We start from the raw sequence: 144,179 nt of genomic DNA, 5'->3' as shown, positions 1-144,179 counted from the left end.
TATCCTTCACCTCCCCGCAGAAACGCTCAACCTGGTCGAGATCAGGATCAAGGGCGTACAGGGGAAAGACAAGGAAACAGGGAGACGTTCCAGGAGCGGAGAGGCGCGCCATCTGAGAGAAGTCAGACGTCCCGATCTCGCACTGCGGAGACAAGACGACGTAGAAAGGATCCACCACGAAATGACGGATCAATGAGTTTCACCAGTGATGAGTCCGGAGAAACTAGGTCCGTCAGTAAACACGACCGGGGTCGTAAAAATACTGGAAATCACAAGAGTCATCCTGACCTGCGAAATCATCTGAATCAGAGCAGGGGGAAAGGAGATCAGACAAATCCGGATCTAAGGAATCATCTGAATGGGCGCAGAGATCCCTCACGGAGACGCGAGCCTGGGATCGCGATTAATGACTATCAATTCCAGGCACCACCTAAGGACCCAGTCCAAGAAAGGATTGATCAGCTCGAAAAATCCTTTAGGCTTTTGAAGAATGAACGAGGGAGTGGTCGATACGAGGACTCTGATGAGGAGCTCGAGCCGTTTGCTCCGAATATTTCTAACACTCAGTTTCCTCAAGGGTTCCGGATTCCTCACGTCCCAGCGTTTGAAGGAAAAACTGACCCATGTAGCCACCTAAGTACATTCAACACTATTATGAGAGCCAGTAACGTAGGTTACGAGCTCAGGTGCATGTTGTTTCCGACATCATTGGCCGGACCTGCCAAGAGTTGGTTCGAGAAGTACAAGAGACACTCGATAACTTCGTGGGATCAATTGTCTATAGACTTCAAAAAGCAGTTCCGAGCTATGATGGGAGTCAGACCAGAGGCGTCCACTTTGACTAACGTCCGGCAACAACCGGGTGAAACACTGAAAAGCTACCTGACAAGATTTAATCTAGAGGTCGCCCGAGCACGAGATGTGGACAACAGTGGGCATTTGATGGCTATCCGAGCTGGTGTGTTGCCTGGAAGTGCCCTTTGGGATGACATGCAAGGAAAACCGGTGAGGTCAATAACCGAGTTTAACAAGCGGGCGCAGAGATTTGTCAATGTAGAGGAGGCGAGGTCAACGCTAAAAGCAACCTCGCAAACCGAAACTACAACGATAAACATTAACTCCGCCTCAACCTCGGCTGATCCAGCAACTTCACAGCCTACCTCGGAGAATCCCTCTAAGAGGAAAAAGAGCGAGGGAAATAACCCCGAGGCTGAAGGGGGAAAGAAAAAGAAAGGAGAAAGGTATTACTCCGTATATAAAGTACACACCGAGCTCAACGAGTCTCGGGAAAATATCTACCTGGCTAATGAAAACCAGGTCCCCTTCAGGCGTCCGGACCCTATGAGGAATCAAAAGTCCAAGAGGGATTCCAGTAAGTATTGCCGTTTTCATAGGGACACCGGACACACAACTGATGAGTGCCGACAGCTGAAGGACGAGATCGAAGGGTTGATCTCGAGAGGTTATTTCCGGTAGTATGTTAAAAACCAGAGTACTGGACAGACTACTGCCAGCCAGAGAGTAGCCGCGCTTCCAGCAGCACAGAATAATAACTCCCGATCTCGGGAAGAAGACAGGCCTCCGCCGATAGATGGAGAGGACGTAATAACCATCTCGGGAGGTCCTCATCTCGCAGGAGGGGGTAGAAATGCTCAAAAGCGATATGTGAATGAGCTGAAGACAGGGGACGGGTCTCCTTATGAACCCGAACCAAGGGCACCAAAAAGCCAAAGGGTTGAAACTCAGCCTATAACCTTCACCGAGGAAGATGCCTCCCATGTCCAGTTCCCTCATCATGATCCACTTGTCATCACCCTGCAGCTTGCCAACAAAAGAGTGCGCCGAGTTCTCATAGACAATGGGAGCTCAATTAACATTCTTTATAAAGCAACACTAGAGAAAATGGGGCTCTCCCTTCGCGACCTGAAGGCTTGTGCAACCACTTTGTACGGCTTTTCTGGAGAAGGAACCGCCTGTATGGGGTCCATCGAACTCCCTGTGACCTTGGGAGACTATCCAGTCTCGGTGACCAAGATGATGGAGTTCGTGGTAGTAGAGTTACCATCTGCCTACAATGTATTGCTCGGGAGACCCGCCCTGGTCGGGCTGGGGGCAGTTTCATCTGTAAGGCATCTAGCCCTTAAGTTTCCAACTCCGAGCGGGGTCGGAACATTGAAAGGAGATCAATTGGCAGGAAGGGAGTGCTACAGCATTTCCTTGAGGGGAAAGAAACAAACGAGCGCTCAAGCACTCGTTGTCATACAAAATAAAGATGGGACAGTTTTAGAAATTGATGAGGAGATCGATCCGAGGATTGAGGAAAAGGTTGACCTCCAACCTTTGGAAGAGCTCGAAGAGGTTCAGCTCGAGGAAGCTGATCCCTCAAAGAAGGTGAAGGTCGGGAAACACCTCCAAGGCGAATCGAAATAACAATTAATTTGCTTTCTGAAGAAAAACCAAGATGTCTTCGCGTGGTCACACTCTGACATGGTGGGAATAAGCCGTAATGTAGCGAGCCACGCATTGAATATAGACAAAAGCTTTCCCCCGAAGCAGCAAAAGCGAAGGCAGCTGGATGAAGACAGAAAGAAAGCGCTAAAAAAGGAAGTGGACAGGCTGAAAGCAAATAATTTCATAAGGGACGCTTTTTACCCTGACTGGGTGGCCAATCCAGTGTTGGTCCCGAAGCCCAATGGGACGTGGAGAACGTGCATTGACTACTCGGACCTCAACAAGGCCTGCCCAAAAGACTGTTTTCCCCTGCCGAGAATTGACCAGCTCGTAGACGCCACGGCGGGGCATGGTCTGATGTCGTTCATGGATGCCTATTCTGGATATAACCAGATTCCCATGCACGCCCCCGACCAAGAGCATACGAGCTTCATCACAGATAAAGGGCTCTACTGCTACAATGTCATGCCATTCGGACTTAAGAATGCCGGAGCCACGTACCAGCGGCTCGTAAACATGATGTTCTCAGAGCAAATAGGGAACAACATGGAAGTTTATGTTGATGACATGCTTGTAAAGTCTCAACTTAACACGAACCATGTTGATGACCTCGAAGAGTGCTTTGGCGTGCTCAGAAAGTACAACATGAAGTTGAATCCTCAGAAGTGCACTTTTGGGGTGTCTTCAGGAAAATTTATGGGTTTCATTGTCAATTCTCGGGGGATCGAGGCTAATCCCGACAAAATAAAGGCCCTGGTCGATATGCCTTCGCCTCGGAAGCATAAAGATGTTCAAAGCTTGACTGGCAGGATGGCAGCTCTGAGCAGGTTCATCTCGAAGTCAACAGATCGCGGTCTCCCATTCTTCAACTTATTGAAAGGAAGTAAGAAGTTCGAATGGACAGATGAGTGCGAGCTAGCCTTTCAGGAGCTCAAAAAGCACTTAGCCGAACCGCCCATCCTATCAAAGCCTGAGACGGGGGAAGTATTGTTCCTATACCTCTCAACTACCGAACACGCGATAAGCGCGGTGCTCGTGCGAGAAGAAGAGAGAGTACAGAAATCCGTCTACTATATCAGTAAAAGATTACTGGGGGCAGAGTCAAGATATCCACTGATGGAGAAGCTCGCCCTCAGTCTGATCCACTCATCTCGCAAGCTCCGCCCTTACTTTCAGGCACATCCTATCCATGTACTAACAGATCAACCACTATGGCAAGTCTTGTCTAAACCAGAGGCGTCTGGTCGACTCCTAAAGTGGGCTGTTGAGCTCGGACAGTTCGAGATCACCTACCATCCGAGAACGACCATTAAGGCACAAGCGTTGGCGGATTTCATAGTGGAGTGCACCGATATCGTTGACGACGAGGTAGCAACCACGGCCCACGAGCTGTGGAAACTTTACGTCGACGGGTCGTCAAATGAAAATGGAGCGGGGGCAGGAGTTATTCTGATCACTCCTGCAGGGAGCAAATTTCACTCTGCGTTAAGGTTCGGCTTTAAAGCATCTAATAATGAAGTTGAGTACGAGGCTTTACTTGCGGGACTACGAATAGCAAAAGAGCTCAAGGCCAAAGCTATACATTGCTACAGTGACTCCCAGCTCGTGGTTAATCAAATCTTGGGAGAATACTAGGCTCGTGGCACAAAAATGGCAGCTTATCTGGAGAAGGCAAAGTCCGCATTAGAGTTTTTTGAGTTTTATGCAATCGAACAGGTTCCCCGAGAACAAAACTCAAATGCAGATGCCTTAGCTCGGCTCGCCACCTCCGCCAAAAATGAGGAGCTGAATGTTGTACCCGTAGAACACCTGTCAGCACCCAGCATTACTGAGCCTGACGAGGAAGATGTGTGTATGATCGAGACAGAGCCAACCTGGATGAGCCCAATAGTTGAGTATCTCGAAAATGGAATTCTTCCAAAAGATCGAAATCAGGCTCGGAAACTAATGTATCAACTTCCTCGTTACACCATCCTGGACGGGAGGCAATACAGAAGAGGGTATTCCATGCCATTGCTCAGATGTGTAACTCCTCCCGAGGCAAAGAAGATTATTGAAGAAATTCATGAAGGGTTCTGCGGAGACCATACCGGGGGGCATAGCCTATCCAAGAAGGTTATACGCCAAGGATATTTCTGGCCAACCATTAAAACGAACTCTTCCGAGTACGTGAAAAAGTGCGACAAATGCCAGAGATTCGCCACGATACCCCGAGCTCCACCTTTCGAACTGACCATGTTGACATCCCCATGGCCTTTTGCGGTATGGGGCATCGACCTCATAGGCTCACTCCCAACTGGCAAAGGAGGAGTAAAGTATGCTGTGGTCGCGGTTGATTACTTCACAAAATGGATGGAGGCTGAACCATTGGCGACCATAACTTCGAAGAAGATCCTAGATTTCGTGGTAAAGAACATCGTATGTCGATATGGAGTGCCAAGAAAGATTGTGTCTGACAACGGAACCCAGTTTGATTGCGACTTATTTACCAACTTTTGTAACAAGAACGGTATAATAAAGAGCTTTTCGTCAGTGGCTCACCCTCAGGCGAATGGTCAGGTCGAAGCCGTTAATAAAACTCTCAAAAGTTCTTTGAAGAAAAAGTTGGAAGAAGCAAAGGGACGATGGCCTGAGGAATTACCTCAAGTCCTGTGGGGGTATAGAACTACAGCCCGGACATCAACTGGACATACCCCATTTTCTCTAGCATACGGCTGCGAGGCAATGTTGCCCATTGAGGTCGAAATTCCAACGATTCGAACTCAGATTTACGACCAAATCTCCAATCATACTCAGCTCGAAGAAACCCTAGACTTGATCGAAGAAAAAAGGGAGGAGGCTCAGCTGAGAAATGCTGCTTACCAGCAACGAACCACAAGATATTTCAATAAAAGGGTTCGAGATCGAAAGTTCGGAGTAGGAGATCTGGTATTGAGACGCGTATTCTTAGCAACCCGAGATCCAGCAGCAGGAGTACTCAGGCCAAACTGGGAAGGACCATACCAGATAGAATCAGTCATCCGCCCTGGCGTATACAAACTTGCGAGATTAGATGGGAGCCTCATATCACGAGCATGGAATGGCGAACACCTTAGACCTTATTATCAATAGTATAGGAAAAGGGTTGCCTGTAACCATGATTTTCTATCTATGTTAGTTCGTTTTTGAATTTCATCAAATAAAATGTCTACTTTGTTTCACATGTAAGTTATTTTTATTTTTGCAATCTCTCTTAATTTAATAACCTATGGTCGCACTCATAGGATATTAAGGGGGCATCATTGGTACACATACCTCCAGCTTAAAAAATAAAAAATACATAAAGTATCTGGATATAACCAAATGCGCGAGCTTAAATAGTTCGGACTTAACCGAGCGAGCTTAAATAGTTCGGACTTAACCGAGCAAGCTTAGATAGTTCGGACTTAACCGAGTTATCAAAAACATACGAAGTATTTGGATATAACCAAATACGCGGGCTTAGATAGTTCGGATATAACCGAACTACCAAAAAACCTAAAACGTTTGGAGTTAACCAGATGTGCAAGCTTAACAGGTTTGGAACAAACCAGCCAAATTATCGATCGATGATAAATGGGAGCCTAAACCCACTGCGAGATAAGTCAAAGTCGAGGCTGGAATATCTTAGAAATATAGTTTCGAACTCTTAACCTCGGAGCCAAAATACTGAGGATGAGGAAAAGTAACTAAAAAGGATTAACCAAATCATTCATATTACATGCCATATAAGTACTTTTCAGTTCATGGTTAAAGTAATGTCCGACCTTGATAAGTAACGAGGTCGGAAACGGATAATTCGAATAAACTATGCATGAATGCATCGAATTTCGAGCCTAAATCCAAACTATGTTTGTATGCATAAATAAACATAACTGGTTCATCAATTATAAAAATGTGCAAAATATTTCGAGCCAAGAAATGTAAAGCATGTAAAAGAATTAGTTAAAGAAATGTATCAGCCCCATGGGCATAAATTACAATAATTACATAAGGGGACGCAGCCCCGATAACTGATCTCCCCGAGGTCAGATTCAATGAAGAGGAGTCTCCTTGGCCTTCTCAGCATCAGTGGCACCGGACCCCTCAGGACGAATAGCATGACTATCCTCCTGAGCTTCCTCCGAAACGGTACCCGGAGCAGCCTTTTCCTTCTCGAGCTGCTCAGCCTTCTCTTTCTCAAGCCGTTCAGCCTCTTCCTTCTCGAGCCGAGCATTCCATCGCTCAAGGAACGGCGCCTCGAGGGGACCCAAAAAGCTGGTGTCCAGCTCTTCGTTATAAGCCCACATCCGGTACATGGCTGAGTCGACCGCCGTTTCCTTCTTTTCTTTGTACTCGGCAGTAAGGCGAGCTTTGACATCCTCTATAAGGTCGAAGGTGGCGGTCTTGTCTTCCTCGAGCTTCTTATTGGTCTCCCGAAGCTGGATGTTATCTTTCTTTTGCTCCTCGAGTTCAATTTTCAGCTTTCCGAGCTCCTTGGCCATTTCCTCACGCTCCTTAACCACTGCCTCGAGCTTAGTATTCGTCGCCTTCAGATCATCATTCGCTCTAAGGTGGAGGTCCCTCTCCTCTTGGGCGAGAGTCCTGCTCGAATGGATCTCGTTGTTCAGCTCGTAATTGAGCTGGGCAGTGAAAGCAAGAGCCTGAAAAAAGGAAGAAACCACCATTAGCCTCGAGACAGTATGAATGTAAGCAAAAGGAATATAGAAGGGAACTTACTGCGGCAGTGTGCTCGATACTCTTCTCGTACAGGACAGTGCGGTCTCGGGTGCCAGTTAGGCACTGCCACTGAGGAGCCTCGAAACTGCCGTAACTCTGGCCGATCCGAGACATGACATCCGAAATCAGCGTAGATCCATGAGGTCCGGCAGCGTTATCCACCACATACGAGTCCATATGGGTGGAGATGGTTAGCTTCTGAGCTCGAGAAGCAGAAGATCTCTTGGCGAGCTGAGCAGAAGACGTTTGACCCGCCACAGGAGGTTGGGATTCGACCACGGCAAGGATACCAGCCTGCGAGGCCGGTGCCACCGCAGAGACGACGGCCTGCGAGGATGGCATCGTCGTGGGGGCGTTAGTCTGGCCAGTTGACGCAGCAGCAGAGCTTGAAGCCGGCGGGGGAGGAGGAGGCGTTTTCCTAGATCTCTTGGAGCCTTTCCCAGGCTGGCTGGTCTTCAGTCCCCCTGCCCTGGGGCGTTTGCTCCTCTTGGCACCCGCATTGTCGATAAGGGCGTCGAGGTCGGAGTCCATATCGCCTGCACAAGTCAACACAGTGAGTCAGTAAAAGAGGTGTACAAGTTACTTCAGTATCACGTATAGAGTGGTGGTAGAAAAAACCTAACTGGAACTTTCCCCCGAGCTTGAGCTTGGGGACCATGAAATTCCCCCGTCTTCAGAAGAGGCGGGGGGAGTGCCTTCCCTATAAGTTGGTGATAACCTCGAAAGGTCCCTATAATCATTGGTCCCATATTGCACAGCTATCCCATTCCACACCTCGTCCGTGGTGTACATAGTGTCGTATTTTCCGAGCCCACTATCAAACCTATGGACACAGTCATCTACCCAACTCCATATGTAGAAGTGGTATCTATCCTGTGGGCACGAGACTAGTCTATTGGGCCTGTGTTTTAATAAAGTGGGGGACCACATTCGCGAAGTAGGAAGGGTTTTACCTCCACCGGAGTCCGAACTCGAGGCTTCGTCATTGGCCTCATTTCCTGACCGTGGACTTCTCAAGCGAATTGGGAGAGGTGCCTTCCTTTCTCTCCTCGAAGGGAGGATGCCTGTGGGCAGTGGCACTTCCTCCCAGCGTTCATATTTTTTACTGGACCAGTCAGAGGTTGACTGGCCCTGTCCCAACAACCCACAAGCTCGTAGCTTGTCCTCATGTAATAGAAATGAGAGAGACCTCCTGCCGTAGGGGAGTCGGAGCAGGGCCTCTCTGTGCTCCTTCATAGTTTCGTCAGGGGTGGGACGCTGAAAGTTAGCTGAAAGACGAGGTACACTTCAACTAAATATGGATTTTAGGGCTAAAATTCCGAGCTTAAAAATAGAAAGTGACGAAAACACTTACGAATCCGCCTGAACGAACGGTGTCGAGACGGGGACAGACCGTCTGTCCAGAAAAAAGCCTTCTTGAAGTCAGGAGGGTGGCTCGGAAGATCTTCAAAGATCTTTGTCTCTTTGGGGTAGCTCGAAAGATAGTAAAAACCATCTCCTCCCCGAGCTCGGGAGGGATTACTCTTCAAACAAAAGAGATATAAAATCTCTTGGGGTGAAGGCCCTGTCCACCCCAGCTCGTGGAACAAGGACCTCAGGGCAGACAGCACCCTGTATGAGTTGGTGTTGAGTTGGAATGGAGCCAACCCAACGAAATCAATGAAGTCTCTGAAAAAGGACTTCAGGGGCAGCAAAGCTCCTGCCCTTATATGTTCCTGGCTCCAGGCCGCGTGTTTCACACTGGAATCGTGGCCCCCAGGAGCGAAACAGCTCCGTTCATGCCTTGTCGGAGCTCGACACTTCAGTGTGTCCAACGAACTAAGGCCATGGAGGGCCAAGATGTCAGTTATTTGGTCGATGGTGGTAACCGAGCTCTGGTAGAACTCAGCTTCGAACATCTCCCTCCTAGGCTGCGAAGACGAAGGCTCCGCCATTAAAGAAAATTGGAGTTCCCCCGGATGATATGCAACCGTGACTTTTAACGCAGGGTCGAGGGGGATTGGCCTAGGTCCTGGGTTGGGCTCCGGATAGATGGCCTCCCGAAGAACTCTTCTCTTCTTTTCAATGACCTCGTCTATCTGACGACGATAGTGGGCTCGAATGTCCTCTTGCTCGCGCGCAAGCTCGTATTCTTTTATCCGACGTTGGTTTCGGGCAAAGACCGATTCCGGGCTCGGAGATTTGGGCTCGTAAGGGATGGCTCGCAATGACCCCCACCGTCTTTCCAGATTCTGTGACATCTAACGAGAAAGAAAAAATGGTGAGGGCCATGCATGCAAGAATCACGAGCTCGATGGTATGAGCTCGAGGATTTAGGAACAAAAAAAATTTAAATATTGGGACCCTTACTAAAGAGTCAGAGCGTGTGTTCCACAGGAAAGAAAAGGAGCGTGGGTGATCTTTTGAAAATCCCGAAATTCAAGGGAAAGAAAGGTGGCGGTTAGCCAGGAAGGGCATTCTCGGGTTTCGTGCATTTGTCAAGGACAAGGGTTCTTACCCGAAAACTTAATGTACAATAAACATGGCCTAAAGTTTTCAAAACCCAGAAAGGTGAAACTTCGCTCAAACATTAAAACTGGATATAAACCAGTGATGCGAAATCCAGCAGGGAAAGTCTAGGAAACTTGAAAGCCTATCGAAACGGAACCTCCTATCTTATTATGCTAAGAACGTAAACTAGCATACACAGCAAATACAGTATAAAAAGAACAACAAAAATGGCGTACTTACACAGTGATGGTGATTGCAGCGAAATCGTCGATTGGAGAAGAGGTTGCAAGAAAGAACTCACTGACTCGAACAGACCAGGATTTCTTTGTTTCTTGGGTCGAGAAAACATGCGCAGGACAGAAGCTTCTTAAGAGAGTCTGGTTTTCTGGTTGTTTCTCTTTTCTTGTTTATGATGAACAAACGTGAAGAAGAAGACAACGAGGGGGGTCTTGTATATATAGGTGGAAAAATTAAATTAATCAGGAGCGTTGATTAAAATCCTCAACAGATCGAATGGATGGGGATCGGTGACAAGATGGCGCCGAAAAGTTGTCAGACGAACGATCGTGGGCGTGTTCCCAAGGTACTCAAGTACCTAAAGAGAGCAATACCCATCTGGCACGTGTCCATTTTCAAGAGTGTGACGGTATGGTTCCCAGAAAGAGCAGTTCAAAAGTTTCCTTCTCTTAGGATTCGAACAAATACTTTTGAGGGGGCAAGATGTTATACCCAGATTTCGAGCCATAGTAAATATGACCTTGAAAGCTGAGTTCGCAGCAAATGGTCTCGTGAGGATTAGAATGATCTAGGATTGTAAGTCGAGCCTGCAAAGTATGATATATGATCTCGAATGCGGTGATCTCGAAATGATCTCGATCTCGAAAGGTAGCTCCGAGAACACCTTCATCTTCCGGAACTTCGGAGCATGGGTCTTGAGCTCGATATCCCATCTCGAAAGCAACGTTAGCTCGGGAGATGTCAGTGGCTCGCACAATGACATGAAACCTGAAATGCTGGAGCCTTGAAGATACGTTATAACCACCTTGAATATCTACAAGTATTATAACTATGAGATGTAACCCTCATTAATTGATGTAAATCCCCAAGAATTGTGGGATATTATTTATTCAGTTATACGCCCCCTGATCTTTGGGGGACGTTTCCTTTTATATCTGATTATTGGCATTTAAAGCCATTTATTTTTATTCACAAAAGAGTAACTACCCAAAATATGTGGGATAGTATTCTGCATCCTTCTCTATAAATAGAGAAGCCATGCACCATTGTAAAGGACCGAAAATTCTGATCCTTGAGAGAAAACTCTGGAGAATTCATGCTAAAGAATTGTTCAGAGATAATCTTGAGGTTAATAACAGAGACTCGTGGACTAGGTAGATTTAACTGCTGAACCACGTAAAAAACCGTGTGTTTGATTCGTTTTTTTCTTTTGGCCATTGTCTTTAATTGTTTACGTGCTCTCTTCTTTTATCTGTTGACGAAAAACGGCGTCAACAAATATCAATAATTTAAAATAAAATCTTCAAAAATTAACAAACATTAATAATTGAATAAATACTCAAACTTTAAAGAATAACAAACATTAATAATTGAATAAATACTCGAGAGGATTGTGTTATCATTAACACGTAAATCAATCAAATTTGGAGATATGAATTAAAATTCGTTGAAAATTGAAATTGAAAGAATTTAGAGAGAAGAAGAGAAAAAAAATTAGAGCAGAGGAAAATATGAGATTAATAGAGAATATTTAGAATATATATAGATTCACAAAGATATATTTATCTATTTTTAAATAATAATATCTTATAAATATCTAATTTATATTTTAAAAATTACATTTATTATTATTATAATCTATAAAATGAATAAAAATTTAGATTAAATGAGAAAATAAATAAGGTGATTGAAGAATTTTTAGAATGTCACATCATCTTCTTGGTGCTCTCCTTTATATATATATATATTATAATCTATAAATGAATAAAAAAAATAGAATAAAGGCGAAAATAGATAGAGTGATTTGAAGAGTTTTTAGAGTGTCACATCATCTCTTTGGTGCTTTCTTTTATATATATACTGTAACGCCCTATTACCCAGGGATCGTTACGCTGTGCATTTTAAACAGTGTTAAACTCGCTAAACGAGTCATTTGGGCATAATCGTGTAACTAAATGTGATTAACGGTTTAGGGTTAAAATTTTTAGTCAAAGATACAACGTTTCACTAAAACGTTTACTGTATACATTGGGATCCTAAAATATATTTTAAAGGTTAATTACAGTAAAAAATTTACAACCAACAGACCTAAGTGGCAAAATAGGGTTTAACCCTAGTTCCTCTTAAACTCTCGGTCGTGGTGGTCGAGCAGCCGCATATGTACACATCGTCACCTAAGCTCTCCAACTCAAGGATGGTCCAGCTTTCTTTTGCCTTTACCAACACCACATAGCACCTGTGAGCCGAGGCTCATCAAGAAAACTTAAACATGCTTATAAGCAGTTAATAATGTGTCACCAAATCATAACAAGCATGTCTAGTAGTAATAACCCTATTCATGCATGCAGGCAGGTACATATAAATGATTGTGGAGTCCTGCGCTCTGAGTAGATGACTAATAAGTCTCTCTCTCTAAGGTAGATGACTAATAAGTCTCTCTGAGATAGACGAATAATAAGTCACTCTCTGAATAGATGACTAATAAGTCACTCTCTGAATAGATGACTAATAAGTCTTTCTTTGGGGATCCGCTCCCTAATTCATGTGACGTTTCAGTCACCTGAGCCTTTTGGGCTTGGCTCTACGTAACTATCCTTTAGACTAGACAAGCGTTTTAGTTTTCTTCGACCTTGGGGTCGGTCAAGCATTTAATGCTCATGTTGATTAGATCTAATCATTTCGGCTTGCGTTAAACAAGCTAACTCCCTTCTTGACTCATAAGTCAATATCATACGACCAGTGCTCAGTACTATTGTCGGTCTTGACTGATAAGTCACAACTTCACAATCAACACTGACACCAATGATGTTCCCTGACTAATAAGTCAGTGCTTTCTCAATGAGGCAATGCAAACAGACATATATCATATGTCAAATATGCAAATATAATTCATTCATCATGCTTAATCAATAATCACAAGCATAATTATAATCATGCACAATTACAGAGACTCAAGCTCTGGTCAATTCCATATTCAACATTTATGCCATGCCATATCCACATGTATCTCATGCATCATGTTGACCGCGTTTTTGGCCAACGACGTGTAGACGTCCAAACGACAAAAACCTTCAAGAGAAATAAACGACACAGTTGATTTTTATAGTGGTTCATGTTGGGGTTTTATGCCCTAATTAAAACTCAAATTCTTTGTAATCTCATTTTATTATCAATAAAAGAATAGAAATCATTTTTTGACTTGGTCAATCACTTTGCTCACATGTTTTATTTTCATGATTATTTGTTTAATATAAACTTCTATTAAATCCCGAGCATTTTTTGAATAGTTGTTGTTGTTCTTGGACGTGTGGAACCGGTTGTCGATGGTGTTGCAGTTCCTCCTCCCTCCTTCTGAGTTCCTCCCTCAGTCGCCTGTTTTCTCTTTCTAGGTCCACTTGCCCAGGCGCAGGATCTTCAGCTCGAACTTCTGGAACCGCTTCAGTTGTTGGTGCAACAGGTGTTCCCCTGCCTCTACCTCTATGTCCTGGTCTCCCACCTCGGCCAACAGCTTCATGACCGTTAATGCGAACTGACCTTCTAGGCTCAGGATCCATAAATCTCTTCCTTTTTCTTTTTTTTTTTAAAAAAAATTCTTAAAGATCTCAAAACTATAACATACATTAATAAAGAAATTAAAATATATATAAAAGAAAAGGCATCTTTATTTATATTGAAAAGGAAATTTTTACATAACGCCCAATAAACATAATAATAATAATAATAATAAAAACAATACTAAACTTTAAAGGGTTGTACTAAGACTAAAGCATAAAAATTTATTCTAGAAGTTTTTTTTTAATTTTTTTAATCCTCCAGATCAGGTCCATATCACTTTTAGTCTAAGGTTGGCTATAGGTTCATTTTCTAGTGAATACAGTAAGACCATAAATTTCTCATATGCCCTTAACAATATCAATCTAGTCTCTACTAGTTGTCGCATTTTAGTGTGTATCTTCACTATCTTTAGATATACTCTTTCTAATGGATCTGTGACGTCGTCTGGTATCCGAATTCTCCTCAAAGATTTAATCTCCCTGATATCATTTGCATTTAAAGCCATTTGAAATAAAGTATTCCTCCTCCCTTTTTTTTTCTCTGAAACAAACTCCAAAAATTAACATTTTCCAACAACACAAAAACTGTTTAAAACTTAAACATACTTACAGAGTAACAAGTTGACCCTCTTTCCAGCCATTGTGTGTATCTCGTGAGAACGTTCGGGATCGATATAGCCATGGCTCTGATACCACTTGTGACACCCGCATTTATACAATAAAATCACATAATAATTTAAACGTTGAAAATAAAATAATAAATGTTGCCATTTTTATTATAAACAATGCAATAGGGTACCCAGTCAAAAGAAAAATATACTTTAGAATTTTTAATGCATAAAGTGATACAAAACAAAGCAACATTTATTAATATCTTATTTAAAATAATAAATACTAAAAAAAACCGCGTGTGCCCCTTTTGACCACCATCAGCTATATGATCCTCACTGATACACACACTGCTGCTTGGAATCAACTTGTACTCAACAGTCTAACAATCTACCTGGCTTTATCTGCATATATAAAACATAAGGAGTGAGCTTCTAAGCCCAGTAAGGAAATGCAAACAAATACATAGGCATAACAATCATATAACACATAGCAGAGAGTTTCTAAACAAGTTTTATATCACATTCACATTCCTGTTCAACATAGCCATACAAAATCATACATAACCTTACTAATATCGTAGCTTAATCCAAACATGATTCTAGAAATACCAAGGATATCCTTTCATACATAATAACGAAACAGACAGTTTATGAGGGTAGAGATAACCGTAATAGGCAAACTAGAGCCACATTACCTCACGTAAAAATCCCTCCTGTCCCTGTAACGTTAGCCATACATATTCCATACAAACATATCACACATGCATATTCTAACATAAATAACTACCTAATTTCCTTACCTTGGAAGAAAAATAATTTATTATGAGAGAACTTAATATGAGAGATTGCAGAAAACAGAACCTATATCATCAAAAATACAATCTCATTATTGTCTTCCCCAAAACCAATTAAATCAAAACTAACTAAATTAACAATAACACAAAAGAAAGACTTACCGTAACTATTTGCACTCTGTTTGTTTTTCCACTTCACTGATGGCTGCCTCTTATTTTTATTTTACTCTATACGGGAACATATAGCCTATATATATATATATATTTATCTAACCTCATCCTCTATTCTGCTTTAAACTCGTCAAAACAGATTTTAGAAAATATCTTCAACAAAATAAATATTAAATCTATATAAATATATGACCACCCATTCTCTTCCCGAAAACTCTCAACTATTTCTTACTCTACCAAACCTTAGTGATATAATCATTTTTTTTGCCTCTTAAATACTAACTATTTGACTACAACCTGATTCCCTACTTCCTTGTTAACCAAATCTTAAAAACTAACATTCAAATCTTAGCCTACAAAAGTTGACCGAATCAACCATGCACTATCATATTCATCATCTTTATATAATCTAATGCATAAAATAAAACAAGTTAATCTATTCAAAAAAATAAACACCACACACACGTGTGTCTACAATATTAAATTCTAGGCAATTATCACGGTTATTAACAATCTATACACCCACCAAGAAAATTAAGTAAAAATAAATAAATAAATTATAGACTAAGATAGATACTAATTTATCTAATAAACTAACTTTATACAACTCTATGCAATTATCTTATTTTTCTAACATTACTCAAAATAATACCACAACTAAAAGTATTGCTACCAAAATTCCTGAACAGAACATAATCAAATAACAGACAAGTAATCAGTTAGCTAGGCTACTTGGGTTCTACATAATAAAATAAAAACTTGGTTATTACAGCCTTAAACCCTCTACAACCTTCTAACCTTATGCATATCCATTGGTCAAATGACAAAAATGCCCTTAGGGCCAAATTAAAACCTTTAAAGCCACCAAGGGCAAAACAGTCATTTCTCACCTATCTCGTTAATCATAATTAACGTCCTCCAATTCCCATTATTCACAATATCCTCAAATAATTATAAATCATATCCCATTACCCGCTCATTCCCGGTAATGTACTAAACACCAATTTACCCCTAGGCTCACCCCAAGCCCAGTAATTAATCTCGTTATGACCAAACCGCTAACTTACATCCTAGGATCGTCTCATGCCGAATAGTTCAACCATATACACATAATAATGTGATCTCATCCATATATCACATACATGCACATAAATATACAATTACGCTCTTAATGGCCAAAATCACAATAATGCTCTTCTAATAAGAAGTGGGCCCACATGCATGCAATTATCATCATATAATAATATAACTCACATAATCATACATGTTGTTTACCGAGTTTTTCGGAAACTAGAATTATAAAAGATTAGAGAGCTTAAAAGAAAGGATTTAAGAAATGTAAATAATGTTTTTACGTGGTTGAGGCGTTAATGAGTCTTAGTCCACGAGTCAGTTGTATTAGAGCTTAAAGAACTTTTGACAATGGAGTTTTCTGCAAGTTTGAGCAGAGTAATTGCTTACAAGAAAAATCTCGGATCCACTCATCAATGCACCACTATTCATATTTATAGACAAGCGAGTGCACTGGGCTTGGGCCGGGCTAGTTCGGGCCCAATAAGGGTGTAAATATCATTTTATTCTCTGATGGAAGCCCAATACAAAGGATTGAAATATAAAACATACATTAACCAAGGCCCCTTGGGCCAGCCCAAACAAGATCTTATTATAAGACACGCGACAAACTGGTGTTTCAGTCTGGGTGTTATGGGTTACGAGGAAGATTTGGGGGACAAGATCGGTTAGTGTAGTGGCGGCACAATTCTGAACCAACGGCATACATATGCGGCTGCTTGACCACCAAGGCCAAGGAGTTCTCGGAGGAACTAGGGGGTTTACCCTATTTTTGCCGCTTAGTTCGGCGGGTTGTAAATTTGAAACAGTAATGACCATTTTGAGTTGTAAATAACTTGTAAAAGTTTTTGATGGGCCCATGAACATTTTTATGTTTTAAATAAAATATATCATTTCTTTTTGATTGGTTTTTCACCTTAGCCTGTTAATAACACTAGAAGCACGTTTTTAACCAAAAGACTCGGGTAGCGAGTTAAATTTCCGGTTCACCGTAACTGTTCTGGGGTAACCAGGGCGTTACAGCTACATGACATATATATAAAATACAATAATATTTAAAAAGAAATTAATAATAGATATAAAATAAGAATAGAAAAAGTCGTAGTGTACGTAGACAGTTATATACATGCATCAATTATTTTTAGTTTCTAATGTATCTCACAATGTCATTTGATGAATTTGATGAAGAGAAAAAGAGCTCCATTGACTTGATAAAAAAATGATGTATGCCTTTATTATTTTTAAATAAGTATGATTTAATTATTTAAATCATCATAAAATATCTTTAAAATATCTCTTTTCAATTAATTAATTAATTTATTTATTTTTATTTAAGTTTATATTTGTTATAGCTTTTTAATTTAGCAGTGACAACAAAATATTATATATTATATATTTAATATAATATTAAGTTTAAGTTTAATTAAATTTTATTTAAGTTATAAAATATATGATTTTATTATTTTTAAATAATTATCATTGTAAAATATCTAAAAAATATCATATTTTAATTTGTTTAATTAATTAATTATTTAATTTGATTTAAGTTTAAGTCATGTTTATAATCTATAGTTAAATATAAGAATATTCTGTTAAAGTTAACAGAAGAAAATAAAAAATTGTTAAAATAAAGAATTTTCATTATCTACACACTTATTATATAGAAGAGATATAGATATATAGATAGATATTATAATCTATAAAATAAATAAAAAAATAGAATAAAGGAGAAAATAGATAGAATAATTTGAAGAGTTTTTAGAGTGTTACATCATCTCATTCGTGCTCTCTTTTAAAAAAATTAGAATAAAAGAAAAATTAGATAGAGTGATTTGAAGAGTTTTTAGAGTGCCACATCATCTCCTTAGTACTCTCTTTTATATATATATACTAGAAAATATAACCGCACTTAGTGCAGTCTTTTGTAATTATTAAAAAATATACATATTTTAAAATACTTTTTAGGAGATTGCTATGACATGGATTATTTTTCACCTTACTCGTACAACATGTTCTTTATATGGACACGTGAGAGCGTATTGACCATAATTTTTTCTTTCATAATGGTGTTCATTGTATATCAAACCTCTTGCAAGGTTTTGAAGAATTTTGAATAATTAAAGTACCAAAAACAAAGCTCAAAAAATTTGTTGTACGTGTGCTTTTATTTTTTATTATTATTATTATACGCTTTGCGTGATTTTTTTTTTATAAAAAGTATAAATTATTTATATGAAAATTTATGTTTTGTGTAAGACTTATTTTGGGCGATTACCCGTTTGAACCCTTTATTTTTAAAAATTAACTTTTAGACCTCGTATTTTGTCAAAATATTAAATATAGGATTGGATAAATCGATTATTTGAACATTGTATTTTGGTCGATTACCTGTTTTGACCCTTTTATTTTCATAAATTAACATTTGGACCATATATTTATTCAAAATGTTAAAATTTCTTTATAAAAATTAAATTATATATAATTTATGTTTTTTAAGGGTTCACATCATTTTGAACCTTATAATTTAGTCGATTACTTGTTGAGACCTTTATTTTTAAAAATTGTTGACGCCGTTTTTCGTCAATAGTGAAAAAAGAGCACGTAAACAATTACTAGTAATGGCCAATTAAAATATGACAATTCAAAACACGATTTTTTACGTGGTTCAGCAGTTAAATCTGCCTAGTCCACAAGTCTCTATTATTAAACTCAAGATTATCTCTGAAAATTCTTAAGCATGAATTCTTCAGGGTTTTCTCTCCAGGCTCAGAATTTCGGTCCTTTACAATGGTGCATGATCTCTCTATTTATAGAGAATGATGCAGAATACTATCCCACATATTTTGGGTAGTTACTCTTTTTGTATAAATAAATTAAATGGCTTTAAATGCCTGTAATCCGATATAAAAGGAAACGTCCCCTGAAGACCAGGGGGCGTATGACTAATCGAATAATATCCCATAATTTTATGGGATTTACAATAATAAATGCAGAACACGTCCCTTATAGACAACACTTGTAGATATTCAAGGTCATTATCATATATCTCCAAGGCCTTATTCCCCTAGGTTTCTCATCAGCTTTCGAGCTAATGACATCTCCCGAGGTCACATTGCTTCGAGATCGTACGTGTGTCAGGCTTGGAACCCCTGACCCGAGGTCATCCCTGAGGATAGATGCGTCTCGGGAGCTACCCTTCGAGATCGTGAACATTTCGAGGCCACCACATTCGAGGTCGTCTTAGTCTTGCTGGCTCGATATTTAGTCCTGGAGCATACTTCGAACTTTACGAGTTTATTCGCTACAAATCCAGCTTTCGAGGTCACATTTAACATGGCTCGAAATCTGGGTATAACATCTTGCCCCCTCAAAAGTATTTGTTCGAATCCTAAGAGAAGGAAACTTTTGAACTACTTTCTTCAGGAACCAGACCGTCATACACTTAAAAATGGACACGCGTCAATTGGGTATTGCTCATTTTTGGTACTTGAGTACCTTGGAACCATGCCCACGATCATTCGTCTGCCACCTTTTCGGCACCATCTTATCGTTGACCCCTGATCGTTGGATTTTATGAGGATTCTAGCCAATGGCCCAGATTAAACCTCTTTTTTCATCTATATATATAAGACCCCATTCATCATCTTCTTTTTTATTTTCGTTCATCAGGAGCAAGAAAAGAGCAAAACCAGAGACTATCCCTGAGGATTTCTTGCTTGTGCATGTTTTCTCAACTGAAAAACAGAGGACCGCCAGTTTGTTCGAGACCGTGAGCTCATATCTGCAGCCTCTCCTTCAGTCAACGATTTCTCTGCAACCGCCATTATTGTGTAAGTGTGCAATTTTTATCTTCCCTTGTGCCAATTTCTGTCCATAGCGTTCTTGTTACGTCTTTGAAGGTACTAGTTTTCTTAGCACAATACATTAGGGAACTTTTATCCGATAGGCTCTTTTTTTTTTTTTTTTTTTAGATTTCAAGACTGAGTTTACATCACTGGTTCATACCCAGTTTTGATGTTTGAGCAAGATTCCTGTTTTCTGGGTTCTAAAATTTTAAGAGACGTTTCTTGTACACCAAGATTTCGGGTAAAAAACCTTGGCTTTGAAAAATGCACGAAACCCAAGGTTGCCTTTTCTGGTTATCTGCCACTCTTTTTCCCCTGATTTTCAGGATTTTCAAAAAAAAAATTGTCTACTCTCCTCCCTTTCTCATGGAACGCACGTCCTTACTCTTTAAAAAGGGTCTTAACATCAAGCTTATTTTGCTACTAAACTCCGAGCTCGCCCTATCGAGCTCGTAATTCTTGCATGCATGGCCCTCACCATTTTTTCTTTCTCGCTAGATGTCACAGAATCTAGAAAGACGGTGGGGGTCGTTGCTGGAAATCCCTTACGAGCCAAAAACCCCGAGCCCGGAATCATTGTTCGCTCGGAATCAACGTCAGATTCGGGAGTACGAGCTTGCGCGCGAGCAGGAGGATATTCGAGCTCATTATCGCCGCCAAATAGATGAGGTCATAGAGAAGAAGAGGAGAGTTCTCCGGGAGGCCCTTTATCCAGAGTCCAACTCAGGGCCTAGGCCGATCCCCCTCGACCCCGCATTAAAGGTCATTGTCGCGTATAGTCCAGGAGAACTCCAATTTTCTCTGATGGGGGAGCCTTCTTCCTCGCAGCCGAGGAAAGAAATGTTCGAGGCCGAGCACTATTGAAGCTCGGTTACCTCGACAAGTCAGATAACTGACATTCTGGCCCTCCATGGGCTCAGGTTGTCAGGTTCTTTAAAGTGTCGAGCTCCGGCCGCCCACAAACGAAGCTGTTACGCCCCCGGGAATCGTGACGACAGGGTGAGATACGCGGCCTGGAGCCAGGAACACATGAAAGCGGGGGCACTGTTGCCTTTGAACTCTTTTTTCAAGGACTTCACGGATTTTTTTGGGTTGGCTCCGTTCCAACTCAACACCAACTCTTGCAGGGTTCTGTCTGCCCTGAGGTCACTATACCACGAGCTGGCGTGGGAAGGGCCTTCGCCTCAGGAGATTTTATATCTCTTTTGTCTTAAAAGCAACCCCTCCCGAGCTCGGGGAGGAGATGGCTTTTATTATCTTTCGAACTATCCCAAAGAGAAGAAAGTCTTTGAAGATCTTCCCAATCATCCACCTGATTTCAAAAAAGCCTTCTTCTGGACAGACGGTTTGTCCCCGTCTCGATACTACTCGTTCAGGCGGATTCGTAAGTATTCCAGTTTTCTTTATCTTTGTGCTCGGGATTTTAGCTGTTAGATCTGTACTTAGTTGAAATGTGTCTTGTCTTTCAGCCAATTTTTAGCGTCCCAATCCTGACGAGACAATGAAGGGGCATAGAGAGGCCCTGCTCCAACTCCCTCATGGCAGGAGGTCTCTCTTGTACCTTTTACATGAGGACAAGCTCCGAGCTTGCGGACTTTTGGGAGAGTGCCAGTCCACCTCTGACTGGTCCAATAAAAAGTATGAACATTGGGAGCAGGTGCCTTTGCCCACAGGCGTCCTCCCTCCGAGGAGAGAGGCGAGGCCCCCACTTCCAGTTCGTAGCCGGAGTCCGCCATTGGGGAACGAGGCCAATGATGAAGCCTCGAGCTCAGATTCGGATGAAGGTAAAGCCCTCCATACCTTGAGAATGTGGTCCCCCACCTTACTAAGGCATAAGCCCAATAGGTTAGTCTCATGCCCATATGATAGATACCACTTCTACATATGGAGTTGGGTAGACGACTGTGTTCATAGGTTTGATAGTGGGCTCGGGAAGTATGACACCATGTATACTTCGGACGAGGTGTGGAACGGGATAGCTGTCCAATACGGGACCAACGATTATAGGGACCTTTCAAGGTTGTCACCCACCTATAAGGAAGGTACTCCCCCTGCTTCTTCTGAAGATGGGGGAATTTCATGGTCCCCGAGCTCTAGTTCGGGGAAGAGTTCCAGTTAGGTCTTTTTTTTTCTTTCCAAGCTTATTATCGTTATGTCTAACTTCGATTGGAACTGCGCAGGTGCCATGGATCCCGATCTCGACACTGTGCTTTTTAGCGATGATGAAGCCGAAGCTCAGAAGAGTAAACGCCCGAGAGCCTCGCGGAGGCCCGATCGACCATCCAAAATCCCCAGATGCCACGAGAAAACCCCAACGGCTCAGACTACTGCGAGCACAACCGAGGAGCCAATTGTCCAAGCTGATGCGTCTGGGTCAACCGCGCCCATTTCGCTTCCTCCGACCGACACTCAAATAACAGTTGGTCGGCCCCCGAAGAAACCTTCTGTCTCCAAGGTTCAACTGCCGACGGCCCGACCTCATATTGAGGAGTTCGTGCTTGATGGCGCCGCTGGGACCCAAGGGGCTGTGCTCAGCTCGGACGTCCTCTCTCAGGTGGGTAAGAGTTTTTCAGGCTTCGGCGCCGACCATTGGGACCTTGTGCACAAGGCCTCGGACTGTAATACTCTTTATGATAAGAGTATTGAACTTACTGCCGCGGTAGCCTTCGCAACTCTCCTTTAACTGTTTGTGTCTCAGCTCACGATCTAATTCGTTCTTTGTATTTCAGGCCCTTGTCGTTTCAGCACAACTTAACTATAAGCTGACTAACGAGGTGCACACGAGCATGTCTTTGGCCCAAAAGTCGAAGGATCTCCAGCTTAAGATGGCTGACGAACTCAAGGACTCGAAGACCGAACTTGAAAAAGTGAAGACCCGTCTCGCGGAGCTGGAGAAGACGAAAGCCGAGCTTGAACAGGCGAAGACTCATCTTGCCGAGCTTGAGAAGGCCAATGCTAAGCTCGAGGAGGATAAAGCTGCTACCTTCGACATCATGGAAAGCGAGAAGGCCCGCCTCGGACGAGTTTAAAGAGCAGAAGGAGAAGGCGGTCGACCAGGCCATGTACAAAATTTGGGTTGATAATGCCGACCTCGACACCAGCTTCCTGGGTCCTCTCGAGGCCAAGTATGTAGAGCGGTGGAAGGCCCGTCTTGAGGCAAGAGAAGCTGCTCGAGAGGCTGCTCGGGAGGATAGTCATGCTATTCATCCTGGGGAGTCCGGTGCTACTGATGCTGAGAAGGCCAAGGAGACTCCTCCTTCTTAAATCTGATCTCGGGGAAATCATTTATTGGGGCTGCGTCCCCTTATTTTTGTAATTATTCTAATTTATGCCCACAGGGCTGATACAATTTCTTTTAATATTAACTTATATATGCTTTACATTTCTCAGCTCGAAATATTTTGCACATTTTATATTGATGAATCATTTATGTTTATTTATTCATACAAACATAGTGTGGATTTAGGCTCGAAACTCGATGCATTCATGCATAGTTTGTTCAAATTATCCGCTTCCGACCTCGTTATTCATCGAAGTCGGATATTACTTTAACCATGAACCCGAAAGTACTTATATGGTATGCAATGTGAATGGTTTGGTTATATCTTTTTTTGCTTAGTTACTTTTCCTCGTCCTTGGTTTTTACTCCAAGGTTAAGAGTTCGAAACTATTTTTCTTTAAGATATTCCAGCCTCGATCTCGACTTATCCCGAAGTAGGTTTAGGTTCCTTCTTATCGTCGATTAGATTTTTGGCTGGTTTGTTCCAAACCTGTTAAGTTTGCACATCTGGTTAACTCCAAACGTTTTCTGTTTTTGATAATTCGGTTATGTCCGAACTATCTAAGCTCGCGTATCTGGTTATATCGAAATACTTTATGTTTTTGATAATTCGGTTATGTCCGAACTATCTAAGCTCGTGTATCTGGTTATATCCAAATACTTTTATGTATTTTTTATTTTTCAAGTTGATGGTGTATATACCAATGATGCCCCCTTAATATCCTATGAGTGTGACCATAGGTTATTAAATTAAGAGAGATTGCAAAAATAAAAAGAGATAATATATTGAACGAAATAGATCTTTATTTGATGGAATTCAAAAGCAAACAAACTAATACAGATAGAAAATCATGGTTATAGGCAACACTTCCTACACTACTGATAGTAAGGTCTAAGGTGTTCGCCATTCCATGCTCGTGGTACCAGGCTCCCATCCAATCTCGCAAGTTTGTACACACCGGGACGGATGATTGACTCTATTTGGTATGGTCCTTCCCAATTCGGCCCGAGCACCCCAGCTGCTGGATCTCGTGTTGCCAAGAATACGCGTCTCAACACCAGATCTCCCATTCCGAACTTTCGATCTCGAACCCTCTTGTTGAAATACCTGGTAGTTCGTTGCTGGTAAGCAGCATTTCTCAGCTGAGCCTCTTCCCTCTTTTCTTCAATCAAGTCTAAGGTTTCCTCGAGCTGGGTGTGGTTTGAACTTTGATCGTAAATCTGAGTTCGGATCGTTGGGATTTCGACCTCGATGGGCAACATTGCCTCGCAGCCGTATGCTAGAGAGAACGGGGTATGCCCTGTTGATGTTCGGGCTGTGGTCCTATATCCCCAAAGGACTTGGGGAAATTCTTCGGGCCACCGTCCCTTCGCTTCCTCCAACTTTTTCTTCAGAGAACTCTTGAGAGTTTTGTTTACAGCCTCGACCTGGCCATTCGCTTGAGGGTGGGCTACTGATGAAAAACTCTTTATTATGTCGTTCTTTTCACAAAAGTTGGTGAACAAGTCGCAATCGAACTGGGTTCCATTGTCGGATACGATCTTCCTCGGTACCCTATATCGGCACACGATGCTTTTTACCACGAAATCAAGGATCTTTTTTGAAGTTATAGTCGCCAATGGTTCAGCCTCCGTCCACTTTGTGAAGTAATCCACGGCGACCACAGCATATTTTACTCCGCCTTTGCCAGTCGGGAGAGAGCCTATGAGGTCGATGCCGCATACCGCGAAAGGCCATGGGGAAGTCAACATGGTCAGCTCGGATGGTGGAGCTCGGGGTATCGTGGCGAATCTCTGGCATTTGTCTCATTTCTTCACGTACTCGAAAGAATCCGTTTTGATGGTTGGCCAGAAATATCCTTGGCGTCTGATCTTCTTGGACATGCTATGCCCCCCGGTGTGATCTCCGCAAAATCCTTCATGAATTTCTTCAATGATCTTCTTAGCTTCGGGAGGGGTCACGCACCTAAGTAACGGCATGGAATATCCCCTTCTGTATAGCTTCCCGTCCAAAATGGTGTAACGGGGAAGTTGATACATCAACTTTCGAGCCTGGTTCCGATCTTTTGGAAGGACTCCATTTTCGAGATAATCAACTATTGGGGTCATCCAGGTTGTCTCTGTTTCGATCATACACACATCTTCCTCTTCTGGCTCGTTAATGCTAGGTGCTGATAGGTGTTCTATGGGTACAACATTCAGCTCTTCATTTTCGGTGGATGTGGCGAGTCGAGCTAAGGCATCTGCATTTGAGTTCCGTTCTCGGGGAACCTGTTCGATTGCGTAAAACTCGAAACACTCCAATGCGGATTTTTCCTTCTCCAGATAAGCTGCCATTCTTGTACCACGAGCCTGGTATTCTCCTAGGATTTGATTAACCACGAGCTGGGAGTCACTGTAGCAATGTATAGCTCTAGCTTTGAGCTCCTTTGCTATACGAAGTCCCGCGAGTAAAGCCTCGTATTCGGCCTCATTATTTGACGCTTTAAAGCCAAATCTTAAGGCAGAATGAAATCTGCTCCCTGCGGGGGTAACCAAAATGACACCTGTACCCGATCCATTTTCATTTGATGAGCCGTCGACGTAAAGTTTCCACAGCTCGTGGGCCGTGGTTATTACCTCGTTGTCGGCTATTCCAGTACATTCCACTATAAAGTCCGCCAATGCCTGTGCCTTAATGGTCATTCTTGGGTGGTAGGTGATCTCGAACTGTCCGAGCTCAACAGCCCATTTAAGAAGTCGACCTGAAGCTTCTGGTTTAGACAAGACTTGCCTAAGCGGTTGATCAGTCAGCACATGGATGGGATGCGCCTGAAAGTAGGGGCGGAGTTTACGAGATGAATGAATTAAACTGAGCGCGAGTTTCTCCATCAATGGGTATCTTGACTCTGCCCCCAGTAATCTTTTACTGATGTAGTAAACGGGTCTTTGCACCTTCTCTTCTTCTCGAACGAGCACCGCGCTTATCGTGTGTTCGGTGGTTGAAAGGTATAGGTACAATATTTCTCTCGTTTCAGGTTTTGACAGGATGGGTGGTTCTGCAAGGTGATTCTTGAGCTCCTGAAAGGCCAACTCGCATTCCTCCGTCCATTCAAATTTCTTACCTCCTCTTAATAAGTTGAAAAATGGAAGACCATGATCCGTAGATTTCGAGATGAATCTGCTTAGGGCTGCCATCCTGCCAGTCAAACTTTGGACATCTTTGTGCCTCCGAGGTGAGGGCATGTCAATCAGGGCCTTGATCTTGTCGGGGTTAGCCTCGATTCCACGAGAGTTTACAATAAAGCTCAGAAATTTTCCCGAAGACACCCCAAAAGTGTACTTCTGAGGATTTAGCTTCATGTTATACTTTCTGAGCACGCCGAAGCACTCTTCGAGGTCGTCAACATGGTTCTTATTGAGTTGAGACTTGACAAGCATGTCATCAACATAAATGTAACGCCCCAACTCCTGGGACCGTTACAGTGTGCCTTGTAAACAGTGCTAAACTCGCTAATCGAGTCGTTTGGCCAAAATCGTGAACTAAGTATGATTAGCGGTTTAGGGATTAAACATTTTGGTAAAGATGTAACGTTTCACTAGAACGTTTAATATATACATTGGGATCCCGAAAATAAAGTTTCAGAGTTTATTACAGAAAATATTTACAACAGGCCGTTCTAAGCGGCAAAACAGGGTTCAACCCTAGTTCCACTTTAAACCTCGGCCGTGGCGGTCGAGCAGCTGCATATGTACACGTCATCACCTAAGCTCTCCAACTCAAGGATGGTCCAGCTTCCTCTTGCCTTTACCTGCACCACATAGCACCCGTGAGCCGAAGCCCAACAAGAAAACATAACACTTTTCATAAAAATTATCAAATGATTATCGTTATAATCACACTGAATATAAAACTTTCAAACCAATGGGTGCACATCACATGATTCTAGCGGGAGAGTGGCTGTTACATAAGCCACTAGCCTCCAAGCTCTCTTTTCTAGCGGGAGAGTGGCTGCTAGGTAAGCCACTAGCCTCCAAGCTCTGTTTTCTAGCAAGAGAGTGGCTGATAGGTAAGCCACTAGCCTTCAAGCTCTGTTTTCTAGCAAGAGAGTGGCTGATAGGTAAGCCACTAGCCGTCAAGCTCTGTTTATTCATCGACCCTCAGGGTCGGTCAGGCATTAATGCTCCTTGAGTCATTCAATGCTAGTAATCGATTAGATCTAATCTCCGTTGGCTTGCGTGAACCACGCTAAGACCATTCTGACTAATCAGTCAGCGCTATGTGACCAGTGTCCAGTATCACTGCCGAACTTGACTAATCAGTCACAGCTTCACAGCTGGTACTAACACCTTTGCCAATTCTGGGTGACCAGTGTCCAGTATCACTGCCGAACTTGACTATTCAGTCACAGCTTCACAGCTGATACTAACACCTTTGCCAATTCTGTCTGACGATTCAGTGCAACGTGACCAGTGCCCAGTACCACTGCCGAACCTGACTAGTGAGTCACGACTTCACAGCTGATACTAGCACCTTTGCCAAATCTGACTAATTAGTCAGTGCCATGCACAAGTAAGCAATGCTATCAATATGTATTATATGCCAATTATCCAAGAATAGGGCATTTAGCATGCTTACTAAACAATTGCTAGCATAATCATGATCATGCACAAACTCAGAGACTCAAGCTCTGGCCAATCTCATATTCATCATTCATGGCATGCCCTAATCACATGTTTCTCGTGCATCACATGCATCACACTTAATCACCCAGCATGCCTCATTAATAATCATATGCAAATGGGCAAGATCGCCAAGCATTCATTATGCTATCAATGTTTACATTTAAACATCCAACATGCATCAATCATAGCCATGCATGTCACATATGGGGTGCAGTTTTCTTACCTCGCGTTCGAGCGAGAACAATTAAAAGAACAACCCTTGAGAACGATCAACTTCTAGTCCATTAGCGGTCGCCTAGTCATAACCAAATATAAAACCTCATCAAAATGAGTAATTAAATACTTCCAAACCCAACCCAAGCCTCCGGAATATCAAATCCCACTCAACTAGGTAGTAGGTTCGATCCTAGGCCCTTAGAGTTAAGTTCCCATCACAAAACCACCATTTAGTATTTTTTTTTCCTTAAGGGTCGCGGCCCTACATGGACCATGCCGCGGCGCACCCCACTGACAGAGCCTCCACCACCTTCTTCAAGCTAGGGCCGCGGCCCAACTTCGCACCAGCCATTTTTCTTCGTTTGTCCACTTCTAAAACCTTCCAAAAACCCATCTAAACATCTCCAAATCACCAAACCAAAGTTACCAAACTTCCCAATGGTCCTAAACCGCCAAAACCTGAAGCTCAAACCAACCAAAAACTCAACAATTCACAAAGTCCAATTCTAAGCTTAAAAACTTAAGAAATTCAAAACTTAACTCAAAAACAGAGCACACCATTAAATTTATAACTAGAACTCACCTCAAACACAGCTTTGAATCCCCTTTGATGGTTGTTATAGGTTCCCTAGCTTCCACCTTTAATCCCCTAGCTCAACACCTCCATTTGAGCTCTCAAAATTCAAAGAAGGTGAGGGAGGAAGTTTGTACGGGATGGAAGGGAAAAAGAGAGGATAGGCTCTGTTTTAGTATCAATCTACAGCCCTTTATGTCATATATATCCTTAGGGTCAAAAGACCAAAATACCCCTAAGCCAAATAAACCCCTCTAAAAGCTTCCGAGGGTAAAACCGTCCTTTCCCGTTTATCTCGTTAATTATAATTAACACTCTCTAATTCCCGCTATTCTCAATATCCTCAAATTCCAATAATTCATATCCCGTTACCCTAAAATCCCCGGTAACGCTCTAATCATTAAATTCACCCCGAGACTCACCCCGAGCCCCGAACTTAAACCCGTTATGACTAGACCGAACACTTACATCTCATGATCGTCTCATGTCGATAGCTCGAACCAATCCACCTTATAGTGTAGCTATATTAATTAATCACAATCATGCACCCAAAAAATACAATTACACCCACAGTGGCCAAATTACCAAAATACCCTCATAATTAACATATGAGCCCATATGCATGCATTCACCATCATATAATAATATAATTAACGTAAACATGCATATAATCATTACATATCATAATAAATCAATTATGGCCCTCCCGGCCTCCTAATCAAGGTCCTAAACCTTAGTAGGAAATTTGGGGCATTACAATAAACCTCCATGTTGTTCCCTATTTGTTCTGAAAACATCATGTTTACGAGCCGCTGGTATGTGGCTCCAGCATTCTTGAGCCCGAATGGCATGACATTATAGCAGTATAGCCCTTTATCCGTGATGAAGCTCGTATGTTCTTGGTCGGGGGCATGCATGGGAATCTGGTTATATCTAGAATAAGCATCCATGAACGACATCAGGCCATGCCTCGCCGTGGCATCTACGAGCTGGTCAATCCTTGGTAACGGAAAACAGTCTTTTGGGCAAGCTTTGTTGAGGTCTGAGTAGTCAATACAGGTTCGCCACGTCCCATTGGGCTTTGGGACCAACACCGGATTGGCTACCCAGTCAGGGTAAAAGGCATCCCTAATGAATCGGTTTACCTTTAACCTGTCAACCTCCTCCTTTAGTGCTTTCTTTCTGTCTTCGTCCAGCTGTCTTCGCTTTTGTTGCTTTGGGGGGAAGCTTTTGTCTATGTTCAGTGTGTGGCTTACTATATTCGGGCTTATCCCCACCATGTCTGAGTGTGACCACGCGAAGACATCCTGGTTTTTCTTCAAAAAGAAAATTAATTGCTATTTTGTCTCATCTTGGAGGTGTTTTCCGACCTTCACCTTCTTCGAGGGATCAGCTTCCTCGAGCTGAATTTCTTCGAGCTCCTCTAAAGGTTCGAGGTCAAATTTCTCCTCAATCCTTGGATTAATCTCTTCGTCAATCTCTAAGACCGTTCCATCTTTGTTTTGTATGATGACGAGTGCTTGTGCGCTCGTCTGTTTCTTTCCTCTCAAGGAGATGCTGTAGCATTCCCTCCCTGCTAATTGGTCTCCTTTCAATGTCCCGACTCCGCTAGGGGTTGGGAACTTAAGGGCCAGATGCCTTACTGATGAAACTGCCCCCAGCCCGACCAGGGCGGGTCTCCCGAGCAGCACATTGTAGGCTGATGGTAAGTCTACTACCACGAACTCCATCATCTTGGTTGCCGAGACTGGGTAGTCTCCCAAGGTCATGGGGAGCTTGATGGATCCCATGCTGGCGGTTCCTTCTCCTAAAAAACCATACAAAGTAGTTGCACACGCTTTCAGGTCGCGAAGGGAGAGTCCCATTTTCTCGAGGGTTGCTTTGTAAAGAATGTTGACTGAGCTCCCATTATCTATGAGAACTCGGTGGACCCTTTTGTTGGCCAGCTGAAGAGTAATGACCAACGGATCATGGTGAGGGAACTGGACATGGGATGCGTCTTCCTCAGTGAAGGTTATTGGTTGTGTCTCAATCCTCTGGCTTTTTGGAGCCCTAGGTTCGGGTTCATAAGGAGACCCGTCCCCAGTCTTCAGCTCGTTAACGTATCTCTTTTGGGCGTTCCTGCCCACTCCTGCGAGATGAGGCCCTCCCGAGATGGTTATTACATCCTCTCCATCTATCGGCGGGGGCCTGTCTTCTTCCCGAGCTCGGGAATTATTGTTTTGTGTCGTCGGAGGCGCGGCTACTCTCTGGCTCACGGCTGCCTGACTAGTACTCTGGTTTTTGACATATTGCCGGAAGTAACCTCTCGAGATCAATCCTTCGATCTCGTCCTTCAGTTGTTGACATTCATCGGTTGTATGGCCGGTGTCTCTGTGAAATCGGCAATACTTACTGGAGTCCCTCTTGGATTTTTGATTTCTCATTGGGTTCGGACGCCTAAAGGGGACCTGGTTTTCATTAGCCAGGTATATGTTCTCCCGAGACTCATTGAGCTCGGTGTATACTCTATACACGGAGAAATATCTCTCCCCTTTCTTTTTCTTTCCTCCCTCGGCTTCGGGGTTACTTCCTTCGTTCTTTTCCTCTTGGAGGGGTTCTCCGTGACAGGCTTTGGAGCTGCTGGGTCCGCCGAGGTTGAGGCAGAGTTGACGTTTATCGTTGTAGTTTCGGGCTGGGAAGTCGCATTGAGCGTCGACCTCGCTTCCTCTACATTGACAAACCTCTGCGCTCGTCTGTTAAACTCGGTTATGGACCTTACTGGTTTCCTTTGCATGTCGTCCCAGAGGGCACTTCCCGGCATTACGCCGGCTCGGACAGCCATTAGGTGCCCACTGTCATCCACATCCCGAGCTCGGGCGACTTCCAGATTAAACCTTGTTAAGTAACTTTTTAGTGTTTCGCCCGGCTGTTGTCGGACGTTAGTCAAAGTGGATGCCTCTGGTCTGACCCCCATCATTGCTCTGAATTGCTTCTTAAAGTCTTTAGACAACTGCTCCCAAGAAGTTATCGAATGTCTCTTGTATTTTTCGAACCAACTTTTGGCAGGTCCTGTCAATGTTGCTGGAAACAACATGCACCTGAGCTCGTAACCCACGTTACTGGCTCTCATGATGGTGTTGAACGTGCTCGAGTGACTGCACGGGTCGGTCTTTCCTTCAAACGTTGGAACGTGAGGGATCCGAAACCCTTGAGGAAATGGAGTGTTGGAAATATGAGGAGCAAACGGTTCGAGCTCCTCGTCAGAGTCTTCATATCGATCATTCCTTTGCTCATTTTTCAAAAGCTTAAAAGCCTTTTCAAGCTGGTCAATTCTTTCTTGGACTGGGTCCGCAAAAGGCACTGTCTGGAATCGGCTGTCATCGATCACAATCCTAGGCTCACGCCTCCGCAAGGGATCTCTACGCCTATTCAAACGATCCCTCAAGTCCGGATTTGTTTGGTCTCCATTACCCCGACTCTGATTCAGGTGATTTCGCAGGTCGGGACGATTTCTGCGGCTTCCAGTATTCTTACGACCTCGGTCATGCTTACTGATCGACCTGGTATCTCCGGAATCATCACTGGTAAAACTCGTTGCTTGGTTATTTCGTGATGGATTCTTCCCACGCCGCCTCGTCTCCGCCGTGCGAGACCGAGACGTTTGACTTTTCTCAGATGGGGCTCCTCTCCGCTCTTGGAAAGCCTCCCCATTTCCTTGTCTTCCCCCCACACGCCCTTCGCCCTGATCTCAAACGGGTTGAGCGTTCCTGCGGGGGGGCGAAGGATATCTTATGGGTGATGGAGGGAACCGTATAGGCGACAGTGGCTGCCACCCATGTCGCAGCCTAGAGGGTCCAGAATTTGCCCGAGATGGGTCGGTCGCATTTGGTGTGCTCCCAGGTATCTGAGTCCGAGCCTCTACAGGGGTTCGGTTTTTCTCAGTTCCTGCAGGCACTTCCACAGGCGGGTTAGCCGGGGCCCGAGCCTGAGTACTCCTCTGGGGCCTAGGTGGAGCTGATGGCTCTGCTGGTGCCGGAGGTTGAGTCGGCCTCCTTGTAGCAGCGTCTTTTCGTGGACGCCCACGGGGTCTACGGGGAGGAACATGCACGTCCCTTGGAGGAGGGACTTGGTCTTCGCGTGGAGGCAGGGGCTGAGCCACTTGCGCCTCTGCGGCTATCCTTGTCAACTCCTCATTCCGTTTGTTGGCCTCTGCCAACAGCTGCTTCAATTGTCGGTTTTCAAGTTCCACAATAGGAACATACCGCTCAGGATTGTAATACATATCCTCATCTCTTGGTGGAGGAGGTGGTCCCCGGGAATCAGAAGACCCACTTCTCTCTTCAACATCCGGGTTCTCCATTGGCTGTTTTCCAGGACGTCTTGGGTAATTTTCTTCAGGTGTGTTCTGATTGTTGGTGGCCATGACTTTTTCAAGGATGAATGCTTAAGGCTCTCAATGAAAGCACCAAACTGTTGACGTCGTTTTTCGTCAACAGTAAAAAAAGAGCACGTAAACAATTACTAGTAATGGCCAATTAAAATATGAAAATTCAAAACACGATTGTTTACATGGTTCAGCAGTTAAATCTGCCTAGTCCACGAGTCTCTATTATTAAACTCAAGATTATCTCTGAAAATTCTTAAGCATGAATTCTTCAGGGTTTTCTCTCCAGGTTCAGAATTTCGGTCCTTTACAATGGTGCATGACCTCTCTATTTATAGAGAATGATGCAGAATACTATCCCACATATTTTGGGTAGTTACTCTTTTTGTATAAATAATTTAAATGGCTTTAAATGCCTGTAATCCGATATAAAAGGAAACGTCTCCTGAAGACCAGGGGGCGTATGACTAATCGAATAATATCCCATGATTTTATGGGATTTACAATAATAAATGCAGAACATGTCCCTTATAGACAACACTTGTAGATATTCAAGGTCATTATCATATATATCCAAAGCCTTATTCCCCCAGGTTTCTCATCAGCTTTCAAGCTAATGACATCTCCCGAGGTCACATGGCTTCGAGATCGTACGTGTGTCAGGCTCGGAACCCCTGACCCGAGGTCATCCCTGAGGATAGATGCGTCTCGGGAGCTACCCTTCGAGATCGTGAACATTTCGAGGCCACCGCATTCGAGGTCGTCTCAGTCTTGCTGGCTCGATATTTAGTCCTGGAGCATACTTCGAACTTTACGAGTTTATTCACTGCGAATCCAGCTTTCGAGGTCACATTTAACATGGCTCGAAATCTGGGTATAACAAAAATTAACTTGTGGACCTTAAGTTTTGTCAAAATGTTAAAAATAAGAATAGATAGATCAGTTATCTGAACACTATACTTTGGCCAATTACTCGTTTTGACTCTTTATTTTTAAAAATTAACCTTTGGACTATGTATTTATTCAAAGTGTTAAAATATCTTTATACAAAGTAAATTATATAAATATATATAATTTATGTTTTACTTAAGGGTTCACACCATTTTGAACTTTGTATTTTAGCCGATTACCTGTTTGGACCCTTCATTTTTTAAAATTAACTCGTGGATCTTGTGTTTTATCAAAATGTTGATTACTCGTTTAGATAATTTATTGTTAAAAATTGACATTTGGATCTCGTATTTTGTCAATAGGTTATAAATAAATAAAAATAGATAGATCATTTATTTATTTTTTATTATATATAGATATTTTTAATTGACATATATTTTTATTATTATTAAAATAAAAATGAGAAAAATGAAAAAATAGATAGATTTTTTTCATTAATTAATTAATAGCCATAAATTAGGAAATTAAAATAAAAAATGAGAAAATTTTACGGTTATTTATATTTATAATTTAATTAAACAGTTGTCGTAACTAAATATCTAATAAAATTTGAATTCAAATTAAAAAATATGAAAAAGAAGAAAATAGAAAGGGTGCTTTAGAGCAATTTTAGAGTGCCACATCATATAAATATATTAGAAAATATTCCCGCCTTCGCGTAATTTTTTTTTATAATAATTTTAAATATATATTTAAGGTAATTTTATATTTGTTTGATAAATATTATAATTTGAATTTATACATTTTGTAATTCAACTATATATATTTAACGTAATTCTATATTTGTTTATATATACTAATATGATATATATACATAAACTAACAATTTTTTATATACACATATATTCATATATATATATAGAGAGAGAGAGAGAGTCAGAGAGATTGAATACCTTGAAACTTGAATTATTGATTATTACTCACTTGACTAATTGAGAGCCAAGTCATGGAACTAAATAAATTCTTAATCAAATTAATATTATGTTTATATGTATTGATATTTTTAATTGTTAAGATATTTTGGTTTTGAATTTGAATTTTTTTACGTTTTAATAGCTCTTTAAATAAATTTTTAATCAAATTAATATCATGTGTATATATATTGATGTGTACATTTGTTGATATTTTTAATTGTTAATATATTTTGGCTTGGAATTTAAAATTTTTTACCTTTTTATTTTTTATTTTTTTTAAAACTTAGATATTTAAGTATTAATTAATAGCGCTTTACGTTTTTTATCTATAGATATATGCTATTTTTAAACTACATTTTTTAAACACATATATCTAAAATAAAATAATATTTACGTAAAATACATTACTACATTAATTTATAAAATATATTTTTTTGAATGTATTAATTTATATATAGGCGTAGTTAGTAGTTACGTTTTTTTTTTGTTTTTTATTATTACTATAGTTTTTAAATGTGTAAAATAGACAGAGTAAATAATATAACTTGTAAATATTTTATTTAAATTTAAAAAATATGTAACTACATAATTTTTAAAACGTGTATGGAATATTTTTTTTTAAATTACTATATTATTATAATCTATAAAATGAATAAAAAAATTAGATTAAAGGAGAAAATAAATAAAGTGCTTTGAAGCAATTTTAGTTTTTTAAAATGATTAAAATAGATAGAGTAAATAATAATATCTTGTAAATATCTTATTTAAATTTTAAAAAAGATGTAACTACTTACATTTTTTTTAAATTACTATATTATTATAATCTATAAAATGAATAAAAAATCAAATCAAAGGAGAAAATAGATAAAGTGTTTTTGAGCAATTTTAGTTTTTTAAATATATAAAATAGATAGAGTTAATAATAATAATATCTTATAAATATCTTATTTAAAATTGAAAAATATGTAACTACTTACAATTTTTTAAATTACTATATTATTATAATCTATAAAATGAATATAAATTAGATTAAATGAGAAAATAGATAGAGTGTTTTAGAGCAATTTTAGAGTATCACAAGCTCTCATTTATATAATATATATTATTATAATCTATAAAATGAATATAAAATTAGATTAAATGTAAAATAGATAGAGTGTTTTAGAACAATTTTAGAGTGTCACATTATCTCATTGAAGCTCTCCCTTATATAATATATGAGTAATGTTAGATATACATTCTAATTGCACACACTTTTTACACACTATGATGTATAATCAATTTTAGCCATAGATATTCTTAAGTGGGGACCGCATCACTTTTGATTATGTGGTTGATATTAAATAAATATCATTATGTGTAAAAATTGTGTGCAATTTAAGTGTGTTCCAATCATTACTCATAATATATAGATATATATTAACATAATAGAGTGTCTATTTTTTTTTCCAAACGAACTCTATATCACCACACCATATAATATTTTATATACCGATTCAAAGATTTTATTTTATTAGTATATTATGTAGTATATATTTGTAGTTTTTTTTATTATTTTATTTTTTGTTAGTTTATTAGGTATTTAATTAAAAAAAATCTTATTTAAATATCTAAAAAAATAACGTTTAATGTAGTTTTTATTTTATTTGTTTGTTAGTTTATTAGGTATTTAATTAAAAAAATATCTTATTTAAATATCTAAAAAAATAAAGTTGAAATAATTATTAATAAAAATGAATAAAAAAATTAGATTAAAGGAGAAAATAGAAAAAACAGTTTGGAGTAATTTTAGAGTGCAATGTCATCTCATTGAAGCTCTCCTTTATATATAGATATATAGATATATATATATAGATATAGATTATTATTATTATATGTAGATATTTTTATCTATTATAATTTTTATTAAAATAAAAATGAGAAAAATAGATATATAGAGAACCGAAAACTATTAAGTAATTTTTAATTAAATTTTTTTAGTATTTTTCAATGATTAAATAGTTAAGATATTTAAGCAAATTAAATTTTTCATTAAATTAATATGTATATATATATATTAATATTTTTAATTGTTAAGATATTTTAGAAAATAGAAAATGAATAAAAAAAATTAGATTAAATGAGAAAATAGAAAGAGTGATTTGAAGAGGTTTTAGAGTGCCACATAATCTCTTGAAGCTCTCCTTTATATATATACTAGAAAACATAACCGCGCTCCGCGTAGTCTTTTGTAATTATTAAAATATATACATTTTTAAATATTTTTTTAGAGATTGTGGGATGGTGATTCATTTTCACCATACTCGTACAACATGCTCTTTATATGGACACGTGAAGGCATCTTGATTATAATTTTTTATTTCATGATGGTGTTCACTGTTCATTGTATATCGAACTTTCAGTGTGTTTTTGAAAAATTCTGACAAATTAAAGTACCGAAAACAAAGTTCAAAAAATTTGTTGTACATGTACTTTTATTTATTTATTATTATTATTATAAGCTTTGTGTAGTTTTTTTTTTTTATAAAAAGTCTAAATTATGTATAAGAAAATTTATATTTTGTGTAAGACTTATTTTGGCCAATTACCTATTTGAGGCATTTATTTTTAAAAATTAACTTTTAGATCTTGTGTTTTGTCAAAAGAATAAAAATTGGAATTGATAGATTGATTATTTGAACACTGTATTTTTTCTCATTACCCGTTTTGACAATTTATTTTTAAAAATGAACCTTTGGACCATGTATTTATTTAAAAGGTTCAAACTTCTTATGAAAATTAAATTATATATTTATATAATATTTATTTTCTGTAAGGGTTTACACTATTTTGAACCTTGTATTTTAGTCGTTTACCCGATTGGAACCTTTATTTTTACAAATTAACTTGTAGACCTCAAGTTTTGTGAAAAGGTTAAAATAGGAATAGATAGATTTTTAATAAATTTTTTTAGTATTTTTCAATGATTAAGTAATTAAGATATTTCAGCTAAATAAATTTTTAATCAAATTAATATTTATATATAAATTGATATTTTTAATTGTTAAGATATTTTAGAAAATGGAAAATGAATAAAAAAAATAGATTAAATGAAAAAATAGAAAGAATGATTTGAATAGATTTTAGAGTGTCACATAATCTCATTGAAGCTCTTCTTTATTTATATATATATGTATATTCTAAAAAGAATTTTTCGTGCTTCGCATCAACCCCCACATCTTTTGTTGCTGCGGAAATATCCACTAAAATTACAATCTAGAAAATATTTATTTACTATAGTGAAAACAAAATCACAATTCCAAAAAATACAATTAGTAATATCGTATTGTCACAAGCTTAATAATATATCAAATGAGAGAAAAATATAATTATTAATATTAATGATTGATGATAATAGTTATAATATTTTGTAAAACTACTCATTTTTGAATAAAAAATATAATTATAATATAATAAGAAAAATAGATATATAGTGAACCGAAAACTATTACGTTATTTTTAATTAATTTTTTTTAGTATTTTTCAATGATTAAGTAGTTAAGATATATATTATAAGAAAAATGAATTTTTAATCAAATTAATATGTATATATATTGATATTTTTAATTGTTAGAATATTTTAGAAAATAGAAAATGAATAAAAAAATTAGATTGAAGGAAAAAATAGAAATAATGTTTTGAAGAGATTTTAGAGTGTCACATGATCTTTTAAGTCTCTCCTTTATATATTTATATATGTACATATAGTCTGTTGACGCCGTTTTTCGTCAGCAGATAAAAGAAGAGAGCATGTAAACAATTAAAGACAATGGCCAAAAATAAACAAACGAATCAAACACAGTTTTTTACGTGGTTCAGCAGTTAAATCTGCCTAGTCCACGAGTCTCTGTTATTAACCTCAAGATTATCTCTGAACAATTCTTTAGCATGAATTCTACAAAGTTTTCTCTCCAGGATCAGAACTTCGGTCCTTTACAATGGTGCATGCCTTCTCTATTTATAGAGAAGGATGCATAATACTATCCCACATATTTTGGGTAGTTACTCTTTTGTGAATAAAAATAAATGGCTTTAAATGCCAATAATCAGATATAAAAGGAAACGTCCCCCAAAGATCAGGGGGCGTATAACTGTATTAAATAATATCCCACAATTCTTGGGGATTTACATCAATTAATGAGGGCTACATCTCATAGTTATTATACTTGTAGATATTCAAGGTGGTTATAGCGTATCTTCAAGGCTCCAGCATTTCTGGTCTCATGTCATTGTGCGAGCCACTGACATCTCCCGAGCTAACGTTTCTTTCGAGATGGGATATCAAGCTCAAGAACCATACTCCGAAGTTCCTGAAGATGAAGGTGTTCTCGGAGCTACCTTTCGAGATCGAGGTCATTTCAAGATCACCGCATTCGAGATCATACATCATACTTTGCAGGCTCGACTTACAATCCTAGATCACTCTAATCCTCACGAGACCATTTGTTGCGAACTCAGCTTTCGAGGTCATATTTACTATGGCTCGAAATCTGGGTATAACATTTTGCCCCCTCAAAAGTATTTGTTCGAATCCTAAGAGAAGGAAACTTTTGAACTACTCTTTCTGGGAACCATACCGTCACACTCTTGAAAATGGACACGTGCCAGATGGGTATTGCTCACTTTAGGTACTTGAGTACCTTGGGAACACGCCCACGATCGTTCGTCTGACAACTTTTCGGCGCCATCTTGTCACCGATTCCCATCCATTCGATCTGTTGAGGAATTTAATCAACACTCCTGATTAATTTAGTTTTCCCACCTATATATACAAGACCCCCTCTTCGTCTTCTTCACATTTGTTCATCACAAGCCAGAAAAAAGAAAAACACTCCCTAAACTTCTTATCACAGTTTATACTCATTGCATGTTTTCTAGGCCGAAGAAACAAAGGAATCCTGGTTTGTACGAGTCAGTGAGTTCTTTCTTGCAACCTCTTCTCCACTCGACGATTTCGCTGCAATCACCATCACTGTGTAAGTACGCCATTTTTGTTGTTCTTTTTATACTGTATTTGCTGTGTATGTTAGTTTACGTTCTTAGCATGATGCGATAGGAGGTTTTGAACCGATAGGTTTTTATGCTTTCTGGATTTTCACTCTGGATGTTCGTTTCTGGTTTATACCTAGTTTCGACGTTTGAATGTGGTTCCTATTTTCTGGGTTTTGAAATTCTTAGGCAGCGTTTCTTGTACATTAAGCTTTCGGATAAAAACATGGGCTTTGACAAATACACGAAACCCAAAAACGCTTTTCCTGGCTAACCGCCACTCTCCTTTCCCTTGAATTTCGGGACTTTAAAAAAAAACCATCCACGCTCCTTTTCCTTTCCTGTGGAACACGCGCTCTGACCCTTTAGTGAGGGTCTTAATACTTAGTTTCTTGTCCTTAGATCTCCGAGCTCATCCCATCGAGCTCGTGATTCTTGCATGCATGGCCCTCACCATTTTTTCTTTCTCGTTAGATGGCACAGAATCCGGAAAGACGGTGGGGGTCATTACGAGCAGTCCCTTACGAGCCCAAATCTCCGAGCCCGGAATCGGTCTTTGCCCGGAACCAACGTCGGATAAAAGAATACGAGCTTGCGCGCGAGCAGGAGGACATTCGAGCCCACTATCGCCGTCAGATAGACGAGGTCATTGAAAAGAAGAGAAGAGTTCTTCGGGAAGCCATCTATCCGGAGCCCAACCCTGGACCTAGGCCAATTCCTCTCGACCCAGCGTTAAAAGTCACGGTTGCATACCACCCAGGGGAACTCCAGTTTTCCTTAATGGCGGAGCCTTCGTCTTCGCAGCCTAGGAGGGAGATGTTTGAAGCCGAATTCTACCAGAGCTCGGTTACCACCACCGACCAAATAACTGATATCTTGGCCCTCCATGGCCTTAGTTCGTTGGACACACTGAAGTGTCGAGCTCCGACAAGGCATGAACGGAGCTGTTTCGCTCCTGGGGGCCGCGATTCCAGTGTGAAATACGCGGCCTGGAGCCAGGAACATATAAGGGCAGGAGCTTTGCTGCCCCTGAAGTCCTTTTTCAGAGACTTCATTGATTTCGTTGGGTTGGCTCCATTCCAACTCAACACCAACTCATACAGGGTGCTGTCTGCCCTGAGGTCCTTGTTCCACGAGCTGGGGTGGACAGGGCCTTCACCCCAAGAGATTTTATATCTCTTTTGTTTGAAGAGTAATCCCTCCCGAGCTCGGGGAGGAGATGGTTTTTACTATCTTTCGAGCTACCCCAAAGAGACAAAGATCTTTGAAGATCTTCCGAACCACCCTCCTGACTTCAAGAAGGCTTTTTTCTGGACAGACGGTCTGTCCCCGTCTCGACACCGTTCGTTCAGGCGGATTCGTAAGTGTTCTCGTTACTTTCTATTTTTAAGCTCGGAATTTTAGCCCTAAAATCCATATTTAGTTGAAGTGTACCTCGTCTTTCAGCTAACTTTCAGCGTCCCACCCCTGACGAAACAATGAAGGAGCACAGAGAGGCTCTGCTCCGACTCCCATACGGCAGGAGGTCTCTCTCATTTCTATTACATGAGGACAAGCTACGAGCTTGTGGGTTGTTGGGACAGGGCCAGTCAACCTCTGACTGGTCCAGTAAAAAATATGAACGCTGGGAGGAAGTGCCACTGCCCACATGCATCCTTCCTCCGAGGAGAGAAAGGAAAGCATCTCTCCCAATTCGCTCGAGAAGTCCTCGGTCGGGAAATGAGGCCAATGACGAAGCCTCGAGTTCGGACTCCGGTGGAGGTAAAACCCTTCCTACTTCGCGAATGTGGTCCCCCACTTTATTAAAACACAGGCCCAATAGACTAGTCTCGTGCCCACAGGATAGATACCACTTCTACATATGGAGTTGGGTAGATGACTGTGTCCATAGGTTTGATAGTGGGCTCGGGAAATATGATACCATGTACACCACGGACGAGGTGTGGAATGGGATAGCGGTGCAGTACGGGACCAATGACTATAGGGACCTCTCGAGGTTATCACCAACTTATAGGGAAGGCACTCCCCCCGCCTCTTCTGAAGACGGGGGAATTTCATGGTCCCCAAGCTCGAGCTCGGGGGAGAGTCTCAGTTAGGTTTTTTCTTCAACTGGTTTACATCTTTTCCCAAAGTTATTATCATTGTTTAACTCACTGTCATTATGCAGGTGCCATGAATCCCGACCTCGACGCCGTGCTCTTTAGTGATGGGGGAGCTGGCGCCCAGAAAAGCAAACGCCCGAGGATACCAAAGAGGCCCGACCGACAGTCCAAGGTACCTAAACATCGCGAGACGACTCCCACGGCCCAGATCACTGCGAACACCTCCAAGGAGCCGACTGCCCAGGTTGATGGGTCAGGCCCTACTGCATCCATCTCGCAGCTTCCCACCGAGACCCGGTTAATAGTTGTTCGGCCCCCGAAGAAACCTTCTACCTCAACGGTTCAGCTGCCAACGACCCGAACTCATACTGAGGAATATGTACTTGATGGCGCCGCTGGGACAGAAGGGGCGCTTCTCAGCTCGGACGTCCTTTCTCGGGTGGGTCAGAGCTTTTCTGGCTTTGGTGCCGACCACTGGGACCTCGTGCGCAAGGCCTCGGACTGCAACACTCTTTATGAGAAGAGTATCGAACTCTCCGCCGCGGTAGCCTTCTCAACTCTATTTAGAGTATTTATGTCTTAGAGTATTTATGTCTCTGATTATAATTCTGATTCATTCTTTGTGTTTCAGGCCCTTGTTGTTTCAGCGCAACTCAACTACAAGCTGACTAACGAGGTGCAAACGAGCTTATCTCTGGCTCAAAAGTCGAAGGATCTCGAGCTGAAGATGGCTGACGAGCTCAAAGACTCGAAGTCTGAACTTGAAAAATTGAAGACCCGTCTCGAGGAGCTTGAAAAGTCAAACGCTGAGCTCGAGAAGGCCAATGCCAAGCTCGAAGAGGAGAAGTCTGCCACCCTCGATTTCATGGAGAGCGAGAAGACCCGCCTCCTGAATGAGTCTAAGGAGCAGAGGGAGAAAGCGGTCGACCAGGCCATGTACAAACTTTGGGCCGACAATGCCAAGCTTGACACCAGCTTCCTGGGTCCTCTCGAAGCCACATATGTTGAGCGGTGGAATGCCCGTCTTTTGGCAAGTGCAGCTGCTCGAGAGGCGGCCCAGCAGGATAGTCATGCTATTCGTCCTGAGGGATCTGGTGACACTGATGCTGAGAAGGCCAAGGAGACTCCTCTTCCTTAAATCCGATCTCGGAGAAATCAGTTATCGGCCCTGCGTCCCCTTATGTAATTATTTTATGCCCATGGGGCTGATACAATTTCTTTAACTAATTCTTTTACATGCTTTAAATTTCTTGGCTCGAAATATTTTGCACATTTTTATAATTGATGAACCGGTTATGTTTATTTACGCATACAAACATAGTTTGGATTTATGCTCAAAATTCGATGCATTCATGCATAGTTTATTCGAATTATCCGTTTCCGACCTCGTTATTTATCAAGGTCGGATATTACTTCAACCATGAACTCGAAAGTACTTATATGGTATGTAATATGAATGATTTGGTTATCTTTTTAGTCACTTTTCCTCTTCCTCAGTATTTTGGCTCCGAGGTTACGAGTTCGAAACTATTTTTCTTTTTAAGATATTCCAGCCTCGATCTCGACATATTTCGCAATAGGTTTAGGTTCCCATTTATCATCGATCGATAATTTGGCTGGTTTGTTCCAAACCTGTTAAGCTTGCACATCTGGTTAACCCAAATGTTTTAGGCTTTTGGTAGTTTGGTTATGTCCGAACTATCTAAGCCCGCGTATTTGGTTATATCCAAACACTTAGTATGTTTTCGATAACTCAGTTAAGTCCGAACTATCTAAGCTTGCTCGGTTAAGTCCGAACTATTTAAGCTCGCGTATTTGGTTATATCCAAACACTTAGTATGTTTTTGATAACTCGGTTAAGTCCGAACTATCTAAGCTTGCTCGGTTAAGTTCGAACTATTTAAGCTTGCGTATTTGGTTATATCCAAATACTTTATGTTTTATTTATTATTTTTTATTTTTTAAGCTGGTGGTATGTATACCAATGATGCCCCCTTAATATCCTATGAGTGTGACCATAGGTTATTAAATTAAGAGAGATTGCAAAAATAAAAAAAATAAATTACATGCGAAACAAAGTAGACATGTTATTCAAAAACAAACTAACAGATAAAAAATCATGGTTACAGGCAACACTTTTCCTATACTATTGATAATAAGGTCTAAGGTGTTCGCCATTCCATGCTCGTGGTATGAGGCTCCCATCTAATCTCGCAAGTTTGTATACGCCAGGGCGGATGACTGATTCTATCTGGTATGGTCCTTCCCAGTTTGGCCCGAGTACTCCTGCTGCTGGATCTCGGGTTGCTAAGAATACGCGTCTCAATACCAGATCTCCTACTCCGAACTTTCGATCTCGAACTCTTTTATTGAAATATCTTGTGGTTCGTTGCTGGTAAGCAGCATTTCTCAGCTGAGCCTCCTCCCTTTTTTCTTCGATCAAGTCTAAGGTTTCTTCGAGCTGAGTATGATTGGAGCTCTGGTCGTAAATCTGAGTTCGAATCGTTGGAATTTCGACCTCAATGGGCAACATTGCCTCGCAGCCGTATGCTAGAGAAAATGGGGTATGTCCAGTTGATGTCCGAGCTGTAGTTCTATATCCCCAAAGGACTTGAGGTAATTCCTCAGGCCATCGTCCCTTTGCTTCTTCCAACTTTTTCTTCAAAGAACTTTTGAGAGTTTTATTAACGGCTTCGACCTGACCATTCTCCTGAGGGTGAGCCACTGACGAAAAGCTCTTTATTATACCGTTCTTCTTACAAAAGTTGGTAAATAAGTCGCAATCAAACTGGGTTCCGTTGTCAGACACAATCTTTCTTGGCACTCCATATCGGCATACGATGTTCTTTACCACGAAATCTAGGATCTTCTTCGAAGTTATGGTCGCCAATGGTTCAGCCTCCATCCATTTTGTGAAGTAATCAACCGCGACCACAGCATACTTTACTCCTCCTTTGCCAGTTGGGAGCGAGCCTATGAGGTCGATGCCCCACACCGCAAAAGGCCATGGGGATGTCAACATGGTCAGTTCGGAAGGTGGGGCTCGGGGTATCGTGGCGAATCTCTGGCATTTGTCGCACTTTTTCACGTACTCGAAAGAGTCCGTTTTAATGGTTGGCCAGAAATATCCTTGGCGTATAACCTTCTTGGATAGGCTATGCCCCCCGGTATGGTCTCCGCAGAACCCTTCATGAATTTCTTCAATAATCTTCTTTGCCTCGGGAGGAGTTACACATCTGAGCAATGGCATGGAATACCCTCTTCTGTATAGCCTTCCGTCCAGGATGGTGTAACGAGGAAGTTGATACATTAGTTTCCGAGCCTGATTTCGATCTTTTGGAAGAATTCCATTTTCGAGGTACTCAACTATCGGGCTCATCCAGGTCGGCTCTGTCTCGATCATACACACATCTTCCTCGTCAGGCTTAGTAATGCTGGGTGCTGACAGGTGTTCTACGGGTACAACATTCAGCTCCTCATTTTCGGCGGAGGTGGCGAGCCGAGCTAAGGCATCTGCATTTGAGTTTTGTTCTCGGGGAACCTGTTCGATTGCATAAAACTAAAAAAACTCTAATGCGGACTTTGCCTTCTCCAGATAAGCTGCCATTTTTGTACCACGAGCCTGGTATTCTCCCAAGATTTGATTAACCACGAGCTGGGAGTCGCTGTAGCAATGTATAGCTTTGGCCTTGAGCTCTTTTGCTATTCGTAGTCCCGCAAGTAAAGCCTCGTACTCAGCTTCATTATTAGATGCTTTAAAGCCGAACCTTAACGCAGAGTGAAATTTGCTCCCTGCAGGGGTGATCAGAATAACTCCTGCCCCCGCTCCATTTTCATTTGATGACCCGTCGACGTAAAGTTTCCACAGCTCGTGGGCCGTGGTTGTTACCTCGTCGTCGGCTATACCGGTGCACTCCACTATGAAATCCGCCAACGCTTGTGCCTTAATGGTCGTTCTCGGATGGTAGGTGATCTCGAACTGTCCGAGCTCAACAGCCCACTTTAGGAGTCGACCAGACGCCTCTGGTTTAGACAAGACTTGCCTTAATGGTTGATCTGTGAGTACATGGATAGGATGTGCCTGAAAGTAAGGGCGGAGCTTGCGAGATGAGTGGATTAGACTGAGGGCGAGCTTCTCCATCAGTGGATATCTTGATTCTGTCCCCAGTAATCTTTTACTGATATAGTAGACGGGTTTCTGTAATTTCTCTTCCTCTCGTACGAGCACCGCGCTTATCGCGTGCTCGGTAGTCGAGAGGTATAGGAACAGTATTTCCCCCGTCTCAGGCTTCGATAGGATGGGTGGTTCGGCTAAGTGCTTTTTGAGCTCCTGAAAGGCTAGCTCGCACTCATCTGTCCATTCGAACTTCTTACTTCCTTTTAATAAGTTGAAGAATGGGAGACCGTGGTCCGTTGACTTCGAGATGAACCTGCTCAAAGCTGCCATCCTGCCAGTCAAGCTTTGAACATCTTTATGTTTCCGAGGCGAAGGCATATCGATCAGGGCCTTTATTTTGTCGGGATTAGCCTCGATCCCACGAGAATTGACAATGAAACCCAGAAATTTTCCTGAAGACACCCCAAAAGTGCACTTCTGAGGATTCAACTTCATGTTGTATTTTCTGAGCACGCCAAAGCACTCTTCAAGGTCATCAACATGGTTCTTGTTAAGTTGAGACTTTACAAGCATGTCGTCAACATAAACTTCCATGTTGTTCCCTATTTTCTCTGAGAACATCATGTTTACGAGCCGCTGGTACGTGGCTCTGGCATTCTTGAGTCCGAATGGCATGACATTGTAGCAGTAGAGCCCTTTATCTGTGACGAAGCTCGTATGCTCTTGGTCGGGGGCATGCATGGGAATCTGGTTATATCCAGAATAGGCATCCATGAACGACATCAGACCATGCCCCGCCGTGGCGTCTACGAGCTGGTCAATTCTCGGCAGGGGAAAACAATCTTTCGGGCAGGCCTTGTTGAGGTCCGAGTAGTCAATGCACGTTCTCCATGTCCCATTGGGCTTCGGGACCAACACTGGATTGGCCACCCAGTCCTGGTAAAAAGCGTTCCTTATGAAATTATTTGATTTCAGCCTGTCCACCTCCTCCTTTAGTGCTTTCTTTCTGTCTTCATCCAGCTGCCTTCGCTTTTGCTGCTTCGAGGGAAAGCTTTTGTTTATATTCAATGCGTGGCTCGCTACATTAGGGCTTATTCCCACCATGTCAGAGTGTGACCATGCGAAGACATCCTGGTTTTTCTTCAGAAAGCAAATTAATTGCTATTTTGATTTGTCTTGGAGGTGTTTCCCGACCTTCACCTTCTTTGAGGGATCAGCTTCCTCGAGCTGAACCTCTTCGAGCTCTTCCAAAGGTTGGAGGTCGACCTTTTCCTCAATCCTCGGATCGATCTCCTCATCAATTTCTAAAACTGTCCCATCTTTATTCTGTATGACAACGAGTGCTTGAGCACTCGTTTGTTTCTTTCCCCTCAAGGAAATGTTGTAGCACTCCCTTCCTGCCAATTGATCTCCTTTCAACGTTCCGACTCCGCTCGGAGTTGGGAACTTAAGGGCTAGATGCCTTACAGATGAAACTGCCCCCAGCCCGACCAGGGCAGGTCTCCCGAGCAATACATTGTAGGCAGATGGTAACTTTACTACCACGAACTCCATCATCTTGGTCACCAAGACTGGATAGTCTCCCAAGGTCACAGGGAGTTCGATGGACCCCATACAGGCGGTTCCTTCTCCAGAAAAGCCGTACAACGTGGTTGCACAAGCCTTCAGGTCGCGAAGGGAGAGTCCCATTTTTTCTAGTGTTGCTTTATAAAGAATGTTAACTGAGCTCCCATTGTCTATGAGAACTCGGCGCACTCTTTTGTTGGCAAGATGTAGGGTGATGACAAGTGGATCATGATGAGGGAACTGGACATGGGAGGCATCCTCCTCGGTGAAGGTTATAGGCTGAGTTTCAACCCTTTGGCTTTTTGGTGCCCTTGGTTCGGGTTCATAAGGGGACCCGTCCCCTGTCTTCATCTCATTCACATATCACTTTTGAGCATTTCTACCCCCTCCTGCGAGATGAGGACCTCCCGAGATGGTTATTACGTCCTCTCCATCTATCGGCGGAGGCCTGTCTTCTTCCCGAGATCGGGAGTTATTATTCTGTGCTGCCGGAAGCGCGGCTACTCTCTGGCTGGCAGTAGTCTGTCCAGTATTCTGGTTTTTGACATACTGCCAGAAATAACCTCTCGAGATCAACCCTTCGATCTCGTCCTTCAGCTGTCGGCACTCATCAGTTGTGTGTCCGGTGTCCCTATGAAACCGGCAATACTTGCTGGAATCCCTCTTGGACTTTTGATTCCTCATAGGGTCCGGACGCCTGAAGGGGACCTGGTTTTCATTAGCCAGGTATATGTTTTCCCGAGACTCGTTGAGCTCAGTGTGCACTTTATATACGGAGAAATACATTTCTCCTTTCTTCTTCTTTCCTCCATCAGCCTCGGGGTTATTTCCCTCGCTCTTTTTCCTCTTGGAGGGATTCTCCGAGGTAGGCTGTGGAGCTGCTGGGTCAGCCGAGGTTGAGGCGGAGTTAATGTTTATCGTTGTAGTTTCGGTCTGCGAGGTCGCCTTGAGCGTTGACCTCGCCTCCTCTACATTGACAAATCTCTGCGCTCGTCTGTTAAACTCGGTTATCGACCTCACCGGTTTCCCTTGCATGTCATCCCAAAGGGCACTCCCGGGTAAAACACCAGCTCGGATAGCCATTAGGTGCCCACTGTCATCCACATCTCGAGCTCGGGCGACCTCAAGATTAAATCTTGTTAGATAGCTTTTCAGTGTTTCGCCCGGCTGTTGTCGGACGTTGGTCAAAGTGGATGCCTCTGGTCTGACTCCCATCATAGCCCGGAACTGCTTCTTGAAGTCCCTAGACAACTGATCCCATGAGGTTATCGAGTGTCTCTTGTACTTCTCGAACCAACTCTTGGCAGGTCCGGCTAATGATGTTGGAAACAACATGCATCTGAGCTCGTAACCCACGTTACTAGCTCTCATGATAGTGTTGAATGTACTCAGGTGGCTACATGGGTCGGTTTTTCCTTCAAACGCTGGGACGTGAGGAATCCGGAACCCTTGAGGAAACTGAGTGTTAGAAATATTGGGAGCAAACGGCTCGAGCTCCTCATCGGAGTCCTCGTATCGACCATTCCCTCATTCATTCTTCAAAAGCCTAAAGGCTTTTTCAAGCTGATCAATCCTTTCTTGGACTGGGTCCTTAGGGGGTGTCTGGAATTGATAGTCATTAATCGCGATCCCAGGCTCGCGTCTCCGTGGGGGATCTCTACGCCCATTCAGATGATTCCTTAGATCCGTATTTGTCTGATCTCCTTTCCCCCTGCTCTGATTCAGATGATTTCGCAGGTCAGGATGGCTCTTGTGATTTCCAGTATTTTTACGACCCCGGTCGTGTTTACTGATGGACCTAGTTTCTCCGGACTCATCACTGGTGAAACTCATTGATCGGTCATTTCGTGGTGGATCCTTTCTACGTCGCCTTGTCTCCGCAGTGCGAGATCGGGACGTCTGACTCCTCTCAGATGGCGCGCCTCTCCGCCCCTGGAACGTCTCTCTGTTTCCTTGTCTTTCCCCTGTACGCCCTTGATCCTGATCTCGACCAGGTTGAGTGTTTCTGCGGGGAGGTGAAGGATATCTTATGGGAGACGGAGGGAACCGTATAGGTGACGGTGGTTGTCGTCCTTGCCTCGGCCTGGAGGGTCCAGAATTTGCCCGAGATGGGCCAGTTGCGTTCGGTGCACTACCAGGAACCTGAGTCCGAGCCTCGGCAGGAGCTCGGTTGTTCTCAATTCCTGCAGGCACTTCCACAGGTGGATTAGGCGGGACCCGAGCTCGTGTACTCCTCTGAGGCCTAGAAGGAGCAGATGACTCTGTTGGTGCTGGAGGTTGTGCTGGCCTCCTTGTGGCAGCATTTTTTCGTGGACGTCCACGGGGCCTCCGGGGAGGAACGTGCACATCCCTTGGAGGAGGGACTTGGTCTTCGCGCGGAGGCGGGGGCTGAGCCACCTGCACCTCTGCGGCTATCCTAGTCAACTCCTCGTTACGTTTGTTGGCTTCTGCCAACAACTGTTTCAGCTGCCGATTCTCCAATTCCACAATAGGGACATAACGTTCAGGGTTATAGTACATGTCCTCATCCCTTGGTTGTGGAGGTGGTCCCCGCGAATCAGAGGACCCACTCCTTTCATCAGCGTCCGGGTTCTCCATTGGCTGTTTTCCAGGACGCCTTGGGTAATTTTCTTCAGGAGTGTTCTGATTGTTTGCAGCCATGAATCTCTCAGGGATGAATGCTTGAGGCTCTCAATGAAAGCACCAAGCTGTTGACGCCGTTTTTCGTCAGCAGATAAAAGAAGAGAGCACGTAAACAATTAAAGACAATGGCCAAAAATAAACAAACGAATCAAACACGGTTTTTTACGTGGTTCAGCAGTTAAATCTGCCTAGTCCACGAGTCTCTGTTATTAACCTCAAGATTATCTCTGAACAATTCTTTAGCATGAATTCTACAGAGTTTTCTCTCCAGGATCAGAACTTCGGTCCTTTACAATGGTGCATGCCTTCTCTATTTATAGAGAAGGATGCATAATACTATCCCACATATTTTGGGTAGTTACTCTTTTGTGAATAAAAATAAATGGCTTTAAATGCCAATAATCAGATATAAAAGGAAACGTCCCCCAAAGATCAGGGGGCGTATAACTGTATTAAATAATATCCCACAATTCTTGGGGATTTACATCAATTAATGAGGGCTACATCTCATAGTTATTATACTTGTAGATATTCAAGGTGGTTATAGCGTATCTTCAAGGCTCCAGCATTTCTGGTCTCATGTCATTGTGCGAGCCACTGACATCTCCCGAGCTAACGTTTCTTTCGAGATGGGATATCGAGCTCAAGAACCATGCTCCGAAGTTCCTGAAGATGAAGGTGTTCTCGGAGCTACCTTTCGAGATCGAGGTCATTTCGAGATCACCGCATTCGAGATCATACATCATACTTTGCAGGCTCGACTTACAATCCTAGATCACTCTAATCCTCACGAGACCATTTGTTGCGAACTCAGCTTTCGAGGTCATATTTACTATGGCTCGAAATCTGGGTATAACATAGTCTAAAAATAATTTTTCGTGTTTCACATCAACCTCCGTATCTTTTGTTGCTGCGAGAATGTCCACTTAAATTACAATCTACAAAACATTTATTTACTATTGTGAAAACAAATCACAAATCCAAATAATACTATTAGTAATATCGTATTGTCACAAGCTTAATAAAATATCAAAGGAGAGAAAAATACAATTATTAATATTAATGATTGACGATAATAATTATAATATTTGTAAAACTATTCACTTTTGAAGAAAAAACATAATTATAATATAATAAGAAAAATAGATATATAGATAACCGAAAACTATTACGTAATTTTTAATTAACTTTTTTTAGTATTTTTCAATGATTAAGTTATTAAGATAATTAAGCTAAATAAATTTTTAATCAAATTAATATGTATATATATTGATATTTTTAATTGTAAAGATATTTTAGAAAATAGAAAATGAATAAAAAAATTAGATTAAAGGAGAAAATAGAAAGAGTATTTTGAAGGGATTTTAGAGTGTTACATAATCTCCTTGAAGCTCTCATTTATATATATATATATAGATAGATAGATATATAGTAATATCGTATTTTCACAAGCTTAATAAAATATCAAATAAAAGAAAAATACAATTATTAATATTAATTTTTGATGATAATAATTATAATATTTGTAAAATTATTTACTTTTGAAGAAAAAATATAATTATAATATAATAAGAAAAATAGATATATAGAGAACCGAAAAACTATTACGTAATTTTTAATTAACTTTTTAAGTAATATAATAAGAAAAATAGATATATAATGAACCAAAAAACTATTACGTAATTTTTAATTAATTTTTCAATGATTAAGTAGGTAAGATATTTAAGCTAAATAAATTTTTAGCTTAATAAAAATAGATAAATATCGTATTGTCACAAGCTTAATAAAATATCAAATGAGAGAAAAATACAATTATTAATATTAATGATTGATGATAATAATTATACTATTTGTAAAACTATTCACTTTTGAAGAAAAAATATAATTATAATATAATAAGAAAAATACATATATAAATAACCGAAAAACTATTACGTAATTTTTAATTAAATTTTTTAGTAATATAATAAGAAAAATGGATGTATAGAGAACCAAAAAACTATTACGTAATTTTTAATTAACTTTTTTAGTATTTTTCAATGATTAAGTAGGTAAGATATTTAAGCTAAATAAATTTTTAGCTTAATAAAAATAGATAAATATCGTATTGTCACAAGCTTAATAAAATATCAAATGAGACAAAAATACAATTATTAATATTAGTGAATGATGATAATAATTATAATATTTGTAAAACTATTTGCTTTTGAAGAAAAAATATAATTATAATATAATAAGAAAAATAGATATATAGAGAATAGAGAAACTATTATGTAATTTTTAATTAACTTTTTTAGTAATATAATAAGAAAAATAGATACATAGAGAACCAAAAATCTATTACGTAATTTTTAATTAATTTTTTTAGTATTTTTCAATGATTAAGTAGTTAAGATTTTTAAGCTAAATAAATTTTTAATCAAATTAATATGTGTATATATTGATATTTTTAATTGTTAACTTATTTTAGAAAATAGAAAATGAATAAAAAAATTTAGATTAAAGGAGAAAATAGAAAAAATGCTTTGAAGAGATTTTAGAGTGCCACATAATCTCCTTGAAGCTCTCACATAATCTCCTTGAAGCTCTCCTTTATATATATATATATAGATATAGATAGATATATATATAAATATATAGATTATAGTATTTTCAATCAATGAGTTTTATTAGGAAGGAATATTAAAAATAGGAATATAATTAGTTACTTTATATGCTTTTAAAGTTTTATAGATCAATGTGCATTAAATTTGAAAAGTTAGACCTTTGTTTCATATATACTATTAATTTAAGGTTTTTTTTTTCTATATTTATTCAATTTTTTCTCAATTTATTCTTGTAGCAATTAATAGGTTAATTGCATTTACACCTTTTCCTTCTATATTTTTTCAAAATTTGATAGTATACTTCGTTCTTTATAATTATTTATATTAATAAGGTTTTTTCTATTTTTATAAATAACTTATTAGACTTCAAAAAAAAAACAATGTGATATGTTTATTTGCTTTAGTTATTTAGTAAATGATTAAAGTCGTCTTAGGCTTGTTTTATGTCTCATAAGGTTAATTTTGTGCTTTCTCGAACTTGTTTGATATATTTTATGTTAGTTCTTTGCCTTTCAAGGCTAGTTTTGTGTCTTCTTGGACTAATTTTGTATATTTTTTTTAAGTTTTTCTTGTGTTATTATTGGTTTGTCTTGTTCTATTATTAGTTTGTATTGTGTCTTTTTATTAGGCTTCTTGTGCTTTCTCTGGCTTATCTTGTGTCATCTTAGCCTAATTATGTTTCATTTTAACTATATTTAGAAGAAGTTTTCATCTTTGTTGGTATGATGGTACAAATGTCTTACGAACATTTCAAAAAGATGCATTTGCTGTTTAAATAGATGTTTCTAACATCTAGTTGAAGGACTTCCCTTCAACTATAATAGTTAGTAACACACCAAATAGTTAGTAACACACCTAATGTATTTATATATATATATATATATATATATATATAAAGTATATCATGTTAAATAATAAATCTTAATTATTTTGAAGGTAGAAATTTGCTTAGTTTCAGATGGACCAAACTTGCATGCTTTCTTTTTTTATTTTCAAACTTTTAATGTTTAATTTTCTGAGGTGATCTCTGTATGCCCTTTGATTAGACAATAATACTATTTTGTAATTTTATTTTATTTTTAATATAAATAGTAATAAAATCTACTCCCAACAAAGTAAGTTTTTTATTTTGATATGTGTTTTTTTTTTTTAAATTAATGCATGTGCTATATTATGATAATAATTTAAACACAATAAGTTCTATAAAAAATGAGGTCACATTATATTAGTAAATAGTTAAAATATTTCACAAATTTTGAGACTTAAATTGTACTTAGCAATCACCACTCCACTATCGTAATTAATATATTTAAAAAGTTTTGGTAATAAAAATCTAGATTCTTAATCTAGTGGACTTGGCAAAATAAACTCTTCTTTTAAAAGTAATTTGCAAAATAACATTTACATCCCCAATACTTTTGTTAAGATTTTCATTTAGCCTATCAGATTTTCCAAACAACTAGTTAAGAATTCTAAACATCCTATTTAGATTCCAGACAGAGACTATTTTACAAAAAAATATTAATATAAAATCAAAATGCAAAAGGGACTCTGATAATGGTATATTTCCAATAATTACTCTTATACATAATTTATTAATAAAAGAAATTAACAATAAGAGTTCATTATATTTATAATTTGATGCGAATGTTACCTTTCGTCGTCTCTCCAACCGTTGTCAAACATTGTTACTTTTAGTTTTTTCCTTTATTTTTTAATTATTTTTTCAGTTATTTTTTCCTTACTTTTTTTTTTCTCTACCAATCTTTTCTTTGGCTTTTTTTTTTCTTTCCACTCTTCTCCTCTTCTTCTTCTTCTTTTTCTTCTTTAATTTATCAAATGTTTTATTTCATTTGTAATGTTTTTTTTTCATATTTTTTCAGTTTTCTTTGTTTTTTTTTTTCATATTTTTTCTTTATTTTTGTATTTATTATTTTCTCCTCCCATTTTCTTTTTCTTTTTTCACACATATGAGCTTTTTTCTTTTAATTTTTTTATTCTTCCATTTTTTTTTTCAATTTTTTCTTTCAATTTTCCCATTATTTTTCTTCTTCTTCTTTTCATTTTTATTCATTCATCTATATTTTTTTCCTTCATCATTTCTTTTGTTTTGTTTTGTTTTTTCATATTATTTTTAGTTTTTATTCCTAAGTTTTTTTTCCTTATTTTTTCTTCTTTTTTTGTACTTATTCTTTTCTCATTCCATTTTTCCCCCTTTTTTCACACATATTTTAACATTACATAATTATTTTACTATTTTATTTATTTATTATCATTTATTATTGTAATTTTTTTTTATAGTTTTTTCCATTATTTGTAAAAAAATTCAAATCAATTTTTTCAGCATTTTTTTTACTGTAACCCTTATAGGAACACCAAAAATTGGAAAGAAAACTAATAAAAATATGCACACGTGAATGGATAACTAGTTACCCTGATGAGAATATTCAAATCTAGAAAAAAAATATATATGAAGAAGATGGGAGAGAAGGGAAATGGGGTGGATCTGATTTTTTTTTCTATCTTCAAATTTGTGGAAACTGGTTACCTTCCCGTTATTTGTGTGTATATTTCTGGGGTAACTGGTTACATTCACGTTTTTTGTGTATATATTTTTGTGGGTAACTAGTTACCTTCACGTTATGATGTGTGTATATATTTATAGGTTCTCTATGGTAACTAGTTACCTATGTTACTAAAATCATAGTTATTTCTTCATTTTTTAATGAAGTGTTCTTCCTATTTTTCATTCAGATTTGATGTTTCTTTTCATATTTAATAAGAGTAACCCGTCACCCCTATTATGGTAACTGGTTACCCCTCTTATGGCAGAATGTTACTCCTCTCAGGGTAATTGATTACTCTTCCTGGTACATGTTATTTAACCTAGTTCTAGGATATTTTTTTACTTAATTGTCAAAGATCAATCAAGTAACTGATTACCTTACCTAGGATTTGAAAAAAGAAATGTACAATATAAAAATAAGGAAAAATGTTTATAATAAATAAAATAATAATAAACACAATTCATATCACAAAAAAAAAAAGATTTTTGCAAAACAACCAAAGAAAGTTTAATATAAAATTAGTTATATAAAAATAATATAAAAAAAACAAACTAGTTCTAACCAAGTGTAAATTATCCATGCAGGTCCATTTGGCCGTGGTCAAATACAAAAGCCTTTCGAAGAGGCGAGACCTTTGCTCTTAAGGTTGGGGAGATTAGCGATATTGTGGATACCGACTGTGGAGTTCACGTCATTATGAGAACTGGTTTATTTTAGAGGGCAGGAGGAAGTTTTCAAGATATTTTTTAAAATAATTTTAAAATATCAGTGATAGCTCTTGCTTCATGCTTATTTAGTTGGTTTGATATCACCTAAAATAATATAAAAAGTAATATAAAAAAGTTTAAATAAAATAATATAAAAATATAAAAACTACCCTTTATAATAACTTAAAAGGTAAGTTTTTTTTTCCATGTAGTATAGAAAAGTTAAAAAAATTAAATAAAATATAATTACAAAACTACCATTCTACTTGAAAAAAAGTTAAATAGTAATAAATATATGGCATAATCAGAAATTTTGACAAAAATATGGAAAAAAAATCATAAAAATGATAAAAAAGTATAAAAAGCCATAAAAAAAAATTATGTTGAAAAAAAAGCCATATTTTTTAAAATTTCAATAAAAAGTCCATATAAAATGTAGTTTGTTGGTATATTATTTTCCAACTAATGTATATGTTTTTTGTGGTATGGTATATATATATTTTTTATGATATTTAGTTTCTATCTATCTCATTATACATAATGGTAGTATATAATTTTGTATCATGATATATACATTTTAATGGTAATATATAATTTTGTTAGCATAATATATATATTTCTTAGTAATCATTTTGTTATTTTTGTTGGAATATTATTTTTTTAACTCAATATATGTATTTTGTAGTATGATATCATTCAACAACTTATAAAAAACGAAAAAAATCAAAATAACTTAAAAATAAAAACTAATAAAACAAAACTTATATACATATATCATAATATTAAAATATTTAGAATAAAATAATAATTTGACAAATGACATATTTAGTTATATGGTTTTTACGATAAATTAATTTTATGTTTTAGTTTTTTTAAGTTTAGGATTTCAATTGGTGTTTATTTTTTATATTAGGGCAAATTAGTTTCGGTAAATTAGGTTTTTAATTTGATTTTAAATTAAAGATTAAATTTTTCTATTTTTAATACTTGAAATTTATTAATCGGAATGAAAAAATGTTTAAAATTAATACTAAAAAAAAAGATTATTTGTGGATTTTTAATAATTTTTATAATTTCAAGGCATTGTTTAATTTTAAAATGATTTTTAAAATAGTTTTATATATATATACTGCCAAGTCACCATTTATCAACAAAATTTAACTGCATGCCTAATTGCAACAAAAAGTGAACGGAATGTATTATTATTGAAAAAAAAAATTTGAGTATTAAAGTGTAATTATTGAAATTTTTTAAGTATTATCGCAGCAGTTAATATTTCAAATATAAAACATGCACATTTACTTATTCACACCATTAAGGTTAATTTTGCACCAAGCCCCAAAAAATTATTAATGAGTTGAAAAAAAAAATTAAATTTTATTTTTACTAATGAAGTCTAAAATGGGAATAATAAAAGGGAAATTTTAATATGTAGGCTTGATAAAAGTTATAATTACAAATAAATACTAGGCATATTAAAATTTTCAAAATAATGCTAATTTTTTGTACATTACCCAAAATGCCCTTTTCACTTATTCCTCATTCTCATTTCTCTCTTCTCTCTTCTCTCTTCTCTCTTCCCTCTCTCTCTCTCTTATTTCACTATCTCTCACCTCACAACACCACCACCACACTAAATATTATATTTCGAACAGATTTGGACATGATTTTTGGGTTTTTTTTGCGATTTTTTTCAGATCTGAAACTCTGAAATCTGTAAAAAATCGACACTGCTCGATGGTGGTTCGATGGTGCTCGATGCCAGCTCGATGAGACCTTCAAAATCATGATTTTTCATGAAAAAATGACTTAGCTCGATGGTGGTTCGATAGTAGTTCGATAGTGGCTCGATGGTGCTCGATGAGACCTTAAAAATCATGATTTTTCATGAAAAAATGACTTAGCTCGATGGTGGTTCGATGATAGCTCGATAGTGGTTCGATGGTGCTCGATGCAATTCTTGTAAGAGACATAATTTTTCACTCGGGTGTCCGTTTGGGGTGATTTTTTTTTTTTATTTTTGGTATTTTTTCAAGATCTACATGTTTGACATGTTAATATGCACATTTTGGAAGTGTAGCACTTGTAAAATATAGAAAAGTGCAAACATACCTCATGTTTAAGACATCTTTTGGTATATTTTTAAGTTTTAAACTTCCCAAATGTGCATATTAACATGTCAAACGTGTAGATCTTGAAAAAATACCCAAAATAAAAAAAAAATCACCCCAAACGGACACCCGAGTGAAAAATTATGTCTCTTACAAAAATTGCATTGAGCACCATCGAGTCATTATCGAGCTACCATCGAACCACCATCGAGCTAAGTCATTTTTTCATGAAAATCTTGATCTTGAAGGCCCCAGCGAATGGTGGCTCGATGGTGCTCGATGCCAGCTCGATGAGACCTTCAAAATCATGATTTTTCATGAAAAAATGACTTAGCTCGATGATGGTTCGATGGTAGCTCGATAGTGGCTCGATAGTGCTCGATGGTGCTCGATGCAATTCTTGTAAGAGACATAATTTTTCACTCGGGTATCCGTTTGGGGTGATATTTTTTTTGATTTTGGGTATTTTTTCAAGATCTACACGTTTGACATATTTATATGCACATTAAGGAAGTTTAAAACATAAAAATATACCAAAAGATGTCTTAACCATGAGGTATGTTTACACTTTTGTATTTTTTACAAGTGTTACACTTCACAAATGTGCATATTAACATGTCAAACGTGTAGATCTTGAACAAATACCCAAAATCAAAAAAAAAATTACCCCAAACGGACACCCGAGTGAAAAATTATGTCTTTTACAAGAATTGCATCGAGCACCATCGAGCACTATCGAACCACTATCGAGCTACCATCGAACCACCATCGAGCTAAGTCATTTTTTCATGAAAAATCATGATTTTGAAGGTCTCATCGAGCTGGCATCGAGCACCATCGAGCCACTATCGAACTACTATCGAACCACCATCGAGCAAAGTCATTTTTTCATGAAAAATCATGATTTTGAAGGTCTCATCGAGCTGGCATCGAGCACCATCGAACCACCATCGAGCAATGTCGATTTTTTGCAGATTTCAGAGTTTCAGATCTGAAAAAAATCGCAAAAAAAACCCAAAAATCATGTCCAAATCTGTTCGAAATATAATATTTAGTGTGGTGGTGGTGTTGTGAGGTGAGAGAGAGTGAAATAAGAGAGAAAAAGAGGGAAGAGAGAAGAGAGAAGAGGGAAGAGAGAAATGAGAAAGAGGAAGAAGTTAAAAGGGCATTTTGGGTAATGTGCAAAAAATTAGCATTATTTTGTAAATTTTAATATGCCTAATATTTTTGTGTAATTATAACTTTTATCAAGCATACATATTAAAATTTCCCTAATAAAATTAATACTGTTTGGTTTAATCTACTAATATAAACTTAGAAAGGATTACAGGTCCTAACCGGGATAAGTCTATACTCAAAAGGCTCATCGCCTTAAGAAGCACAGCTCTGAAAAAGGAGCCACTGCGACGACACATCGCAAAAACCCCAATGGCTTCAACGATCCACAAGCTCGTTAGGAAGTCTCCTCCTTTAAAAATTCTCACTGCTTTGTATCCCAAACCAGTACCAAATCTCAATGTGCCTCTTACTTCGCAACAACTCAATTACAACGAAATCAAGTTAGATTCTTATTTGGGTTCTATCCCTGTTCAAAGTCCGTTTCTGGGTGCTCAGAAAACGGATTACTTGTCCCCTTTCTCGCATATATTTCCAAGTTTTCCATTTGGGTATTGTTTAAATCCCCTGCCGTTATCTGGGTCGATCCCATCGGAGGCCGAGGATGCGTCGCTGGATGAATCGACCGAGTTGTGGGCTGATAGCGTTAAGAAGAAGAGGAAGCGAAAGATGAACAAGCATAAGTACAACAAGTTGAGGAAGCGGCTTCGAAGACAGACTTAGTTCGTTTCATTAGGTGAGATTTGATAATAATTTGTTTTGGTTGAGTTGTACTAGACTTGCTTGTCAGGCTAATGCCTAATTGAGTTTTTGCAAAATTAAAGTTTTGCTCATAATCTGATTTGTAATGGTGAGGGTAATGAGAGATTGTTCAAAGCGTTTATGTGATTGGATATTGTCTCCTTTCGGCACTAAGAATAAATTATTTTTCAATACACATGACGTATGAGTTTGATACCTTATGTGATTATTGACTTGGGATGCGTTATCAAATTCAAATCTGATGTATCATTTTGGACTCGTCAATTATCTTTCTGTTATTTTAATGTTGAAAAGTTGATATGAGCATATAGTTATGCATATGTAATTCAAGATTGTATAAGTGAAAAGTTTTAAACTTTGGTTGCTTTTGATGTATCATTTTGGACTCGTCAATTATCTTTCTGTTATTTTAATGTCGAAAAGTTGATATGAGCATATAGTTATGCATATGTAATTCCGGATTGTATAAGTGAAATTTTTTTAAACTTTGGTTGCTTCTTTGATTCTTGAATGCATTTTGCTGGAAACTGCACAAGTTCAGAATTGTATGGTTAGGACTAGAAATGCTGATGAACACAACTTGGGTCCTTTTGCAAATTGCAATGTTGGTTTGGTGTATTGTATGTGAGACAGGTTATCCCAAGGTTTTATCATGTTAAAAGTGTTGAAGAGGTGTCAATACTTTTTTCAGGAGTGTGTAATTTATGTTAGAGGTTCTGCCAATAAGGTCATGCTCTTTTGGTGGACGGATAACTTGTTTGGTTGGAAGTATTTTCCTCTTTCCTTCTTGATGTCACACATTATGATTATCTTCTATGAATTTTTTTCATTGCAAAAAGAGTAAAAGATAGTTAGATGTTTTTTTTTTTTTAAAATTATTTGAATTAGTTCTGTTTAGACTTATGCATTGTCTTGAATGTTTGAGTATGGTTTTCCTGAGAAGATGGATTGAAAAACTTTCTTGACCACTCTTACCGTTTGCCTGCTCTATTATCTATCTCTTGGAACTGGGTGTTTGTTGAGCGGATATATTATGAACCACATTCATTTTGTAAAGGTTGTCTAATACTGATCAGATTTTTAATATGCAGACAGACTTCATCAAAATTAGTCCTTGTCTATTACACAAAATTAAACCTTAGGCCAAAAGGTTCTTATAATCACTGATCACTTCTCACAATCACAAGATTACACAAGATAGAGAGTTGCTTGCCTGAAAACAAAAATTGTGATTCAGTTCCAAGGAACCATATAGTTGGGCCACTTGTTGAAGATGTTAGTTTATACATGTTGAACTGTATACTATGAAAATATTATGGTAGATACTAATGAAGAAAAAAAATACTATCTTTTGGTGCTTTACCAAGTTTCATACAGTTTTTCAGAAGTTACAAGGAAGAGAATAGATTCTAAACTCACAATTGGTATTATATAGTATTTTCCAATACTATAGGATAGAAACTCATCTCATGTGGGTTGGATCTCATGGACAGCTCCTGACTCTCTGCTTTGTGTGTGTTTGTTCTTCACTTCTCTTCGTTTGAGAATTAATTTGGTTTGGTTGGAACACTATCTTTCCATTGATCATCTTGCTCTCGCTCAATCTTGTGTCTTTGTGGGTTTAGGTCGCTTGGTTGCCTTTCTTGTGTGTATTTTGTTTTCTTATAAAGATTCAACTGTTTTGAAGCACTAGTTTTTCTTGGTATTCGTTTCAGTGACTGTTCTGTTTTTTTCCTTTTTTTTAATCATATCTAATATTTCACCTCTTTTTGGAGGTTCATGCAAAGAAATAGTACACCTACAGTAGGTGGATTGTTTTCACTCTCTTCTGTTCTTATTTGGATGGAAAGTACTTTACTAGAATTTTAACTGCTATCAATCAATGGTGAATCTAAAATGTTTGTTTACTCTTGGTCCGTGCTGTTCTTAGTGAATACTGAGTAGAAAAGGATTGTACTTGAACACCAAGCAGTCAGTCATGATTTCTTTTTCTCCTGCCACATGATATATGGATCTTTTCCATACATCTTTTTAAGGGTTAAATTGCTAAATAAGGAAGAAGACGTGTTGTTTAGGTACAAAGATAAATAGTCATTGCATAACATCTCCAACTCTTGCTCACATGGGTTTTTTTTTTACTTAATCATTTTGGTTCTTAATTCCTTGGATTTTTGTGGTGTTGTGTCAACTGTCAATACAAAAAGTGGCATAATTTAGCTTGGATATCGCTGAACCTTCCATTATTAATATATTCCAATTAATCACATGCCAATTGGCAAATGGATAAACAATTATAGACTTTAACACCCCTTTTCTTAAAGTGGGAATAACTAACACTAAGTGACTGGAATGAGATACTCTGTGTGCCCTAACACATTTATTCTTTGCAAACAATTCAAATAGAAGAATAAGTTTAATGTGAACACAGAATAATGGAAGAGGAAATGTATGGCTAAAAAATGATGAAAAATATTAAACTTGTAACAATACGAGCTTCATCATGTAAAAGTATTTTGACCATTCGATTAGCTGAGACTAACTTAATTTGGCTGCTTAGAAAAAAGTAATGTTTTTTCATTGGATTCGTTGTGATGTGATAATAGCTATAGCAATAATGTTTCACCAGTAAAAAAAATTTCATACTGACATTATCTCAAAAGACCGTCAAATCTGGTAGTACAGTACTATGGAGTGGTGCATATTGAAAAAGAATAAAGATATGTTGCAAAATGAATATATATATATATATATATGGATATGGCTTATGGATGCTTCGGTACGTTTGTTTACATGCATGATAAGTCATGATATAGCTTTATGTTCAAGTTATAATTAATTAATTATAAGCTTTGAAACTTTATAATCAGTAGTATTACTAGTATATATGCTCTTTCACGAGTCTCCATTTCGCATCTATAAATAGCAGAAACACAGGATTTGAATGGTTAAAGTAAGAACAACAAGAAGAAAACAACATATTCATACATATAATATATATATATATATATATATGTACACACATATATATTATACATATTAGAAAGAGGGAGAGGGAGAGAGAGAGATGGGCGGGGTGACATCTTGCGTGGCTAACAAATTGGCCTTCCTTCCTCCAAAACCAGCAGGGTACACAGTGTTCAGAGACTCTAAAACTAACCGGTTGTCTCTAAGTGTCCTACCTTACCAGCAAAACGCCGACGTTTTATTACTATCAACTCGCTGTGGCACTAAAATAGTGGCCGTCTACATTCGCTACCCCATGGCCACTACAACAGTCCTTTTTTCTCATGGCAATGCCTCTGATCTTGGCACCACATATCCCTACCTTGTCTCTTTGAGCTCTCAGTTACGTGTCAATATCATGGGGTATGCTCAATTCTCTCTCTCTCTCTTTCTCTCTACTTATATATATTTATACATGTCATATGTTTTGTGTAGGTACGACTACTCTGGATATGGGCAATCAACAGGGACGGTAAGTTGATTCTCAGCATCTTTAGAGAAGTTTAAAAGATGACGAGACCCTTCTGGTTTTGGTTTTTTTTGCTTGTGCATGCATATAAACACATGCTTTGTTACGAGAATTATTATTATTTTTACATATGCATGCAGCCAAGTGAGGAAAACAGCTATGCAGATATTGAAGCTGCTCTTGGTTATGTTGAGAAAAGCTGTGGCATTAGGCGAGAAGACATAATCCTCTACGGTCATTCTCTTGGATCTGGTCCGACCGTGGAGCTTGCTTTTCGATTCTCTCGCTTCAAAGCTGTCATTCTGCAAAGTCCTATACTCTCTGGTTTCAGAGTCGTATACCCCACCAACGAGTCTTATTGGTTTGACATTTACAAGGTACATACATATACATATACACACACACACACACACATATGTATAACTACTCTTGTCCAATATACTAATCTCTCTTTCTTAAATATTGGTGTTCTTGTTGAATATTTTGTACAGAACGTTGACAAAATTCCAATGGTTGATTGCCCTATTCTTGTCATACACGTAAGTATAGCCTTACCACCTTAGATAAAAATGTTCTTTCTGCTTTTTTTTTTTATTTCCAGATAAATATGTGTGTGTGTGTGTAGGGAACTGATGATAAAGTGGTTCGTTTCTCCCACGGCAAGACACTCTGGTCTTTGTGTAAAAACAAGTTTGAACCACTATGGATAGAAGGAGGCGACCATAATGATTTACATGAATTTCCACAGTTTATACCTCATCTTCTGAGCTTCTTATCAGCTCTTGATCAGAAGCCCTTAGCCCCAGCTCCAGTTAGTTATGATATAAAGATAAGATAAAGTCATGAATATGGCCTTTACTATAATCCTTAGTACAGTACAGCCTTATAATATAATAATATATGTAAGTATAAAGTGAACTATACGTAGTAATAAAAATAGTACTTAAAAGGGTCCATTTATGGGCTAAATGTACGTAGAAGTGGGTTGTTAAGGAACATGGTTCATTGTATTTGAGTTAAAATATAAGAGTGGTTTGAAGATATAACTAGTGAGCAAGAGAGAGCTGGCTGTTGTGTCTGCGGTTGCTTCAATGATTTCAACTGTTGGTGGTGCCCCACTGTTGTTGACAATAAGGGGACAAACCCCAACTCTTATGGTTTGACTTTATTCAAAATTTAGATCAGTTTAGTGCTGACCAGCACCACGCTTAGTTTATTGCTTAGCTTTTTTGTTCTGTTACCACCAATCCATTCATGAAAAAAGTTATTTGGGGTTCTTGCTTTGCGTCTGGGCATGGCAGTAGTGCATTCAAAGTTTTCAAACTTTGGATTCTTTTGGCCTTATTGATTGATAGCATGCAAAAAGAAAAAGATGTATGACTCTAAATATATAAGTTTTACATTGTGAAATGAAACTCCTTAATGGGTTAATTTTAGTATATTCAATTAGTTTCCCCAAATATATAACAGATAAGAAATAAGATGTAGTAAACTTTTGGTAAAATATAGCAGCTAAGGTGTTCGATGAATTGACCAAATGAGAATCTCTAGGAGATGCAAGGCAACAACATACACATAAATGTATATTAATTATATTGACCTGATATTAGAGTAACAAAGAGATAGGGTTAATGTGATTGAGACCCACCACCCTCTTTCCCTGTTTGCTTGTCTACTGCTCACTGAGATGGACCCCATAACGGGAACAGACATCCTTTTATTCTGTCATTGGCGCCATTTGTTGTGTTATGTTTTGTATTCTATAAGTCGTTCTCACGTCATATTCCACCAGTAAAGACTTGTGCTTGTCTAATAGTGACATTGATCCCAAGCTTACTCACTGGTTTTTATATATTAGATTGTGGTTGATATCAAATATTATATAAGGGATTATATATTTTTTGTAATGTGTTTTGTTTCATTATTTTTTTGGACTCTGTATTTTAATAAATTACTTTTTAAATTCTATATTTTGTAAAATGGTTCAAATAAAACCCCAAATCTGATTTTGGTCAAAGTTTTCTCAACTGAAATCACAAATAATTCATCAAACTAACACTTCAGAACAAAAATAAAGGCACTGTTTGACATTATTTTCTGTTTTTTGTTTTCAAAATTATGTTCTCAGAAATGAGAGTAGAAAACTGTTTCTGTAGTTTTGAAAAAATAAGAGGTGTTTGGTTAATGTTTTCTAAAAATAACAAATATATTTACAAAGAGAAAAATATTTTAAAAGTTTGTAATAAATAATGAGATAAAATAATTTGAAAGAAAAAATGATAAAAAATAAGAAGTAAGAAAGTAAGGAAAAGAAAACAACTTTTTGTACGTATTTATTTACAAATATATTTACAAAAAGTTGTTTTCGGTTGTTTTCAAAATTTTCTGTTTTTTGTAACTTTGTTTTTAAAAATTGTTTTATGAAAACAATACCAAACACTCCCACTTGTTTTCAAAAAACAGTTTTTAGCTTTTAAAAACAAAATATAATTTTTTAGTTAAGGTGCCAAACACACTCAAAATTATCTTACTTAAAATCTGTGATGTTATATTCAATTTTGTTTTCGTTAAAATTGAATTTAGGAATTTATTTAAATAATTTTATAAAATATAGAGTCTAAAAATAAATTTTTTAAAACGCAGGATCAAAATAGATAATAAGAAAAAAGTATAAAAATATATATATATATATATATATATAAACTCACTATATAAATGCATTGGTTTCTACAGTGGGGTTGGTCATGTGCTCATAATAGTTGTAAAGATCAGCAAAAAAATAAAAAATAAAAAAGAAAGGGTGATTAGTCTTTGACCAAATGAATGATTTGCATGTGCAATCTACTAATCTAGTTTAGAGATTTCCTTTATCTGAGGATCCTAGAGATAGAGATTTAATTAGTGGGAATCTCTAATGAAGCCAAGAGCCACCTTATGTTTTCTTCAAGTGTTTTGATGAGGAAATCACCAAAAAATCAGATCCAACTTTTTCAAATATATTGATTTACAATGAAATCTGTGATCAACCCACCTTAGAAAATGTTGCCTCGATAATTATTATTGCATCTTTTTCTACATACATATTCGTGAAACAAATATCTCAATTCTAAAAATGAAATAAGATCATATCACATGCCTTTCTTTCTTTATTAAACTTATTAATCTCGGGATATCATGATGAAAATGAAGAAGAGGGGATTGTATTGTTGAATTGAATGGCTATTTTCAAAAAGTTTGAAACCTTTTTTGTCCTTTGATAAAAGTGTACGATTTAGTTCATATTTTTCTAATATTGCCATTTTGAACCATTTCACTGTTGTATTTGCTTTCATGGGTAATATATATGTTTATACACACATATATACACTAACATTATTTATTCAGAATGGAAACTAATCACTCTCATAACTGGGTCCAATGAAATCAATCCTGAAGACATTTTGAAAGTGATTTTTTTTATTTTTTTTTTTTGTCATTTATTCTCCAAAATTGGGTCCACTTATTTTAGTCAGACTTATTACCATCCACTTATTTAAGGCTTGATGTATGTTATCTAAGATCCAAATTACTCCATAGACTATTAATAGTACTCTTTCTAATTTATTAGAAGAAAATTCAACAATGAAGGCCTATTTTAATTGATTTTAAGTTATGTAAATCTAGCTATAAGTACAAAATATAAAACATCCTAATTAATTTTAAATCACACTTTAATATAAAAACAAAAATATAACTTTAAAGAAAATTGTCTAAGAACCGACAAGTGTCAAGTTTTTATTTATTATTACTTATTAATAAGTATTATTATTAATATTATTATGTTTTTTTTTCTTTTATCATTTTACGTAAAATAGATATGATACAAACAATACAGTCTCAAATCATCTCATCACTCATGGTGAGGTCCATTAGTGAGAGCTGTGACTTGTTAGCCAAGTGAAATAGAGTAAAGGTCTCTCTCTCTTCTCTCTCTCTCTCTCTCTAGTTCAATCACAGCTTAAAGTGCTATAACTTATACCTACCAGAAGAACAAACTCTATTCTCTTTTCTTCTTTTCCTTGTAAAAAAAAAGTTGCAATCTTTTGGAAAAGAAGGAATGTCGATCCCAGTTAATTCTTCAGACTTGGTTTAGTATAATTAAATTTATTACAGAGAGAGAGAAGGAGAGAGAGGCATCAGACCAAGTGGTAGATTTAGTGTGTGTTGTGAGATAGAAACAGAGTGAGTGAGTGAGTGAGTTGGAGTGATGGGTGGGGTGACTTCATCTATGGCGGCCAAGTTCGCCTTTTTTCCACCGAACCCACCTTCTTACAAGTTGGTCACCGATGACCGTACTGGTCTCTTGCTTCTGAGTCCTTTTCCTCACCGTGAAAACGTTGAGGTTCTCAAATTGCCCACTCGCCGTGGCACTGAGATAGTCGCCATCTACATTCGTCACCCCATGGCCACCTCAACTCTGCTCTACTCCCATGGCAACGCCGCCGATCTGGGTCAGATGTATGAGCTCTTCATCGAATTAAGCATCCATTTGAGAGTTAATCTCATGGGGTAATCTGCATATTTTGATTTAACTTATCTGTTACTCTTGGCATCATATGGATTTGTTTCTTCTTTTAGTATCTGGGTGTTGCTAATTTTGAATTCTTTTGCTCCTTTTTATAGTCTTGTTCACTAAAGTGCTAATTTTGGCATCTGGGTTCTGTAAATTTTGAATTCTTTTTATCTTTTCCGATCGTTTCTTTACTAAAGTTCTAGTTTTGGCATCTGGGTCTTTCATTTTTCTTGTGATGTTGCTAAACTGAACCTGATCGGAAAGATTGGAATGATGCTGGCTGTTTTTCTCTTCCCATTTTCTTAGAACTTGGGATTTCGGGTTGTCTTATTATGCTGAAACTCTGGCTTGAATTGGATGTTGAATTGATTTCAGTGTAAGTTCCAATGACCCTGTTCAGTATCAACCCTTCGTGACTGTAAAATGAAACAAGGATGGAAAATTGTAATTGCGTCAAGGTTTTATGAGAATTCACAAGTGAAATTATGTCATAGGAGCCTGCTTAGCTAAACAATGGTGCTGAGGTTTAAGACTAATACGACACTAAATATGCTTCCCATTCTCATGCATAAGGAACATCTGGTTCAGCCATAGCATAAGGTTTAACTTGCTAGTGTGGTGTCAATAAGTCTCATTCGGAAAAATAGCTCCCTCATACATATATAATTTTTTGCAGGTACGACTATTCTGGATATGGGCAATCATCCGGCAAGGTTTGTTATTTTTTTAACTGTTTCTTTTTCCATATTAATGAAAACTTTGGGCTCAGAGACTCATCTATGGTCCAAAACCATTTCTGTGTTGCAGCCAAGTGAACAGAATACATATGCTGATATTGAAGCTGCATACAAGTGCCTTGAAGAAAGCTATGGTACTAGGCAGGAAGATGTCATCCTCTACGGCCAGTCTGTTGGAAGTGGCCCAACTTTGGACCTTGCAGCTAGGCTGCCTCAGTTAAGAGCTGTTGTTCTTCACAGTCCTATACTATCTGGTTTAAGAGTCATGTATCCTGTAAAGCGTACATACTGGTTTGACATATATAAGGTAAGTTACATGACAAAGCCAGTTGGCTTGCTTTTGTTCTTGATTAGTAAGTTTATGTATTATGTGCTTATTTGTTGTTACTTCTATGCAGAATATTGACAAAATCCCACTTGTTAACTGCCCTGTTCTTATCATTCATGTGAGTATAAAAGACATTATTTTCATGAAAAGAGCAAGATATACTAATGTTATCATTGTTTGAGCCAATTTCTATATCTTTCTACAGGGCACCTCAGATGAAGTTGTTGATTGTTCCCATGGCAAGCAACTCTGGGAATTGTGTAAAGAAAAATATGAACCGCTATGGCTCAAGGGGGGAAACCATTGTAATTTAGAGCAATATCCTGAGTATATCAGGCATCTCAAAAAGTTTATATCAACTGTTGAGAAGTCTCCTTCTCAGAGATACAGTTCTAGGAGAAGCACAGACCAGTATGAGCAGCCTCGGAAGAGTACAGATATTTTATTTGAAGTTTCAAGGAAGAGTACTGATCGAAGAGAAAAACCAAGGCATAGTACAGACAGGGCTGAGAAACTGAAAAACCAATTCAGCAATGTTGATAAACTAGAAAAATTAAGGATTTCTTTTGACCATATGGAAAGGTCTCGGAGAAGTGTGGATTGCCATGAGAAGTCCCGGAAAAGTATTGACCACCAATTGGAGAGAGGAAGAAAGAGCGTTGATCGCTTGGATAGAATAAGAACAGGGTAATAATTCTTCTTATAATAAGTATGTATAATTCAAATCAAATCTCAGCTTTGGTGTTGTGGGAAAATTATTTTGGTCTTTCTTTCATCTGATGATGTATGGTCTTCCTGCTGTGTAATTTGGCTTGTGGCAGTTATATAATAACACTATGGTATGGAATGAGAAAGTTTGATATTATAATGATATTTATTTCTACAATAGAAGGAAAAGAAAAAAAATGCAGCAGAAGTACAATGAAAAACTGATATGACATGGTTGTGTTAAGCGAAGTAGGGCCTTCACTCGGTAAGTTTCTTGTATATCTTTTTACACAACAAAATCAACATAATTGTGTTCATACTTCTTTAATTTGCTTTATTTTTAACTGTTCTGAGCTATGGAAAATGGGTGAAAATTCATCTTTGTCTATCTTAGTTGGAGAATTTAATGCTGACAAAAGCTTAATCTAGTTTTTTATTTTAGTGTAAATTGTTTTCAACTTGAACAGTTTAGCATAGTACACCAAACAGAAATTACTCCTCAAGCCATAAACACGGGCATGATTATAATTACTAAAGTGTTAGTCTTATCTAACATAAGCCATTCCTGTGAACTGACACTATAATATTCAATATTCAACGTGGTCTTTTTAATAACATTTGTTGCAAAGACTGAAAATTTTACTTATATGTATTGTATCCTGGTAAAATCATATCCATGAACAGTCAGATAGGGAGGACGAACTTTGGTTTGCGCTCACTGTGTTCTACAATGGCTGAAGGTGGGAGACGACCAATGCAGATCTCGTGCACTGTTGCAAACAGTGGAAATAATTCTAGCCATCCTCGGTGGCTCAAAACCTCATAAAGCTCTTTAGCCGTTGAGACACCCTGCAAAAAAGAGATAAGAGGGAAAGGAAACTATAAGAAAGCTGGCTCCTTTAAATTCAGTAACTTCTGAAAGTTTTCAAAACTTGTGAGTTTGTCATTCATAAAAGTAGAGTCTGGGAGTTGCATGATTGCATTGTCAATGAAAATTGAATACCAAAATTCTGACATTAATATCTCATTCTGATTTGTTCAAGGTGTAGAAATATTTAAGTAGCTTAAAAATTATGCAGTCTCTCCTCACAGCATACATGGATTTGATTAGCTGTTTGATATAAATAATTTATAGATATAAACCTGTAGTTTTTGGCCTTGGAGCATCTCTGCTTCAAGCTCATCAAATGACCTGCAAATAAACAAGGGAGGTAACTAAAAAGTAAGTATATACTTCAACTTCAAATTATCACAAGATTATGAATCAAGTACTTGATATTAACCTTTTCCCTCCATTCTTAGCAAAAGCCTCCGCTACTTTCCTGTTTCTTCCTCCCACTGTTATAGTGCCACACTCAATTTGGTTACTAACAAACAGAAATATACAAGAGGTAGAGAAAAAAAAGTAAACTTTCTTACGGCATGTTGTTATGAGATCAGCTACACCGCAGCTTTCAAAAAATGTACTGTCTTTAACAGATGAAAACAACAATTTGGAAAATGCCTTCATCTCTCTCAGACCAATTCTCATAATTGCAGCCTACTCATTCATAGAAATGATTTAGAAGTGAAAGAGAGAAAGGATATCAAATATGAGTTTACCTTTCAGTCATAGTACTGTGTACACTAACCTTTGTGTTATTTCCCATCTCCAAGCCATCAACAAAACCTGCTCAAATGCTTATTAATTCCTCATCTACATAATAAGCTTGAGACAAGAAGCTACAATATTCTATTACAAACCTGCTGCTATAGCCACAACATTTTTCAGAGTCCCACATAATTCTACTCCTTCCACATCTTGGACCTATTAATTTCACACGCCACAAAGGAGTAAACTAAGCATGTCTCTAACAAATCAAAATCTATAAAACAGCAACAGTTTCTTCTCTATATGAATCAGAAAGAGAATTACATACATTCAAGGATCTACGATATAAGTATAAATTGTGTAGCGTTGAGTTTTTTTAGTGATATAGTTATCAAAACTCACAGCTGTGACTATGAAATAGGGAGTACTGAACAGCTGAACCCATTTCTCTGCAATCTCTCTGTTCCCCTTGTATCCAACTGTAGCTTCACTGAACTTTTCCACAGCAATCTACAGAAGAAACACAACCAATACTTCACAAGACCCATTGGTGAAAGATCTGGCCCCATAAAGCTGTAGATAACAAGATCAAAACTTTGTTAACTTACCTCATTAGCAATATTTGCCCCCATCAGAACACAACAATTTAGACCCAATTGTTGAGAGATGAGTGTGGAGATCATGCATGGACCTTCCATCTTAACCTCCATTCCTTTAATCAAAGAAATAGCTTCCACATCTTCTCTTACCTTCCCAACAAGCCTTCTGCAAATCCCCTCCATAAATTGATGTGGGGTCACAAATACCAACATGTTTGCATCTTTCACTGCCCCCTCAAAAGAAATGCCCATTTAGATTTATGACATATGGTTCAGAATGCATTAAAAGAGAAAAACTTGAGTTGCGTACCAGCATTTTCAAGGTCAGGGTCAGCAACCACATTTCTGCCAAGCTTTATACCAGGCAAATACTTAACATTTTCCTGGTACAAAACAAGCGAATGTTACAATGAAGAAATAACTTATCAGGTTTAACAATTACTACAACAAGAAATGTTATGAGAGACAGTCACAGGTTTTTACATTGGTTCGATTGATGACCTCTGTGAGTTTTTCGCCACTTGGCAATGTTTCCTCAAATACCCACATCCTCACCTCATCTGAAATTAATTTCAAACATTGGGTTTCCATCAGTGGCCGAAATCAACAGAATTCTCAGAAGCCAAACCAAACCAAACCAATTCAATCCAACTGTTTTGTTCTTGCCATGAAACAATTTCACTCAACTCGGTTTTCTAAAATTCACAAACAAAATTTGCATAAAAAGGAACGAAGAAAAATAGATGTAATTAATACCATGGAAAGAGGTGAGGCTGAGGGTGTTGGAGGCAATGAGCTTGGAAGCCACACTGCCCCAGTTGCCGCTTCCAACAACTGTGACTCTGGATTTGTAGGAAGCGGGTTCGTCGTTCATGGGGGTTGAAGCTTGTTGGTTGAGTTGAAGTTCTTGAGCAGGAGCCATGAAGATGAAGATGAAGGGTGAAGATGAAGAGGGAGAGAGAAAGAAGTAATGTGAGAATGGAAAATGGAGAATGAAAGTTGAGGAGTAATATAAGGCGTTAAGAGTGAGGAGGTGGCTAGAGGGGACGGAGATGCCATACACGTTTCGTCACTCTCTATGTTTTCCGTGTAAACTCTGGCGATCCCCTCTATGTCGCTCTTACACATACACTTGTGTCATGTTTAATGTCATTTTATTTCTTAACTTTTTTTTTTTTTTAAAAAAACATGTAATTTTTTACTTCTATAAATATATAATTTGTTTGTAGTGACTTTATATAATAATCTTTTTTTTATAATATTACATAAAGTTAATTTTTTTTTAAATACTCATACTTTTCCACAACCAGGATTCTAAAAAATTATACTAATATATATAGGAAAAATTACACTTAGTGAAAATTTTGAATTTTTTTGAAAAATATGAAATTTTACAAAGTTTATAAAAATATGAAAAATAATTTATTACGGTTCTATAATCGTCTATTATAATTTTGTATTTAGTCGGTAAATATTGTTTATAAAAATCGTAACATATGGTTACAAAAAAAATATACTGTTTACAAATTTGTAAACTTCGCTTAAAAAAAAATTCTGTATTTATGATTATGTCAATTCATATTTTTGTAAATTTTTAAAAATTTGATATTTTTAGTATTTATTTTAAAATCTTAAGTATTTTTGTGAATTTCTAAAATAATATATATAGATAATTTTTTTTTTAATTTCAGAGAAAGTTAATATGTATTTATATATATATACTTATATTATTTTTTTCATAAATATAATGTACAAAAATATAGCCCAACCTAATTCCTCTAGCTCCATCATTGTTTCTAGATTACACTCGAATCTATACTATATCAAATGTACTCGAAATCATGTCTCAATAGTCTATTGAATTTACACACGAAAGATTATTTTGTAAAATATTATCGAAAAACAAAAATCATCTAATATAATAATTATATTTTTATAACTCTTAAATAATTTTGTACATTATAATATCATTTTATGCATAACAACATAAAATATGAGTCAAAACTTCAGTTGGAAAAAAAATTGAACTTTTAATCACACACTCTACATGTGTAGTAATAATTAGTGATCGTTCTAATTGATGTACCTATTATTGTTGTGAAAGATAGAACGTATTTCAGTTCTTATATTTATTAGAGAGAAATATTATGAATTTTATTATTTGACATATGACATTTTCTTTTCTATTCTATGACATATGGATTTTATTACTTTACAATTCTCTTTTATTAAAATTTAGTTGTATAAAATTAAGAGTGAGACTCTTTTTAATCTTATTATAGGTTTTCACGTTGACATATATGTATGGACAAAAGAAAAGGGGAAAATGAATGGTTAATATACACTTTGATATTCTTTATTTCTATTTTACTTCAAATCAATATGTCATCCTTATCCTTATTATATGTAATCTATAGTAAGTTTTAGGAGAGGTCTTCGATGCACTCCAAAAAATTTCAATTTTTATCATAATTTTTTTTTATAACGGTTTTATACTTTTTTAGACCTGTGTTTTACTTCTTACCTGTTTGGACCCTGTGTTTTGATAAATTATTTTTTGGACTCTGTATTTTGTAAAATAGTTCAAATAGACCCCTTAACCTGATTTTGATGAACTAAAAATTGAGTATAAAAACACAGTTTTAGGCAGAATGACTGTATTTTTGTTCTAAGTTGTTAGTTTGATGAATTATTTGTGATTTTAGTTCAAAAAACTTTGATCAAAATCGGGTTTAAGGGTCTATTTGAACTATTTTAGAAAATACAGTGTCCAAACAAGTAATAAAACAAAACATAAGGTCTAAAAAAGTATAAACCCTTTATAATATCTTATAAATTTTCAAGAAATTTTGAATAATTTACAGTGCTAAAAATAAAGTTCAAATAATCTACTTTCTACGCGCATAAGAAAAATGTTAAGAGTGTAATAAACTATTTAAACTTTTTTTTTTATATGGTAAATTATTTATAATTTTCTAAAACATTGCAAAATGATTTAAATAACTATAATAAACACATTAAAAAAAATTACATAAAAAATAATCAAAAAACAAAAAAATAAGAGGGGGTGCATTAATGTGCCTTCTTAGGGTGCATTAATTTGCTCTTTTTTGGGTGCACCGAAAAAGCCCCTAAGTTAAAATGAAAACAGCAATGAAAACTTGATTGGCACACTTGTTTTAGAAAATAAAAAAAAACTATTTTTGAAAACTAAGTTAAAATCATTCAGCAAAAGAGAAAACAACAAATTGTTGTTTTCTTTCTATTCTATAGATTTTAAATTTTAAAAACACTCAACCATTCAAGATCTCAAAAATTTATAATTTATTTTTAAATTCAATATTTTCAAATCATTTGATTTGAAAATAATTTTCTAAAATTATATTTTTGAATTAACTACCAATTAGCCCCTTAATATTTTCAGTATAATCTTACTATTTAAAAAAAAAAAAATCTTGCTAATTTTCTTTTATTTTTCTTATAGTCTTGATTTTTTTTCTTTTGTCATTTTTACAAGTCAATCTATTTTCTAAAATTTTTATCTATATAAATTTAGTAAAATAATTAATTATAAAATTATATAACAGAATATAATTTAATTCTAATTTACAATATATTTGCTAAAAAAATCATTGATCAAATAAAAATTACAACAAATAAATAAAAAAATATTTTCACTTCAATTATTATTATACCAAAAATAAAATTTATATATATTACATATTCAATTTTTAGATTTTCTACCAAAAAATTATTCAATTTTATAAAACTAAAAAATAGTTAACGGACAATACATTCAATCACATTTTCATAAACATATTTTCAGACACTAAATCTAGATTATTTTTTCAGAATCATACTTTTTCAAAATACAATTTTTAAATCACTAATCAATCATGTCCTAAAAAAATATAACTTTAATATAAAAAAAATCAAAGTTAATGACAATGCAATATTGTTATGAATTTAATTAATGCACTATTATTAAATTTTAATTTATCAATATAATTAAATTTTACTTTCAGCTAAACCAATCACATATTCAGTTTCTGTTATATTTTCAAATTTAATCTCAATCACAGATTTAGTTTTTTAAAACTCAAAAACAGTTTACTGACATTAAACCAATCACATTTTCAGAAACATGTTTTCAGTCACTAAATTCAGATTTTCATTTCAGAATCCCACTTTTCAAAAATACAGTTTTCTAATCGCGAACCAATCAGACCCTTAGTTTTCAAAAATGGTTTTTTTTATTTTCTAAAACAAGTGTGCCAATCAAGTTTTCATTGCTGTTTTCATTTTTTAAAATCTGAAAATGATAAAACTGTTTTTGAATCCCCTACCAATCACTCCCTAAAAGTCCAAGAAACTTGTAAATAGAGAAGTGGTAAGGTATGTGTGAGAAGGTGGAATCTTGTAATCATTGCTTTTATTAATGTGAAAAGGGTCAAATTTAGATAGAGAAGTGAATTATATGTATGAGTTTGGCTTTAGTGTAGTTAGGCCCTACCTTTTAAAGCTACGTCTCCAATCAATCCATAGCTGTGAGTGGTGACCCAAATGAGATGGCGATTCGCTATGGTTTTGGGGGTACATCAAAATTAATACACATATCATCTCTATGCTTGGGTTTATCCGTTACACCTGGACAAAGGGTAAAATGGGAAATGTAGGCCAAATCAAATTATATTTAATGGAGAATATATGTGGGTGATGATTTTTGTAAATAATAATCATTTTAAATTATATTACTAATTTATTTATTTATTTTTTTACTTTCTTCAATTTTGTGTTAACTTTTTTTCCTTTCCCATTAGAAAATTTGAGTATTTATCCATATTGTGAATTCATATATCTAAAAAAAAGCCACCTTATATTAACATTACAAAATAATGCTACTATTTACTTTGATTCCAAATATATCTCTTTCATTTTTCTGTCCTCTATCTCTCTTCTCTCTATTTATCTTGGTTCACCATTTGATTCTTTTGAGAGTCACGACAACCACCACTAAACCATCATTACTATCAAATTTCTTTGAAAAAAAGGTCCACAACTTTGGCATCCTCTTCCGTTTTTTTCTTTTATCTTTCTTCTTCTCTCTTAAAGTATCCATGAAGACTAAAAAAAATAAAATACCCATGATAGCTTTTTATGATTTCGAACTTAAACTTACTAAAAGTTCAATTAAGACACCAATATATGCATTTCGAACAGATTGTACATGATTTTTTGGTTTTTTTTCACAATTTTTTAGATCTAAAACGTAAAAATTTGTAAAAAAACACGATATACCTTGATGTCCAGCTAGATGGGCCCTTAAAAATCATGATTTTCATGAAAAAGAAAATCATCTGCCTTGACACACCTCAATGACACTCAATGCAATTCATATAAAATGCATAAATTTTCCCTCGGGTGTTCGTTTGAAGTGATTTTTTTTAATTTTGGTATTTTTTTGTAATCTACACGTCTGAGATGTGTACACACACATTTGGGAAGGTCAAAATTTAAAAACATACCAAACTTTGAAAATATAGGGGTATTGTTTTGAACTTTGGAGTGTTTTCAAGCTTTCAACTTCCCAAATGTGTGTGTAAACATCTCAGACGTGTAGAACTAAAAAAATACCCAAATTAAAAAAATCATCTCTAACAGACACCTGAGTGAAAAGTTATGCACTTTCTATGAATTGCATCGAGTTCCATCGATGTGTGTCGAGGTGGCATCGAGGCGTGTCGAGGCAGATGATTTTTTTCTTTATGAAAATCATGATTTTTAAGGGCTCATCTAGTTGGGCATCGAGGTACATCGAGATACATCATGAAAATCATGATTTTCATGAAAAACCATATGCATCGACACACCTTGATGCCGCATCGACACACCTTGATGCCACCTCGACACACCTCAATGGAACTCGATGCAATTCATAACTTTTCACTCGGGTGTTCGTTTGATGTGATTTTTTATAAATAAGGGATTTTTTTTTGTGATCTACACGTCTGAGATGTGTACAACACATTTGAGAAGTTCAAACTTTAAAAACATACCCAACTTTGAAAATATAGTGGTAGTTGTTTTGAACTTTGGGGTGTTTTCAAGCTTTCAACTTCCCAAATGTGTGTGTACACATCTGAGACATGTAGATTTAAAAAAAATATCCAAATTAAAAAAAAATCACCACAAATGGATACCCAATGAAAATTTATGCACTTTCTATGAATTGCATCGAGTTCCATCAAGGTGTGTCGAGGTGGCAGCGAGGTGTGTCGAGACAGATTGTTTTTTTTGTTTTTTTATGAAAATCATGATCTTTTAGGGCCCATCAAGCTGGGCATTGAGGTACTTCGAGGTAAAAAGTTAAAAAAAGTTAAAAAATCATGCTCTTATTTGTTCAAAATGCATATATTTGTGTCTTAATTGAACTTTTAGTAAGTTTAAGTTCGAAATCATAAAAAATTATCATGAATTTTTTTTTTTTTTTTTGAGTATCCATGGATAACTTAAGAAAGAAAAGAAATGGGGAGGGGAAAAGACAGATAGAGGGAAAAACTAAGAAACAAATGGAGGTGAGTGGGTGGTAATGGAGGTGTCGACCATGGGGGAGAAGGAAGAGAAGAGGGAGTAGAGAAAGTGAGAAAGATAGAGAATAGTGAATGACAAATTATGCTAGGGGTATTTTTGGAAACAAGGGGAATAATGACATAAAATGGTCATGTGTATATAGCATAGCATATTTTTTATTTACGACCCCCCATAATGCATAAATTATCAAATTTCCCTTCACATTTTTATATTCTTTGAAGATAATATATGTATACATATTTTACTTTTACATTTTCTTATGTATTTTTTTCTTTCTTTTTTGAGTAATTTTTGTTAAAATAATATTTTATTATAGGTATTTATTTAGAATATAAAAGTGAAGAAAGGTAAAATAAATTATCGCTTGCCTCGCTTTGAACAAAATAAATCATTGCAACTAAAAGGAGAACCATTTGCAAGGAAATCCATTTGATAGGAGGTATAGGATGGAACCGAATCCACTTTTGCGAGGGTCTCGTTCGCACGACTAAAAGAAATTCAACTAATTGGTGACATGCTAAGGAGTAGGAAAAGGCACTTACGCGGGAAATTCATTGAAGTAACGCAATGGATTCACAGGAATGCTTCGAAGCACAAGCTGAGTTTTTAAATTTTGACTTCTAACATAAGATGTAAATCAAACTCATCTTCCAACAATCAAATAGTCTCTTTAGCTTGGACATGACATATGCCAAATCGATTTGCGCCTCCTTCCTTTCAAGGGGGCAGTTACTGCTCAAAAGACAAGGCATGAATTGTCTACCTCAGCATACCAAGCCAAGGGCTTTATTCGAACAAGGACTCCCGCATGGTGGATGTAATGCCCTGAATTCTCCGATGAGGTTTAGTGGTGGTTTAGTAGGCTGGGAGGGCCGTAATTGTTTAATTACGCCATTAAATGAATATATGCATGTTTATGTGAATTATATTATAATATGATGATATATGCATGCATGTGGGCCCACATTTGATACATTTAGATGTTTTGATAATTTGGCCCATTGAGGGTAATTTGTGTATTTGGGTGCATGATGTGATTTGTGAATGAGATTCTATTATTATGGAGATATATTTGAGCTATTCGGCATGAGACGGTTATTTATAGTGGATTGGCGGTTTTGTCATAACGAGGTCAATTTTGGGGTAATAGGAATGTTTATTTGATGATAAATTGGGAATATTTGAGATCAGGGTGAAATTCTGGAGGTTTTGACTATAATGTCCCTAGGAGTATTTTCGGGACCCCGAGCATTAGGTTTTATTTGAGGTTACTTAAGCTTGAAGTAGCTGTCAGATAGAACGTACGATTAGAAAACCTCTCGTTCTCCTTCGTTAGTTCATTTTTGCCACCCGAAGCATATTTGAAGAAATCTTGAGTTCTAGGAGTCAGAATCGAGCGAGGATCGAGGCATAGCGATCCTAGGAAAGATTAAAAGCTTCTTGACCGAAGGATTTGACAGAAAACAACCTAATCGAAGGTAATCTAAGTTTAAAGTTTTGAGTTTTTAAAGTTTCTAAGCTTTGAATTGGACTTTGTGAATTGTTGAGTTTTCGATCCGTTTGAACCTTGGGTTTTGAGGATTTTGGTGCATTGGGAAGCTTGGGAATTTTGTTTTGATGATTGGGGAATGTTTAGGTATGATTTTGGAGGCTTTGGAGTGTTAAAAACGCGTTTGAGAATGACTCAGAGTTGAGGGTCGCGACCCTGTTCTTGGGGTGCGGCCCTGCCTTGAAGAAGCAGGTGGAGTTTTTGTGCTTACTGGGCGCCGCGGCACTTCCCTCTGGAATTTCTGGGGGCCGCGGCACAAGGGGCCAGGGCCGCGGCTCATGTGCAGGGTTGAGCCCATTTGCATGTTTTGACCCCGGGATCATGGTTTTAGGCCTCGGGAGTGTCCCTACTACTTGGATTAGTTTGGATTGATCTCTTGGAGGCTAGATAATGGTTTGAGAACCATTGATTATCATGTTATTGATGGTATCCTATAATGTGTTATGATTAGGTAACCGCTAAAGGATTAAAAGCTAAACTGTTCTCAAAGGTCGTTCTTTTGTTCATTCTAGCTCGAATCAGAGGTAAGAAAACTGCACCCAAAATGTGACATGCATGACTATTCATGAGGCATGTTGGTTGTATAAATGTGGACATGAATTGATCGTGGAATACTTAGCAATTGTTGCTCACATGTGCATGGTACTGACTCATTAGTCAGATTTGGCAAAGGTGCTAGTATCAACTGTGAAGCTGTGACTTATTAGTCAGGTTCGACAGTGGTACTGAGCACTGGTCACATAGCGCTGACTCATTAGTCAGGACGGCCTTAGCATGTTCAACGCAAGCCAATAAAGATTAGATCTAATCGACTTTCTGCATTGAATGACTCAAAGAGCATTAATGCCGGACCGACCTCAAGTTCGATGAATATTATAAGCGCTTGTGTGGCTTACCCATCAGTCACTCATTTGTTATAGTAGAGACTTACCCATCAGTCTCTCATTTGTTGAAGGCTAGTGGCTTACCCATCAGCCACTCTTCCATTTGAATTAGTGACTTGCTTGGCAGTCACTCAGTATGGTTTACCAAAACCTCAAGTGATATTCACTCATCTGTTTGAAAGCTATGAGCTCTGTGTGATTATAATGATAATCATTTGATGATGTTTACATATAATGTTATGTTTTCTTGTTGGGATTTGGCTCATGGGTGCTATGTGGTGCAGGTAAAGGAAAAGAAAAGCTCACCTAGCCTTGAGTGGAGAGCTTAGGTGGTGATGTGTACATATGCGGCCGCTTGACCACCACGGCCAAGGAGTTCTCAGAGGAACTAGGGGGTTTACCCTATTGTCGCCGCTTAGGTCGGCGGGGTTTGAAATTTTGGAACAGTAATGACCTTTTGAGTTGTAATTAACTTGTAAATGTTCTTGTGGGCCCATGAACAGTTTTATGTATCAATAAAACATATCATTTCCTTTTTACTGGTTTTCACCTTAACCTGTTAATAACACTTAGAACACGTTTTTAACCAAATGACTCAGGCAATGAGTCAAATTTCCGGTTCAACGTTCACCGTAACTGTTCTGGGGTAGCCAGGGCGTTACAGTAGAAGGGAGGGCTTCCACAAAGTTTGACACACGACCCGATGGTCTTCGTAATAAAAGAGACATTTTGCGATAAGCTTGTGCTTGTTTGGAGGGATCGTCATAAATAATTGAAGCGTGTTGTTCACAATACATAAAATATTCAGCAAGAGTTGCTCTTATATAAAGAGCGAGGTATTGTAATGTGGCCAGAGTATAATTTGTTTTTTATGATAAATGGGGTGCTTTTATAAAATTTTGGGTTTAAATATAATAACCCATATATATATTAACACCTCAAATTAATAAATTATATTAATTTTGTTTCTTAAAGTTTTAAAATATATCATTTTAAAATTTTTACAATTTGTATCAAATATACAATTAAATTTTTATAATTGAAAAAAATATATTAGAATAAAAATATAAGCTTTTTTTTTTTTTCAAAATGTATATTTGAGATTGTATCAAATATTTGTATTTTTATTTAATTATTTATTTTATTTGGAATGATTTAATTCGTCATTTAATAATTCTTTATTTTCAATTTTTTTAAAGAGTTCACATTTTTATTTTTATTCAAGACCTCTAAAAAATATGTAGAGTTTAACTATAAATAAATGTATATTTTTTTAGTTTAAAAATTAATTTTTTTAAAAAAAAATGGAGTGTATAAATAAATTTATGGTATGTAATATGTTTTTTTTTATTTAATATTAAAAGAAGAGGAAATCACTCTACCTCCAAATATAATGTGTGTATAAATATATAATTTTTTTTACTATTATTATATACTTTTATATTATCTTATATATAATATTTCAGAATATGCGATGGGCGAACTATATGTTGTAAGATAAATAAACAACATCACACTTATACAATTTTTCGTTTCTATAACATCTGATATTCTATAAAGGAAATTAGGGGTGTACACGTGTCAGATTTTCAGGTTTCAGGTGCATCGGGTTCGGATTTTGCGGGTTTCAAGTGGAGAAAAGTGGTACCGAATCTGGTCCGAATTTTTTGGGTTTTTGTTCAAATTTAGGTTTCGAGTTTGGTCGGGTTGGGTTTGGCTGGGCCAATTGGGCTATGGGCATTCATACAAATTTTTCAAAAATACCATTTTTTTACATTTTTTTAATTTTTAAAGTTTGTTATTAGTTTGGTTCAATTGATTTTTCTAAAAATTGGGTCTTGGTAAAATTTTTGAAAAAAATATAATCATGAAACATAAGTTTATATAAAATTAGAAATTAGGGTTTCATTTTTTTTAAATACACTCAGTCACCTGAACCCATGTATGTTAAAATTTAGAACACGAACCCGACTCGACACATGTCGGGTTTGGATCGGATTAGACACAAAATGAACGAGTTTTCTGAAAAATCGGGTTCTCAGAGTTCGGGTGGGACGAGTTATGCAGATTTTTAAATTTTGCGAGTAAAATATTCACTCCTAAAGAAAACAATATGCTAAGATAAGAAACGACAATACGACGTTTAATACTTAGCCGCCCACGTTATAGCTGTGGCATTTGAACCCCACTCAATTTTTCTTTTTCTTTTTATAATTTCTTATTCTTTCTTAAAATTAAAATAATAATCCTAAAAATTGAGAAAAATAACATAAAAAAATGTAAATGTACTCACACTAATATTAATATTTCTATAAAATATTTGACAGTGACACACACCCAAATTAAAGGTTCAAATTTGGAATAAAGTTATAAACTTAACTATTTATGAAAGAAGATGAACAGATTACATATGATGAGGTATTGATCAACTAACTAGTAGTTGGGGTCCATGTATTGCTATAAAGGAGATTGGTTAATAACTATAATTAATTAAATTATTATAGCAAAAGGCAAACACAAAGTGATTAATGACTGGTTGAGTAACTGTACCTGCATGTGCATTGTGTGACCAAAGAATGTATTAATTTATAGTATATATATATATACGGTGGGAAATTTTATAGTAGCGCATCACTTTTATACTATGGTTTGGGTGTCTCTTAACGGAGAAATGATAACTTTTTTTTTTTTTTTTAATTATATGATAATGTACATTGTAGTTATAACAGATATTTTACTAAATTTTTAGAAAAATTTGAATAATTTATAGTATCTAAAAAAATTTCAAAATAGTCAATTGCATGCGAATAAGAAAAAAGACATACATGCAATTGACTATTTGAACTATGTTTTTGACATTGTAAATTATTTAGAATTTATTGAAAATTTGTAAAATATCTGTTATAACTGCAATGTACAGTGTCATATAAACAAATTTCAAATTTAATTTTTCTATGTGTCAAAAACAGAGAAGACACTATCGGTAAGAGCAAAAAGTAGCGTCCTTAGTAAAGAATTCCCTTATCTTATGTAAGTATAGAAACACTATTTTTATTTATGTATTTCTAAACCCTACACAAAAGTCAGTGTTCAGTTCACTAAAGAGACCCTAAAATACTATCTGGTATTTAAAATTTATGAATAAAGATTACATTAAGCTTCAAAACTATATGTAGTCATTGTTTTAGTCTTGTAGTTAATTTTTCTAATAAGGTATATAAAAATTGTTATATGCGAACGTATAGGAATGAATAGCACACACTACAAAAAACAGGGCCTATACTGAGAACAAATGTCCTCGGTATAACCCCAAATGTCCTCGGTGTAACCTATACCGAGACAATGTCGTCGGTAGAAAGTTATAGGTACATCCGCGTCGGTAAAACAAAACTTATACCGACGACATTAAAAATGTTCTCGGTATACGCTTTACCGAGGATAATGTCCTCGGTAGAAAGTGGCAAAAGTTCTCGGTACAACCACCCCCAATTTGTCATCGTACTGGTATATACCGACATCTTAGTGGTATATACCGAGGACAATGTCCTCGGTATAGACTTTTCCCCAAATTTTTTTATATTTATTTATTTTGAATTAAATATAAAAAAATAGAATAAAATTAAAACACTTATATTAAATATATAAATAAAAACATAAGAGTATGTTCGTTGAATCAAAATAAAGAATTGTCTTAAACATAATAATGTAATAGTCAATTGTAATAAAATTCATACATAAGTCCTACTGAGTCGGTGCTCCAACATCGGGATCATCGGGTGGTGGTGGGGCAGATTGAGATCCCGGGGTGATACAATGAGTCCGGACTTGCTCCTCTAACTGTCGAAGACGCTCTCTCATCTCAGACAACTCTTCATCTCTAGTTTGTGAAGGACGAAAATCAAATGGAGTTCGGTCCCTTATGTTAAGGATACGTCCATATCCTTTCTGGTGGCCCCGTCGTTTTCCGAAGACAGTTTGTACCAAAGATATGTCTTCATCTTCAGGCGCACTCGAAACTGGTGTGGAACTCTCGGTATCAGTTGCCTGTGTCTGCTGTGTGTCGCGGTATGCACGCAATTCCTCCTGTGATACAATGTATAATGTAATTAAAATTTTGAAACAATTAAAAATTTGAAAAATATTTAAAAAAACTTAACGTACCCAAGTATTTTTGGCTGTCTCTGTCACCCACCCTGTGCCTGGTTTATGGTGAGTATCCATCCAGCTATCCGGGATGGACTCAAGTTGCCCAGTCTCTAAATTGCGCTGTCACGTACATATATTTTTATAAAATTAATAATTAAACGTAAATAAGAAAAATAAACTAAAAAATAATTAATTAACTAACCTTTTTATAGCGTAGGGCTGGGATTGACTGAGAACCTCCATAGCTAAGCTCTTTCAGTTTCCTTTTATTTTCCTTGTTGACCACATAACGTTTCTGCAAAAAGTTATCGTTAGTAATATATTTAATTAAGATAGTTAAGTTTAGCAAGAAATTAATACCGTAATTTCTGGGCGTCGGAAAAATTCAATTGCTTTTTGCCACTGCGTATCCGTGCAACCACCATAACGATTTTGTGGCCCATTAATCGTTAAATGCTCTTTAATATCGTACTTCCAGTCAGAATACTTTTTAGCACACGAAATATCAATGTCTCTCAAGATCCGAGGCATATGCCATTCTCCATATCTAGTACGCTCAATATCAAACAAATCATCCTAATTTACAAACATTTATTAGTAAATATGATATATAACATAAAATGAGAATTAACATAAAATTATTTAAATTTGACATATTAATTTAGTATTTATTAAATTACATATTTTACTTATGCTTTATTGAATAGTTTTATTAATTTAAACAAAATTTCTAAGATTTGTTTAAAATTTATTTAATTACTTTAGGATTTAATTATTACTTAAATTATTTAATTCATTTTTATTTTTATTAAAATTTAGTTGCATAATGTTAATTTTAATTTTTTTTAATCTTAATTTTAAAATATATTATTTTACTTATCAATTCACTATTTATTAAATTAGAAATTTTATTGAGTACTTCTACTAATATTCACAATATCTCTAAATTTTACAATTCTAAAAAAATATTAAATATGTTTACTAATATGTTTAATACACATAAAATTCACCAAAACAACATAGAATTTATTTAAAAAAAAATACTAATTAATCATATAACAATTTTCTAATTCCTAATATCATTTTTACTAATACTTATTTTGAAAACCTAAAAATAAATACATTCTATCTAATATAATAATTTCAGATTTTTATTAAAATTAATATTATATTATTTATATAAAAAAACATTATTATTCAAAAATTGAAAAAAAATTAAAAAAATACAGAAAAATTAAAAAAAAAACTTACCAATGCCTTCAATATCTTGCTAGCAATCTCTTTAGTCCAACAAAAACCGAATACCCAACCTTCAAACAAAAATTACAAAATATCATTATACAATTTCATAAATATATATATATAAAATGAATAAATCGTTAGAATTACTTTAAGATTTATTACTTATTTAAATAAAATTTCAGGATTAATGTTTATTTTTATTAAAATTTGGTTGCATAATGTTATTGTTAATTTGATTTAATCATGATTAAAAATATATTATACAACTTATCAATTCACTATTTCTTAAATTATAAATTTTATTGAGTATTTTTAATTCTAAAAAAAATTGGGCAGCATAACGGCTGTATTTTCATATATCCCAAAATTTAAAAACCTGCAAATAACACATAAAAAAATATCCAGTCGCAGAACATACACAAAGCAATACAAATACATTGTAAATGACTATATAATTTATAATTATTACTCTAAATTTTATTAATTATTCAATTTTCTATTTAAAATATCATAATTCTACTAAAAATTAACAACAAAAACAAAGCATCAATATTCATCAACACTAAGAATAAAAAAATTAACAACAACAACAAAATTCAAATTAAATAAACAAAACTCACTCTAATAATCAAAATTTATTAACCAAATCTAATAATCTAAAACTAAAATTATTTAACCCAATCTAAAAAACAAACAATCAAATATTAAATTTTCATATAAACATATTTTTATAACTAAAAGTCAAATTATATACCTAAAAAATAAATTATTAAATTAATAAATTTTCATACTAATAAATTAATTATTTATCATATGATTAAACTAACTAAATCCTAAAACTATATATGTATTTTACTAAAATACCACATAATATATTATTTCCTCTAAATTGGATATCACTAAATTTTTAACTAATTTTCATCACAAATTATTATTCTTACCTATTTTAATTACATAATCAGAAATTATATATATAATATAACAAATAACAATATATTAACAATATTAAACAAATTATAAATAAAACCCTAAATATATTTATGCAAAAAATATAAATAAAACCAAAAAATTACAAAGAAAATGTGAAATACCTCTAAAACTGCTGGTAAACAATGCAAAACCTGAAAATAATACCACAAAAATCTCATTACAAAAAACCAAAACTGAAAAAAAATTGAAAAATTTATACAAAAAAAAACTGAAATATATGTAAATAATTACCTTAATAGACCTTATAGCAACTTAAATCTTCTTTGGAAGGGAAGCTTTGACCAAAACCAAAGCTTGTGGGGGCCGAAATCCAGAAAAATAGAAAAGGGGGGCGGAGAAAACGGAGCTCTGATTTTTCCGTTTCAGAGAGAATGAGCTCTCTGTTTGGAGAAGATGAAGATTATAAAGACCCTATACCGAGAACATGTTCTCGGTATAGGGTCCTCGGTACACAAACTAAAATGAAATAACCGCGTAAAAAAGGCGGGAGTCTAAATTATCTATACCGAGTACACGTTCTTGGTAAAGACCCTATACCGAGAATAAGTTCTCGGTATAAGGTCCTCGGTACACAAACTAAAATAAAAAAAAACCGCGTAAAGAAAGCGGGTGTCTAAATGATCTATACCGAGAATTTGTATTCGGTAAAATGTTATCGGTATAGAACGTTTTTTTTGTAGTGAGAGTCGTGTATATAATATTGTTATATATAATTGTATGCGAAACCTACTCGTCTAAAGAGGCAAAGGTAGTGATTATTTATATGTTCTTTTCCTCTTTCGGCAGTTGTGGGTCAAATTGGATATATGACTAATAACTAGGTTAGCTACCCAAGAAAATCTACAATGTTGATTAATTAAAGATCTTTGCAATAGTGTATATGCTGATGACATGTGCAATAGTCTTAGTTACTTTATATATATACAATGAAATGCATGGAAATAATTAATATATATATATATATAAGTTGGGAAAGTAATTATGTAATCATTACTTCAAAATATATAATAATATCTTTCTTTCTTGGATTGATCGAGAGTTTATTAATTAATCCATTAATTATAGTACTTTATGCTAAAGCTTCCAAATTCAAATTGAACAAAAGTAATGCAATATTTTCCGCCAAAATCATATATTATATACCTATAATATAAATATACAATAATCAAGCTTGGTGAATTATTACAGGAAAGCTGATCAAAGGATTACTTCTGTAGCCCCATTTAATTAGCGAAAATTATACTTTTCCCAATCTATTTGACCATTTTAAGTTAGCTTGAGAAATCATGCATAATATATATTATTAGATATGTGAAAAAAGTTTTACATGTAAAATATATCCAACCACAATATTTTTATAAAAGAAATAGTTAATCTACTTAACACTAATTGATTTTAAGATGAAACTCTACCCTAGTCCTAGTAACATTTCTTCATTTAAATTGTAATATGGCATCAAAAGCTGGTCGATTGTTGTTGCACTCCACTCTTAACCTCGGTTTTAAACCTTTCTAATGTATGTTGAATTTTATAATATATTTTGGACGACGTGTATAACCACAAATTTTCTGATTAGTCTTGTGATGTCTTATATTCTCACAAATTTCATGAGTCGGCCTTTTGACATTCTATCAAATATTCACGTTCGGTCCTGCTAAGATCGTTAATTTCCACACTTTCAGGCCAAAACGTGAGAGATTTATTAGAAATGAAAAAAATATCACATGGAAAATATATTGGAGCAACAATATCCTTATAAAAGAAATAATTACTCCACTTAACAACAATTAATTTTAAGCTGGAACTCCAATCCTTATCCTAGTAGTCTTTCCTCGTCATGTTGTTAGTCAAAAGTACTACTAAACTCCTTGAAAATCAGAGGTTATTGCATTAATATATATTTATATGTATCAACACAGACTGATCAAACAAATATTTATATAATAAATATATGTAAATCCACAGTGTTGTACAATATATATGTAGAGAAGTAGAATTTCTAACTTAAAATTAATATATATTTATATAAATACTTTGTTGAACTGGAAACAAACAAAAAAAAAATCCCCACCAAGCCTAGATAATAGAAATTACATACAATATATATAAATATATATATATATATATATAAAAGAAACAACATCCAAATCTCAAAAAATTAAAGGACAAATTAACAAAGCAGAAAGTTACAATAACAGTATATATATAGTATATATAGAATTAATAGTTGGAATTAATAGCTAGCTAGCTAGCTAGATGAAGCAGAAGCTATAAAGGTCCACACCAACACATATATAAATATTCAGTGTTGTAAACCATTATGCACAGGTCGCCGCCGGTGGGGAGCCGTATAATCCTCCGACCACCACCAAGGCGGCGGCAGTGCCACCTCATCATGTGATGATGATGATCTTCTTCCTTGTACTACTGCCACTTTCTGCTGTTGTTGATGATGATGATCATCACCATCCTCATCTTCTAATAATAATAACTTCATGTTATGATAACCTGTTGTAAATTAATTATATATTAAACTAATATCAATACATATATAGCACATTTAATTTCCAAGTCAATTTTTTTTTTAAGAGAAAGACACAAAGGTACGTAGTTGATTAAATTTGAGCTCAAATATTATAAAGAAAGAGTAAAATTAATTATTCTTACCTGAAAAATGAGTAGTTCTTGCTCCAGATACTAATGTCTGGTATCGGAAGACTAAGAGAAAAATCATTATCATCAACTTAAGTACCACTCTTATTTTCATAAATCTCAATTTTTCTCCACACCCACTTAAAATTATCCCAAGTTTATTATGTTTGCTACTTAAATAGAGTGTGTTTGAATTCATAATATATATACATATATTATATATGTATATTTGTTCAAACTATGCAGCAATATCTAGTACTCTGATGATAATCATCATGATAAGATAGAGTTAATTAGGTATATATCAATCAATTCAAAATAGGAATATAATTTACCTAAGACTGTGATATTGGAAAGTATTAATTAATTTCAATATAACATCATAAAGGCATATAACGCGGAAATCTCTAAAAAGAAGAAAAAATATATCATTAATATTTGTTTATTGAATAAATATCATTTGGGGTTTCTTTTTGTATCTTTCTTAGTACATAAAATTTATTTCAAAAAAGGAAAAGGCTATTTTCCATGTCACGACGTGGTCGAGATGATCTTGAAATATTTCATTATTTGTTTTTGTCAGTGACATGTGTACCTTGAATTTTTATTTATTTATTTTTGAATTGATAAGACCCTTTCTACTCATTCAATTTTGGATTGGTAGACCTGACTAATTAAATGAAAACCTATAAAAATGGACAGATGCAACGAATTGCATCAAAGGTTTTTCTAGCTTCTTTCAACTGTTTATGGCACTTTCCTCACTTGAAATCATCAATCATTTAGTTCCGCCGGCTATATGGACCACACAGCACAAAGTTAATTATGTATGTCTAATATATAAGATCATTTATATAAAAAGTTGCGATAAGTTTTTGTGATGTAATCTTATTCTTTGGTTTTTTCTTAATTTGATCATATGCCATGAAAATATGTTTAGAATTTATAAGTACGAACGGTGGGATTTGTGCGGCGACAAAAGGTGCAATATATTATTGCTCTTACTTACTCGCACACTCACATTTCAACCACTTGAGCTAATCCCAAAATAATGTGAATAATAAACAATTACTTCATACTATACTAAGTACTATATAGTAATAGAAAATATTTTGTTTTTATAGCTCTTTAATTTTAGTGTTAACAATAAAAAATATAATAAGAAAAAAAAAGTATGAATGGGGTGATTATTTGCCAACAATAAAATAGGAGAAACAAGTTGGATACAGAGTTGATTTTCTATTTTTACTATTGAAATACATGAAAATGGTTGATGTGATAGGATAAAAATTATCCAAAATTTTCAATAGAATTAAGTTATCTCACACTTATAGTATTATTTAGATTGTTAGAATATTTTTTTTTAATATTCTCATCTCTCCAATTTTATAACAAAATCTCTCATGATAAAAAGTATCCAGTTCTATCCAATTCAAATCTATAATGTTTATATTAATAAAACAATCATGACTCACATTTAAAAATAATAATAATTATTATATAACATCCTAGTTCTATACATATAATTAGTTTACCAAATGTATTATTTTTATTAAAATATTATGTGATTGACAAATTAAAATTAAACATATACTCTTAATTAAAAAGGGTAAAAAAACTCATTTGATATCTTGTGTTTTATCAAAATACAAATTTGGTACTTTATGTCTTAATAATACTCATTTGGTACCCTATGTTTTATTAAAATACGCTTTAGTACCTTGACTCAAATTTTATCAATATGACAAAACTGTCATCAATTATATGTAATTAAATAATTAAATTTAAATTTAAAACCATATAATTAAAGGTAATTTGGTGGTAATGATAATTACTTAATTACATAAAATTTATTGCCAAATTTGAGTGACTAGTATACTAAAATATGTGTACGAATTCAAATTATGAGCTATCAAATAAATATTATTGAAAACATAAATTACTAACACGATATCAAATACGTATTTACCCAATTAAAAATTATCATTTATCCATGCATTCATTGTGCCAAACAAGATAAGACCTAAATGTACTTAATTTAATATATATAAATTAATTACAATATGTTAGTCAATTATTAATATATTATACTAATTAATTTTTTAATTCGTCAAATTAATATATTGCTTATCCGGAAAGTACTATATAGCTAAAATTTCAATTATCTTAGAAATACATAAAATTTTATTACCAATAATTTCGTCTTTTCCATCGTACATTTTCAATTTAAAGTTAAAAGAGTATACTATTTAATAAAAAAAAAAAGATATATAAGAGAACAAGGAATTGATGATAACCACACGTACAACCAGTCCAAGTTGAGGAATGATCATCAACTCACCAACGAAGAAGACAATAAATAAATTAACCAATTTAGTTATAAATTATTATGAATTTTTGTTATTTCAAATTTTAAAAAAAATAACAATATTATTAACAAATTTGATTGGGTGGGGATTTATTTTGGATTTTTCAAATTAGTTGAAAACTGAAAATTGTCTATTTTAGGATTAACTTGAAAAATTAACAAAAGGGTGTGGTGATTGGTGTCAATATATGAATTATATACAAAATAATAATAATAATTTTGGTCTTGTGATAGCCCTTTAAACTCGGCGAGACAAACATGACCGACCGTCTAGTCTTCCCAACTGTCTCAACCGAAGAAATCAACGTCCAAACCCAGCCATGCATGCATGCACCACGTACGATCGTACCTACCTTTGACCTCTCAAACTTTATAAAGTCCCATAATCTTCTTCTCCAACATCCTCATTCTTAATTTCTTCTCTGCAGTGTTTCTCTTCATATTATATTATTTCTTAGAGAGAAATCCACTGCAATAACAATCTGAATTAATTAAGAATCCCTTTATATATCTTCCAACGTCAAAAAATTTATATTACCCTTTTGTTTTTGTACATATAATAATCAATATGGCACGCCAAGTTTTTGTTCTGGCTCTTATCTTCGTCGCCGTAGCCGGAGTTGTAGCCCAACAACAGGCACCATCCACCAGCCCCACCGCCTCGCCGTCACCGAAATCGTCACCCAAAACATCTCCCTCGGCTTCCCCAGCTGCTTCTCCCAAACCTAGCTCCGGTTCCGAAGCTCCAAAATCCTCTTCCACCCCAACCAAAGCTCCGGCCAAGGCTCCATCTTCTTCGCCCTCAGCTCCTTCTCCCAAGTCCTCCTCCGAGACTCCAGCGTCGTCTCCCGACTCCTCCTCGTCCTCCTCGTCTCCGGCATCGTCACCCGACTCCTCGGACACTTCCTCTCCTCCCTCCCCCGGAAGCGAGTACTCAACCGTGTCACCCGCCCCAGCAGAAGAAAACACTGATATCTCCGATGGACCCTCCCCCGCCGAAGCCCCTGATGCAGATGGGGGGAGCAACGGCGCCGCCGCTCTCGGCGTCTCATCAGGTGTTGCTGCAGTTGGTGTTGCAGCCGTGGTTGGCTTCTTTGCTTTCTAATAAATTAAATAATGAAAACTAGCAGCTGCGTTACGTGTGTGTGTTTTACCTTTAATACTTAATTAGGGAGGAAATAATTATGATATTATCCTCTAATATATATATATACATATACATGCATATATATATATATATTAGAGGTATATATCTTTCCTTCAAATCATGGATATCGATATACAATGACGAGTACGTATAATTGATCGATGAAGAAGACATCACACAATCCCCTTTAAGTTTAAGATTTAAGTTTTATATTACTCATCATAATCGATCACGATGAGTAAATTGTAATTGCCCGTTAATTTGTGTTATTCATTGTACAACTACATTTTGATAAGAATTTCGAAGCTATTCTTTTCTGATGCAAAATTATATCTCTCGTTGTTCTTATTAATTACTACATTATTTGACAAATAAAGTTACCATGATTTGTTTGATCCGAAATGTATTATTATATATATATAGATACATATTTGAAAACATAAACTTAAACTTGCTGTTCATTATATACGTATATGGGCGAAGCCATGTGTGTCTAGCTAGCTGCAGGCTTCCGCATCTCAATTTTTTTTCTTTATTAAATTATATTTTCACTTTCAAATTACATTATTATTATTACAAATTGGGAAAATCCTAAATATTGCATTTTATTGAACCAAGCAAAAGCACAGTAAAAAAAAATTAAAAATTTGATGGTCCATTGACTTATAGGGACCCACAAAAAGAGATTGTACCGCTGTTGGCTCAAGATTTGATATTTTTTTTCTGCAGTTTGTTTGAATTTTCTTTTCTTATTTAAAACAATAGTTCAACCTCAAGTAATTTTTGATGTGTTTTGGTTAGACAATAAATTTTATTGGCAGAAGAAAATCTCTCTCAATTTTTACTCCTTATATTATGCATTCGGAATAATTTTTTTATTCCCAAATAGAAAATGAAATATTAACTGATAACAAAAACATTATAGTCTCAATAAAATCTCAACTCTATTTTGCCTTTCTTCCTTATTCAATATAGTTTCATTTCAAAGTAAAATAATTGACAATAATATCAAATCAAAAGTATACAAATATAATTATATAATTACATATTATATATTAGGAAATTTTTTAAACTTTAATTTTGTTGATTATCAATTAAAAATCTAAGAATTATCACTCTCTTAATTCATAACAATAAATTTGTTTATTAAAAATGATCTTTTCCGAATTCAAAATTTTAAAAATATTTTATATCGTACATTAATTATTATAATATGACTACGTAGTAAACATGAATACCGAAACACATATACATTAATTATTATAATATGACTACGTTACACTAGAAGTTGAAAACCAGAGGCTACCTCAATAAACATTGTCAGGTAGTGGATAAAATGTGCTTGCTATGTGGGAATCATACAGAAGAGATATCACATCTATTTTTTCAATGTGATTACAGCAACTTATGTCTTGTGAAGTTGAAAGAGTGGATTGGTTGCAGAGCTCAAACAAGGGATTATCACACATTATTGCGTTGGATTTCCAAAGCAAAACACCTAACCAAACTCAGGAGAAGTTTTTACATAGCTGTTGTGTCAGCTCTAGTCTACCATATCTGGAGAGTCAGAAATGATATATTGTGGTCTTCTAAGACTTGGCATGTCAATCATACAATGGAGGTCATTAAGAGAGAGCTAAAACTGAGACTTACTGTAATGTATAAAGGGAAACAAAATAGGGATATATGGAATGGTATCAGAAATTGTAAAGTTAGATGTGGAATGTAAGTAACATAGAGGTAGAAGGAAACTATAAGTGTACATGATTTATTTTTGAGCAATACAATTATTCTTATTCACCAAAAAAAACATGAATACACTCATTTTTGTAAAAATATGTACATAAATTATATATATTGGGAGCTTCTATAGTAGGGCATTATTTTTACCTTTAAGGGCATTTCTATTTTTTGCATTTGGAGAAACTGTAACTCAATTTTTTTTATATGACGATATCAAATAATTTATTTTACACGTGTATAAAAAAAATCAAGTACACGTATAATTTATTATTTGAATCTTATTTCGCCACTATAAATTATTATGAATTTATAAATAACTTATACTCTATAATTATATTATAAACGGTGGTATAAAAAAATTAGATTACAATTTCTAAGCACTTACCAATAAACAAAATAATCACCACTCTAAAAAAATTCAAATATTTACTTTGACAAATAATAATTTTATATATGCGTATATCTTTACTTAAGTTGCATGACGTAGTTGGTGTCATTAGTATGCGATGACTTTGAACATGGAATAATGTACATACATAACATGGCAAAGCAAATGGTCCCACACGGACCAGAGCAGATCCAATAAAGTAATTATATGCTCCGCCGAGGCCGCCCGTGCGTGATTGACGGGATAAATTGAGATCTCTAGCGATGGCTATATATATCTTCCATGTGTGTATGTTATTTTGACTTTTTAATGGAATTTTTATCTTAGATTTCCTTTTATACATACATATACATACGTATGTATTACGTACTCAACTCGTCAATATTAGCTTTTTCATTAAACAAAAAATGAAAATGTATATTTGAACAAAATACTTAACAATATAAGTATATAGGTAACTATTAGAACGCATTATTTTTTTTATAATACCAGTATATTTTTTTTTATTTTCGGTAATTGGATAGATATAATCCTAATTTTTTTTTATGACGGTGTACATTATATGTATTTAGAATATCTTACAAATTTTCAAGAAATTCTGAATAGTTTACGAAGCCGAAATCAGAGTTCTAACTATCAAATTTTACACGCGTACACAAAAAAACAGGCACGCGTGCAACAGACAATTTAGACTCTGTTTCGGTACCATAATTTATTTAGAATATTTTGAAAATTTGTAGGATGTTCTAGATAACTATAAAGTACACTAGCATATAAAAAAATTTGAGATTATAACTATTAAGGTGCCGAAATAGAAAAAAGATGCACCAGTATTGCAAAAAAAAAGAATGCGTTGTAGTCGCTCTCTGATTATATAACACTTATATATATTTTATAATAACTAACATTGATAATATAACTAAATTAAGAGACAACACTTCTGCTATTGCTCGATCTATGCAGCTCACTACAATTGTACTGGCTTTTAATGATTGAAGTTACAAGCTAATAAGCTAGCTATAGCTAGTAGGCAGAGGTTGATACTAAGATTAAAAAAAAACATAAAATTTTCTCAAAAACATTAAAATTTAAGAAAACTACAAAATGACCATAATTAAATATGGTACGTGACATACTAATTGATTAATTTAAACTACTGGGGCAACAAGTAAACTTAGCTATATTGCTACACCAGCAGTTATTTATATATAGGGTTTTTTTTGTTGTCAAAATGGCTTATTTTTTTAAATTATTTTGTATTTTGCCTTAGCTGTGATAATTTTTTTGCAAAATGTCCGACGCTGAAATTTTAGACAGTTTTGCAAAAAAAAATTATCACAATTAGACCAAATTCAAGATCACTTCAAAAAATGGCCATTTTCACCTATTACTGCATAGCTCAACAACGAGATCCCTTCCTGCAGTTGAGGGCACCAGAAGCAACAGTGATAGAGCCAACAAGAGAAGAAGGCCTGGCACCGAGACTGGAAGCCCTAGCATAGCTTGAGGAGGAGGCACCAGCCCCGGACTGGCGGAAGAAAGCTCCATTGAGGAAGAGATCTCCTTCGGAGCGCCAGTTCCAGCCCCTCCATTCGCTCTCTGGCGCATCCTCGTGCTTTGTCACCTCCTTCTTGAACCGCGCGTCCGGCGCCAGGAACCTGTTGCCTTGGCTGTTGATCGTAGGTGATGCACTGCCTCCGATGGCGTACATTTCCCAGTGCGTGTAGTCGTTGTTCACCACATGGAAATAACCGTGTCTACACCTGCAACAGCCACATATATATGCATTCGAACAAATATTAGAATTTTGAGTAGAGACACAAAATGCACCAAAATATTATTATATACATTTAAATACATATATAGTGATTCTTTACTATGTGCATATTTTGTGTGTAAGTATTACTATAAGGCACCTTAACGTGGTTATTAGTTAGTGCCACATTAAGTAAAGATCCTATTTGAAGTTCAACCAGAAATGGAGGGAGAAAGTTTGATCCAATGTGGTCCCACCGTCACATGAGTTCAACCACATAAAATGTGACTTCATATAATATTGTGCATCTTAAAGTACTTTTTATATAGGGATAATTTTTGTGTGCATTCATATCATTCAATATCTTATATGTCAAATTAAAAATTAATCGATTATTGTGATTAACTTAATTACCTTGGCATTCTTTGAACAAGGCCTTCTCCAAAATGATTGAAAGCAATGGTGACCTGCATGTTCTTGTCCTGAGTGTACGAATCACTGTGTCCCAAAAGCATGACCTTGTCATGATGAGTGAAGTAGTTGTTAGAGAGAGTTATAGCCGTGGATCCATGGATGGCATCAATGAGTCCATCCTGGCAATTCGAAAGCGAGCAGTGGTCAACCCAGACGTTTTTCGAATTAAATATCGACACTCCATCACCGTCCGATACTCTCCAATACCCGGAATGTTCTGGGGAGTTTCTGATATCGCCACTACTTCCAGGCTTACAGTCGTGGATGTGGAGGCCATGGATGATGATGTTGGACGCATAATGTACAGTGATGCACGGCCCTCCGGCAATGTGAACGCTCGCTCCTCGACCGTCGATCGTCTTGAACGAGTTCATCACCAGCTCCTTCTCCAGCTTGATCACCATGTCTCTCTTGAATATGATCCACAATGGTTCATCTTGTATCACCGCGTGTCTAAGAGTTCCTGGCCTGGGGTTTACAGGGTCATCGTTTCCGGCGTCACTCACCACGTAGATTCGGCCATTTTTGCCTCCAATGGCGTCCTTACCGAACCCAATTGCGCAGTCGGCCAGGCGCTGACGGTTCTTCTCCCAGTTAGGGTCGCACCTCCAACAATCATCAATGGGATTTCCTGTGCTGCATGACAAGTAGCCCAAGTTTCTCCTAGAGGCATTGATGCTCCTAAAACAAAAATGTATATAACACATATATATTAGAATAAATTCATATATATTATATCATATTTGAATAAGAATATATAATAGATTATTATAATTACCGGTGTACGTCTTGTACAACAGTTTCAGGGTCTTGAACCGAAGCAAAAGACACTGAAGTTGCAGCCAGAAAAGATGTGAGAAACAAGATAAGCAAAGTGGAAAGTCTTGCCATGTTTTTGAGTTTTGAGTTGAGTTAGAAAAGGAAAAAAAAAGAGAGAGAAGTGGGGTGAGACTTTTGGGTGAGGAGTGGTGTAGTGATAGCTAATTAGTGTGCGAATTTATAAGTGATTAAAGCCGAGAGTGATGGCGTGATTATTTTAAGCAAGGTGGGGCCAACTTAGCTGATCGTAATTTTAGGGTTTATAATGGTGTGAGTGTGCCTATTTGATTAACTCTTTCTACGCATAATAATCTTGACTTTGTTAGTTTAAAGACCGTTAATCAAGTTTTTGGGCTATCCCCAAGTCAAAATAGTTGACTTCTCAATCTGGACAGTAGCCCTGTCACTATATAAGAAGTCACTGTTAACAATGTGTTAATTAATTGTAATAAGCTTTTAAAAATAAATACTGGCAGGCATTAATAATATTCTCTGAGCTAACAGATTTGTCAGTTTCAGTCAATATATTAATTAAGAGTATTTATACTTTGTGTGTGGATATATAAACCATGGTCATAATATGATATGTAGTGTTAGTATGAACACTGTAATTTTTATGTTACTACTTTATTCTGCTTTTTTCTGTTTGTCTTTTGCCATTTTATCCACATAACTAGCTAGAGTAGTGAAATAAACAACCCTGGATAGCTTTATTTTATATTTTGTAATTTCTTGGCCAACAAGTGTGTTCACATGTAGAGTTAAAAAGATTCACATATCAGTTACTTGTGAATTCCAGCGCACAAAAACTAACATTACAAAAGTTAAAAGGAAAAGGAAATTAAACTGCCATACAAATAATAATCCGTGATTATACTATTTTGGTCCTCCGGTTTTCTACGAAGATTGAAGATTAATGGTAAGTGCACCGAAATATACACCTAAATATTATATACAGTGTCACTGTATTTAAAACAGTGAGTCTTAGTTTTAATAATTGTGATGGCTAGACTAAACTGACACAACACTGTATGTAATATTTTGGTATATATTTTGAGTGCAATTATTATTTCTCTTTATACAAAATAAAAACAGATATACTTTCTAGTTTTCATAAATACCAAAATAGTATCTTCTCTTTTGTTGTTCCTACCAAAATTGTACCATGTACTTATTTTCGATCAAAATTATTTGTTCAAAGAACATTTTATCCCTGATTATATATTTTGTCAGTAATTAAAATTATTTTTAAAAATATATAAACTTAAAAAAAAGAATAAAATATAGAAATAATAAAAAATAATTTATTATTATTTAACATTTGATTTTAACTTAAATAAACGTAAAATATTACTATTTATTTAAGTACATACATACCTACATAAATAAAACTTAAATATATGTATGTTTATGTGTTTATTACTTTATTAAAAGAATTAAAAATAAAACTTAATTATTTTTATTCTCATTTTTCTATTATTTGTTTAAGTTTATATGTTTTTAAAAATAAATTTTAAGTATTATTAATTTATTAAAAGAATTAAAAAATAATTTTAATTATAGACAAAATATATAAGTAGTGGTTATATGGTCTTTGAAAAATATTTTTGATCAAAAATAAGTTAAGGGTATCACTTTGGTAGGAATAACAAAATAGAGGATACCACTTTGTTATTTATAAAGACTGGAAGGTATATATACTGGGGAATTCTTCTATAGGAGTTTCACTTTAAGCCCTACCGGTAAGGCTCTCAGTGTTCTCGAGTCGTGAATAATTTTCGGCGCGATTTTTTTTATGACCGTGTCCGTCAAATTTTCAGAAAATTCCGAATAGTTTACAGTACCGAAAACTAAGTTCAAACATGTTGTTGCACGCGTCACTAATTTTTTTTATGCGCGTGGAAATCATCATATTTGAACCTAGTTTTCGGTATTGTAAATTATTCAGAATTTTCTGAAAATTTGCAGGATGCTCTAAATAGTTACAATATACATGGTCATAAAAAAAATCGCGCCAAAAACTGTTCATAGGTCGGGAAACACTGAGAGCCCTACCGGTAAAGCTTAAAATGAAACCCCTATAAAAAAATTATTCTGTATATATATATTTTGTATGTTTTTTTTGAAAAAGATATTATATTCCCTAAAAATATTGTAAAATTATTATGATATAAAATATATATATATATATATATATATATATATATATATGAGCTTTGTTAGGTACAAGTGAGTACCTGACGTAGAGACAAACCAAACTCCCAAACACCTTTTGGACTTTAGCAGTTCCCCTCTATTGGAACATATTTTCTTACTTACTACTCACCAATGATGTCTTCTTTAGACTTTTTATCTCTTATATACTAGCAAACGAAAACACATTAACTATTACTGTACATTATTTGATCTTAAATATGTTGTTTTCACCTTCTTTATAATATTTTACTATAATTGGCTAAAGTTTAATTAGAGTACGTTTAATTATATACTAGTAGTTACTTTTTATTGAATAACTAGATTAATTTTGAGGTTTTCCCCCACTGACTGCGGTAAAAATACCAACATTTGACTTGAATTTTTTGACAATTTAGGACCAATATAATGATAGTGAAACTTATTTAATGCCGAAAATTGGGTAGTATAACATAACCCCATGAAATGCATAGTCCAATAACATGGCAATACTATTGGATAATAAAGTCAAATAACTACCAACTGCTTTTCCTCAACATTTGAACATCTGAGTTCATACTACCTTAATTTGCTTGTTATGTTCTCATCTAAAAAATTTGACCTAAAGTATGTGATGTTATATTTGTCTTATTTTTTACATTTGTATTTCAAAATGCACAGAATGCAATTTAGTTAAAAAAAAGTTTATACATTTATTAATGTTTATTGAAAATATAAAAATAATTAATTTTTTTATTAAAAGATAAATTTAAAATATTTTTTAATTAATAAATCGTATTAATAAGTGACAAAAAAATAATTAAAAATGTGACATTTATTGTGGGCCAAATTTAGCACATACTGTGCCAAATTTTATACAATTTTTAGCCTGTGCTAAATTTGTCACATTTTAAAGCACTATTAGAGTTTCATTTTATAAAAATGAGCTAAAAAATAGTTATACACCACTTTTATAGGAGATGCTCTTAGTATAGACAGCTACATTACCACATTAGGCTAGACTTTTATAAGCTCTTCTTTTTTAGCTTTTACAATTAAAAAAAAAGTCATTTTAAACATGTTTGGATAAAAAATAAAAATTATTTTTTTATTCAAGTCTTTTTGGAAGAATGTAGGATTCCCTAACTTTTTTCAAAATCACTTTTGAGAAGTTATTTTTTATATTAGAGCAATTTTCATAATTCATAATTTCAATTTTTTTATTGATATCCAAACATTTTTAAAAAAATCATTAAAAAAAGATTTTTATATAATAATTATTCAAACCAAAAAAATAAATCAAAGTTTTTACTTATTTTATGCTTTTAATTAGTTATAAGCAAAAACAAAAGCTTATTAACCAAATTAATTTTTATGGACCCTACTCAGCTAGCCACATGATTATTAACAAGCGTAATAATATTATTGTAGATCAAAATTAACCTAATTATAAGGTGACTCAATTGGTTTTAAGATTATCATTATTAGTGAGATTCGATTTTTAATCAAACACAAATAATCTTATAGTCTCTTCACAGTTTTTTTAAGAATTTTCGTTTAATCCTTACATGTATGTGAAGAGAATTATTAAAAACTTCACAAATTATTGTATGCTCCATTCTACTTTGCAACTTGATAATATATATTTATATATATAGAGGAGAATTCTTCTATAGGGGCTTCATTTTAAGCCCTACCGGTAGAACTCTCAGTGTTTACAATCCGTGAACAGTTTTTGGCGCGATTTTTTTTTATGACCGTGTATATTGTAGCTATTTAGAGCATCCTGCAAATTTTCAGAAAATTCTGAATAGTTTATAGTATCGAAAACTAGGTTCAAACATGTTGTTGCACGCGTGACTAATTTTTTTTATGCGCGTGGAAAACAACATGTTTGAACCTAGTTTTCAATACTGTAAACTATTCAAAATTTTCTAAAAATTTGCAGGATGCTCTAAATAGCTACAATATACACGGTCATAAAAAAAGTCGCGCATAAAACTATTTATGGGTCGAAAAACACTGAGAGCCCTACCGGAAAGACTTAAAGCGAAAACCCTATATAAAAATTATCTCATATATATATATATATATATATTAAAAACTTCACAGCCACCCGCTTCTTCTTTGCCTGTATGACCCCATACCCTATTATTTACAAATCATTGTGTGCTCCACTTTGTATATATAAATATATATTTTATTAAATGACCCTTAAAAAAATTAAATGTACGAGTCATTATAATTTTCATTTTTTTTTCACTTCAGAAATGTACACTACAAAATAAATAAATAAATCATTTTTCAGTAATTAAAAAATAGTCATAAAATCCCATAATTTAATCGTTGAATGTTTTCAATGTGACTAATTTTGTTCAGCCACCTTAGTCACAAGAAACTGGTCTTAGATAATTTATTCTTGCCATTAAACATCATTTAGTGATCATTAATTGTATAGATTTTCTATGACCAACATATATAGTCACAAATTTTGTTTGTCCTAGTAGTTAAATACAAAAATAATTTAGTCATAAGAGCGCTAATTTTTGCTCTTAGTGATTACAATAAAACTCTTTTAAAGACTAATTTAATTTTGTCACGAAACAAAATATTTCTCCAACTAAATATTTGTTGGAGAAACTATTTTACCGCTAAATATTAATCACATAATTTAAGTTATGAACATTTTTTTATTAATATAATATAAAAATTTAACATTACATTTACAAACACAAATTGGTGTGACAAATATACTCAATGACAATATTATATTGATTGTATGAATTATTTTAACAAAGTTAATGTAACGCCCTGGTTAGTCAAGACCGTTACACTGTGTTTTAAATAGTACTTAACTCGCTAAACAAGTCATTATGCCATAAACATGTATCTAAGTGTGATTACTGGTCCAGGATTAAAAATTTCGATTAAAAGGAATGAATGTTTCATTAAAACATTAAATTGTACATGTGATCCCATAATAATGTTTACAAAGTTGTTTACAATTCCAAAAAGGTCATTACAATTCAAAAGTTACAACCCGCAAACCTAAGCGGCAAAAATAGGATTACAACATAGTTCCTCTGAGAAACCTTGGCCATGGTGGTCAAGCGGCCGCATATGTACACATCGCCACCTAAGCTCTCGAACTCATGGCTAGTCTAGCTTTTCTTTCCCTTTACCTGCACCACGTAGCTCCTGTGAGCCAAGACCCAGCAAGAAAACTTAATAGAAGTGCATGAACAATGTATTCAGATTTAGATGTAGATCTAGCATGCCCAGTGGTAATAACCTACTTATGCATGCATACAGGTACAAATAAATGATTATGAAATCATTCTGGGGCTCGCAACCCTAATCAGATGACCATAGAGTCAACCTGGGGTCCTTGCACTAGCCATGTGACCATGAGGTCAACCTGGGTCATTTACCCTAGCTCTGAGTAACTAGCCATAGAGCTAGCCAATCGCTTTAGTTTTCTACGACCATTGGGTCAAACGAGCGTGTAATGCTCTCCTGATTAGATATAATCATATAGACCAGCGCTCAATGCGCTATTTCTACCCTTGACTCATAAGTCAATGCTTTTCTCAAATATATATAATGCAAACAAGCATTCATCATATAACAAATATCCACATATAGAGCATTCAACGTGCTTCATCAATAATTACATGCATAATCATAATTATACGCATTTACAGGGACCAAAGCCCAATGAAAACTATATTCATCATTCGGGCCAAGCCCTAATCATGTACATCACATAGTGGGTGCAGTTTTGTGACAGTCAGAATCCCGTGATCTATAGGGGAAAAGACTAGGTAAAAGTTGTGCAATCCTACATCGCCTGGGGAAGGTCAAGTGCGATGATACTAAGACTATGTAGGTATGAGACTACATAGTTGAAGATGACTTAAATGGATTGATAGGTAATACCTATGCCAACAAGATGCATCTTCTTTGTAGTAGCCCATCACTTGAGAACTCCAAAGTTAAGTATGCTTGACTTGGAGTAGTCTCATGATGGGTGACCTCCTGGGAAGTTTTCCCAGGAAGCGTGCGAGTGAGGACAAAGCACGCTGGAAAGACTCGTGTTGGTTTGTAGGGTCAGTCATCATTCCAGGAATCAACCATAGTGACGTTGGGCGTTACAAATGGTATTAGACTCTTGACCTAGCTGAAAATGTGGTCGACGGGGACGTCAGACCAATAATAGAGGGTGATTGTGACAGTCAGAATCCCGTCATCTGCAGGGGGAAAGACTGGGTAAAATTTGTGCAATCCCACATTGCCTGAGGAAGGTCAAGTGTGATGATTCTAAGGCTGTGTAGGTATGAGACTACATTGTTAAAGAGGACTTAAATGGATTAATGGGTACTACCTATGCCAACAAGATGCATCTTCTTTTTGGTAGCCCATCACTTGAGAACTCCAAAGTTAAGCGTGCTTGACCTGGAATAGTCTCATGATGGGTGAACTCCATCTAATACTCTAGCACAAAAGGAATTTAGTTCTCCATTACAAACTTAAACACAATCGCAATGTAATTATTCATAATTAAAAACTAAAATAAAAGGAGGAAGAAAGAAACTAGATGTAATGATGGGGATGTTGATGAATTCTAGCCTCCTTTTTCCTTTCCAAGCATGTAATCCTAGGTCTAATCTCTTCCAAAACGTCTTTAGAACCCTAATTATGTTTTTCCTTTCATAACCCCTCAAAAGACCTATTTTTTCCTTCAAAATTCGTCACTTAAATTTTTCGTACGGATCTAGGCGTTGTTGCCCCTCGAACGGGCGTTGTTGCGATACTGGAAGGTCAAATACATGCTCTCTATAACAGTCAGGCCCTGCAGCGCTTAATGATGGCGATGCAGCCCTAATTCAAGTAAAAAATTGCGGTGCATCCTATGATGATGGCGCTGCAGCGCCTGGGCAAATTCTGGAACGCTGAATCTTCAGGATAGGGTTGCAGTGCTAGAACAAGGGGTTGTAGCCCTATTTCACATTTTTTTTATTTTTTCTCCGTTTCACTCCCGTTTTGTACGAACTTTGCTCCACTTCTCCTTGGACCCTACACATACACAACACAAGTGTAAAACCAAACAAAACAACCTAGACACCTACAATATTAGATATAAAATGACACTAATAAGTGAATCTAAAATTCACTTATCAAACTCCCCCAAACTTGACAATTACTCGCCGTCGAGTAACGACTCAAAACATACACTAAATAATAACTAAACACACTCACACAACGCGAATCAAACCAACAATAACATTCAAGCTTCAATTTCTTGAATACCATGCTTACATAAAGCTTCAGAAATTTCCCAACAACACAATCCAGATTTTCAATCTCAACCACTACCATAATCAACTAATCATCATTCACATCCTTTAACTATTCACCATAATGATTAAAAATCAAGCAATTGACATAGTTATGCACATCAAATTCTCACAGTCATACCACAATCAGTATTATTCCAAAAGTTTGCATGACTCATTATTCTCCACTAATGTAAACAACGCATGCTTAAGAATCTATAGGACTTTAATGGCTTACAATGTATGACTTAGGTAAGGTAGATAAGAAAGTCATTTAGGCACTAATACCATAAGCATACTAACCTCTCAAACAACCATGTACACATAAATCCCCAACACCCACATTGAATAACCTTCACATGAATGAGATATATATATTTCATTTTTTTTCTTCTTTATTTATTTTATATATATTTCTTTTTCTCTTTTTTTTTTAGCAAAGCTCACTCCCCCAAACTTTGTGTATATAATATATTTCCTTAAGGGAGTGTACTCCATGATAATTTTTTTTATCTTTTTCTCTTTCAAGAAGAAACTTTCTCTCATTCATTTTTTCTCTCTTGAAAACCCAAAATGCTTTCCATTACAAAACATCATCCCAAATTATCTTTGTATGCTCGTGATATTATTATGGTTAGGATATTTGATAAAATTTTCGTTAAGTTTCAACAATTTGGGGTTTCAAACAAAAAATAGGCCTAGGCTCAATTAGGGTGACTAAGGATACAATTTTTTTTTCCGAGTTGGCTAGAAAGGCTCAAACTGTAACGACCCAACTATACTAGACTTTGGACTATTACTAATTTCTATACTAATCTTACGAAAACATACATTTGAAACAACATATCTTTATTTCAAAACTGTAAGGTAAAGGTTTAAAACTATATAAAATTCATAAGTAGGACATTGGGATCCCATTGTTTGAAACAAAACATAACTTTGACATAATGAAAACTTAATTAAAACTTATTACAAACCAATTGCGGAAAAATACATAGAAAAACCATAATTAAAGAGACTTCATCCTCGAATCGAACGCTCAGTCCATTGATTCCATCCCGCATCAATACACATCTCCAAGCTTCCAAGAACCTTTCCCGCCACCAAAGCTATTTTCCTGCACATATAAACATAAAGGAATGAGCCTAATGCCCAGGAAGGAAAACCTAACACGTATATCATATACATAACATTTATATCGCAACATATACTAAGACATATCATAAACATAAGTCACATATACTATAATGACCATGATTACTTGGGCTCGTAAACTAAACAAGTCATATGCCCATTAGATTTGTGGGGCTTGCTAGCTAAGCAAGTCATATGCCCATAAATTTATTGGGGCTTGTTAGTTATACAAGTCATATGCCCAAGTTTACAAACATACATAATATAACATATAACATATAACATAACACATAACATAACATATAAAATCCTATCCTATTTTCCTTACCAAAAATACCGTAATATGAGAACAGGATTGAGACTTTGGAACACTCCTAAAAACCATCAAAGAAAGGGTGAGCATACTAAAGAAAAAGGGATGAAAAGAATAGCCGAACTATATCATCAAGAATATACTTACCAAAAATCTTATGTTCAAGATCTTAGATTCCTAACCAAGAATAGAGAATATGAGTTAGGATTTTGAGTAGAAAAACTTATAAGAACTTAAGGAAAACAATACCAAAATGAACTAGAATTTGGAATACCTTGAATGCTTCTATGACCGATCTAAACCTCGAACCGAAATGTGCTATAAACCTTACATCACAAGTGTTTGATAAGCTTATAATCCCCAACCCAAGTGTTTACACTCTCAAGTACTCCTAGCAGCTTGTAGGCTCTGAACTCAGCTTGATGAATGAATAAATGGCTGGGTACTAGGTCATTTAACTTGAATAAAATAATGGCTTTTTAAGTGAAAAATATTTGAATTATCGTTCAGCAGAGGCTGAAGACTCGGTCAGAAAGATGCTGGACTTATCAAGAGGTTAAAGATTAAGATGAGCTTGATTTTAAAAACATTCAAAAATATGGTACATGAGCCGATATATCACCCTTAGTAGGCGATATATCGCCTGGGCTAATATGCCTGAGGCTCGTCGAGGTGTTCGTGCGAAGTTTATGTGTTTTTCATATCCTCATATGGCGATATATCGCCCCCTAGTGTTGCGATATATCGGCATACGCTGAAATATTATACACGAAATTGCACATTTTTAGCCTAATTTGAATTGAGTAAACAGCCTTGACTAAGTCCTTTAACGATTTCAAAGCTGCTGACAGACCCTAGGATATTCAAATTTTGATCTTAATAAACTTATTCCTCAGAAATATTTGATTATCATTAAACATACACAAGACATGTGTTACTATCTTATTGAGTCTATCTAAACCTTATAATATAATAAATATCACCATCAATATCAGTCATATTAATCAAACCTTAGGTTAAAATTAATATTCTTAAACTATGGGTTAAACTTAGAAAATCTACAAGTATTACTACGAGTGTCCAACTAAATCCCGGTTTGAACCAAAATCCACAGTCATAAAAATACTGCAACTATTACTATTGCTACTACTATCTAACTACCTAAGTAAAGTTCTTGGACTCTACAAATTTTCTACTCCAATATTCAATAGATAGTTTCTTCTAACCAACTGGAATGCATATAAGTTCCCTGTGTTGGATTTTTAAAACTTAAGCTTTCCACTGATGATCTACCCTTGACTACTCTTTGGCAAGTTGTCTTGAGTGTCCTTTAATTAATTATGAAATCTCAAAGAAATGACAAGAACCTGAAAAGATACCTAACTAATTTTGAAGTGATGTGAATAATTACCAGAATTTTTGTAACGCCCTAAACTCCAAGGACCGTTACGGTTTGCCTTGTAAACAGTGCTAAACTCGCTAATCGAGCCATTTGGCCAAAATCGTATAACTAAGTATGATTAGCAGTTTAGGGATTAAATTTTTTGGTTAAGATGTAACGTTTCATTAAAATGTTTACTATATACGTTGGGATCCCAAATATATAATTTAAATGTCTATTACAAGAAAATATTTACAACAGGCCAATCTAAGCGGTAAAATAGGGTTAAACCCTAGTTCCTCTTTCAAACCCTCGACCGTGGCGGTCGAGCAGCCGCATATGTACACATCGTCACCTAAGCTCTTCAACTCAAGGATGATCCATCTTTCTTTTGCCTTTACCTACACCACATATCACCCGTGAGCCAAAGCCCAGCAAGAAAACTCAATATGCTCATGAACAGTAATAACATGTCATCGAAACATAATGCGCATGCCTAGAAATAATAGCTCTCATCATGCATGCAAATAAATTCAAGTAAATAATTATGGGGTCCTGCATCTGAATAGAAGACTAATGAGTCATTCTCTGAGGACTTGCTTCTTGGATAAATGACTAATAAGTCAGTCTCGGAGTGGGTGACTAATGAGTCACACTCTGCATAGGTGACTTATGAGTCACACTCTGTATAAATGACTAATAAGTCATACCCTGTGTCGATGACTAATGAGTCTATCTCTATCTAGGTGACTAATGAGTCACACTCTATATAGGAGACTAATGAGTCTTACTCTTTACAGGTGACTAATGAGTCACGCTCTGTATAAATAACTATTAAGCCAATCTCTGTATGGATGACTAATGAGTCACACTCTGTATTAATGACTAATAAGTCACACTCTGTATAGATGACTAATAAGTCAACCTCTGGAGGTCCCATACCCTCCTAGCCATGTGACATGTAGGTCACCTTAGCCTTTCTGGCTCTGGCTCTAATTAACTAGCCCTTAGACTAGACAAGCGCTTATGAGTTTCATCAACCTTAGGGTCGGTCTGGCATTAATGCTCATTCGAGTCATTCAATGCAGATGTCGATTAGATCTAACATTTGTTGGCTTGCGTTGAGCACCCTAAAGTCGTTCCTGACTTATAAGTCAGCACTGTGTGACCAGTGCCTAGTACCACTGCCGAACTTGACTAATAAGTCCCGGCTTCACAGTTGATACTGACACCATTGCCAATCCCTGACTAATAAGTCAGTGCTTCCTCATTTAGGTAATACAAACAGACATATATCATATGTCAAATATTCAGATATAAGGCATTTGGCATGCTCAATCAATAATCAAAGCATAATTCACTACAAGAAATATTAGTTTTAGAGGCGACTCTATTAGGGGCGACATATGTCGCCCCTAATATTCTAAAAATCAGGGGCGACAAATCATTAGTCGCCCCTGATATTGGTATCAGTCGCCCCTGATGTTGAGAGATTTTCGCCATTTGTGAAAATTATTAGGGGCGACATGTCGCCCCTAATATTCTAGTATCAGGGGCGACACATGATTAGTCGCCCCTGATATTGGTATGAGTCGCCCCTGATGTTTTGAATGTTTGCCACTTGTGAAAATTATTAGGGGCGAATATTCTAGAATCAGGGGCGACACATCATTAGTCGCCCCTGATATTGGTATGAGTCGCCCCTGATATTTTGAAAATTTTTGCCTTTTGAAAAATTATTAGGGGCGACGCATAGTCGCCCCTAATATTCTAGTATCAGGGGCGACACATGATTAGTCGCCCCTGATATTGGTATGAGTCGCCCCTGATGTTTTGAGATTTGTGCCACTTGTGAAAATTATTAGGGGCGACTGCATGTCGCCCCTAATATTCTAGAATCAGGGGCGACACATAATTAGTCGCCCCTGATATTGGTATGAGTCACCCCTGATGTTTTGAGATTTGTGCCACTTGTGAAAATTATTAGGGGCGACTGCATGTCGCCCCTAATATTCTAGAATCAGGGGCGACACATAATTAGTCGCCCCTGATATTGGTATGAGTCGCCCCTGATATTTTGAAAATTTTGCCTTTTGAAAAATTATTAGGGGCGACGCATAGTCGCCCCTGATGTTTTGAGATTTGTGCCACTTGTGAAAATTATTAGGGGCGACTATATGTCGCTCCGAATATTCTAGAATCAGGGGCGACACATCATTAGTCGCCCCTGATATTGATATGAGTCGCCCCTGATATTTTGAAATTTTTGCCACTTCTGAAAATTATTAGGGGGGCGACACATCAGTAGTCGCCCCTGATGTTGAGAAATTTTTGCCACTTGTGAAAATTATTAGGGGCGACAATATTCTAGAATCAGGGGCGACACATCATTAGTTGCCCCTGATGTTTTTAAATTTTTGCCATTTGTTAAAATTATTAGAGAATATCGCCCCTGATACATTTTATCATTCTCCTCCACTGCATAAAACCTAATTACACAGCCACAGACCCTCATTTTCCTCTTTGCCTTATAGTTTCGATTTATTTATTGTCGCAGACCTCACCCTCACTCTCACTCTCGATCTCAGTCGCCGTACCGCCGCTGCACCCTCACTCTCGATCTCAGCCTCACCGCCACCGTCGCTGCACCCTCACCCTCACCCTCACCCTCACTCTCACTCTCACTCACTACTACAAAACTGGGCTTTCCCGACACCCAACCATGACAGTCAACTTTGTTGACTGTCGTAGTTGCTTAGTGTGACTCTACGCCGACAGTTAAAAACTGTAGGCATAGAGACCAACGCCGACAGCTAATAACTGTCACCGTTGCTTTTGACTGTCGCTATTGACCCCAACGGCGACAGTTAATTCGAGACCAATGCCGACAGTTAAAATGTGTCGCTATTGACCCCAACGCCAACAGTTAATTCTAGACCAATGCTAATACTAGATTAAAATTAAAAATGGGTTTTAGTTTTAATAGCTAAAAACATAAAATGAAATAAATATCAATGATTGAATAACTAAGGATTTAACGATATTAAAGAAATAGTCAAGAATTACTCTCCACCTTCAACAATCAATCTATCAACAATGATGAATAATATTCCTTATTCCTAATTAAACTATTAACCCCGCAGATAACACTTAACCAGTCAATTATCCCAGTTTGCCTAATATAATTAATTAAAGCTAAGCGCTCTTAATTAACCCTTTTTACCCAGCAATAAACTCATTAAGCATGCAATCTATTTAACCTAGTAAAAGCATTACACTTTGTTGAAACAGGTTAATCTAGGCAACAAATTCATTAAGTATGCAATTCATTTAACCTAGGTTCTATTTCTCATCACAATTAGAATACCCGTCACAATACCTTAATTGCAATTTATCACTTTACTTAGAATCCTAAACTATTAGGTGAATAGAAATCCTAAGATGATAGTAGAACAATGCAAAACCTTAATTAGTGGCCATCTAAACAAGATTTTACAAGATCCATGACATTCAAATAGAAAGATAGATGCAATTTAATATAAGGGAATAAAAAAAAAAAAATTCATCAATGCATTCAAGATATCATGTCTAGGGTTTTGAAATAACCCTTAACTATAAAGAAAACTACTCCATAATCTTAAAATTTTAATTAAAGAGATAATTAATGTAATAATATAATTTCATATGTCATTCTACCTCGATCACTATCTTTTTCTACCAAAAAATTTACAGGATTTATACTCTTATTTGTTGGCAATTAAGTTTCAAAATTTTCCACATTCCCACATATTGTAAACTTTCATTCAAAATTTCGATTGATTTTATGCTACTCAAGATCAATATTAGTCGATCTACAATTCTATTAAAAAAATTGAGACCAACAATTAATTTATTAGTTGAGAATTTGAATATGAAATTGTCCTTTTTTTTCAAAATTTTATTCAGGTAACCAGCAATGAGATAAATTATAACCGGTTACAACCTTTTCAAGTTTAAAACTTGTAGCAGGTTACAAGTTTTAAAACTGGTAACAGGTTACAAGTTTAAAACTGGTAACAGGTTACAAGTTTGGGAAAACTTTTTTCTTTTGGTTTCAAAATCGTAACCAGCTACTACTCTTGAACTAAGAAAAAGTTGTACTCGTTCCAAGTGGTTTCTTTCCGAAATATTCTTGGCGAATGTGGTGGGAGCCTTGACTGTTTCAAGGTCCCTGACTGACTGAGCGTATCCGGGTTCATGTTCGGGTATTGTTTTGGGCATTTGGATGATACATTGTATACGCGAGCCCACTTACATGAGTTTGGGCCTTGTTGGCTAATTAGGCTAGCTCATTGGGCTGAGTGATTGCTTGTTGGATTCTTTTTTATTAAGGTCACTGATTTTGCCCACTACAGTTTGTCCCTCATTCTTTGGTATGGAATTCATTCTTTATCAAAGAGTAAAAAATAAATTAATTCTATCGTGTTTATCCAACTTCCCCATGGTTAGAGAAAATTATTAGAGTATGCCTTGACTCTATTTACCCCTTTCAGTAATTATTCACGGGGGTCTCATTGCATCGTGTAACAATATTGTATATACACCATAATATAAAATAAATGGAAAATGGTTGTAGGGATATTTTTGCCATTTCATTGTTATTATTATATTTCAGTATTTAATAAAAAAGAAATAAAACCCTAAATCGTTAATCTCCTCCACTCTCCTCGTTTTGTTTTTTGCATTTTTCAGTTTGAGATCTCTGCATCTTCGTTCCAAAATCGAAGAGGAGATTATTTCCCCAGCTTCTCTCCGCTCTCTGCATCGTCTCCAGTCCGCCAGCCTCCGACGATCTTGGGGTTCTTAGTAGGCGTTCTCAGTTCGCCAGCCATCGACTTCGACGACAGTCGGCGTTCTCAGGTTGCCAGCCTCGTACTTTGACGATCTTGGCCATTCTCAGCTTCACCTTCGATCATCGACGGGTCTGCTCACTCTCGGGTCTCTCTCCCTAACGCCGACGGTCTGCGACTCCCTCTCGGCTCTCTCTCCAAACGGTCGGTGACACCCTCTTGGCTACGAGTTGCTCTCTCTGCCGAAACACAGGTAACCCGAAACCCACCCAAGTTTTTGTTTGAGTTATGAGTTTTGAGGTTTTGGTTTTGAGAAGAGAGGAAAAGAATACACATGGAAATGCAAGTAACGGTTTTGGTTTCTCTAGCTATTATAAACATTTGAGCTTTCTCTGTGATCATTTTTTGGTTTGTTTTCTTTATTTTCTTATATATATATATATGTATATATTTGTTTATTTGGAAGATTGATTGTCTTCTGTTTGGCTGCTGAGAGAATTGAGGGAAAGTCAAGGAATGATTTTTCTGGGTTTTATGCTTCTTTCGGTCTGGGGTCTGGTATTTCAATCATTCAGCTTGAAGGTCTTTTTTATTCTTCCCCTTTTAATCTAGTCTTCAAGTCTTTAGATATTTGAGCTACCGTGTACATATTCTGTTCTAAGAATTTTTTGAATCATCGGCTATATGCATATTGAAGAAGGAAAGTTCATCGATGCCTTCCTTTGTGTTTGTCTAGTCTGTCAGAGAATGGGTCTGGATTATTTGTTGAGACTTGCTATATATACTAAAGGGCCTTTGATATTTGCATTTATCTCTGATTTATTTTGCTGGACTATTGTGTTGAAAGATTCAAATATGCCTTAATTTTAGCTATTCCTAATTTTGGAATTTTTCTTGTTTTAGCATTTGATACTTTTACTCAGTCAAGGTTTTGTGAATTTTATACTTAGCATAAATTACAGATGTCTATTAGTGAGTTTTTGTAGCTTTGTTGAAGGGTCTGATTCTTTTATTGGTTTTTTCTGTTGATTGCCTTTTGTGAAATGTTGTTGATATATCTGATCATTGAAAAATGAACCTGAGGTTTGAGTTTTGTATTTGTAAATTCAATGTGTTTTATTGAAGGAACCAAATCATAGTGTACAGTTTGTAAGTATTTAAATATATATATGTATATATATACATATATATAGAGAGAGATAGAATATATGTAAGTAATGATGCTTATAACAACCTTTTAAATATATTGGATTTTAAAAGTTATATTTTTTACTTCTGATATGAGGTTTTTCAAATTAGTTGATATAGTTCAGTGCACATTCATATTATATTGGAATTATATATATTTTACAGAAAAAGTTACATTGGATTACAAACTTAAGTGCACATTTACATTGGATTTTAATTTTATAGAAAAATGCTAGAACATGTTAATTATTACATACAGGACAATATCAAATCTGGAAAATAGCATGTGAGACATAACTTCATTATTAAACATTCCCATAGTCACATATATAAATCAGATAGTACTTTTCAGAATTTACTCATGCAATAACACGGCAATGCATTCAGAGTTGAATGGTAGTTCCAGTAGTAGTAGAAGCATGGTTTTCAGAGTTTATTACTAGATAATAAATATTATTATAGAGTGTCAGAAGACTAAGTTTTCTTTAACTAAACACAGTGATCTCTCTTGCAACTACCTCAATGGATCAATCCCCCCAAGCCTTTCTCGTGCACCCCTGCGCATTCTGTAAGTTACTTGTGCTCCCTTCTTATCAATTATTTATATCAATATCACAATGTATCTCTCAAATGTGTCATCATTTTTTAACTGTTGGCTGGTTTGGTGTAGGAGTGTACTGGGAAACCGACTCAGTGGTTCCATTCCTCCAGAGATTGGTAACATTAGAACGCTCAGGGAGCTGTAAGTCTAATATATAAATGTGTAATATATAGTATGGTAGTGTCAAAATGTAAGACTTTTTTAGCAATAGTTTTCTGTCAATTCTTTTAAGGATCAATTTAATGTTTCTTCAAAATCTGTAGGACTCATATAGAAGCAAATATTTTAAACCACTTTGTCATATCAAGACTTTTTTATTTTCAACATATGACAAAAAAAAAAGCAAAAAAATGTACAAGACATAATGGTTAAGTATATATATTTATAACAACAACAAATAAATATACGACTTTACGTTCATTACCATATTTCTATGGTGACAAATTAAGCCAAAATACTCATACTTGGCTTATAATTGTGTATTTATATATAAATATATATATACTCAATCAAGGTTTTGTGTATTTTATACTGAGCATAAATTACAGATGTCTATTAGTTTAATTTTGTACTTTTACTCAGTCAAGGTTTAAGTTTGTTTAAATTTAATTTTTTGGGTTGATTTTGTGTAGAAATTGAAGGAGTATCTATTGGAAATTTGGTCACTAGAGTATTTATAATTTTGTGGCATTAAGGTATTTATTTTTTAATTATGTTATTATTTTAATTAATATGTGAATGTGTGTACAAAGTAAGATGTGTTTAGTGATATATTTATATATGTGTATAAAATTGTAGCATGTTTTAGTATTTAAATTTGATTAATAATATGTATATTGTGAATGTTCTGGGAATTTTCTGAGTGTTTTTTGTAGGGTTTTAAATTTTTGGGATATGTTATGCTGCCGAAATTTTGGTAGAGTTAGAGTACTAAATAAATAATAATATAATAAATAAAACATTGAATACTTAGAATTAACAAAATAAATTAAAACATTAGATAAATAATTTAATTTAATTTAATATTAATAATTTAATAATTTTAAAATAAAGTGAAAAAATTATAATTTAATATTAACAAATTTAGTAATTTAAAAATAAATTAAAAGTTAGATAAATAATTTCAAAATAAATTACAAATTTATAATTTAATTTAATATTAACAAATTTAGTAATTAAAAAATAAATTTAAAAATTAGATAAATAATTTCAAAATAAATTAAAATTTTAGATAAATGAATTAAAAAATTATAATTTTATTTAATAGTAACAAATTTAGTAATTTAAAAATAAATTAAATAATTAGATAAATAATTTAACAGTTAGATAAATAATTTCAAAATAAATTACAAAATTTTAATTTAATTTAATATTAACAAATTTAGTAATTAAAAAATAAATTAAAAAATTAGATAAATAATTTCAAAATAAATTAAAATTTTAGATAAATGAATTAAAAAATTATAATTTTATTTAATAGTAACAAATTTAGTAATTTAAAAATAAATTAAATAATTAGATAAATAATTTAAAAATAATTTAACAGTTAGATAAATAATTTCAAAATAAATTACAAAATTTTAATTTAATTTAATATTAACAAATTTAGTAATTAAAAAATAAATTAAAAAATTAGATAAATAATTTCAAAATAAATTAAAATTTTAGATAAATGAATTAAAAAATTATAATTTTATTTAATAGTAAAACATAAGATTTAATAAAACATTATAAGACATCATAAGATTATAATTACAAAATTATAATTTAATATCATAAGATTTTATAAGACATCATAAAACATCTAGTGTTAAAAAATATTTCTTTTTTTGTTGCTTTTCTTTGGTGATAAAATTTGATCACCAAAGATTGGATAGATGTTTTATATATTATCACTTAGCGATAATGTTTTAATAATTATTTTCAATCACGAAAAGCCTTAGACCCGTTCGGTGAAGCTGAGTCAGTAAGAACTGTTAAATATGCTTCTCCGAATTATCCAGGACGGTATGTGTCCGCATGGATAGTTTGGATTTGTTGTGTACCTATAATTTGATCTAGTACTCATTTTATTGTTTCGTTAATAGAGATTTCAATATGTGTCTCCTTATTTGTTCTCGTAAGTGGGCAAACTTAATTTTAGCTGCCCACTTATGAGAACTATAGGGAGGTGCTGCCGAAATTTTTACATAAACGAAACAATTTTAAGAGTGTAGATTAAATTATATGTATACTACAAATCTGAATGGGATAGGTTCTTTACCCTTATAGAAGTGGAGTGAAAAGGTGGATTAGGGCACACACACACATAGTCAATAAGTTTTAATTATTGTTTATTCTTGTATCGTAGATGCCGATCGATAAGAGTTGGACGTCATTAAGGAAGCATAACTGTGATGCTTATTGGAACGGTCTCCAAGCCTTCTTGAGAATGGCAAAAGAACACGTAGACTGCGATGGGAGAATTTTATGCCCGTGTGTGAGGTGCCTGAATGTTAAACTACAAACTATAGATACAGTGGAGGCTCATGTCTTTGACAAGGGTTATCAACAGAGTTATCAAAAGTGGGTTTACCACGGTGAGGTGGAAGCTAGTGTCGCCAATGAGGTGGTTGAGGAGAATGAAGATGTAGACGAGCTGGTTGACGTCATTGATGATTTCATCTTACCGAAAAATGCAGAGGAAGCAGATGGTGTGTCTGGCAGTCGAATGGGACAGTATTATGACGAGTTGTTCGACGAGATTGAAGCTGAGTTGTATCCGGGTTGTGATTGGATATCATCCTTAAACTTTTTGGCGAAGTTGATGCATTTGAAAGTTAGAGGGAAGTGGCCAAATAACTCTTTCAATGAATTGTTGAAGTTACTAAAATTTGCATTTCCGAAAGATAATAAAATTCCCCCAACACACTATGAGGCGAAAAAGAAGCTGAGTAAGTTAGGGTTGGGATATCAATCAATCCATGTGTGTAAATATGATTGTTCCTTATTTTATAATGAGCATGCAAGCAAAGATTCATGTCATGTGTGTGGGAGTAGCCGATGGGTCAATGAAAAGAAGAAGGGGAAAAAGGTTCCACACAAGGTGATGCGTTACTTTTCGTTGACTCCCAGATTAAAGCGAATGTACAGTTCAAGACATACAGCTAATGACATGTTATGGCATCATACTGGGAGATCAATAGAAGATGGGGTGATGCGTCATCCGGTTGACGGGTCTGCATGGAAAGACTTTGATGCCACCCATCCTGATTTTGCAAAAGATCCTAGAAATGTTCGTCTAGGCTTGGCTGCTGATGGGTTTAATCCTTTTGGCAACATGAGCTTATCATACAGCATGTGGCCTGTGATTTTGACGAACTACAATCTCCCCCCTTGGCTATGCATGAAGGAAGAGTATTTTATGCTAACTCTGCTTATTCCTGGGCCAAAATCACCGGGTAAAGACATGGATGTATTTCTAAGACCCTTGGTGGATGAGTTAAAACAATTATGGATTAACGGAGTCGACACAAGAGATGGCACAAGGAATGAATTGTTCAAGATGCGTGCAACCCTTCTGTGGACAATTAACGATTTCCCTGCTCGTAGTAGCTTGTCTGGTTGGAGCGGGCAAGGGTATAAAGCATGTCCAACGTGCAATGAAGACACCACTTCCATTCGAGTGATTGGTAAGACATCGTATGTCGGTCATAGGCGATTCTTGAGGAGTAATCATAAGTATAGAAGGGACAAGGAATTTGATGGCAAAGTTGAGAAAAGAAATCCTCCACAACAGTTTACTTGTCAACAAGTTTTAGATCAAGTCAATGCTTTACCGCTTCAAGTGTCTGGTAAACATGACAGATTTGGGGGGGTGAAGCGCAAGCGAGGTGCAGGGGAAAGTAATTGGAGGAAAAAAAGTATTTTCTATGAACTTGATTACTGGAGTTCAAATCAGTTAAAACACAACCTAGATGTGATGCATGTTGAGAAGAATGTGTGCGACAGCATGCTTGGGACTTTGTTAGATAATGATAAATCTAAGGACACCACTAACGCAAGACATGATTTAAAGAATATGGGGGTTAGGAAATCGTTGTGGATTTACGAGGATGCCAATAAAAGATTAATGAAACCGCATGCTCCATACGTGTTCACTTTGAACAGAGGCGAGATTTCTGTCAATTTTTGAAAGGAGTGAAGTTACCCGATGGTTTTTGTTCTAATCTAAAGAAAAAAGTCACAGACAATGACTCAAACATTGTTGGGTTGAAGTCCCATGATTGTCATGTGATAATGCAACGATTACTTGCAGTAGGTGTTCGCAAGTTTTTACCAGAATCTATATCCACTACCATCACTGAATTGTGTAATTTCTTCAAACAATTGTGCTCTAGGACATTGAACGTTTCTGATATGGAGAAAGCTAAGGATGACTTGATTGTTATTTTATGCAAGATGGAGTTAATTTTCCCTCCAGCATTCTTTGACATAATGATCCATCTGGTTTTGCACTTGCCTGATGAAGCAATATTGGGAGGACCTGTATTTATGAGGTGGATGTATCCTTTTGAAAGATACATGAAAAAATTAAAAAACTATGTCAGGAATAAAGCTCGTCCTGAAGGATCTATAGCAGAAGGATATGTTGCAGATGAGGCTTTGACATTTTGTTCAATGTATTTCAAAGGTGTGGAAACAAAATTTAATCAGCCTGATCGAAACGAAGATGCACCGTATGTGAATCGACACCTCACAGTGTTTGAATCTCAATGTCGTCCTCTTAGTAAGGGAATTCCCGTGCCCCTCGATGAAAATACTCGGAATAAAGCTGAGTGGTTCATATTGGATAATTCTCTAGAAACTGAAGTGTATTTAGAGTAAGTACATAATTAATATTCATTTTATTCTTTGTTCAATCTACTCCTTAATTAACAATATTGACATTGTTAATTAATTAACAGGGAACACCTAACTGAGGTGCAACAAAGAGATATGGCTGCCAATCATAAATTGATACATAAGAAAGAGTTTCGTTCATGGTTTCATAAGAAGGTAACTTGTACATAGCAAATTGCATACTACAAATTACATTCTCATTCTAATATATTTTTTTATTATTAGATATATGACTTGCACCAACTTGGGTCATTAGAGCATGCTGATGAATTACTAGCTTTAGCATCTGGGTCAGATCTATTGGCTTACTCCTACCAAGCATGTATAGTGAACGGAGTTCGATTTGTCTCATACAATCGAGATCAGAATCGAATTACACAAAACAGTGGAGTGTGTGTTGCTGGAACAGAAGGTTTTAACTATTATGGGCAACTTGAAGAAATACTCCAGCTGTCTTTTACTGGTTCTTATTCGGTGGTATTATTTCGATGTAAATGGTTCAATACAGATCCGAAAAAAAAGAAAACCATCACTGTAAATAATATTACTAGTATCAATGTTAGCGGTGAATGGTATAAAGATGAACCGTTCATACTAGCTAGTCAAGCAAAACAAGTATTCTACATCGATGATCTCGTTAGAGGACGAGATTGGAAAGTTGTCCAAGAAGTGAATCATCGGCAAGTTTGGGACTTTCCAGATGCTTCAGATATGATTGCTGATGTTGATGTTGTACATGACACCAACTCATCGAATTTTGTTTTGACTGTGGATCTCGGAGAGTTGGTTGTTCAGCAATCTGATGTACCAGCGACTCAAGTCAACACGGCCCATCGACCTTCTTTAGTTGTTCAAGAAGATGATGGATTTATTAATGACAATGAAGATGATATGGCAGACAGTGTAGAAGAAGCAGAAGATGAGGATGAATTAATTTTCGACCTTAGTGATGATAATACTGATGATGTGTGCCCGATAGATGTTGATGTAATTAGTGAGGATAGTGACTATTCTACTTAGTTTTGTATCTAGTGTTCAATGTATTATACATATTGAGAAATAAAAAGTTCGTTTCCAAATAACATGTTTCAAATTACCTAATCAATTGAAATAATACTCAATAAATTAATTATAAATAATAATTAAATATTAAAATAGATAGGTTAAATTACTGTCGTGTTAGTAGATGTCAGCAGATGTGGCTAGAGCTCACGGTGGAGACGCTGGCGGTGATCCTCCACCGGATCCTACTAGGATCCCGACTACATGCGACTCAGGTAATTTTTTTGTTATTTTATTTACACATATGTTTATCATGTATATACTAATATTCTATGTATTATTAATAAAAAAAAATACAGGAATCCCAATTAAGAGAAAGGGTCGTGACGCAGCTATTGGAAAAGATCTAGAGGAGAGGCGGCGTTAAAATGGAAAACCACTGGAAGTAACGTTTTGCCCACGAACGTACAAGGTTGTTGGGAGCGAGCACGCTGCTTTTGTCCGCCTTGTGGGAACCCAAATTAAAACGAAAGTTCCCGGACATTACGGTTCATGGGAATTAGTGCCTCAACAATACAAGGATCAGATCCTTGCCATAATTCAGGTAAAAATAGTATTAAATATATTTTTTTAAGATTTGTCTTTAATATAGTACATATATTATTAATATGTTTAATTTTCAATTTATTACTATTATCAAATAGTGGGCCGCGATGATTTCTTAAAGTGTTTAAATGGTATCGATCGAGAGATGAAAGACCGATACCGCAATAGGAAAACACTAAGACACGAACACTTTGAGAAATACTACAATGGACCGGAGGATTGGGATAAGGTTCTAAACAACCCAACCAATGATGTTAGCAAGGAGGAGTGGAAGCAGATTTGTCAGTTATTTACAAGTCCACAATTTATTGCGCGCTCCATAAAGAATAAGAAAATCGGAAGAAACAAAAGTATTCTACAACACAGGGTACAAAATCGCTGGCAGCCGTCCGTTTTGAAAAAGTAAGTAAAAGATAAAATATTATCAAAATTATGTTATTTTAAATTATATGTTCTCTAACATTTTGGTTATATTTTTTAGACGAACTCGGACCTCATTGAGTCATGGAAGGTGTTGTCCCCATTTCCTCTCAGGGTTTTGGGCCCTCGCCCCGGCCCACGGTCAGAGGGGCCGGTTCGGTATTCGGGCCCAACCCGCGGACTACGGACTGGGCCTGTGCAGGAAGGTCCGGGAAGTATCTCCGGGTTCATGATTCGGCTCGAACGGTCCCGGCACTGTCCAGAGTGCCCCGGATCATCGCGGCCATCGCGTCCCGCTCCCGGACCCAGAATGGTCCGGGTCCGAAGTAAACACAGCGGGCCCAAGGTAAACTAACCTGGACCGCTTCATCCCAGGCTATGGGCCAGGCGTCCAGGACACTGTAGCCGCCTCATTTCGCGTGGGTCTTGTCCCCCCACTTTTCACCTGCAGAAAGGGTCTCCTTGGGATTGTCTGCTGGCGTGTCAGGACTGCGCAGCCAAGTACTCTGACCGGTCTTGTCTCCTGAATCTGCCTCGTGATTCGAAGTGGTCAGAGCCAAAGTGCCGTTTTTTCGGGAGAATGCTTGCATCTCAGAGCAACTAATTGGGCCTGAGCTGGTTTGGGCTTGATGTACTATATATCTTTTTAGCTCGGACCTCTACTAGGAAGGCCCCCTGTACACATGTTCCAAATGGGCCCGGGTCAGGCCCGGCCCAAACCTGGTGTCCCCCTCATTCTATAAATATAAGTTGTAATGCTCCATAGAAAAAAGGGGCAGAAACTCTGCTGAAAGACAGTTAGACAACTCCATTGTAAAAGCTTATTCTAGCTCTAATACAGATTTATATACAGACTCGTGGACTAAGGCTAGTTAACGCCCCAACCACGTAAAAACCTTGTGTCGATCCTCTATTCTCTTTATTATAATCAGTAAATATCCTTCTTTAGGAGAGTTGCCGAAAATCTCGGTTAACAGTTTGGTGCTTTCATTGAGAGCTGAAGGAAGCTAGCGCCAACGTCAGGCCTTTACTACGATGGTGAACACTCGTAACACCACCTTCGACCCTGCCAACCCGGAGCAGGGCAACGGAGACCCACTGCCTTCTCAGCGCGTCCCTCAGAACTTGCCTGAAGACGTGCCTCCTCAGACATCTCACCAAGACGAGTCGCAAGACTACGAGGGTGAGACGGAGTACGAAGTAGGAAACGAAGAAGAGTACTATGAGGAGGAGAACGAGGGGGAGTATCATGATGAAGCCGCGGATCCTGAGGTCCCTCGCGACGATCAGCAAGACCCGGAGGTGACTAGACTGAGGCAGCAGATCCAAGATCAGGAAGCCAGGATGGCTGAGCAGGCGAGGGCGCACCGCCGGGTGCAAGAGTCTCTCCATGCCCTGCAAGCGCTGATGGCCGCGCAGGGCCCGGCGGCCAACCCCGCAGGTGGCCCGCGCCCAGAAACGCAGCATCCCGCTCCCCAAGCGCAAACCGAGGGCCCCAGGGGGCCAGCCCGATCCGTTTCCCAGAGCCTCCCCCCGACACGGCTCCGAAAGTCCCGGACAAGGAGCGACGGGCGACTCGGAAAAAGACTACCCCCGTCAGTAAAGCCGTGGCACGTTCACGACCATTACCTAGGAAAGAGAAGGTGTGCCCCGTCCCAGGACGAGGCCACCCAATCGATCCGCAAGGGGTACGGCCGCAGGACGATCAGCCCCGGCCCGCCCCAAGGGCGAACGGGAGGGAAAAGTCTTTGCACCCGAGTGCCTCGGTCAACAAGAACCATCGGGAAAGACCCCGCCGCGAGGATCGTGACATTCTCAGCTCCGGGGACGACACTTCCCGGGTAGATTTACGTGACGGACTGGATGCCCGGAAAGATCGGGCCGCAAGCAAAAAATCCTTCCTCGAAACGGAGATCTCAGGAACGACATAAACGATAGGCGGAACGAGAGAATCCCCCTGGAGGACAGCGCGGCCAGGCAACTCATGGAGCAAATGGCAGCATTAAAAAAGGTCACCGACCGCTTGGTCCGCAAGCAAGAGGGCGCGGACACTGACTCCGACGAAGAGGACAAGGAGCCGTGCGCGAGACATATCTTAGACGCCGTGTTGCCCAAGGGGTTCAAGATGCCAAATCTCACCGCCTACACTGGAAGCACAGACCCTAGGGATCATCTGTCCCGGTACAACCGACTCATGACCGTGGCTCACGTCAGCGACAGCGGCAAATGCCTCTGCTTCTCCATCACGTTGGGCGGTCCCGCCGAAGAGTGGTGGAAAAGGCTCAAACCGGGGTCCATCCAAACATGGTCCGGGCAACAGTCGGCTTTTCGGAAGCAATTCGTGGCCGCCATGAGGATGGATATGCAAATCAGTGCCCTCGCCAATATTATGCAAATGCCCGCAGAAACATTGAGGGCCTACATCCAGCGCTTCACTGAAGAAGCCTCCAAGACGAAGGTCGACGACGGACAGCGCCTGGTGGCACTACAGTCTGGAATCTGGGCCGGTTCCCCGCTCTGGGACGACATGCAGCGCAGTAAAGCCGCCACCCTAGAAGAATTTATTAGGAGGGCCCAAGGATTCATCAACTGGGAGGAGGCCCAAATGCAGGCCTTCGGGTGGCCCTCGGCCCCTCACCCAGTCGCTCAGACGATTCCGGGAGGTGCGGGACATTTCCCCGCGCAGTCCTACGCATCGCCCCCCATCGTCCCAGGGGGGGGGGGGGAGTCGCGCCCGGCATTAGTTACACGTCTGCGGTGTACGGTCCTGCCGTTTCGGGGTACGCCCCGGCCCAGTCAACTCCCTTCTCCGGGTATGGTGTCGCGCCGGCGGGGCACAGCATGGCCCCCGTCGTGGCCCAGCAATCGCAGACCGGGGTAACCGAGGCAAGAGTGAATCCCTCCCGGAGTAAGCGGGCCGGCAAAGGCCAGAACCGGCCGGAATAGGCCAAAAAAGGGAAGAGGGGATATGAGCCCCAATACTCGGAATACACTAACTTAGTGGATACTCGGGAAAACATCTACCTGGCTACGGAAAGAGCGGTCCATTACCGGAAACCTAGCCCCATGTTTAGGGGGGGGAGGAACCCCAGAGACACCAGCAAACGATGCACCTACCACAAAGATGTGGGCCACACCACCGACGAGTGTCGGCAGCTCAAAGATGAAATTGAAAACCTCATCAAGCTGGGACACCTCCATCAGTGGGTAAGGATGCCCATAGGCGTCCCGGGCATGGCAGCAAATCCCGCGCAGTCCGCGGCGCTGGCAACGACCCGTGCATACCCGCCCCAGGGAGGGTACGCGCAAGGGTTCCCGGCACAGACCCCTCAGGGGGCTGGCGCCACGCAGGCCCCCGGTCCTGGGATGCCCTACCCTTCCGGGGCAGCGCCCCCTCGAGTGGACGGGCACGTGTCGACCATTTCAGGCGGACCCCACCTAGGGGGCCCTTCGAAGAATGATCAAAAGCGCTATCTGAGCGAGCTGGACCATGACCAAGAAGTCTGCGCCCTCGTCCAGGCCCCCGCTCAGCGCCCCAAACTGATGAACCTCCCCATCACGTTCACGGAAGACGATGCCCGTAACGTCCATTTCCCGCACCACGACCCACTGGTCATAGATTCTCAAATTGCCAACAAGATGGTGTCCCGAGTGTTGCTGGATGACGGAAGCTCCGTCAACTTGTTGTTCAAATCCGCCTATGCCGCCATTGGTCTGACGGAGGCTGATCTGGCGTCGTGCCCGACCCAAATCTACGGCTTCAACGGAGACGCACTCCTCCCCATGGGAAAGGTCCAGCTGCCTGTTACTCTGGGAGACGTGTTGCAGCAATCGTTCAAGTTCTGCACCTTTGTGGTGGTGGAGTGCCCAACCGCCTACAATGCCATCTTTGGCCGGCCCGCCCTGGTCGAGTTCGGGGCCATCACCTCCATCCGCCATCTATGCATGAAGTTCCCGTGCAGCAGCGGAGGGATTGGGACGGTCCGCGGAGATCAGAAAAGCGCGCGGAAGTGTTACCATATCTCTGCCCGTCCTGTTTGTATGGTCCGGGATGAGCCCATCGGGCCGGCACTCCGCCAGCCCGAGCAAGCTATCCGGGACGAAGACGATCTGGACCCACGGTTGGGAGAGGAACGAACTCTTGAGCCAATGGACGAAATCGAAGAGGTATGCATCAGCGAGTCCGACCCTGCCAGGGTCATCCAAGTGGGAAAATGCCTGCCGAAAGACATTCGGGCCGCCATTATCGCCCAAGTCAAGAAAAACCAGGATCTTCTGGCATGGTCCCACTCCGATATGATCGGGATCGACCGTAACATCATATGCCACGCGCTGAGTATTGACCCAAACGCAACCCCGGTCCGCCAGAAGCGCAGACCTTTGGGGACGGAGAGGGTCGAGGCCCTCAAGCTGGAGGTAGAGAAGCTGTCCTCCATTAACTTCATCCGCGAAGCCGTGTACCCCGTATGGCTAGCCAACCCGGTCTTAGTACCGAAGCCTAACGGGACGTGGAGGACCTGCATCGACTTCACGGACCTCAACAAAGCATGTCCGAAGGACTGTTTCCCGCTCCCCCGAATAGACCAGATGGTGGATGCTACGTCCGGTTACGAGATCTTGAGTTTCATGGACGCCTACTCAGGCTACAACCAGATCTCCATGCACGTGGCAGATCAGGAGCACACCAGTTTCCAAACTGACAAGGGCATCTACTGCTATGTCGTCATGCCTTTCGGACTCAAGAATGCCGGGGCAACCTACCAGAGGCTTGTCAATCGAATGTTTAGGGCCCAGCTGGGTCGAAACATGGAAGTATACATTGACGATATGCTGGTCAAATCCAAGACGTCGCGGGAACATTCGAGCGATTTGGCGGAGGCCTTCGCGGTTATCCGGAAGTACGGGATGAAGCTGAACCCTAAGAAGTGCACCTTCGGCGTCGCATCCGGGAAGTTCCTGGGCTTTATTGTGAGTTTCCGAGGAATTGAAGCCAACCCCGAGAAGATCAAGGCCCTGATCAACATGGCCTCTCCCCGGAAGCACAAGGACATTCAAAGCCTGACGGGGCGAGTGGCCGCCCTAAGCCGTTTTGTCTCCAAGGCCACGGAAAAGTGCGTCCCTTTTTTCAACGTCCTCCGGGGAAGCCAGCGGTTCGAATGGTCACCCGAGTGCGAAGAAGCCTTCCAGAAGCTGAAAGAGCACTTGGCCAAGGCCCCCATCCTGGCGAAGCCAGTCGAAGGAGAACTTTTGTACTTATACCTGGCCGTAACCGAACACGCCATCAGCGCCGCGTTGGTACGCGAAGAGGAGAGGACTCAACTCCCGGTGTACTACGTGAGCAAGCGGTTACTAGACGCCGAATCTAGATACCCACTAATCGAGAAGCTGACTTTCTGTCTGCTGACGGCATCCCGGAAGCTTCGGCCTTATTTCCAGGCCCACACGATAAAGGTCTTAACCAACCACCCCCTGCGGCAGGTGTTGCAGAAACCTGAGGCGTCGGGGAGACTCCTGAAATGGGCCATGGAGCTGAGCCAATTTGATATATCTTACATGCCCCGGGTGGCCATTAAGGGACAGGCTCTGGCCGACTTCATCGTCGAATGTTCCGGGATCACCCCATAAGAGAGTGCCCCCGCGGCCTGCATTTCTCCCGTTTGGAAGATCTTCGTGGACGGAGCATCGAACGAAAACGGGGCCGGCACCGGGATCATCCTGGTATCCCCGCAGGGGCATCAGCTACAAAACGCTCTCCATTTCCAGTTCAAAGCATCGAACAACGAGGCGGAGCATGAGGCCGTCATAGCAGGTTTGCGTCTGGCCCGAGAAGTAGGGGCGGCGAACCTCGAAATATACAGCGATTCTCAGCTGGTAGTCAGACAGATTTCGGGGGAATATCAGACCAAGGGAGAGCGAATGGCGGCGTACGTAGCCCAAGCGAGGGAGATGCTCCAAGCGTTCGCATCGCATTCCATCCGCCATATCCCTCGGGAGAAGAACGTCTTTGCGGACACATTAGCAAAGTTGGCAACCGACGCAGAGGGCGAGTTGACCGGGCTGGTCCCCGTCAACCATCTCCCCGTCCCAAGCATAGGGACTCCGACCGTCCATGCCGTCGATCACTCCAATTCATGGATGGGGTCGCTGATCCACTACCTGTCCACCGGGGAAGTTCCAAACGAGCGAACCGCGGCCAGGAAGCTTTTGTACCAGGCCCACCGATACGTCATGATGGACGGGAAACTTTATCGTCGGGGACTGTCCATGCCTTACCTCAGGTGCGTGTCCGGGACTGAGCTGGGCGCCATCATGCATGAGGTCCACGGAGGCTTTTGCGGAGACCACACAGCCGGACCCAGTTTGTCCAAGAAGATTCTGCGCCAAGGATACTTCTGGCCCACCATGAAAAGGGACTGCATAGACTACGTCCGCAAGTGCGAACAATGCCAGAGGTACGCGAAGATCCCTCGGGCCCCCCCAACAGAGATAACCTTGATGAACAGTCCCTGGCCCTTTGCAGTGTGGGGGATCGATCTTGTGGGATCCCTCCCAACCGGGAGAGGAGGGGTGAAGTATGCCATTGTGGCGGTAGACTATTTCACGAAATGGGTTGAGGCGGAGCCTATGAACACGATCACGTCCAAGAAGGCCTTAGATTTCTTCGTTAACAACATAGTGTGTCGGTATGGCCTCCCCTACAAAATCGTGTCTGACAACGGGAAACAATTTGACAGCCATCACTTCACGGATTTCTGCGAGAGGCACGGTTTAGTGAAGAGTTTCTCCGCCGTGGCCAGGCCCCAGGCGAACGGACAGGCCGAAGCCGTGAACAAAATCCTGAAAGGGACACTAAAGAAAAAGCTTCAGGCCTGTAAGAGCAAGTGGCCCGAAGAGCTCCCCCACGTGTTGTGGGCCTATCGGACAACCGAACGGACATCAACCGGGCACACCCCATACTCAATGACGTACGGATGCGAAGCCGTCATCCCAATCGAAACCACCATCCCGTCCCATCGTCGCGACACGTATGATCCCACCCAGAACCATGCCTTACTCCAAGAGTCTCTGGACCTTATCGAGGAAATCCGGGAAGAGTCGCAAGTGCAGTTAAAGATGTACCAGGGCAAGATCGCTCGGCACTTTAACTCCAGAGTCAAGAGCCGCAAGTTCGAAACCGGCGACCTGGTCCTACGGAGAGTCTTCCCGGCCACTCAGGATCCGGGAGTAGGGGTTCTGGGCCCCAATTGGGAAGGGCCGTATGAGATCCAGCAAGAGATCTGCCCCGGGACGTACCGCTTGAAGCGGCTCGATGGTTCCGAGGTTCCGCGAGCCTGGAACGCAGAACACCTCCGTAAATACTACCAGTAGCCTAAGGGCTCGTCCGAGTTTAATGTTTACGCTATAACATGTACGCCTCAGGGCTAATTCCCTTTTGTAAAACAATGAAAATGACGTGTGCAAAACGTCATAGAGGGCTATTATTTCCATGAAAATGTGTGCCTCAGGGCTATTATCTCAAGTGACCATAGACCAGTCTCTGCTCACTTGCGGGGGGTGTCATTCCAGGCATAAAAATAAAAATAAAGGAAACCGAGCTCAAGGCCGGTCCCACCCCGGACCAACGAAGTCCGGGGGTATAAATAAAGGGAACCGGGCCCAAGGCCGGTCCCACCCCGGACGAACGATGTCCGGGGGTATAAATAAAGAGGACCGGGCCCAAGGCCGGTCCCACCCCGGACGAACGATGTCCGGGGGTATAAATAAAGAGGACCGGGCCCAAGGCCGGTCCCACCCCGGACGAACGATGTCCGGGAGTATAAATAAAGAGGACCGGGCCCAAGGCCGGTCCCACCCCGGACGAACGATGTCCGGGGGTATAAATAAAGAGGACCAAGCCCAAGGCCGGTCCCACCCCGGACGAACGATGTCCGGGAGTATAAATAAGGGGAACCGAGCCCAAGGCCGGTCCCACCCCGGACGAACAAAGTCCGGGGGTATAAATAAAGGGAACCGAGCCCAAGGCCGGTCCCACCCCGGCCGAACGATGTCCGGAAGTATAAATAAAGGGAACCAAGCCCAAGGCCGGTCCCACCCCGGACGAACGATGTCCGGGAGTATAAATAAAGAGGACCGAGCCCAAGGCCGGTCCCACCCCGGACGAACGATGTCCGGGGGTATAAATAAAGAGGACCGAGCCCAAGGCCGGTCCCACCCCGGACGAACGATGTCCGGGAGTATAAATAAGGGGAACCGAGCCCAAGGCCGGTCCCACCCCGGACGAACGATGTCTGGGGGTATAAATAAAGAGGGCCGAGCCCAAGGCCGGTTCCACCCCGGACGAACGATGTCCGGGAGTATAAATAAAGAGGACCGGGCCCAAGGCCGGTCCCACCCCGGACGAACGATGTCCGGGGGTATAAATAAAGGGAGCCGAGCCCAAGGCCGGTCCCACCCCGGACGAACGATGTCCGGGGGTATAAATAAAGGGAACCGAGCCCAAGGCCGGTCCCACCCCGGACGAACGATTTCCGGGAGTATAAATAAAGAGGACCGAGCCCAAGGCCGGTCCCACCCCGAACGAACGATGTCCGGGGGTATAAATAAAGGGAACCGAGCCCAAGGCCAATCCCACCCCGGGCGAACGATGTCCAGAAGTATAAATAAAGGGAACCGAGCCCAAGGCCTGTCCCACCCCGGACGAACGATGTCCGGGAGTATAAATAAAGGGGACCGAGCCCAAGGCCGGTCCCACCCCGGACGAACGATTTTCGGGGGTATAAATAAAGGGAACCGAGCCCAAGGCCGGTCCCACCCGGACGAGCACCGTCCGGGTGTATAAAGTCCGTCCGACCCGGACGTGTTGGTCCTCGGAGCACAGAAGCACCAGGTCAACCCCGGAACAGACCCAGGACCTAAAATTCCAGGGAAAGCACACTCCAGGTTAAACAAAGCCCCAAGGGCCCCGAATAGAGCAAAGACTAGTCGTTGGTTTCGGTCCCGGCCGTTGGAACCGGGACAAAACCCCCTGCAATCAGTTAGTCGCGACATCCACTTCTTACTGAATGGTGAAAGGAGAAATCTATTAAAAACCAAAGGAAGAAGCAGTGTTCGAAATTAAAGTACAAGCTAAGCTAATTATCAAAAAAAAAAACGAGGCCGAGACAAGGGCCTACATCGCGTCCGCCCGGAGATCCGCATCCTCCCTCTCCTTGGCCTCATACTCGGCGCGCTTCGAGTCGGGATCGGGGAAGATAAGGAGATTCATGTTCTTGTCCTTGCACCAGGCCATATAAATGGCCTCGTTAAAGGTGACATCCACTAAGTTGTCGGCCTCCTCCTTCTCCCGACGGGTGGTGCCGTGTGCCGTTTTCTCCTGAAGAAGGGAGTCACCCAGCTCAAGAACACGGGCTTTCAAGACCCGGATCTCCTCCTTGTCCTGGACGGACTGTGCTACCGCCGTCTTCAAGAGAGTCGCCCTTTCGTCAGCCACCTTCGTCGTCCGGGACAACTCCTCTTCCACCCGGGTCTTGGCACGGCAAATTTCCTCGCGCTCCGCCTTCACGCGGGCCAGCTCTTCTTGGAGGCGGGCCGTTTCCTTGCTAAGATTCTCCTTGACGATCTCCCTCTGGTTCTCGGCCGCCTCTAATTCCAGCCTGGCCGTCTCCATCTTGAGGGCAACCTCGGCCATCAAATCGGCACTCCTTTGAGATAACAAGGCAACCTGGAACAAACGAAAGTTAGAAAAAAGAGTCACCATCAACGAACGACTGAAGAACATGAGTTGAAAATTACCGCGGTAGCCTGGTGGCGGAGAGCCTGAGAAATGAACAGCCCGTCCGGATTGGCTATCGTGGCGTACCTCTTCAGCTGGAGGTTAGACATAGTGCTCCCGACTTGATCGAGCAGATCAGCGGCCATGGGGGCAATGTCCTGGCCCAGCTTGGGGCGGAAGCCCGCCTCGGCAGCTAGCCGATCCACGATCGGCTGAGGAGCGCTGAACTCGGCGGGACGATCTGAAAACTCGACCTGGAGACGGATCATCAGGGCCTTGTAAGCGTCGTCTCTCCAGCATCGGCCGCTCTCCCAGGTCCGGTTGACCAACCGGAACTGCTCGTCCCACAGGGCGGACTCCCCCTCCTCGAGAAGGGTTGGGCGGAGTGGAAGGACAGGCAGAGCAGGGATCTCCTTCGCGGTTAGCCTGCTCTCCCCGTGAGACTCCTCGGCTGTTTCTGACAACGTCGTCCGAGGCCTCTTCCCGAGGTTGCCCTCCCGGGCATCATCTCCAGGGCCCCTCTTCCCAGAGCTCCGGCTTGTGGCTTCGCCCGCTTCCAAATCGATTACCAGGGGCTGGTCCGGGAGACCGTCTGCGGCCGGCTCCATGGCCCGGAGTGGTACAACTGCCAGTGCCTCGTCTCGGCCGGGCGTTGTGCCGGGTTTTTCACTGGTTGGGGGGAGCTCCGCGCCGGCCACGACATTTGACCTCCTGGCCGCCTTCAAGGCTGATCTTTCCTTAATAAGCCTCCTCATCTCGCTGGCCGGGTCAGACATGTTGGAATCCTCTGCAAAAATACAGAAAAACAAAGTTAGTATGATAAGCCGAACGGGAAAGCGCAACAGTAAGAAGAAAGTATAAGCCCGGGACAAACCCTCGTCTAGGCCCCGGGCGAGACTCAATTCCCTTAAAGCAAATGAGTGTATTCGGTCTCCTACGTCGTCCGGGATTAGAAACCCCCCATACTGGAGGAACCCGGACAGGAACATCAGGGTTTCTGATCCTACAGGGATGGGAGACGAGGGCCTCATCTCCCCATCAGCCCCAAACGCGGGGCCCGGCGGCTCTAGCCTATCCCTAGCCAAATCCCCAACTTGAGGGGCATAAATTAAGACTAAAGGGGAGTTACCTCGCCCCGATACGCTAGCCCCGGGAGTCCCAACGTTTGGTAGGGCATCTTCGAATAGCCCTTCCAGCTCTTCCGAGGTGGCCTATTCCACCGGGGGCTGATTCTTCTTACGCTGGGCTGCGGTGGCCCGCGCCGCTCTCACCACCCCGGCGATGTGGTCAAGGGCTAGCTGCTCCCGGACCTCGACGTTCTTCTCAAACGGGATGCCCCGGAAGCTAGGGACTACAATGGTCTGAGTGGCCACGAGTAACCCTACTAGCCGGAGGTTTTTGTCGTTGACATATCCCCCTACGTCCAGATCCTCCGCGGTCAGCTTGGCGTAGAACCTCCTCCTTTCCAGGAGAAAGGCGGTGAGGGGGGTTTGGATGAAGGGACCTGCGACCAGGAAGATACGATGAGAGATGAAAAACGAAAGGGGAGTGAAATAGAGGGTCCGGGGAAGTACTTACCCACTCGCTGGAAGTCTAGCAGCAGCGTGGGATTCTCGTCAATAAGGAACCCGGATGTCATAAACCAGTAATGCCTGACATCCGGGGGGTGCTTCCAGGTACTAGTAGGAGCCGGATAGCCACTCCGCGGCTGCAGCCTGTAAAAGCCGTCCTGGCTCTTGTCTTTGACGTTGACCTGCGGCACCAGCTTGTAGAAGTACAGGACTTCCGCCGGGGTAGGATTCGCGATTTCTTTCGCGACACAGAACACCTTCCACCCAGCAAGCAGACGGTATGCTTGTGGCAGCAGTTGGAATGGTGCGATCCCCACATACGTCAGGAACCGCACGAAGTAATCATGAAGCGGAAGCGTAGCTCCTGCGCTGATGTGGCCGGCACTCCAGGTCCCGAATCCATCCACGGACGTGTGCGCCCGCTCCTCTAACCTGGCCATACGATTGTGAAACAGGCCCGGAGTCGATTCGATGCCCAGCCTCGTCTCCAGGAGCAGCATCATCCGGTAGTTCCGGAACAGGTTGGGCGTTACGTCCATCTCCCACCTGTTGCCTTTGGGCGTCTTGGAGCCGGGAACGACTACAGGGGCCCTATTAACCTCCTCTTCGGAGTGAAGTATGACGCCCGTGGCCATGAATGACGATCTGGGAACTAAGAAAGAGAGGCCAAGCAGTCAGTACCTGAACCCAATAGAGTCGGTCGAGGTACAGGGAGTCTCCTAAGGACTGCTCGGAGTCCCGACGGATCAGGCCCGGGACCCCGAAAAGCCCCGGGTCCCTGATCGGGAGGAAAGGCTACTACGGTCCATCCCTTATCCAGGGATCATCCGAAACGGTGCCGCCCAAACTGGGCGGCCTTCCTAGCAAATTCTAAAGCACGGAGCCTAGGTGCATGCGTCTAGAGAGCCTAGGTTCACAAAATTGACAACAGAATCAGAAAATACTTACTGTGTGGTGTCGACGGCTGAAGCTGGCGGTTGTCCGATCGTAAGGACGGCAAAACCTCGTTCTTGAAGTGGCACAGCCGGTAGAGCAGTTCGTCGGCGGGGCAAGTCCGAGAAGCGCCGTCGGGTTGCAGAACGAAAGTTGAGGCCCTGGGAAATAGGCGGTGGCGCAGAACTAGTAAACGGCGAAGTATTTCGTCGGCGAGGTTGGACATGCAAAGCTCTGCGAGCGTTCTGGTTTTTCTTTCTCTCAAGTTGGGTCGGAAATGGAAAAATGCCGAATGCCTGTAGTCTGAGTCTTTATATCAGCCTTCAAATGCTGGCCCCCGATCCAACGGTCAGATGCCTCTTCATCCGACGGCCGAGGATCGCGCAGAGGACATTTATGAGCTCTTTTGTGGTCGGGATCCTCAGCACCTCCGATCCGACGGTCCAGGAGTGGTGGATTTCAAAGGACGCCCCATCCAACGGTCCGCCCCTTTCCAAGGAAATCAATGATGACTCTCCCCGTGCGGATGAGACGCCTCGTGACGTGCGCTGACGCCCTAGCCCAGGCCTAGCAGGCTTTAAGAGGCCTAGGCGACTCTTCGAGGCCCTCGCAACAATCACATGGCGACACATGCCGCTATTCTTGAAGCAGGCCAAGGGTAAACGTCCCCGGGATACATCCAATGGTCCGGGCTGGGTAACCTGGCCCAGCCACTGCCTTCCCGCGAGCCTCCTGGCCCTGGCAGAAATTGTGGAGGCAACTTGGCAAGAACCGCGAGGGTGGTGCAACCCTCCATCCGGATAACCGGGATGAAGGCTTGGGGGGTAAATGTTATCCCCATTTCCTCTCAGGGTTTTGGGCCCTCACCCCGGCCCACGGTCAGAGGGGCCGGTTCGGTATTCGGGCCCAACCCGCGGACTACGGACTGGGCCTGTGCAGGAAGGTCCGGGAAGTATCTCCGGGTTCATGATTCGGCTCGAACGGTCCCGGCACTGTCCAGAGTGCCCCGGATCATCGCGGCCATCGCGTCCCGCTCCCGGACCCAGAATGGTCCGGGTCCGAAGTAAACACAGCGGGCCCAAGGTAAACTAACCTGGACCGCTTCATCCCCAGGCTATGGGCCAGGCGTCCAGGACACTGTAGCCGCCTCATTTCGCGTGGGTCTTGTCCCTCCACTTTTCACCTGCAGAAAGGGTCTCCTTGGGATTGTCTGCTGGCGTGTCAGGACTGCGCAGCCAAGTACTCTGACCGGTCTTGTCTCCTGAATCTGCCTCGTGATTCGAAGTGGTCAGAGCCAAAGTGCCGTTTTTTCGGGAGAATGCTTGCATCTCAGGGCAACTAATTGGGCCTGAGCTGGTTTGGGCTTGATGTACTATATATCTTTTTAGCTCGGACCTCTACTAGGAAGGCCCCCTGTACACATGTTCCAAATGGGCCCGGGTCAGGCCCGGCCCAAACCTGGTGTCCCCCTCATTCTATAAATATAAGTTGTAATGCTCCATAGAAAAAAGGGGCAGAAACTCTGCTGAAAGACAGTTAGACAACTCCATTGTAAAAGCTTATTCTAGCTCTAATACAGATTTATATACAGACTCGTGGGCTAAGGCTAGTTAACGCCCCAACCACGTAAAAACCTTGTGTCGATCCTCTATTCTCTTTATTATAATCAGTAAATATCCTTCTTTAGGAGAGTTGCCGAAAATCTCGGTTAACAGAAGGATTATCATTGGAAGAAATCAAAAAATGATTTCGTGAACGATGATGCTCGCCAAGATTATGTAAGTTTGAATTATATTTTTTAATATTAATAGAGTTATATTTAATGTTAGTGTCGAACATTTTTTTAAAACAGGAAAAACTGAAGGCTGATTTTGAGTTACGAACTCAGCAAACATCCACTGATGCTTCTAATAATGATAGTCCGTCATCAGTTGATCAGGAGGAGGTGCTACAAAAAGTATTAGGCCAAAGGCGTGGACATGAGCGAGGAGTGGGCCGCAAATTGAAGGGGTTGGGGTCGGGGTCGAGGTCATCATCTACCCAACACTCTCACTTCAGCGAGTCTCAAGTTCCTCCTCATCATTCAAGAGAATATATAGAAAATCTGGAGAATAATTTACAGAAATTGACTGATCAAGTTAATTTCTTAACTCAATATTTTGTACCTTCATTTCGTCCACCAAACGTTTAGATGCCGCATGTGCCTGATAGTGACAATACTTCTAGGGCTTCGTCTTCTCAACCTCCAGCTCCAACTCATCCTTCTATGTACGGGGCAGCGCCGTCTTATCATATGGTACCTCCATATATGTATGGAGCAACACCTTATCCGTGTCCGATTCCACCGTCCTCCCAGCCATCGTATCCCTACATGTATGGAGCTGGATCGTCCACATTACCTCCCCAATATCCTTGGCCGATGCCGCCACCGCAGAAATTACAACCACAGCCACCGCAACAACCACAACAAGAAGACAATAGGGAGGAGGACGAGGCAACTGACTTATGAGACTAAGTTTATATTTTTATTAATTATTGTTAAATTTTATGAATATTTGTTATGTTAATGTATTATGAATATTTACAATTGTTATTTTAATATACTAATTTGAATATTTAAAATAATATTTTTATTTTTTATATATTTGTTTTTAATTAATTAAATTTTAAATAATTATTTCGATAAATAATTATTTAAATTTGTATTTAATTAATTTTATTATATTTTTATAAATAAAGTAGTATTAGGGGCGACATTGTCGCCCCTGATAAAATGCCGCGTGCACTATTTGGGGCAACAGAATATAGTATTAGGGGCGACATTGTCGCCCCTAATGCTTAATTATTAGGGGCGACTAATAAAGTATTAGGGGCGACATATCGATAAAAATAATTCAAAATTTTCACATTTTTTAGGCGAAATTTCAACTTTTAGGGGCGACCCTATAGTCGCCCCTAATGTACCCTTCAGGGACATTTTTTCACGGGCGACTAATCAGGGGCGACAAGTCGCCCCTGATACATATTAGGGGCGACTTTTTGGTTATTAGGGGCGACATGCGTCGCCCCTAAAACTCATTTTTGTTGTAGTGATTATAATCATGCACAATTACAGAGACTCAAGCTCTGATCAATCTCATAATCAACATTCATGCCATGCCCTAATCTCATGTATCTTATGCATTTCCAACGCAATCAATGTCCACACATATAGAGCACTCAACATGCCTCATGAATAACCATGCATGTCACATATGGGGTGCAGTTTTCTTACCTCTGGTTTGAGCGAGAATTAGAACAAGAACGACCATTGAGAACGATCGATCCTTTATCCTTTAGCGATCACCTAGTCATAACCAAATACCAGCTCTGTTTAATAACAATCAATAGTAATAGGGTCTCGATCTAAATCCCACTCTCGGGACCCCGAAATGTACCCACACGGTGAGTAGATTTGATCCCGGGCCTTAAGGATTGAAACCCCGAGCCAAAAACCCTTAAAAACACTCAAAATGGGATTCTGGAGGAACAGAGTAGCGTTACAGCGCTGCTCCCTAGCGCCCAGCGCTATACTCAGAACCCCAAACTGCCCATCAACAAACCTGTGTAGCGCTATAGCGCCCTATGATGGGCGTTGTAGCGCTACCCCCAGACTGATGCTCCCTTGAAACCTCATTCTTCGACTCCTTCAATTCTAACTCAATTTCAATGCTTCCAAATCCCAATTTTGATGCCAAATGGACCCAAAAACCATCCTCACATGCCCCAAGCATCACAACCACAAGAACCCTAGCCAAAACTCCAATCAATTCCCAACTTTCTAACTCAAAAACCAGCTGAAACTTAACTAAGAAAACAGAGCAAAAGCAAGAGTTCTAATGGCCAAAAACTCACCTCAATCTCAACAACACACCCTCTTCAATGGTGGAGCATAACCCTAGCTTATCCCAGCTTGGTTCCTTAGCTTGATTCCTCAAAAAGAGCTTGAAAGTTCAAAGAGAAAAAGAAGGAAAAAGAGGTACGGGAGAAGAGGAAGAGATGCTCTGTTTTTGACAAGTTTCTACAGCCTAAAATGGCTTATATCTATCCTAGGGGTGAAAAGACCAAAATAACCCTAGGTCAATTAAGGATTTCTAAAGGCTCCCAAGGGCAAAATTGGTATTTCCCACTTATCTCGTTAATTATAATTAACGCTCTCCAATTCCCGCTATTCTCAAACACCAATAATTCATATCCTGTTATCATTTTATTCCCGGCAACGCTCTAATCATTAAAACACCCCGAGACTCATCCCGAGCCCCGAACTTAAACATGTTATGACTATACCGCTAATTAATATTCAATGATCGTCTCATGCCGAATAGCTTGAACAAATCCACATTATAATGTGGTCTCAACAATATGTCACCAACATGCATACAAATATACAATTACGCCCTCAGCGTGCCAAATTACCAAAACACCCCTGTAGCGAAATGTGGACCCACATGCATGCATTTAACTTCATCTTATAATATAATTCACATAAACATGCATATAACCACTTAACAACATAATAAATCAATTATGGCCCTCCCGGCCTCCTAATCAAGGTCCTGAACCTTATTAGGGATTTTGGGCATTACAATTTTCCTTCAAAGCACCAGAGCTACAACTGTTGATGCATGTTTTATGTATTCTGGTGGGTTGGAAATTTTAGTGACCATTTGACCTATAGCTATTTGCTTCAATATTGGAAAGAATTTTTTACTCCTTCAAGGATAATTGTCTTTTGTAGGGTCGCATGTTTAGAAGAGCTTATAGCAAGTTGAAGCTTTAGCATTTGGTGATTGGGGAAGGGCATTTTAAACTAGAAAAATTAGCACCGAATACTTCCGATGTTGGAGAGGTTTGCTTTATTGGTTTTCATTTTCATACATATATTTAAATTGGCTTACCAGTTATTTGCTTGGTGTCATCAACATAATTAGGAAATTTGGATGTATTTTTCCTTAAATCTGTTCAGATTTCATTCATGCCATTGATTGAACTTTTAGAGCTTGGGTACTAGACCTGTTAGTTCTCTGGATGCTAGGCCTGTGATCTTCTGTGTGCTAGGCCTGTTGATCTGTTGGGTGCTAGGCATATTGATCTTAGTTTGAACAAGTGTGAGTTTTATCCCGTGAAGTGTCTTTGGGAGTGTAGGTCGACCACCCTACGAAGGATAGGGTGGGTCGACCACCCCAAGGGGTTCTTGGGCAAGCTTAGGCCGACCACCCCTAGGGATTGGGGTTAGGCCGATGATGGACCCAAAACGGGTATGTTTAAAAATTTATACTCGCAAGCGCACGAATCGTATTTATAGAATAGTTTTCGTGTAAGCACGAGATCGAACCCAAAGGAGTTGTCTAAAATCGAAAAAAGAAAATTATTTTAAATCAAAAGTAATAAATTATAACCTAGTTCCAAAGATTGATGAGTTTTAATATTATGAACATAAAATAAAAGATTGAAAAATAAAGCTATTTAAGAGAATGAAAATAAACCAATAATGATTTGACAATAAGTGTTAAAAGAAAAGATTATTAAGATACTAGAATCCACAAAATGTAAGTTTAATAATATTTATTAGTATATTAATTCCCAAGTTTTAGTGATAGTTGAAATAATTCAAACTATCATTTTCCAAAAAGATTTATAATTTTGAACACAAATTTCTTATAAAAAGATAGGATTTTTCTTCACTTTTCAAAATTATAATTTCAAAGCATTTAGTGTAAATCAATCTAATGAAATAACAAATAAATCAATGAGCATTATTTATAAGGCAAAACATAATATTTTTGTTCTAAGCATGGATGTGTACAATTTAATGACACATCTTACACAAATAATATTATGTTTATGCACTAATGAAGAACAAAGTGTAAATATGTTCTAACAATCTAAAATACAAGATATTTAAGATGAAAGAAATATATGAAGAAGAAAAATCCATAGACTTTGTTGCATTACAAGGGAAATCAACATACAACATAAATATTACCTAGTTACAAGTTGCTTCATCATGATCTTAATAATCTTATAAAGATTAGAAACACATAACTAGAGTAACAAATACAAACTAAAAATTACAAACATAAATAGGAAAATTTGGAGGAGAAACCCCCAAATATTTCCTCTAAAAATACATAGAAAATAACCAAGAAGAAGAAAAAGATGAAGAGAATGGAGAGGTTTTGAAATGTGTAGAGTTTTTGGTATGGTAACCTCCCCCCCAAAAATGGACACCAAAAAATGGTCTTCAAAACTCCCTATTTATAGTAAAAAATGAGGTATTAAAATAATCAAATTAAATTAATTAAATTGATTAAATTAATTTAATTAATTATAATATGGTAAATAGGGGTAAATTATAGGGTGTAATAATTATGTTTTGGGGTAAAATGTGTAGAAAGTGAGGTAAAAATGTGGTATTTTTGGAGAAAATGAGACAAGGGAACATTGATGGGCTCAAGAATTTGAGGCATGCATGGGGAGGTGGCTGTTGGAGCTGCTTTATGGCAGGTGGGAGCTGGGGCATGTTGGAGGCTCATGGGCCTTGGGCTGGTCTTGTGAGGAGATGCTCATGGCTAGAGCTTTTGTTGATGAGGTGAGTGATGAAGGATGGTTGACTTAGGGAGTAAATGGTGGAGGAGCATTGCTGCTTGAAACAAGGGGAAGGTGGGCCTAGGAGATGGGCCTGGCGTGAAGGAGCTGCCTTTGGTGGAATGGCCAGGCAGGCGGGCCAGGGTTTCTTGGGCCTTGCTGAATGTGCTTCAAAAATGCCACTTTCCACTTCTTTTTCAGCTTTTTATCATTTTTTCCACACAAAAATACAATGAAATCCTTACAAAATAAACATAAAATAAATTATAATAAAATATTTTCAACTATAATAAATCAATTTAATTCTTTGAAAATATTAATTATAACTTAACTTATATTTAACATTTAATTTCAATAATACAACATTATTTTACCTCAAATTAAACAACAATAATTCAATTAATTAACTACAACATTTTACAACAAAATAACTATAAAAACACATCAAAATGTATAAAATCAAAATAAGACTAATAAATTCAAAATTAATTAAAAACTTAATAAATTACTTAAAAACTCAAGAATTAAGCAACAATTAGCACATAAAAAGTGGTAAAATAACTCTATTTTGTAGAGTTATCAGCCGACTAACCCTAAGGGGCTAATGCCAAGCCGACCACCCCTAGGGGGTTTAGGCCTGATTGACTTTCTATAGGTCCTGGACCTATCTTTTTTGCTCATCTGTCTTTTTTTCAATACTTTGTTGTTTTATCCTAATCTGTGATACCACGTGCCACTTTCTCATTCGTCACGTTTTCTCTGGATTTTTGAGAAATAACATCACAGTATGTCGTGTACCAAAATACTTGCTAAATTTCAACCTAAATAAGATCGATTCTCACATTTCAAAAATTGGTATTGACAAATCCTTTATTGACATGTTTTTCCTGCAAGGAGAATAGAGTCTTCCATTTGAAAACATTATAAGAAGCTTAATAGACTACATTATGCCACACGATAGATGGATTTCAGAATAATAGCAAGTTCCAAACATTCCTTTTGCTCCCTTCAAACGCATAGGAGAAACTAAAGCATTATCGAATTATTTTAAAGAACATTTTGCGCAGCCATAAATTTTTTGCTCAATAATTAACACTGAAATGTATATAAATTTGATCTCAGGTCTCAGCCTCTTCTTTGTACTTTGAATAAATTTGCTATAGTTGCAGATGAAATGATACACAGTCAGATGCAAACTCTCAAAAACTAAATTCAAGGTCAAGTATGTCTCATCTCAAAGATATGCTTACAGAATAAAACAATATTACAGAGATAAGAAAGAGCATAATGACTCAGTTTTGTAGTCACATTATATGGGACAAATAAGTCAGGATGTTATTTTTAGTTCAAGTAATACATTGTATGGGGCAAATAAGTAAAGAGTAATAATCATGATATTATTATTATTTATGATTCTCAGTAAATTTTCTTTAGTTTTTTTTTTTTTTAATGAAAAGATTGTTCAGATCTCTCCCCTTTAGAGCCAGCCTTAGGGTGCATTTGTTTTTTTTAAGATCCAGACATCTGAATTTGAATGCACATCTGAATAATAAGATATCATATCTGAATCTGAATACAAAAATATTAAGACTCTTTGTTTTTTTCACATCTAAATGCATATCTGAATAATAAGATATAATATCATAATTTTTAATTATATATTATTAATAAATTTGAGACATAATAACAAATAAAAAGGCACAATCTTGATAGATATAATAATAACAACAAATGTAAGCATATCAAGACAAATAAAGTGAATAAGATTGGGATTGAAAATTAAAAATAACAAAGTAATCAATGATAGATATAATATATATAATATTATAAAGTAAGTATACACAAAATTTTCAATATCTGGAAAGTATATCAAACGTTTATGGAGAGGGAACAAACAAATGACATAATATATATACTGTATATCAATTTATGATTTCTAGACAAAATATTAAGCAAAAAATAAAAGAAAAAAGATGAGAATAAACAAAAACCTAAAAGCAAAAAACTGACCTTGATTTGATACGTTTATGATTTCTAGACAAAATATTAAGCAAAAAAACAAAAGAAAAAATATAAGAATAAACAAAAATATAAAAGCAAAAAACTGACATTGATTTGATTACGACAGAGAGGCAGAGAGACAAAAGAAGAAGTGGAATACCTAATATGTCAAAGGAAATAAAAGAAAAGAAAGAGTTGTAAATGTATTAATAATATTAAGAGCCCATTATAGATCTTTTTCGGTAAGATCCATTAAGTGATAAAAAGTGATTAAAAAAATAAAAACACAAATGCACTTAATAGTTAAAGATCTGACCGAATCAGATAAGAGACAAAAATAAGTCCAAACAAATGGACCCTTAGCTAGGTGGTGGGCCTCTTGGTTTCACAACCAATAGGTGAAGGGTTCGAATCCACTCTAGGA

General features: G+C 37.7%; 7 protein-coding genes and 2 long non-coding RNA genes across 9 annotated transcripts; 6 read left to right on the top strand and 3 right to left on the bottom strand.

Moving 5' to 3' along the window:
- The first annotated feature begins 63,260 nt into the window (after positions 1-63,260).
- LOC133817174 (uncharacterized) lies at positions 63,261-64,955 on the top strand. The gene is made up of 5 exons (XM_062249592.1): positions 63,261-63,618; positions 63,691-63,727; positions 63,865-64,101; positions 64,216-64,263; positions 64,350-64,955. The coding sequence occupies exons 1-5, from the start codon at positions 63,317-63,319 to the stop codon at positions 64,560-64,562; spliced, it is 837 nt and encodes a 278-aa protein (XP_062105576.1). The 5' UTR covers positions 63,261-63,316; the 3' UTR covers positions 64,563-64,955.
- A 2,676-nt stretch (positions 64,956-67,631) lies between these two features.
- On the top strand, positions 67,632-70,212 carry LOC133817173 (uncharacterized). Its single transcript, XM_062249591.1, has 5 exons — positions 67,632-68,272; positions 68,953-68,989; positions 69,084-69,320; positions 69,412-69,459; positions 69,547-70,212. Exons 1-5 carry the CDS (start codon positions 67,971-67,973, stop codon positions 70,030-70,032), a joined length of 1,110 nt encoding a protein of 369 aa, XP_062105575.1. The 5' UTR covers positions 67,632-67,970; the 3' UTR covers positions 70,033-70,212.
- A 329-nt stretch (positions 70,213-70,541) lies between these two features.
- LOC133817172 (glycerol-3-phosphate dehydrogenase [NAD(+)]) lies at positions 70,542-73,358 on the bottom strand. Its single transcript, XM_062249590.1, has 11 exons — positions 72,996-73,358; positions 72,723-72,799; positions 72,550-72,622; positions 72,249-72,466; positions 72,043-72,150; positions 71,793-71,856; positions 71,681-71,718; positions 71,469-71,589; positions 71,333-71,387; positions 71,193-71,241; positions 70,542-70,898 (listed from the first exon to the last, which is right to left on the bottom strand). Exons 1-11 carry the CDS (start codon positions 73,159-73,161, stop codon positions 70,734-70,736), a joined length of 1,134 nt encoding a protein of 377 aa, XP_062105574.1. The 5' UTR covers positions 73,162-73,358; the 3' UTR covers positions 70,542-70,733.
- Positions 73,359-89,509: 16,151 nt separating this feature from the next.
- On the bottom strand, positions 89,510-90,496 carry LOC133815821 (uncharacterized). The gene is made up of 2 exons (XM_062248612.1): positions 90,309-90,496; positions 89,510-90,149 (listed from the first exon to the last, which is right to left on the bottom strand). Exons 1-2 carry the CDS (start codon positions 90,490-90,492, stop codon positions 89,944-89,946), a joined length of 390 nt encoding a protein of 129 aa, XP_062104596.1. The 5' UTR covers positions 90,493-90,496; the 3' UTR covers positions 89,510-89,943.
- Positions 90,497-93,229: 2,733 nt separating this feature from the next.
- LOC133813885 (classical arabinogalactan protein 6-like) lies at positions 93,230-93,766 on the top strand. Its single transcript, XM_062246917.1, has one exon. The coding sequence runs from the start codon at positions 93,230-93,232 to the stop codon at positions 93,764-93,766; it is 537 nt and encodes a 178-aa protein (XP_062102901.1).
- A 3,111-nt stretch (positions 93,767-96,877) lies between these two features.
- LOC133817171 (pectate lyase-like) lies at positions 96,878-99,121 on the bottom strand. Its single transcript, XM_062249589.1, has 3 exons — positions 98,948-99,121; positions 98,110-98,850; positions 96,878-97,702 (listed from the first exon to the last, which is right to left on the bottom strand). Exons 1-3 carry the CDS (start codon positions 99,058-99,060, stop codon positions 97,339-97,341), a joined length of 1,218 nt encoding a protein of 405 aa, XP_062105573.1. The 5' UTR covers positions 99,061-99,121; the 3' UTR covers positions 96,878-97,338.
- Positions 99,122-114,155: 15,034 nt separating this feature from the next.
- Positions 114,156-116,269, top strand: LOC133815820 (uncharacterized). Its single transcript, XR_009884847.1, has 3 exons — positions 114,156-114,406; positions 115,841-115,909; positions 116,012-116,269. It is a non-coding gene; the product is annotated as an uncharacterized LOC133815820 (long non-coding RNA).
- Positions 116,270-120,136: 3,867 nt separating this feature from the next.
- Positions 120,137-121,905, top strand: LOC133817170 (uncharacterized). Its single transcript, XM_062249587.1, has 2 exons — positions 120,137-120,979; positions 121,049-121,905. The coding sequence occupies exons 1-2, from the start codon at positions 120,920-120,922 to the stop codon at positions 121,841-121,843; spliced, it is 855 nt and encodes a 284-aa protein (XP_062105571.1). The 5' UTR covers positions 120,137-120,919; the 3' UTR covers positions 121,844-121,905.
- A 14,936-nt stretch (positions 121,906-136,841) lies between these two features.
- On the top strand, positions 136,842-137,742 carry LOC133815819 (uncharacterized). Its single transcript, XR_009884846.1, has 2 exons — positions 136,842-136,905; positions 136,980-137,742. It is a non-coding gene; the product is annotated as an uncharacterized LOC133815819 (long non-coding RNA).
- The last annotated feature ends 6,437 nt before the right edge of the window (positions 137,743-144,179 follow it).

This window comes from Humulus lupulus, chromosome 2 (genome assembly GCF_963169125.1).
Source record: "Humulus lupulus chromosome 2, drHumLupu1.1, whole genome shotgun sequence".
NCBI lineage: Eukaryota > Viridiplantae > Streptophyta > Magnoliopsida > Rosales > Cannabaceae > Humulus > Humulus lupulus.
The sequence above is the reverse complement of the archived record's forward strand: the minus strand, read 5'-3'. Positions and strand labels throughout refer to the sequence as shown.

Excerpts from the sequence above, each read along its gene's own strand:
- LOC133817174 (XM_062249592.1), top strand. The coding sequence starts at position 63,317 with ATGGGCGGGGTGACATCTTGCGTGGCTAACAAATTGGCCTTCCTTCCT. Across the intron at positions 63,619-63,690 it reads TTACGTGTCAATATCATGGG|GTACGACTACTCTGGATATG; the intron begins GTATGCTCAATT and ends TGTTTTGTGTAG. Across the intron at positions 64,102-64,215 it reads ATTGGTTTGACATTTACAAG|AACGTTGACAAAATTCCAAT; the intron begins GTACATACATAT and ends TATTTTGTACAG.
- LOC133817173 (XM_062249591.1), top strand. The coding sequence starts at position 67,971 with ATGGGTGGGGTGACTTCATCTATGGCGGCCAAGTTCGCCTTTTTTCCA. Across the intron at positions 68,990-69,083 it reads ATGGGCAATCATCCGGCAAG|CCAAGTGAACAGAATACATA; the intron begins GTTTGTTATTTT and ends TCTGTGTTGCAG. Across the intron at positions 69,460-69,546 it reads GCCCTGTTCTTATCATTCAT|GGCACCTCAGATGAAGTTGT; the intron begins GTGAGTATAAAA and ends ATCTTTCTACAG.
- LOC133817172 (XM_062249590.1), bottom strand. The coding sequence starts at position 73,161 with ATGGCTCCTGCTCAAGAACTTCAACTCAACCAACAAGCTTCAACCCCC. Across the intron at positions 71,857-72,042 it reads CCTATTTCATAGTCACAGCT|GTCCAAGATGTGGAAGGAGT; the intron begins GTGAGTTTTGAT and ends TGAAATTAATAG. Across the intron at positions 70,899-71,192 it reads TCCAAGGCCAAAAACTACAG|GGTGTCTCAACGGCTAAAGA; the intron begins GTTTATATCTAT and ends TCTTTTTTGCAG.
- LOC133815821 (XM_062248612.1), bottom strand. The coding sequence starts at position 90,492 with ATGAATTCAAACACACTCTATTTAAGTAGCAAACATAATAAACTTGGG. Across the intron at positions 90,150-90,308 it reads AAGAACTACTCATTTTTCAG|GTTATCATAACATGAAGTTA; the intron begins GTAAGAATAATT and ends AATTTACAACAG.
- LOC133813885 (XM_062246917.1), top strand. The coding sequence starts at position 93,230 with ATGGCACGCCAAGTTTTTGTTCTGGCTCTTATCTTCGTCGCCGTAGCC.
- LOC133817171 (XM_062249589.1), bottom strand. The coding sequence starts at position 99,060 with ATGGCAAGACTTTCCACTTTGCTTATCTTGTTTCTCACATCTTTTCTG. Across the intron at positions 98,851-98,947 it reads GTTGTACAAGACGTACACCG|GAGCATCAATGCCTCTAGGA; the intron begins GTAATTATAATA and ends TTTTTGTTTTAG. Across the intron at positions 97,703-98,109 it reads CTTGTTCAAAGAATGCCAAG|GTGTAGACACGGTTATTTCC; the intron begins GTAATTAAGTTA and ends TGGCTGTTGCAG.
- LOC133817170 (XM_062249587.1), top strand. The coding sequence starts at position 120,920 with ATGGCTGCCAATCATAAATTGATACATAAGAAAGAGTTTCGTTCATGG. Across the intron at positions 120,980-121,048 it reads GTTCATGGTTTCATAAGAAG|ATATATGACTTGCACCAACT; the intron begins GTAACTTGTACA and ends TTTTATTATTAG.